A 112,191-nucleotide genomic window follows, 5' to 3' on the forward strand; every position below is an offset into this window, starting at 1 on the left:
ACAGACCAACTAAAATGTGATGAAAACCTATTTTTGTTTCCCTTCTCTGCCCCATTCACAATTTTGAAAAACCATAAAAAAAAGTGACACCTCAGTTCCCCTTTCACCTCATTTTGGTTTCTCCAACAACTCATCCCAATTGTTCTGAATAATCTAATAAGTGAACTAATACACTAGCTAGCTCAGGTGTCAAACTGTATTTCTAATGTCAACTTTTATATTTTAAATCTTATTGAAGGCTTCCAAATGGGCTTAGACCTGACAAAGAGGTAAAAACGATGAAGAAAAGTATCACATTCAGATGTTAAGGATTACTGGAAGTGGAGGATTTCTCCCTCCCTCTGCTGAAGGGAATCATCACAGTGACAAGGACGACAAAGCCATTTTGGAAAGGAGTGTGATCCGGTGTTTCTTTGACACCAGTAAAAAAAAAACGTACCCATGCAGTTTTGCCTATAATGACAAACATTATAGCAATCAAGATAACATTAACTGCTGCTGCATGGCCAAAAAAATGTCTATAGGGATGAGAGGAAATCACATCTTGAACGGTTAGAGGGAATCTTGAGCCACAATTTGCTACAAACATGACTAAATCCCTAAATATTCACTCAATGGTGGAGTACTTGGCCAGGATTCATGTCTTTCACTATTACACAGCCATACGCACTGGTTTTCAGATGAAAATCCGCTTTTATTTTATTGTGACATGGCTTTGAAACAGGAACTGATGAACAGCATTATGCTACGACCACCACAGTTGTATTTATATCTTTGTCACTGAACTCGCGGTACGCCAAAAGCTGCGCAGAAGACTCGCAAAAAACGCCGTGAATAATTGTATCACTCGTACACCTGTTTGGCTCCTTGGGGACGAGCGGAAGCAAAAAGGTATTTTCTACTGCTCCTTAATGAAGCTCAATCTCCCTCGGCAACAATCTAGGTTACAGCCTGCATTTGCTCATCAGCAGGATCCAGGCAGAGGGAGACGTTTTCAATCGGTTTGGACGCAAGTTTCAGGAAAAAAAAGAAATGTATCTCTCATCATCCGTTTTCCACCCAGCCACGGCCTTCAAGAGCAGCTAAATGATGACAGTTTTACTCTGTGGCGGTTCTAGTGTCAATACTGATTCACTGTTGGTGCGTCTCGAAGTGCCGCGCCTCTTTGACGAGAGCTCGTCTTCGCAGCCTTCCACGCTCCATGTTTTTTTAAAATCTTTATATAGGGAATGGTTTTGCTGAGTACTCATGCTCTTCCTCAGCTTTGCCCTACTTTACATCCAAAGTTGCACACAATCGTATACGAAAGCTGCCCAGGACAACCACGGTCCTCTGCTGCTGGCAACCGAGCAGACGAAATTAAGGAATTGGGGAGCGAGTGCCTTGCTCAGGGGCAGCTTTTGTGACGGAGAGGGGGGTGGGGGGGGGGGGGGTGTTCATTCTCTTTCCCCCGGTTCTGAAGCGATGGCCGAGTTGCTGTCCAACACACCGCTCCGTCCAAACGTGGGAGGTTGCCCAGCGGTCGAGTTGCCAGGCCGAGGGACTTTTTAGCCATGTTTGTGTTTTCACCGTCCAATAAAACGGCTTTTGTTTGAGCCGTTGCCAGAGCCTATGCTGAGATATTCCCATTAGTAGGGCTGGACCACAATACGGCTGATTATCCCGTCCTTAGTCAGCCCTTATTAAAGCTGCGGGGATGCCAGCAGTGGAGCAAACCGTGCGCACGGTGCCAGAGATACTCTTTTGTTCTCCCAACAGAGAGAAGATGCAGGAATGTTGGCTAATGATGGCACAGATGAACCATCTTGCCCCTCATTTGTAGTTAGCACGCAGCGTGAGGCATTATTCTCTCCCGCAGACCGTCACCCCTTTACTCCTATCTCTCACTACACGGTGTACCTGCAGAAACATCAAAGATAGCAGGAATTAGCCCACCTCTTTGAAGGTGAACAATGCTACAATGATGCTAATTCGCTAACCCCCATTTCTTTCTCTTCTGCTTTAAAGTGATAGAAACTTCAAATGAAAACATCAGTATCTGTCAAAGTGCGGGCCTCCGTTTTCTCAGGAACCAGCAGAGAAAACAAACAGTAGAGTACAAGGACTATGTTAGTATGTCATTTCAGCTTGCTTGGCACCTGCATATGAAAACTGGTTGCGACTGTCGATGACAGCTTTTATCATTATTGATTTGTGACTAAAAAAAAAACAGTCAAGGAGCTGTTTTCTCTTCCCAGAGTGCTTTATGATAGCTCAAGCTGTGAGTATCACATGTCTGAAACTGCTTAGCGCATCAGGTGTTTTGCCGTAGGTATATAATGGCACAGAATCAATTCTGTTTCAGATTAGATAGCCATCTCCGGTCTTGTTAGAGCTACAATTCCTGAAAATAGATAGTAGACTTGAGACGAAAACAGTGGATAATGTTCGTATAATTCAAACTGCCTTTAATAAGGGAAGATACCAAGGATATCTGTTGGACTAACAAATTACTGTCAGAACAAACTCACCCTGAGTGACAGTAATTTGACAGAGATTGCTATCAAAACAGAAAGCAATTGGGCAAAATTGTCCATCTGAACTGTGCTGAAAGTCAAAAATGAGAAGATGAAGATGAGTCATTAAAGCTGACCTGCTTGTCTTTCAAACACCTGCATATTAGACTTTTTCCACTACACAACAAACTCAAGATATCACAAACAAGATCCTGTTCCAGAGGATTTTGGCATGCGAGCCCTCTGACATTTTATTTGACCCCGCATTTGTTTAGTCTATCAGTGCATCAGAGTGTTGACGCTGCGGTTGCACACACTGCTGTTTGACCCGATTAACAGAACACACTACATCCGTGGACGATGGCCAATGTGTGCTCAGGTTGACAGTATACACACTGCAGGGAAGAGCATGACACACAGAACAAACATGATCCGCCCGTATTTTTAATCTCCAAATTTATATTAGATGTTTTGCCTTATTTTTGTCTTGAAATAGGAATGCGATCGAGTGGGGTGTGAAGTGAGATTGAGTTCCTACACCTCTTTTCACAAGCCCTCAGTTAAAGTGTTGCTCCTAACAGAGCAATTTTTACTGTAGAGGGAACTTTCTAAAAATACAAGCGATTCTCTCCTAATCACATGCATTTCTCTGAGAGTAACGAACAAAGCATTGCAGCAATAAAAATGTTCCTAATCCAAGATAAAATTAGAATAGGAAAGGAGTGGTAGTGGAGTGGCACTTTGGCTTTCTGAAAAGTGTGTAATGGTTAGGAACTTCAAACCTTTAGATACATCACCAATAACCAATGAACAATAGTCATTTCAAATTGCCTATGAATCTACTGTATGTATTGAATCTGGAAATATCTTGAAGGATGTCAAAACCTTCAAAGACAGATTTATTTTCTCATTTCTTAACACTTTGGCCATTATACTGTAATGTCAAATACTCAAACCCTCATTAATATTTATTCATTATTTAGCGCTAGCCATGGTTTGCAGTCATTTCCACTTTCTATATGCAATTATGCACTTTGCACGCAGCATGACACCTACAGGCCTAGTGGCACATAGCTTATATTCACATTTTCCTCCACACATTGTATTGTAATTATCCCAATCATTATAAATACTATACTCTTTAACCACAAGATACGCATATCTGTTAATTACAACTTCTTGTAACTCAAAAGATTTACTAAAAATGTTGCTATGGTTTCCAATTACAGGCAGATCTCCAGTCTCCTCTTTGTATCAATGACTCTGGAAAAGGTTGCTGTGAAGCTGCAAGAAATGAAAAGAAATGGCTCCACTCAGGGTCATGAATGACCTCCTGATGGTGGCTGATGCTGTTTCCTCTTCATTCCTGATTCTCTTTGACATGAGGGCAGTATGTGATATCCATAAACCATGCCATTCTTGTCCAGCACCTTCCCAACACCATCAGACTCTGGCGATGTTTCTCAAATTCAAAAATGCCAAGTCGATGTTTGTGTCCTTGTGGAGAACGTTCCTGTCTTGGACAGAACAAACTTCTCATGAAAGTGAGCACAGAAAAGCTTCCTTACAGTTTGAGATGGGCTGTGTGTTTGACGTCAATTCAGATGCACAGGCGTTCATATTCTCAGCTGATTCAATTGTCTCTGTACTATTGACTTTAGCATTGTTTGGATGTGATACATCTTTCTTGCAATGAATCTTCCCATTCGCTCGGTGGGCAAATAAACTTCTGGGATCTTTATCCGTCCTCCATCCTCATGTTCTTGTGCTTTGGAATCATACTTCGGCCGTTGGATTATGTCAAGCACTTCATGGAGGACGCAAGTACATATTGAGAAAGAGTTTGGCTCTGCCTCAGACTGGTTTCAGTCCTACGTCTCTTCTAGAACTGAATGTGTTTGACTGGGAAGCTGAAGATCAGGAGCGCACCTTAATCACCAGTGGGGTCCCGCAAGGGTCAATCTTTCCCCATCCCCTTCACTCTGTACATTCTCCCCCTCTGCTGCGTGTTCAGTCACAATGGGATTTAATTGTCTTTACATCTCAAACATTAGTCATTCCCTGCACATAACTGGAAAATTATACTTATCAAGTATTTAAAAGCACTGTAAAAAAGTATTAATAAAGCTCGATTCCCAATGGCTCAGCCCCCTAACCTTGCACAATATTTAAACTTCAACAAGATGTCACCTCTCAGTTTCACCTCTCCATCACTTCGTTGCCTCCATTTCCCATGTGTGGTCTCACTTCTCCTCCATGATAGGGCTTAACACTAATTAATAAACAGTACATTATGTGAATCAGTAGATAATGAATGTCTTTCATTTTTTCAAGTCTACAAGCCCCTGAAACATGTGTCTAAACCTTTTTACAGCTAAATATAGAATGACAAGAGCATATTTCTCAGAGCTACAGCTCTGTGTGACAATTCTACTCTTGTATCGTCTCAGGTGTTGTTCATCTTATCTTTGCCTGCATCTGGTCAGAGAAGGCAAACATTGGAAACATTGTTAAACAAGGGGAAAAAATCAAATGTTGCTGAAGTTTTGGTGAGAAAACCTGTCTTTGGCTTATTGTCTCAAAGACCATCTGCCCCAACACACTGACACATACAATACAATTGATGTTTGATGGCTTGCTTTTTTCATTTTACAGTCCTTCAGTATCCACACATAACTACAAAAAGAAAAAACAATGTAGAAACATCTGGAACACCATTTAAGCTTTTCCCAGTTAAAACACGGCTTTAAGGCAAATCTAGGTGAATCTCTTGGATATTGGATACATGTCAGCCTAAGAGGTAATTCTTTTATAAGTATGATGCTTTGAATACCTTTTCTGTAATCATGGTACTAAATGACTGTCCAGCTTTACAAATTGCCTGTGATCTTGAACATTGCAGGAATAGACTAGATGACATTTCCGCCAAGAAATAGTGCGCAGCACCAATATGGTTCAACAAGGTAAAAATGCTAGACGTGTAACACTTAATCACCGACAGGGAGACATATTGCCCTGGTAATATCACTGTGGAAACTCTCAGGTGTCCTGGTCTCCAAAGGAATCTGTACCTTTTGAAAAATGGAGCCTTGAAAGTATTCATTAGTTAGCCAAGCATTGAGATTACCCTGTTAATGCCAATGTGCCTGAAAAGGAAAGATGTGGGTCAGGAGAAAAAACTTGGTACTGTCTCAAAAGAACCATTTCCAAAGAAAAAAAAAGGATGACACAAGCACAGTGGTGGAATAATTTCAGCCAGGCTCTGCGGAGGCTTATACCTGAGACGCACCGTTAGTATCCATTAGTGGACCTTACTGTTTGTCTGGTTTCAGCGTGGAGAAAACCAGGCAATGGAGAAAAGCACCGACCACTGTTGAAAAAAGAAACACTGATCAATAAGTGCTGTGTGCGGTTCAATAAGTGCATTGATCATCACACAAACAAACACAACACAACCATGGCGGGAATAAGAGTGCTGGTGCAAGGTCAATACCTCTCAGCCCGGCCCACTGTAAGTCTCAGCTTAGGCTTGCTTTCACTTGCCCTCCTTAACTGGAGCAGTTGAATAACATCTACAGTAGAGAAATGGAAATACAGAATTTCACATATCCTTGTTAAACATATCCTTGAAAAAAATATTGTTGACTGTGTGTTGTTGCAGAATTATAAAAGTGTGGTGAATTACTTTATATCAACAATTTTAATCTCAAACCTTTAGGAGGTATATTTTAATATTTATAGTAAAATACAGATGCAGATATTTCATGATTATGACAGATTTTCTCAAATTGTAAAGTATTGTAGAAGTAAAGCATTTTAGCTATCAAGGATTATCTATGTTAAATAATTTGAAAAAGCATATAAATTACAATGAATTAATTGATCTTACTCTTATGGTTGGCATGAAAGTCAATAACACTATGGGGCTACTATTAAAATTATAACACATCTTAAGACAAAAGAGAAGCATAAGAATCATCTGAATTGTTGACATGTAGGATAAGTAGTGTTTTGGAGTGAAACCTTTCATATATGCAGTCTGCAAGTTTTCATTCCAACGAAACACTACAGCAACCGATTCATTCATTGCATTGCTAGGCAAACAACACTAAGCTTTACATAAAAACACACCCATGTGCCGTTGCTGCCTCATCATATTTAATTGGGTCTTTCTCAGTATACCTTGCGTTCTTGTGACCTCCATGACCCATTTGAGGTGATACCCAATGACCAAAGTACAATTCCAAAATTAAAGAACGTCGAGGACAGAAGACAGACGAAGATCTTGGAAGTTTACTTGCCAACCAAGGATGCATCGGATGGCGACTTGAGTGACACGAATGAATGGGAAGCCCCGAGATTCATTGGGAGATTGATTCTGTGATTCAGTCCATCTCAAAGTGCAAAGAAGTTCTCTGTTCTTCAGCTCATCTCAAACTGTTGTGATGCAATGTTCCTGCAGTGAATCTAGAGGCTTCCCATTCTTCGGTCAAGTCACCATCCGATGCATCATTGGTTGGCAAGTAAACTTCCAGGATCTTTATCCGTCCTCTGTCCTCGCATTCTTTTGTTTTGGAATTGTACTTTGGCCATTAGATATTAGATCAAACGCGTAAAGAAGGACACAAAAGCACATACTGAGAAAGACCCTAAGTGTATGCAGGTTTTCTTTCCACCAATCATTCCAACTCAAAATACATTCTTGTGCTTTCTTGTGTCCTCCATATGGTGTCTGACGTGATATCTAATAGCTGAAGTATGATTCCAAAACAAAGGAACGTGAGGATGGAGGACAGACAACGGATCAAGATCTGCCACAGATGCATCTGATGGTGACTTGACCGACAAGAACGACTGGGAATCCCCAAGATCCGTTGCTAGAATGACTCATGTCTACAGTAAAGGCGTGGTTGAAATTGATGGGAAAATGAACAGCTGTGCATCTTAACTGATCACACGTGACGTCAAGCACACAGTCCATCGCAAACTGTAAGGATGCTTCTCTGTGCTCGCTTTCTTGAGAAGTTCAGATGTTTTCCAAAAGGACGCATGGCATTGTTGGATTTGATACTCACCTTTTTATCTCCTACTTCTAGTGCCAGTACTTCTATCTCCTACTGTGGCCTGTAATTGACACAAACAATAAAGTCGCATTTTCACACTAGTCTGGCGTAAGATAGCTAATTAGAGCAGAGATCCAACAGAAGCGAAGAGGTAATATATCCATTCAAAATATTGGAGTAACAATACCGCTTTGTCATTTGCATTCCTTGCCTTCGTAGCTGAAATGTCTTGAGTCATTGGTCTTGATCAGCAACACTATCAATTCCCTGCAGATATATTCTGGCCATTTTGGTACTTACTACCCCCTTTAAACACTTTCCAGCAGTCATTTTCACACAGTACAGCGGGACAAGGAGAGCAGATAGGCAGTGGATTGTTTGCTCCAAGGTATTTCGGTGATGCCTTGTGGTTAGGTCAGCCAACAGCTGCTGGAGGTGAGATATCTAGGATGAAGTCTTCTCCCCGAACGACGTCAACTCTATTTTAATTCTCCGCACAGCATGGTGCATTGACACCTGGGCTGAACACATGGTTAAAATTAGGGCCACTGTAGGGGACCTTGACAAACAAGTGACTTTGACTGAATTTATCAGGGCGTCCCCAGAGTCACACACTTCTGAGACACAATGGTGTTCTTGGGATTGGAGTTTTATATGTTAATGTGATGTTTACACACACATATATTTACACATAGTACATACTTCATATGTAGAAATTTGATAGCTTAAGAAATTGATACTGTTAGTAATAGCTGTAAGTAACAACTGTAACTAAATCCATATATGTGAGGAATCCATATTTTCTTTCATACCTATCTACTTAACATGTTGGAATTGTCAGCTGCATTTGCTTGTATTATATTTTTATTGTTTTCATTGTTTCTTATTGCTTTTATTGTTTGCTTATATTATTTTTTATGTATATTCCATCTTTCTTTTCTTCTTTGCTGTGTCCTATTACTTTTGCTGCAGCAATGATTTAACACAAGTGATGATAGTACATATGATACAATACTGGTTGGAATGTGGTTCTAAATATCATTAAAATATCATTTTAATGTATCTTTCTAAAGAATTTTACAATTAATCTCTTTGGTAATTCACATAATAGAAAGCAAACAAACAAATCCAGAACCTAAAATCTGACAAATGATCTCTGACAAAGAATCCTCCCTGGTTTATACTGTCCAACTACCATGAAACAGATTTTTGAGTACAGGTTAGGAATATAGGCTACCTCATATACCCAAAATCATTTTCTAAATTCTAAGTGTTGTTCCTTTGGTGAGAGGAGTCAGGTAGTTTAACAGGCTGTTATAAAGTACAAATTGTTCCATAACTGTTCCAAAGAAACCCCAACACTTCATACCTACAATCTACAGTCAATAAAATTTATGGAGAAGTTAAAGCAGGTTTTTATTTTCATTTCAGCAAAGGCACTACATTGTGGAGGTAATGTTTGCCAACAACATATTACTTTTGAGGATTTCAGAGAAAATGAAGCCTTTGAATTAAAGTCGTCCTTGGGATTTGGTGATTTAGTGGCTCTGGATCCGACATGAGGACTGTTGCAAGAATCTGAAGAATCTGAATCAATTAATTTGGCATGCAACGCTGCCAAGAGACAAAAATGTCTGTCTCATTTTTCTCCGCTGTCTCAATAGATTGGTTGCCTCAAGAAATCACAATAAAAAAGCTGAAGAAAAAGCCTTCAGCGATGGTAGCATGTGACGCAAGAGATGCCGCTGTTGTAATTACAGAGATTGCATTCCAGTTGAAGTTCAGTGTCTGGATCATGTTGCTTACTCTTTGAGCAACTGGGGATAGGTAAATGTAATTGAAATAAAAGTACAGTACACTACTGTAGATGTATGTAATTGACTAAATGATCATTAGGCTAAATAAAAACACATTGCTTTAACCCTTCTCCTTTCATGAGGGCATTGTCATCGCTGTCCTGATATGAAGAAACTTGAAGAAAAGTGAAGAAAAAGAGAACATACATTAAGAAAAAAACACACTTTCGGTCTCATTTGCACTGCCATTGTTTCATACAGTCAACAGCATTCTTTCCAAAAAAACAAGATTTTGTGAGGCACTAGCATAACAATCAATGGTGGGAAGTTCTGTTACTTCCTCTGACTCAAACTTTTGGAAAACAAAAGGAGGGAGTCTATTTAGCTGGAGCTGAGGCTTGAATTTTTCAGATTATGGATGAACTGTCTAGTGTCTGACAAGACCCACTATATAAACTTTGAACACAGGCTCTCCGGGAGACATCGATAGTTGTAAATATTTAATTCAGTGCCTCCGACAATGCATGCCACTGAAACAAATCTTTACCAGATTGAATTCAAGATAAATAGCACGGAAATATCACCCAAGCTGATACATAGATTTCTGTGCCATCGTGTTGTCAGCGTGGCCTTGTTGGGGAGCTTGTACCGCAGCTCTCGTATTCATCCATAGTGTCAATGCTTTCTATGAAGTAGTACATTCTATGTCCAGTTATAAATTAGCTATATGTTTACAATATGTTATGGCATTGTAAATACCTATAGTGATTTAGTAGTGGTTTTAAAATGCATTTCTAATGTTTTATTGATACTTTTTGTATACTTTTCCATTCTAGAAAATAACCTAGAGTGGCATGGTGAGACTCATGGGACAATAATAATATCATTCAAATATGTCATATATTTCTAAACCATTACAAATGACTTATATAACCATGTATAAATCACCATAGGTTCTTCTTATGGTTATAATGTCATAACACAATATGAAACAATATGTGCCTTATTGCTACAATTAGAAACACTTCATAGAAGCTGTTAACAAAAGTAGCTATGAAATCAATGAATGGATTAAAAATTCACAGGTTATGAACAGCCAATACTGCATATTGCATAAAATAGCCTAAAATGCACATTTCAACTTAAGAACAAGCAAATGATGTGCCCACCTGTGATCAACAAATGATCAACACAATTTAATTTTTAAACTTTTATTCACTTAAATTCTCAAGTGTTAAAGCAACAAGAAAACATTTATAATGTCCTTTGGTGGGATTTTATTACACTTTATTAATACTGTATATGTAAACTGATATTCTTTGATGCCAGCACTTTGCCAATACAAAGGAAAATCAACTGCACAACTGAAAAGAATATTCAACAAATTAAAATGAAAAGTAAATAAGTGAAAGAAACAGAAAATAAAAAAAAGAAGAAAGAAAAAAATTTCTTCCGCATTTGGATGTCTTGATTAGATACATTAAAGGTTGCCTTTTTTCAATCACAGTTCGGCAAGGATACAAAAGGACTACATGACTTGTTTTGTTGTTTTTTTTTTTCGTTTGCTCAGTCGAGAAAAAGAACTTGCAAATACACCGATGATTTTTCTATGCACTTCTCAATCTGCTCGGGTGAAAACTATCCTCTTTTTGACCATGACCGTAGGGAGCGTAGTGGCTCTACGATATAAAAAAAAAAAAAAAAAATCAAATAATCAGACAGTTTATTGGCGTATCTTTTTGGAGGAGGAGGAGGGGGGGAAAGGGGGGGAGGGGAGGGGAGGGGTGGGAGAGAGGAGGGGGGGGCTTCTTACACATGTGCGTCACTAACATCGGACAAAAAAAATTATCTTTCAACCGACAAGGGTTTTACAAGAGTAACGTTCACGAAAGCACAGGTCAGTGGCGGCGTGGCGAGGGGATTAGGAGGAAGGGAGGAAGCAGATTGGGAAGGATGAATGGGGGAAGGGGAGGGAGGGAGGGGGGGGTGAGATAGAGCTGGAAAGGGGGGGAGACAGAAAGCGATAGAGAGAGAGAGAGAAGGAGAGAAATCGACATGGGCAAGATTTTTCATGTCACAAAGCGGCAGTCCGGACGGATTTCCTTCTATCCACAATGCACTGACAGCAAAGAATGCCTCCTGTATGTTGTCCTCTCCTCTTTGTGTGTCTTTTTTATTTTTTATTTTTTCCCCCCCCTCATTTTATTGATGTATAACGGTTTTCAGAGGCCGGTCTTGCACATTCGGCGGGGGGGGGGAATAGTTCCTATGAGATCTTCTTCGGCATCAGTCCGGCCAACGTTAAACTCACCGTAAGCGTCCCAGGAGGAGGATCGGATCGGCGGGCCGCTGCTGTCGGCGCGCGCAAAGAGCTGATTGGTCGCAGCTGTTAGTTGCCGTGGCAATAAGAGAGGAAGTGAACGAGTCTGTCGTCTCCAGTTACCCCTTCTCGAACCGGAAGGAGCTCAAGTACCTGGTATGGCTTTGAGGAGGAGGGGGTGTGTGTGTGTGTGTGTAGGGAGGGAGAGGGAGGGTCACTGTTCTCTGCTCATTGACTCTTAATGAAGCAAAAACGCTCTTTTTGTTTTAATATCTGGCATAATTTTTTTTTCTCAGAGTTATATCTTTTTTTTTTTTAAATGTTCATCTCTATATATTCTTCTTTGAAATTAAATGAAAAGTTTATTCTTTTTTTTTGCACTCATTCCGTCTGGCACGTTCCCTTTATCGTCAGCGCGAGCGACAAGCTCTTACAGTATGGGTCCAGAAAGCTCATTCATGGTTGTTCTTGTTTAATGGTTCTTGATTTATTTGGAAGGGGGGGCGGGTGGTGGGGCAGGGGCAGGGGTGTTGGTGGTGGTGGCGGTGGTTGGTGGAGGTGGAGGTGGAGGGAGGGGGGGCTCGTATTACTCCCCAACCAGGCCCGGCGTGTCTACAGTAGGCGCGGGTCTCTTAGAGCGCGGCGGGCCCGTAGGAGGCCTCCCCCAGCAGCGCCGCGCCCAGCAGCAGCAGCAGCAGCAGCAGCAGCAGCCCCGGGGAGGACGGAGGCGACAGGCGCGGCTGGCCCGAGTCGGCGCCCCCGCAGCCCCCCAGCTCCGACTCGCAGCGGGGCTTCTCGCACAGCAGGCCGGTGTAGGCTCTGGGACACTCGCAGCGGAGGTTGTTGAGGCACGCCCCGCCGTTTTGGCAGCGCAGGAGCTCGTTGTCGCACACCCGGGCTGCGGTTGGAGAGAGAGAGGCGGTAGGAGACAGGAGAGGAGAAGTGAGAATCGAACACACGAGAGGATTCGGGTGACACTTTAACTTGAAGTGCATTAAAAAGCAGATTATACACCCATTACATGCATAGGCACACTTTGTTTACCATATAATCATCAGACAAACACCAGAAAATTACATTAAATTTCATATCATGTAATTATCTACGCAGTATTCAAGCCCCTACATTTTTTGCACATTGCATTTTTTAATATGAAACTTAAATAATCACTATGGGGAAATTGGGAATTACATCATGCTTTGATTATAGTAATTATCAAGCACTCACAATGCTTATAGTATGCTTATGATTCCTTATGAGCACCGCTTCAAGTAAGGTTACCACATTTTCTTCATATGAACTTTAACATTTCATGATACTGCATAATACTTTCATATATCCACTGTAGACAATACAAATATAAAGTTAAAGAACTTTATCATTAATATAGTAGGAAGTGACACGTATGAAATGTGTATTCAGTTAGCGCACTGGATAGTTCAACAACAACCTCTGCTGTGCATGCATCCTAATGAATTCAGTCAAAATTTACATGATCGATTCAGGTTAGTTATGTTGGTTTAAGTATGTTAGTAAAAGCAAATTTGTTAGAGTTATTATATTTAATCACACAATAATGCACTAGCTTAGAAGAGTGGCATGAATTATAAAACTTCCCCTCAAGAATTCAATGTTATCTCAGATATATTCACTATTTTCATAGTGTACACATCCTCCTTTCATATAATCCATATTAAATTTAATATCCTCCTATAATAATACAGCATGCAACAGAACATGATGGCACCTGACATTTAAAAGTGACAGAAGTTATTAAAGTTTCAATACAAAGCCTAAAAATATCCACCAAACTAAAAGCTTATCTATGAGCCGACGCTCTTTGATAGTCTGCAGTTACAACATGACTCTAGCAGAAAGCAATACAGTCAAAAACCAAAGTGTCTCCGCACACTTGAAACCCCTTTTAAGATGACTGCCAAACAGATCAGTTTCAATGAATCTTTTGCATGTAAACTTAATCATTCCCTCTCCAATCTGAACAAACTCCTTTATGAATCATTTATATTTCTTTAACTACCCTAATAGAAGAAAACCCATTTGAAAGGACGCTGATAAAAGCTCCGTCATTTGAACAGTGTGACTGAAGAAATCCACAGTTTCCTCAAAGCCCGTAAGGCTCCCCCCCCCCAACCCCCCCCCCCCCCCCCCCCCCACAAACAACGCCGACTTTAGACAAACTGAGCGTCAGGTGGAAATCGGTGTATATTTAGAGCTGGGACGCCGAGGCCACTCTATTCCCAGTGGAGCCAAGCTGTCAAGCAAGCTGGAGGCAAACAAAGCAGCGCCGCACAAGCTAATAAACCAACGGAGACAAATAAACAGTGATAAACACAGGGGCCACTTCTGCCCATTTCGGTCCTTTACGGGAGTGGAAAACAATGCGGTGAGCAATCTCTGAACTCTGTGGGACATAAATATCACAATAACAAATATCAGACCTTCTCCTAATACTGGGGATTGGAGGTATGCCGTCTCCCAGGAATAGCCAAATAGGGCTTTGATGGGAAGCTTGTTAAGAAACATTGACTCCCCAAATCCTGTTTGTGCATGTCTGTTTTTGTTGGGAAAAAGGGAGCTGCTTTTTGGCTCAATCGTCTTCCCTCCAGGACGCAGCTCACCAATTACACAACTAGATACTACACATCTGGACTCTATCTGAGTTTTTTTTTTTTTTTTGAGTGACATATCTGTGCCATGATCAATCCAACCGATCGGCAGAAACTGAGATAAAGAGTCAACATCTGGGATCAAAGAAACAGATCCCTCCTTAGGAAAGCCTCTGTTTTACATTGTTCTCTTGGTTTTCTCCTCACGACCAAAGCAACAGGTGAACTTGGTAATAAGCATCGCTTCCTCCCGGACAACACGGCAGAGCAATCAAGTGTATTAATTAAAAAGTCATGTTTCCCCCCCAAGAGGCCTCGATATGATCATGACACGGACGAGACTCCTTTAATTAGACGTTGACCTTTCATCTTGTCCATCTATATTTATCTGTTCCTGCTCTCTGAAAAAAAAAAAAAAACCTCCTTGCGTGTCTAAGGATATGCAAAGAAACCAATGTGTATTCATGTTGTGCTCCAAAATAATAATAATTAAAAAAGACTTGCAGGATAGCTTTCCAGTCATGGGATGGTCTCTCTGACCACCAGGCTAACCCTGCCGGCCTGCTACACTCAAAATTTGCAGAGAAGTTATACAAACAGCCTTGCCGTGAATTCAGTATTAGCATAACATCTGACTTGGTATCAGTCACTTGATTCACAAAGCAGCCATATTTGATTTACATTGTACTCGGGGGGGGGGGGGGGGGGGGAAACGGTACACGGAAGACAGCGATGCAGATAGAAAAAGGGGCAAACTGAACTGGTCATTGGATGAAAAAAACAACAAAAAAACAATAAAATAAATAAAATAAACACCAAAATTACCCTTTCATATCATCAAGAGATGAAAAGAGCTATAGGCCAAATCACCTAGAAAGCTACAAATCAAAGGCTACAGCATGATGCTTATCCATACCTTTAGCTAATGTTAGCAGTCAGCTACATTACTTCATATTGTTTATGTTATTTATCTCTAAACCAACTAGGTTAAATTGTGTGTAAATTGTAGTCAATAACTAGTTTAAACAGTATAAGTTTTAACCAGCTAAATTCACCTAATGCTAGTGTTAGCTAGCAGACAATTTGGCTGTCAAAGGAGCCTGACTAAGGATGTGAAGTATAATGTTAACATATTACTAATACTAAAGATAAAAGCTGTTAACGCTGACAGTAAATAAGAATTCAAACCGGTTGGTTCGGAGATAAATAACGTTAACAACATGAAGTAGCTGACTGCTAAAAGTAGCTAAAACTATGGATGGGTAAACCACTGGTATGATCTTCAACATCATGGGTGTTCTCTTCAAGACCGGTTGAGTTTGCCTCTGTTTCCATCTGTCTTCTGGGTAGTATTCCCACTTCAAATATACACATCAAATATGGGGACGTGTGAATGAAAGGGAAAACCTTTTTTTTTTTTTAAATTGGAAAGATAGAAACACTATGAGGACCAGCCAAGAGTATTAAGCATTAATTTCTCTATGATACTCAACATTGCATAGCCACTTCAGTTTATTTCAAAGGAGAGTTCAAGTAATGGCGACCTCTGATGGCCAGATGCTTGATTGGCTGCAATGTAACTTGGTTGTGAAAATGCTATTTGCTGGAAATTCTTCTTGAGGCAAAGCTAAGGCCAAGAACGAAGAAGAGAGAGATATTGATTTTTTTTTAAAACAGAAACGTCAATAGCAAGTTTTGTCCAAGATGTAGAGTGGGGTCAGTAAGATTAAAGGTAGTGTAACACTTTGAAGGGATGAGCAAATCCTGAGGGCACGACAGCACAGAGCACTCAGTAAAGAAGGCATGAATTGATCCTTGACTGGCCCTCTTTATCAAACCTTAGCTTGAAGACACACAAACAACATGGATTTGTTTACATTCATAATTTCACTTGTACAGACATAGAGTATGTAGTTACACCCCAATATCTATGTTGAAGAAATGTATTACCTTCAAAGACGTTCGGAAAGTCTTAATTTTTTATGTTTACAAGGTTAAAATGTTTACATCCGGAGCTCAGAGTGCAGCGGCTTGGTCAGGAAGCTCCCGCCCCTTCATTTGATTGACGGCTTAAGTTCCAGGTGTTTCAGGTAACCACCTACTTCACCCATCGGCACATCATTTACTAGAATTTCCAACTCAATATAGGATTGTAAGGCAAGTAATATAGCTAGACTAGCTATCAAGCTAACGTACCAGTCGAGTAAGCAGAATGCTACATCCTCGGTACAAAATACTTTCTCTAACTTCACTTTTCTCCACCAATCAAAAGCTTCTCCAGTTTTGCCATAAATGTTTCTGTTGTTGTACGGGGACCCACTTTGCTCACTAGCGCTACTAGTGGCCGAGAACTCTGTTGATCATCTTTAAGTGGGGCCAAAATTTAGAGACTGATCTCTTCAGTCTAAGACACTTTTTTGTCTTTTGTGTTGTGGAACTGGAATCTTTTCATCCACCCTCCTCTCCTGCCTCTCTTCTCTTGCACTGTCCGCTGCTGCTGTTAGCTGCAGTGCTAAGCCTTATTCATGCTTGATGACAACGCTCTAGGCATCTTTGGGTCGTTCACAGATAAATATTTAGCAAATACACCTGTTCCTCTCTTCCTCTCTCTGTCCCTCTCACACACTATTATGTTCTCTGTTCCGGGGGGAAAGGCTGGAACTGAAAACAACTGTGATAGTTTAATGAAGCCCATCTGTATCTGAGCATCTTCACAGGAGGACTGGATCATCTAAGGTCATGGCATGATTGTGGTTGCTATGCAGTCATCCACAAAACGACGTGTGATGACAATAAACTGGAAATGCACAGGTCTTAAGATGAGCAAAGAATGGCGTTGGTGGCAGAGAAACTCAATTGGGGTAGGATGGATTATGCTGCGAACCCTTCACCCATATCTTCCTCCAGTCTCTCACATTTACCATTTCTCCGCATGTAAACAGAGCCGGCACAGTCAAGTAAATGACAAGATTTGTTGCGTTTGCTTTTGATATGAAGGATAATATTTAGAGAGGGGACCAATGAACTAGGTGCGCCTGTCTGGGACTGTGATCTATTTGACGATGGATTTGAGTTTTAATTGCATGCTTCAGTCTGCATGTAGATAGGGTCTTGTCCATGCACATATATACTGGAGTCTCAGTGAAGCATAAGGAAGGTCAAGAATAAAGTAGTATGAAGTTTATAGACTATTTGGCTCATGAAATAACACAATAACATAAAAATCAGTTACACTCTAAGCTCCTTGGGCAGTCATTACTTCAGGTGTACTTAAGTAGAAGTAGACAAGGTAGGTTGAGGGAAAGTGTGTACACCAAAAAAGTAAATTATTTCAGGACAAAATAACTCCTGGAATGCATTGAACATCACAGATTGATGATATATAAAGATGTAAGAGTGTCCCAGGGTGGATTTTTCCTTTAAAGTGTTATATATATTGAATATTTATATACATTGAATCGATGATTTGGTGAGAGTCCAGGTTTGAGGTGTAGTAGGCTCACTGAAAAGTTTTGAGAAAATAAACAATACTTTGCATAATAATAATTTTGTGTTTATTTGTTTTTCTAATCACCGTTTCACAGCTAATCTGACAAATATAACTACTGATCCGTTCTGTCTTTGTTCCATGCATTTAATCTCACTCTCACTGCACGTGACTTCCCATTGTTTTCACTTTGTCCCGCATAAAAAAATAAAAATACTTGTGTTTACTGGTTGTTGTGTAGTTCGACATTATCAGTTTTTCCAGTTAATAATGCCTCGGGCTTTACATATGCATTCATCATAAACTGACATGGGATGTGATGCGTACCAGACCTATGCCTTCATGCCTGCCTTTTGTGTGTGTGTGTACATGCAAGAAACAGCTGCACAGGTTGACAGTGTGGATCCACACTACACACACTGAATATATTAGTCAAAAACAATGCATTTTAATGAGCATCCATCTGTGTCAGGAACAACTAAAATAAACTGAATATATTAGTCATTTTACAGTGCATTTAAATGATTATCCAGCTGACTTTAAAGCATGCCGTCTCCTGTTGTAGACTGACAAATGCCAAACAGGATTATAATCAAGTAATGGTATTATTCTCAACTTTGGGCATCAAACTGCTGAAAGCAGTTGATCTTAAAGGAAAAATCCACCCCCAGATACACTTCCACTGTTAGATATCGTCAATCTGTGATGTTCAAAGCATTCCAGGAGTTATTTTGTGATGTGTTGTAATTTACTTTTTTGGTGTACACACTTTCCCTCAACCTGCCTCGTCTACTTCTGCTTCTTCAATTAGTGATTTCATACATTTCCCAGAATGGCAGATTACATGTTGTGGACAGAAAATATATGAATATTACATACGTCTGCCACAAATTGGATTAGAAAAAAATTTCAGCTATCAAACTCCATTGTAGCTGCGCTGCAAATATCTCAATGTGACATTATATCGTCTACGTTTGGCCAATTATCCATGACAATAAGGAAAATACACCACCAAACAAAGTGGTCCCAGAAATGCAAGGTACTTTGTTAGTCGTTGGTTTTTTAAGTGTTTTTTTTTATTTAACTTACTTACTTTCCTTTAACTTACAGCTATCTTCATGCTAAATTACAATAGCCCATTCATTTTTCAATAATTGTATAACTTCTGTCGACATAGAGAAAAAAAAACATGCCAACCTAAAGTTTAAATCCTTCTACCTAAAGGATGGTACCGGGTGTTTTCAAGTTTGTGCCGATAGTCTAGGCTCCCCTCTCATTTACATTATTCCTGGTGGTTTCTGTACACAGTCAGCATATTTGGAGATATCAGCGCTTGTTTTCCTGCCTTTAGAAGAAGCCATTTATTGCCATTCATTCTTATACAGTATGAAAAATATCTTCCACATTTATAGCTACATAATCCATCACAGTAAACATGAAGCCAAACTATCTTTATTTTAATGTGCCTGAGTCGGGTGTTTTCAAATCAGTGTGCGCATTCAGAGACCTCTCATTGGACCAGAGAACATTTCAGGCTCTTTGATTGGATGAGCGAGGCTGGAGGGCGTGTGCGTGTCACAATGTAAATATAGGATGCAGACAAAACTTTTCACCAGTCCTTGACATCCTTTGTGAATACGTTACGCTCTGCTTGCTGTCAATCACCTGACACCCACGGGAAGAAATGGAAATCTCTGGCAGGAAATAATCCCTCAATAACATGTCGCCTTACAAACTTTATTGTCACACCCATGTCTTTCCTATTTAGGGCACCTTTGTTAGCCAGGATAGCATTTAAGTGATCAAGCTAGGTTTGACACAGTAAAGTTTGACTTTAAAAAACGCCAAAAAATGAGTAAAATCGACATATAAAACATGCAAAACGATTGGGGGAAATGTAACCTAGACGTAAACAGTAGTAAATAGGGCTATCACTCAAAATAACCGGTGTTCTCCTTTAAAAAATGTTAGTGTTGGGTGACATTGTCCTGTTGTGGCCCAGATAAAGGTGATGGCAGCTCAAACAGATCGCAGGCAGCCGCTGCCATCAAGCAGTCAATATTGACACAGCTGTTGTGTTCTTGGTGTGCGACATGGCTGGATAGCTGAGTCACTAAGCACCGTGCATGCTGCCATGCCATTGCTTTTTCTATCCGAGCGATGTAGGGCAATAAAAGCCGGAACTGTTGACATTGGACGGCTGATATATTGAAGCGGCCATTGCAGGTATTAAATGCAAGCTCGGCTAGCGAAACAGACGGCTTATATCGGGGTTAGTCCGTGTTATGGGTTAGGTCTGGCGTTTCTCAAGTTAGCTGGGCAGTCAAGCACATGGGCAGCACATGCTTGTACGGCCAAGCTTAGGAGTCACATAGAGAGAGAAGGAAGGAGAGAAAGAAAGAGAGAGAGCAGAGAGCAGAGCGGAGGGGGAGAGCGGTCCGGAGCTGCGTGGGGATGGTTGTGGTTCTACTTACATTTGCAGCCATTGTCCCACAAATAGCCGGGTAGACACTCCAGACACTTAGGCCCTGTAGTGCCCTCCTTACATTTACAAAATCCTGTGCCATTACAGCGATCACTGACTGAGCCAAAGGGATTACAATTACAGTCTGAAAAAACAAGACACACACACACACACAGGCTAGAAACAGGGCAGTGCTTTGGCTTCTCAGCAGACGTCTAGGATTTTCATAGCATGGACCGGAGTCCTCAAGCTGAATTATGCTCCGCTACTGTAAAAGCCGCTTCATATCATTTAACTGGCAAAATATTTGGATTGATATAAAGACTCATACAGGAAAAAATGCTACCATTTCAAATGTAATGGGAGAAAGAATGAGAAAAGAGTGATGTTGATGCTAGATGCATGAATACTTCCTAAACATTCTATTTCTAATTCATATCATTCATTTAAGCTCTATATAGGTATATAACGTGCAATGAGCAAATATGCAAAGCGATATCAGTAGCTTTTATTTAAGATGGACATTGTAATCAGGTCACTGCACATGCTTTTCTAACATTTGACTCATTCATACAAATAGATACAAGAAAAGATGGAGAGAGGAGACAGGAAGGAATGAGCAGGTATCACAAGAATGATGGCATGAAACAAAGAAAGAATGAATGATTATGTGTCAGAAGAATGGTACAGTACAGTACATTGAAATGGGCATTGTTGTAATATGTTCTTTTTTTTGTCACCAGTCTTCAAACGGAAGTCAGTGGAATGTAAACATTTCCTAAATATGTTACCCTGCTTAAAGATAACAGTGTCTAGGAATTTGGCATTGTCAGCGAACGCATCGAAATTTGAAAAATAACACTTCACCTTTGACTATTGAGAGTGGTCATTAGCCATGACCAGAACTGAAAAATCCTTTAAGAAAAAAACTAAAAAAACAACCTGTCAAGTCTCCAGTGTCCTACGCTCAACTGACCTTCCTGCTTCCCACTCCGGCTGGAGCACTCCGCAGTCAAAATGAGTCCTATTTTGACAGGCCTGACCATCACATTGCACCTTCTGTGGCTGCGCTGGCTGCACGCGGCTGCACCCGAGTGACATCCGGGGGTCAGGCGAGAGGAGAGAGGTGACGGCAAGTGACAAACGGGGGGGAGGTGGTGGTGGTGGGGGGGGGGGGTCGGTAAGAGAGAGGAAGGGTGACGGCGGGTTTGGCACGAGGTAACGCCTCGGTGACTCTAACGCCTCGTGACGGGTTTCAGCTGCTACTCCCGAGGCCATTCCATGTATATGACATATGCACTTGGGTGGCACCTCTGACTGTTGGTGTGACTTCTCTGCGACATTTCTCTCAGGACTCTTGGTGCTTGTCAGACTCCCCCTCTGGGCTCGGCAATGCACCTGGCAGAGAGTGCTCCGTACTCGCTCTGCACATCCTAGCTAAAGGAGCCAATGGGGGACAAAACAACTACCTGAGGAACTATGGGAAAAGCAGAATTTCACGCATTTTTATAAGGAAAACATGACGCAGCGTATGGATGCCTATAGAAAGGGGGTAAACAAAATAACAGAAACACCATATGAAAAAGGACTAATTTCTAAATAACTAAATCACAATTACAAAGGCACCTTCACAGGCAGGTCATATTAAGTGGAATGCCAATTAGCAGTATGTGACAGCTTTAAAAGCAACATGAGGCAACTGACAGAGTCCTGAAGAGGCCAAATAGTCAAATTGCCAGTGCCTCAGTCACAAAAACTGCAAAATGATTTAATGTGGCAAGGGGAACAGTCTGGAAAATCATGACAGCATATGCCAAGCACAAGACAAACTGCAGCAGCAAAGAGGAACAGTGGCCGCAAGTTGAAGCTCACTGACAGGGCTAGACAGACACAATACAGGATGGGTGCTTAACAACACAGATCTACAACCTCTAAAATGACCACAGGACACTTCGGGACTTAGGTGACAGCATCGAAGAATGACCTTATTACCGCTGCTGATACTTGATATTGATATATTGTTAGGCGTTTCCATTATTTTGTCCACCCTCTGTAAATCAGATCATTCATTCTCTCACCTCTACATCTACATGCTGTAAAGAACTTCAACTTTGGTTTGCCTTATTCTTCTTAAACACAAGCTAGCATCTAGAAACCAAGTCTAACAACCCCAAATCAGTCTGCAGATATTCATACCATGGCAGAAAGGAATGAGTGAAAATCAGTTTTAGCAAGTTGAATGACTAAGGCCTTTTGTAAAACACTCACTCTGGGAGGGTAATGATCATCGTGTGAAAGCAAAAGAAGCAAAGAAGGAAGAGGAAGTGGAGACCAGTGGACATGGAGGCAGTCAGGAACGCAGAGGTGAAGTTGTGAAGGGATGAAAGGTGACAGTTTCTCTGGTGATGAGTCAAAGACAGGAGGTGAAGCAAAGTGTTCATGTATGTAAAAGCAGGGTGCTAGTGGCAATGAAAGGGGGGTGCAGGTGGTGGTGGTGGTGGGGGGGGGGCGACTAACCTATGCACACATTTTCATCGTCCAGTTCTGCCGAGGAATTGCGGTAGTAGCCCAGCTTGCATAGCTGGCAGTGCTGGCCCCTAGTGTTGTGCTTACAGCTCACGCAAATGACGGTGTTTAGCAGCTCGATGTAGCTGCATCGGTTGGAATGGCCGAAGCATTCGCAGTCTTGCAAAGAGAGAGAGAGGCAGGTGGCGGTGAAGGGAGAGAAGAAGAAAGAGGGAAAGAGACAGAGAGAGAGAAGATAGAGAGACGCGGTAGGTTGTGTAGGTGTGGCTGTTGCTGCGAGTGCTACGGCGGCGGAGTTAGCAAAAAAAAGTTCGAGCGAGGCACCATGGGCATGCGAGGTTGAGAATGGAGAGACTTTGTGTTAAGTTGTGGGAGAGGAGGAAGAGATGTTGGGGAAGAGATGAGAGGTGATTAGTCTGGCATGGGCACAGCCCAAGTTAGAAAAGACACCACACAAGAAAGCACGGCGTTAGTAGGACTCGGAGAGATCACATCACGTTCAAGCACACCACAACAAGATGATGAGGGGAAGGCTCCGAGATGATGGCACAAACAGAGACACTGTCACGTCAGGAACCACCACACAGCGGAAGGCAGGTCAAACCATGACTGAAATGTAGCTTTTATCCCAGGGAATGGTGTGGCAGGTAGGAGTTTTGAAATTGATGTCTTAGCTGATCTGTGATGTCTGTGATGTCTAGTTTGAAGTAAGGGGAGAAGAGGATGAGATGGAACTTTTCGTGACACTTCTGTACACACTGTCCAGAACCCTCTGTGAATTCTAACACACGAAACCCTCACGTCATACAACAAATATTTCCGATATAGCCGGACAGCTGTTTTTTTTAAGCGTTTATAGAATTACAGAATTACAACCCCTCCTTGGAGAGGAGATACCGTCCTCACTAAAAGCTTTGCAATGCAATCAATAAGGCAAATGAGCGTACGGTGAATTGCAGCTGGGCCTTTCTTAAGTGTGTTATGCTGTGCTAAATTAGACAGTTGGATATGGAGTTGTAGTCGGAGAGGGGACTGCAAAACCTCATGCCGCAGTCACACACTTTGCTATGACACTCAGTGGCAGTCCTGCCCTAAGGGGTGGAGGGGTTGTGGGTGGGTTGGCGGGGGGGGCAGGCCCAGCTCAGGCCTCTCAGAGCAGGGATCAATCTGCCTCGCTGAGCGACCGCTGACACCATGTGTCACAACGCCGACAGATGTGACCCTTAAGCCTCGCTGGCAGCCGCTTGGACAGAAAGCCCACTCAGAGATCCAGGATAGGGGGTTGAAGGGGACGGGAGGAGGAGGGAGGGGGGGGGGGTGCTTTCGTCCAAGAGATTGTGGTTATTAAGGATCTGTATTGAGGTCAGGTCTCTCCGTCCGGTTACTAACCGCCAGACAAGCCTGGAAAATGAAGGAGCAGCAGTCTAGTCCACTCCACCCCCTTCGCCTAAAGCAGAGAGTCCTGTCCAAGTATACGCTAAGTTCCCCTACATTAGATGCCTCGCTCTCGCAGACATACTCTCAGAAGACAAATAATCTCTCCTTTCCAGAAATAGGCTAAGGTCATAAATCATGCACGCATGGGGAATAAAAAGTCTCGAGTCCCCGAAACACATTCCCCAAAAATAGTTGTGGTTTGCAACACCCACTTTATTTGCACTGAAAAAGATATGATTCCAAGGGACTTTTATAGTGTTTAGAAACAATTCCATAGACGAACAAATTCTGAATGTGTCCTGGGCGGTGAAAGCCATCAGTCCAACACCAGAGTTGGAGATATGGATACAGCGTGCTCATTGGTCGGTCTGTGCATTGGGGCTGGTTCTGCAGGATTAGGGGGGGCCTACAGTTGCACAGAAACGGCTCATTTTCAATTCATACAGTGAGATGGCTTGGGTGACATCTGGGGGCAATGTATGAATTCCGGAGCTCCTACCTCGCTTGCTGTTTGCAACGTGGACAGAAGGGGCAGTGGACAATGCAACTTGAGGAGCTACTAGACAAACTAAAAAGAAAACAAACAAAACATGATATTGCCATTAAACATAAAAAAAGTAATATCAGAGGATTGAGAATACTGAGAATCAGGCATAATCATAAATCTAATAATAAAGAAATGTACATGTAGTAATGATTAAGAAAAATAAGGAGTGACATTACCACGCAAGCCGGCTGCACGCAGCAGCATCTATTACAAATGCCATACAGTAGATGCCGAACAATTCCCATATTTGGCCCCTCTTTTATGCTCCGTTCCATTAACAAGTGTTTTGTATAATTCAAAAGCCTCTGTGTATGTTTCCCTAGATAGAAACTATCCCCTGACAGGCTACTCTCCACCTCGATGGAGGCCAGCCAAGAATTTTCACCCTATAAATCTGTGCACAGGAGCGTGGGTTGGGAAACTGGCTAGCAGAGCACACAGCAATTCTTGGATTCCTTTCCGGTCATAAAACAAACAGTGGGAATAAGAAATAATAGGCCCAACCTCTACCATTGCACCGGGTGACATAAGCCCCTGACACATACACTGTGTGCGCTTGGCTGCAGTCGTGGAAACACATAGAGCAGAGTGCTTGTTTGCTAGTTGTTTGCGAGGTGGCTGCACATCACATCTGCACGATGGATTAAACTGAGATGAGCCTGACATCAATCTGCATAAAACCACCGTGAAACCTCTCCTGCTTTTCTTCCTGCCGAGCCGAGATGGGACCGAGAATCCCTGGAAGCTCTACACCTAATTAAAATTGAGTGGGATAATCAAACTATATCCAAACGCCTGGGTGTATATGTGTGTGTGTATGTGTACATGTACAGTGCACACATTGTGGTGTTTGAGAGGATAATGCACGGCACTGCAGTGTGTTGCAACACGAGTGCCCCCTGAATACACAAGTCTCCACTGAAGGTGCCAAAACCCTTTATCATGAACAAGAGATAGGAACAGAGAAAGGATGCTTTTTCTTTTTTGGTTTGTTTAGGAAAATGCCAAAATTGGGAAGGGGGGGAAGATATTAACAATCTGCCAACAAGTACTCTTAGTCACTTTGTGCTTACTAGCTGCTTACAAACATTACGAGGTATATGAATCTGTGAAAAGATATGGTTGTTGCATAATCTTAGTTGCCTACCTTCTTTTCGGTTAGCGACACCTAGGGACGAGACATTCGGCCGAACTGCATGCAATTGAGAGAAACCAGGAGTTATTCATGTGCACTGGGCTGGTGGACATCGGATGCACTTAACAGAGAGAGTCTAGAGGGGGGACTACGTGGTAGTGGACACAGACAACTGGAGACACCAACATGTCCAGCATGGCTCAAACCAGTAGTTCAGGAAACAACAGATATGATGGGGCAGGCCTGACATGGACGAGCAAAGAGAATGCATCCCAAGACCCATCGAGGACGTTGGAGAGACGTTGTATGTAATTTGTGTGACTTCCATGGGCTCGCTGTATGCTTGTATGTCTATGGCAATGGCAATGATGAGTAAACTCAACGCAAAAGATAATGCCCTCTTAGACTTTGCACTGTCTCTGATATGTATTGAAGTCATCATTTATGCAAGCGGGTCTAAACTATGTATAGAAAATGAAGACGTTGGGGGGCATTTTGTTTAATTCATCACATTGACTATTTAATCGATATCTAATTACAGTGTATTTCTGGTGGAGGAATAACAATGAATAAATAATGGCAAGTGTTGGGACTTGGAATGACGGACTGCTGTGGGTAGCGTAACCTCATAATTACATACAAGTCGGTATTTCCGTGTCAGGGAAATACTGTGCGGTTGGAAATGGAGAGGACTCAGGCAAAGGGAGGAAATGTGGCTGTTTCCTCATCGTGCTCCTTCAGCTCGTCACTCCGTCTTTGTGTGTCCTTTCGCTTCTGACTCTGGTGAATCATGCAATCCCGGGTGATTAGTGTCCAGTGGTGTCTTGGCAAGCAGCCTATTACCCTAACTATGTGTGAATAGTGAACATGACCGCTGTTCATAAGGCCAAATCATTTTCCGAGATGTGTTTGGCACGCAGGGTAATTGTTTTAAACATTTTCCTCTGCGTTGGAGTTGAGCAAGACGTTTGCTTCGAGCTTGGTACGTCTACACACTGTGACAAGCCCCCATAGCAATACTACTCAGTGATTTCCAAACTGCATGAACAAAAGACTATCATATGTCACGTCTTATCCATTCTATTTTACTTTTTAGTGTCTCCCCAAAAAATGTTTTATAAGTGATCCTACGTGGGGGGGGGTTTGGAGTCGGTGATGACTGCTACATCTCCAGTGGGATATCACAATTATCAATGCGTTATTGTTCAGTTGTGATCACCAAATCGCTTGATGAGAGGCTCTTTTTAAAATGACAGAAGATCAACAAATAAAGAGCTGAAGGGAAAAGGGCTCGCCGCGTCACCGCTCAAGCTCTGCTCTCATATCTTCAAATTTGTGATGTGCTTGTTCTCCCTCGTTTTTATCTGCATTTACTTTGTCGCTCTGTTAAGCGTTTCGTGGCGAACCTGTTTGTTTAAAAGCACTTCATGAATAAAACTGACTCGAGAGGACATCGAGAATTACTGTGGGATGACAACACAAAATCTGCCTTATTTGATCAAAAATAAAACAGACGTGAACAAACCGCGGTGTCCTGATCTATACTGTCTAATTGGTCAAATAAGTTCATTTTTAATTATTCCGTGTTAGCAATTGATTGGATGTAATACACATCGCATCTGGGTTCCATTAATTATTTTGTTATGGGGAATATTCAGGTAAGGCGAGCTAAATGAGTAGTGACGGATTTTAATCAATGCCATGCCCATAATGAAATGCAATCTTGCAGAGCCAGAATTGTTTTTTTAAATATTAATTTCACTTTAATGGTCCGCATTAGGCAATTCTGCCTGGCTTAATAAACTTGAAATAGAATTGAGAAAAGTCAATAAGGAATTCAATTACCTTCAAACAACAACATGAAAAGTGCAGTGCTTTCTTTTCCTCCTTATTCTTGCCTCCTAGTCAGAGTTTGACATCCTCAAGGACATCCTAACATTTTTTTCTTTTTTTTTTTTTGTCCACTCTATTTTTACTTTTATTAAAGACAAAGGTATAACCCTGGTGCATGTTTGCACAGAAAGCGGCCTCATCCTCTTCGGTGTGTTTTACCAAAAGGGCTGAGTGTTTAGTGTTTAGTGTTGTGCCGGCTCTGTGGGAGGCTGCTGTTTGTTGCTGCGAGGAGACAGCTACTCGTGAGAGCTGCAAATCCCTGTAGGCCAATCTGGATGAGACGGGAAGACTTTGGCTTGTCAGTGTGTCCTTTCTGTATCGCCCACCCCCCTGACACACACACACACACACGCACACACTCATTGCCGTGCATACTCTCCCCCGTAAAGGACCTGAGGATAGATGTTGGACATGGTCTGGCCTGGCATTTGGATGGGGTGAAGAGGACTGATGTGCAGCAGGTGTATAGGTATATATAGATATATATACAGCATGTATGGAGAGCATGCACACACACACTTGAGCTATATCCACGCCATGCATGGGGTGGAAAGGACACTGAAGAGTCAGGTCTGTAGGGAGGCAGGTCTGTAGGGGAGGTGACGAAGGAGGTGGGCGGTGGAGGGTTGGAGGGTTGGTTTGGTCCTCTTGGCCCCATGTCCATTTCTGACATTAAAGTAGCATTAGACTTTACAGTCAGTGTAAACTTCCTAGCAGAGTAACATCTCTAAACTGTACAGCAGCTACCATTCTAAAGCTTGACTGAAAACCAATTTGTTTCCTCCCTGCATCTCCCACACCACTATACTTAGTATTAAAGGCAACAGGATAGGCTGTGACTATATGGTTTAAGGAATACGCTGAGTTTTTGGAGATTGGCCCGTTGGTCAATTTACCTGTTAAGTGCTGAGAACATAGACACCAAAATCATCCATGTGTCCCCGGTAGATCATTGGCTCGCTAACATGTTAGCATACACTATGTTGAGTGATAGTAGGCGACTAGCATTATCTCAAAGTGAGAACTTTTAGCAGCTCTAAAGCTAAATGGTAAGTAATCTTAAATGATAAGTTGCTAAGTGTGGCAGTTTTGTGTCAGACATTGGTAAAAATTTACATGAAATCTGATACAAAAATAACATCCTGTTTTGAACTAGCAGGGACTACTTTCCCTGTTTCCATAGGAAGTGAAGGAGGTGGGTGATGGGAGACTGTGTACAGCGGATATATACTGTATGTGGTTGCTAACCTGAAATAGTTCCAAAAATAAACCTAGCTACATCAGCTTGACAGATTGAGTTAATGATATTTTATTTTTTAAATTTCTAAATCTAAAAAGCACTCAACTTTTTATTACTAAGTGGTCAGTCTTCTTACTTTGGATTATGCTAGTAGCCTACTATCACTTGTTGTGATAGTAGGCTAGATAGTAGATGTTTGCTACAGGGTTAGCATAGAGCCAATGATTTACTGGGGACACATGGATTATTTTGTCTATGTTCTCATCACTTAATGAGTAAATTGACCAGTGCACCAATCTCCCAAAAACTCGCTGTATTCTTTTAGCACCTAGTCTGTACAGTCTTAGTCTGTACAGATTTATAATCAGAGAGGAAGGGGGCAATTTGCTGCTCAGTGTGCTGCCCCCAGTGCAGAGGGTATTCACTAAGAGAAGAGCAAGGAGAGAACAGATTGAGGAGAACTGAGCCAGACCGTGAATGCACTTTGACTTGCTCAATACAGTCCTATGGCTCCTGTATCACACAGCCTTCCAGGCAGCGGTAACTTGAGACATGGCACCTCTCCTCTTCCGCCTCCTCCTGAGGGGCTACTGGTTGACGAAGATAATACCAGCCCAGGCGCTTGCGGCTTATATTAAAATGACCTCCTGTGACATTATGCCGCCAGAGAGGTCTTGGCACTTTAATAAAGTCTAGATGCCATTTATTTATAATGCATGGGGGAGAGGAAAAAACAAATGGCATTTGGCATGCAGAGCCAGGCAAGTGTTATCTGGTTGAGTCTGGATAAGGTAAATTAATATGCCCACATCATGACAATATTCCCCCCAGCTATTACTTATCTTGCTAAAAAAAAAAAACCTGGTTAGTCAACAATTGTTGAGTTATCCTTCATGGGAAGATTGGAATCAGAAATGAACATTTGGCACCAAGTGGACTTTGGGGGTTCTGTGGTGAAGGGTGGCACGATAGGCAAAGCAAAGCATTGAGCATTCTCATAGTTTTGCTCCTTTGAAACTGTTTACTTACTAACTGGACCAATGTTATTAGGAATACCTGAAAGAGAGAGAGAGAGAGAGAGAGAGAGAGAGAGAGAGAGAGAGAGAGAGAGAGAGAAAAGAACAAATTTACATCAAGGAATAAACATGACTGATATACATACAGCTCAGCTACATTGTATAGAGCAGTGGTTCTCAACGTGGGGTCCGGGGACCACCAGGGGTCCTTGAGGGGGTTCCTGGGGGTCCCCAGCAAACTGATGAATTGTTAAACTTCACCATTATTTAATTTTCAAGAAGTTAACACAATTAGAGAATGTAGAAGAATGACTATTTTGATCATAGTTTGACTGTGATCTCTCCACCTACAATACAGATAGTCATGCAATTCTGGACAAAATCATATCTAACAATAAAAATATTTTCAGATTTGGGTCCGAAAATCTCATCAAATGGGGGTCCGTGGCCCTAATATGGACTAAATAAGGGTCCTTGATGTGAAAAAGGTTGATAGGTCAATTGGTCAAGTTCCCGCCCCGACACTTGTCACTCATCTTGATGAACTGTCTACCTTGATACAGCATCTATGAGGCTGAGGTAACCAGCCACCACAGACTGTGAAGAAGCAGTCGGTGAACGCAGACAATCTGCAATTTAAAAAAGAAAACAATACCATGTTTTTGAATGGGCTTTTATTTCTTACTGCTTTTGTTGCTGTGGCTATGACTTCCCTGCGCTGTGGCCACTAGCCTCACCTTGACAGCCACAACCCAGCCACACAAATAGAAAATGGTACACACCCCAACATCATTGAAAAGCCAATTTCAGGCAAATGGGAGGGGGATTTAGGCATGAACACACAGACTGATAATGAATATATCCTATTTATTCATTGTTATTTTAACGTCAAAAAGTTGCATGTTGTAGCTTTGAGAATCTTTTCAACACATCAGTCTTTGAAAACATGTGTTGCCACTGACTCAAGATCACACACTCGTGCCCCCACACACACACACCAAATATCAAATCGCATCATGGATGGCAAACTCTGCCTCTGAGGCCGAGGGAGGACATGTCTTATCCTGCTCGCTGCCTGTCTGTCCCTCCATCAGCCAATCCCTGGTGCCAGACAGCCACTGAGCAGATAATACAGTCTGTCTCATCCCCATGGTGACCAGATCTCTCCCACACTGGGACACTGGCTGGCTGCGGATCTGTGGAGATTGAGCCATTCGCAGGCTCCTCGCACTAATCATTTTACCATCTGAACCCGACCGGCGGCACCTTGGCTGGGGTAATTAGGATGATAGTATGAGTGGCGTTCACAGTCGCCGGGGCGAGCGCGGAATGCATGGGACCCGTTTTGCGAGATGCTGTTAGCAAGCGCTTTGCCAGTTTTTCTCCGTTTGAATTGGCGTTTTCCTCAAAGGGCGCACGAACGCGGCGCCGCCGGCGGTGTATTTTTGGACGCCATTCATTTCATTTTTTTTTAGAGGAACGCTTCGCTTTAAGTACGTCGACGCCAGCTCCGGCTTTGCTAATCGTCCGTTTGAACCGGAGCCCTCCCTCCCTCCTTCCCTCCCTCCCTCCTTCCCTCCCTCCACCGAGGAAGTCTGCCCATGAAAAGCAAACAAACCCCCTCGCCACGGGAAAGGAGGGGAAGCATGCCGGGCACTGGGAGAAATGAAAACAAGCGAGAGAGAGAGAGAGAAGAAGAAGAAATGAATAAAAAAAAAAAAGTGGCGCTTTCTTCCTCTGTAGCTCACATCTCTCTCTCTCTCTCTCTCTCTCTCTCTCTCTTTCCATCCGCTCGCCACCACACCTAAGGCTGAGGAGATACAGAGGCATCTGTGCAGGATTTGGTGTTGGTCCTTTCATCAAACGGAGCCGTCACGACGTCCCTCCAAAGCACTCAGGGGGAAACAGGAGGATTTCCTGAGTGTGTGCATATTTCTGTGTATGTGTGGACTTTGATCAAACTCCCGTCATTTATTCACTCTGCCTCTGATCTCCGCCTGGCAGCCGCGGCTAGGAGCCGAACGCGTGACCCGTCTCCGAGCCGCGGGGCGGTGGGAGCGGCGCTGACATATGGAGGCGGAGCATAATGGATGTCAAACCTCTGGGGGTGGGGTGGGTGCACGCCAAACCGGGAGACGGGAAGGACGAGGCAAGGGCAATCACAATCACAATCACCTTAATCACGGAGTACAGTTTGTGTTGGCGGCGTTGACGCAGACACATATTGAGTTTCACAGTACATACACACACATGGTGCAAGAACAACAGGTCCTCACATACAATGCAACTATGGACAGTACATACATATCACCCAACATGTATACCTGTATATACACACCTATAGGGTTTTTATATGGGTTTTTGAAGGCTGATACCAATATTTGTTGGATTGAAGCTGCCTGTATCTGATATTTTGAGCTAATATCTTTAAATTTGACCATTTTCATATCAACAAATGTTTAGTATTCAGTGATTTTCGCCAGAATTTGATCCTTGCCACGGTGGAAAAACCTCTGAAATGGCATTCAGACCATGGGACAGTAAAAACTCCATTGGAACCCAGGATGATATAAACACTAATATTGATACTAATACACCAAATTCATACATACTTGTGTGGAATCTGATCAAAATGTCTCATTAGAATCAATTCAGGTTACGGGCTTCAAGCAGTGTAATATTGATCAATTCTACAATAAATATGTAATCAATCAAACTGCATCATTTCCATCATATCAGAGGAGGATAACACTTTCCTCTATAGAGGCATATATTGCTTTATTCCCACTTAGCCAAACATACAGTATATGAATAGCGAGAGAGAGGAAGTGTATCCACTCTGTAACTGAACAATTGCCAAAAAAAGAAGAAAAAAAAAAGAAGAAGAAGCAATGCAGTGCTAAAAAGGGCCTGCTTAAGTAGCTGACAATGCAATAATACACGGGCCCTATCTACATCTAGTTTGGGAGATTAGCAGGAGCAACCACTATGTTAAATAGTGAGAGAGAGAGAGAGAGAGAGAGGTGCACTGGCTCCTGTTACAGTGGAGCAGACTTCTATTAGTGTGCATCGCCATTCTGTAAGTTCACAGCTTGAACAGAGGGAACAGAAAACATTCTTCATAGCAATATTTATACATAGAAAATATTCACACAGCGCCGCGGCTACCTTGCTGCTGTTTGCCTCGAGCTAAAAAAAAGTATGGTGACACTTTGCTTGAATTTGTTTGTTATAGCACACTATGAGTCATACGCATATCATAAGCACATTAGAATGACATCATAACTGCATCAGAAAATGTCATATACATATAATACATATATATAATACATCATGAATCTGACATGAGGCTGTTCTAAGTAATGCATTTCCCACTGAAACGTATATACTGTATATATTTTGTTTATAAGGCATTAAAATATATTATGAGCTTTGGAATTCGTATTAGTTTGCCACAATGTCTTATAAATAATTCATGAACTCATTATATTATCTTATCAGATGAAGACAAAATTTAATATAATACATTTACTATGAGCTGTAAATGTTAGTATGGCATACTAATGACCTTATCATAAACTTATCATATTGCTTAAATAAAGTGAGATCAACTAGATCATTATATATATTGTATATATGCATCTACTTTTATTATGAGTTGTAAAATAAATGTATGATAATTCCTTATGAGATGCTTATAATGTGTTCTAAACAAATAAAGACAATGGTTCCAATGGTAAATAATACTTAACAGCCTCATAAGCTGCTCATGCCAGATTCATGATGCATTATTATGCATTATGACATTTTCTAATGTAGTTAAGATGTCATTATAATGTGCTTATAATGCGTATAATATGTTAGAACCAACAATTGACGGATTAAAGCTTGTCAATTCAAGCAATAAATACAATCTATCACTCCTGCAGTGCAGTGTGGGCCAACATTTTTTCTCCCGGGTCACGGTCCCGAACACCAGCGGCCTGTCAGTGCAATTATTTCCCTGTTTTATGCGCAACCTGCGGGGTCCGAGCAGATGTCCGGGATCCCATGTCGGGGTCATTCGATTAATTTTCAATCACCGTCGTTTCCAATCCCCTTCACCTGCCTCGGCCCCGCCATTACGGGGCACGGCTCCAATCTAATTTGGCCCTATCTCGCAGGAAGAGAGCATTAGGAGCTGCTTATGTTGACGGCGCGCTCCATCGATTTTTTATGAGCCCGCGCGTCTCGGGGCCGGCGAACATGATCTCGCTAAACATGATCTCTGCCGCGTGTGGGGTCAGCACATGTGACAGTAACACACGCACACACATACAGACGCATATATACACACAGATGAGGAAGTCAAGTGATTTCAAATGAATCTCGCTTCACGGCGCACTTCTAGTTTTAGTCCTAGAGACGTTCATCCTTCGTCGGTTCGATTCTGGTTATTATCCCATCGTCCAGCTGAACTCACACTGTGGCACTCCATCTCCACAGTCCACCCATCACTAATGGATTATCATTAAGCCGTGGTAAACACGTTCTCCCACGGATCTATGGGTTTTACATCGTAGGCGCACGTCCTCGTTCCCTCACTGAACAAGCCAGTCTGTCATTGATTTCACCCGCCGCGCGTCTGCACATGTGCAGAAACAAAGGACACCTTCCCTAAAAAGGGCCATATGGTATCTTTTACCATCCTCGACGCTACTGTCAAGAGTTGGTGTGGAAGTGAAGTGTGTGTGTGTATGTGAGCATCGGCACGTTGTTTCTGCCAGTATCCATTCAGCTCTGACCTTCCATGCGTCTCACCTGTTTGCCTCGGCGCTACCTGGAGTATCCAGGAAAGAGGGGAGGGGGGTGGAGGATGGGGGGGGGGGGGGGGGGCTTATCTGCTAAATTTCCCACCGCAGGCAAAGTTGGTAATTACTTTCCCCGGCTGCCATCATTTTATAGCAATCCATCATCATCATCTGGAGCTGTTTTGGCTGTACACAGGGCGCGGCGGTGGTGACAGGCGCCGCTAACCGGTTAGCAGAGGAAAAGTTGCCGAAACACCCTACGCCCCCAACCCACCCTATCCCCCCCACCCCTCCCCTCCCAACACAACACCAACAACACAACCACAGCGCATGCGACCTGATTGAATTCCTCAGGAGCAAAATTACGGCTCGATCCTCCGCCGGAGTGGCCGGCTTGCTCGCTCAATCTCAATGTGTAGATCTGGATTGGAGGTGGCAAGCCTTAAAGCGGCCGGGAGCCGAGTTGGAAGGAGCACAGTTTAAGATTTCGTGGGGTGGGGGGCGGGGGTGGGGGTGGAATGAGGTGTGGGGCGGCGGTGGTGGCGGTGGCGGTGGCAGCGGCAGGGAAGAGGAGGGGGGAAAAAAAGAAAAAAAATCTGGAGATGGAAGAAACAAATATTTGAAAGAAAGATTACCGTCGCAGCTGCACAGAGCCGAGATGTGGAAAAGGCAGAGTAAACAAGCTGGGTCTCTGGGGGGTGGGGGGGTGGGGGTGCGGGGGAACGGAGAGAGAGAGAACGAGAGCATGAAACAAAAAACCGAGAGAGGGAGCGAGAACAGACGGAGGCAAGAGAAGAAGAAGAAGAAGAAAAGAAGAAGAAGGAGAAGAAGAAGAAGAAGCGGGGGGTGGGTTGGGGGGGCGTAGAGGTGGGACGTGAGCGTGGGGGGGGGAGAAGGGCAGAGAGAGCAAAAGGAACGAGAACGAGAGGATGTGAAACAACAAGGCAATGAGTCTTAGAGAGAGAGAGAGAAAGAGAAAGAGAGAGAGAATAAAGGTAAAATGGAAATGCAAATAGCAGTGGATAAAGAACAAAAAAACATAAACAGATGAGTGGGTATTGTGTGTGTGTGTGTGTAAGAGAGAGGTAGAATGTGTGAGCACAGGCGAGTGTGTGTGTGCATGCATAAGCGCTTAGCACTAATTGAATACACAATAGAGCCGTGAGCCTAGAGAAACCTCTCATTATACTACAGCTTAAGTCCAGTGTCTCTCAATAGGCTTCCTGCTCCCTGTATTTAGACTTAAAGGGGAATTCCACTCAATTTAAAGTGGTAATCCTTGTTTTTTTTGTTTGTTTTTTTGTTGTCTGTGGTGTTTCTGCACTGCACTTCCCAGAGATCACCTGTCAATCAAACAGTGTGGGCGGAACTTGGATTTTTTGTTGATGCAGTTTGAGTTTCTCTTTTCTTTGTCTGTTCAGCCATGGTGGCTATCACTGCTCATGCTAACTACCCAGTTCTTCTTGTTTATTCCAAACAAACCGGAAACATAAAACGCATCACTTCCGATGCGGCAGAGATTTTTCCCAGGAAAGAGCTACCAAACACCGAGTGTTTGGAACAGCAAAAGAAAAAACTTTCATGAACCGGCAATTGGTTGAATCACTATTCTGTTACATCAATTGATGATAGAGAGTAGCATAATGGACATCTATTTATATGAAAATATCGCCAATTATTACTTCAAGGATACACATACCACAGCTGTTGACGAAAAACCTTATAACTTCACTTTCGGTGATTTTCATATTTTCACTTGAAGCTTAATATGAAACCCATTCAACACCTACAATGACATTTAAAAAAAAAAAAATCATCAATCTGGAAATAAGGCTGCTTTTTCTAAATTCCCAAAAAGTTAAGAATAGCTTCAGTGATCTGGAGGCAGTAACCGTCCACTAACTGTTTTCAGAAGCCCAAAACCAGAAAAATTCCAATAAAATCCACTATTGACATTAGAACAGATCTTGCGTATAACCACATGATGTTTGTTTGTGTTTATTCCCAAAAGAATGAGCTGTATTCTACAGTTGTATTATTAGCTCCAGTGGGATTTGATCCTGGCCTTGAAGAATGTATATGAACCCATTATCTATCTACTCAGAAAGGAAGCAAAACAGGAAAAAACAAACAAACACGTGTGTATGCTCATGTGATTGCAAATGTGTGTGACGCATGTGGGCACATCATGTGTGTGTATATGCGTATCAGCATCTCTGGGTTGGACTGGAGGACCGACGATAAGACGGTAGCATCTGGTGGCTCTGCATTAATGTACACTAATTAGTGAACAACAGCAGAAAAAACGTAATTTGCGAGTCACAAGGATAATTATTTGTTCTTATTGTGACTGTCACCTTCAGATGTGCTAGGAGGCTACTTCCTCATCTGGAATCCAGGCTTTGGGAGATGCAGGTTTTTCAGAAGGCTGATTGCATGTGGATCTTCTCCCCATATAGGGCAGGGGATGGATCGTTAGGGTGAAATCCACTTGCGTGTCCGTGCCTTTTACCTCTTTGATCAAAGGGGATCCATAAACTCTGAGCCCGGCTTCAGCTAAATCTGTACAAGTGTCTCCTAATCCTGCGCCGACAAGGAAAACCACTGATGTTCTCGAGCCCCAGATAGAGCAAATGAAGTTCATTTCCACACCGCTATGCATCTCTATGGGAAAAACGAAATCAATACCTGAAGTTTGTCATTCGATATCATTTGATTTTGGAACAAAACTCTTCAGATGCTCCAGAGAAGAATATCCTCACATAGGACTGTTCAGTGCTTAGTTTAGTATTTCATTTGCTATTGATATGTTGTTGGGGAAAACCTTAATTGAAACACTCACAGTTGTGATTTTTTTTTTGAGCTGTGGTGTGTGTCTCTTTGTCTACGTTTCCAAGGCCCACAATGGAGAAAGTTCTTTGACTTTTTGTGTTGTGAGATCCATTTAAGTTTTCAGTTAAGTTTAGAACAGTAAATGCTTTCATGAACTGGCTATTGGTTGAATCACTCTTGTGTTATATCTATCAGCGATAGAGAGAAAATGTTTTATTACTTTACAGAGGTGTGACCAAGTCAGCTTTGCTCAAGTTCCAAGTCAGTCTCAAGTCTTGAGGCACAAGTCTCAAGTCAAGTCCCAAGTCTAAATGTAGATTACCAAGTCAAGTCCAAGTCAAGTCCAAGTCATTAATGTCAAGTCTCAAGTCTAAATGTAGAACAGCAAGTCAAGTCAAAACAAATCAAGTCCAGTATCAATTTAATATCTTAAAGAAAACTAAATATCTAGGACTTTTCAATGCAATATGGTTTTAATAGGATAAAAACTTGGTAAGAGCATCATGAGTTTGATTTCTATAATCAGTTTCAGCTTCAATAAATTCAATCGTTCCATACAAATTCAGAAAACAGAATTTAAATTCAGTCGTCTTCTGCTGGAGCAAATCTCATCACTTTCAATCTAAGTCATTTACACAAACACAAGATCTCAAGTCAAGACTTTAGAAACCTTTTCAAGTCATCAAAGTACAAGTCAAAGTCAAGTCCTGAGTCACCAGAACCCAAGTCAAGTCAAGTCTCAAGCAATTAAAAATGACTTGAGTCTGACTCGAGTCCAAGTCATGTGACTCCAGTCCCCACCTCTGTTATTTTACTTTACTTAATTTAAAGGCTTGATGTAGAGTTTCCCCTACCAGTGAATAGGTGGGTAGGCCTTAAGGAGCTGCCAAACCACCTAAAAGAACTGAATTTTTATTGATAAGATAAATGAATGTTGGTCATTTTCTGGTAGGATACCTCCCATCGTTGCCATAACAACAGCAATCATCCAACTCAACACTTGAATGCTCACAAGGCTGTCACCATGCAGTAAGGCCACGCTCCCCTTTTATAACATAACTGCTTATATCACCGTTTAGAAAAGGCTCAGGGCCTTCAAGAGGTCTTTTCTTTCCCTGCAGCCACAGGATCTGCTCTGCTCTGGTCTCAAGGCAACGCTCTGCAGGTGAATAGGAAAAAATATCCTTTTATCTTATCATGGACACAAACACAGCAACTTTTTGTATTGGGATTTGTGTTTATTTTGTTGTTAATGTATTCAAATAAGCTAATATTTCTTAAAAATGCACAAATTTGCATATCAGAACACACTTTCTTAGTGGATGAAGTGCATTGTAACTAAATAGTTGGTAATTTTTTGTTAATTTGTGTATACGGCAAAAATCTCTGATTTTTCACTATTTTATCATATAAAATACCCCATAAAATAGAAATGATAAAATCCAAAAACCCTTTGTAAATTACCAGCTATATTTTTTATTAAGAAGCAGCAGGTCAAATTTGGTAGCCATATCTACAAGTTAAGCCGAAAAAGTTTTTAGGTAATTTTTTACGTAATTTTAGTAGATGTCATGGTTGTTTTTGATGATTGTTTTGTATATTTTATGAAACTACAGTAATTACAGAGGAAAAATTTTATGATAGTGACCAATTCAGCCATATTATTTATTAATAATTACAGAGGAAACATTGTAAGTGTAGCTTTGACTACAAATCAGGTGTCTTTCCTAATGTTGTGTGCGCATGCAAACTAATTCTATGACCTTATATCGCGTACGGAATCATATCGTGAGATAAGCATATGGTCCCATCCCTAATTTTTGACTGTTTGAAGTCAACTTTTCAGAGGATTTACAGTGTTGGCCCTCTCCGCCGGCCGGCCTCCATCTTCCCCACAGCGTCCTCGGCCCCACAGTGAAATGAACTGCCATGGATAATTCTGAAACTGATCCCTCTCCTTCTGTCTCGGCAGAGGGAGAAAGAGAGAATGAGTGAGGCTGAGGGACAGGGGGGGTGGGGGTGGGGGGTGGGGGGACGGATGGGGGGAGACACACAGACAGAGAGAGGGAAAGCGAGAGAGACAGAGCCACCCCAGAAGGCTGAGTTATCTGTGACAGAGAGTGATGCCCACTTCCCCTCCTTCTATCTCGGCCATCCCTTTTTTTTTTCTTCATCACTTTTTAAAATCCCGTTCTTCTTCTTCTTCCCTCTCCACCTCCTCAACCAGGACGACATATCAACCCCCCCCCCCCCCCCCCCCCCTCTGGGATGATGATTCATCGACCTCCTTACCACATCAGACGACTTGATGGGCATAGTAAAAAGAAATTAAATCTTAATTAAATTTTCATCTTTGACAAATTTGTCTCCGCAGAGCTGCCATATGCTCGTCGGGGGTTTGTGGGGGGGGGGACATCGAGAGAGAGAGAAAGAGAGAGAGAGAGAGACTTGTGGAATCGGTGGTGAATGGGCTTGAAAATTACAAAACAGCACAAGGAGCATTTTTCTGTCAGCCTTGTGCATTTTTTCCCCCTCTATTCAGGGGGGACAGCCTTGCATTCCTATAGATTTTTCACAGCGTTATTACATTATGGATTTTTTCCCCTCCAAGACAAAGTATAATAATGCACTTTATACTAAGACTGTTTTTCATCACTTGCAGCGCAAAGGGAGTGTGTGTGTGTTCATGTGTCCTTGTGCACCGTATGAATGTGTGTGTGAATGCTTTAAAGAGTGTGTGGGCGTGCAGGCCTGGATGAGCACCTGTGTGTGTGTGTGTGTGTGTGTGTGTGTATGCGTGTGTGTGTGTGTCACCTTTTTTAATAATGTGCTGTCAATCTGGGCTCTGGGAATGGCCATTTCACTAACCCTCCCTAAGTCTCATAACGCCGAGCCTCTGGGAGGGAGAATAAGTCATCGGCCGCCGGCCCACAGTCCTCCAGCAGAAATCACAATGGATGCAATAAGAAAAACAGACCCGGATAAAACCCTGGGCTTCCAAATGCCAGCACGCTCCAACACCGCTCTGCTGTTTTAGCCCACGTATGGCGAGCAAACTGGATCCTGTGTGTGTGTTGTGTGTGTGCGTACATAATGCTGCGTTCACGTCATATGGGAAGAAGCAGAAAAATTGGGATCCTGCAACTTTGGAAGCATCCAAGATGGCGATCGCAATTGTTGTTGTGAACAAGTTTGAAAATCAACTATAAACCAACTGCAGCAGATATAGCTCGCTTAGTGTGAATATGACAGATCATTTTGATTTTTATTGACTTGGACTGTTGACAGGTGGATTCGCTGCAGCAATTGACATTTGTGTTGACACACCTCCGCAATTTGTATCGCCAAGTGGGAGAAAAATTCCCAAATTCCTAGTTGTAATTACCAGTAGGAGGCTGATGTGAAAATTTTTTACCAGTCAGCAGCTCCTATGTTATGGTAAATCTGACACGATGTGATGCTCCATTAATTAAAAAAACAAACAAAAAAACACTTTTTTGAGTAATAAAAATGATGTACAAAACCATAGAATCATAGAGTCAGGGGATCAAAAAGGGTAAAACACTAAAAATGATCTCTATTTGAAATTTGAACTCATTTGTTCCTATTGCCTGTCACCTCACAGCAACCAGGTCTTGGGTTCAAATGTCAGCCCTGGTCCTTTCTGTGTGGAGTTTGCATGTTCTCCCCGTTCCGGGTGCTCCACTTTCCTCCCACAGTCCAAAGACATGAAGGTCACATGAACTGGAGACTCTAAATTGCCCATAGGTGTGAATGGGAGTGTGTTTTTTCTGTCTATTTGTGTTCATTTGCTTGTGTTATCCCTGTGATGGACTGTGTGTTAGTTTATCTTTATCACAGATTAGCATGCTAGTAATTAAAAAAAAACAAAAGATACAATGATCTCACCCAGTATGATGATATAATGTGTTTGAGTGACTGCTGTTGAGCCAGGATTTTCACCAGCACACTTCACTGCTCAACTTACATAACTCCAGGTTTTGTCAAGGTTTTTCTCATGAGGTCTTTAAGTGACTTGCCTGGTTAAATAAAGGCTAAATAAAAATAACTTGGGATTGAATGGCAACGTGAACTGAAACCCTAACCCTTTGTTCGCATACAGAGGAGAGAGTGCGGTCTTTTCAGCCAAAGTGCTGACTGGATGTCGTGGGTGTTTTGGTGAAAGGATGGAAAGATCGTAACGAAGACCGAAGTCAGACACAAAGCATCTGCTGCTGCAGCTGGAGCGGCCGTTTCTTCCACTTCTGCTGACATGGGGGGTCAGGTAGGCGGACTTAGTGCCTCACAGATGAGCCTATATGTGGATATGAAGTAGCTAATAAGGAGTAGGACCACACTTTTCCTTCAGAACAGCTTCAATCCTCTTTCAATGCTGCATTACAAGTCCTGAAATGTGTATAGAACTGATATTTTTAATTGAGACGCAGTGGATTAATCCTGTGTGCCAAAATGAAATCCTGGTGTCAAGAAGTGACGCATCAAAACCTAAGAGTGAAATCCGCTCTTGTCCCTTTGGCATCTTTGGTATAAAGCCTCACAGACCGGCCGAGTTGGTACACATGAGTGTGCTGTGTGCAGTTTACTGACGACACCTTACAGGACTTCTGGGTATTGAAGTTCACATTTTTTGTGACCGATGATCCGACACCTCAGGCACCGACTTTTTGGCTTCTTTGGAACTCTGTCAGTTGCCTCATATTGCTTTGAAAACTCACATAGAAAAGTGGGGATTGTCAGAACTCTTTCAAAGCTGGCACATTGCTAATTGACATTCAACTTAGTATAACTTGCCTGAGTGTCTGTCTTTGTACTTTTGATTTAGTTACTTCAAAGTTAAAGTCCTTTTCCATGTAGTGTTTCCGTTATTTTCTCCAGCACCTGTATTTCCCATGTCTGAGTGGATGGTCCTTACCTATACCAGTACTTGCTTTTTCATGTGGGTGTATGAGGAACAATCCATTCAATCAGTTGTGTGTGTGTGTGTGTGTGTGTACTCACAGATATTGGCCGTGCCCTTGGGGATGGGCAGATAGGAGCCGGCGCTCCACGCTCGCCCCTGGTAATTCCTCTTACAGCGGCCGCAGTCGGGCCCGGTGGTGTTGTGTTCGCACTCGCAACTCAGCTTCTGTTTGTCAAATACACAGCTGTTGGCGTGAAGGTTGCACTTGCACCTGTCAAAAGGGCGAAAGAAAGAAGAAAACCACGTCAACACGAGTGAACTTTCAGTTGGCAAATGGGAAAAAACAGACAGCTTTTATTTTGTTGGACAATGCGGCTGAAGGGCAGCACGTCCTTGAGTAGCAGTGGCATTGGAACGCAGTCAAAACAGGTAAAACAGTTGCTTCTTCGACTTCAAGAGGAACTAGTTCAAAGGAAGGGGACGGTTCCACGAGCGATGCTGGCATCATTATTTTCTCTCTCCCCTTTTCTCTCCGCTCCACCTGGGAAGATAACTCAGTTTTAATTGTCCCACTGGAGGATGCATAATTGCGGTAAGGTCACATTCGATGGGCGAGGGAAGATCAGGACGGCGAGGATAAGAGGGAGAGAGAGAGGTGGAAGGGGAGGCTGAGTAAAACAAGCCGAGTTGCGTTGCGGAACAAGCGCCGGGAGAACGGAGGCAACGGGGCTTTTTTACTCGGCGAGGAGACGGATAACTCTGAGTTACCCAGAAGGTGGCGGGGGGGGGGGGGGGGGTTGGGGGGGGGGGGCGAGAGCACGGACACGTTTGTTATGACAAATTAATATGAGATGAGATCTCACAAGCACTTATTCAGTGTGGAAGGAGGGATTCCCTTTAGGCCCACTGAATTCTCCCTCACACTCTGCTCGCCAGGTTCCCAATTTAACAATAAAGTCAGCAAATTCATTTTCTGCTGTGGCTAGATGAGTATTGAGGGGATACGCTTCCGTTGAATTAATATATGAAGGTATATTCATGCAGTACAATGTATTTTGAAGAATCCAAAGCATTGCTTAGAGCTGTACTAGGCAAGGTTTTTATGTAAAAAAAACAAAAAAACGTCTTAGCCTAAATCACAAAGTGGGGCTGCAACAGAGAAGAGCGTCCCAGCCCCACTGATTGAGACGCTGTAGATTCACCCTGTTGGCCCAAGTGAAATTCTGGTGGGAAATCGAATCTTAAGAGTGAAATACAAATTGTCTAAACAGCGCCGTCCAGAGAAAGCTGGACTCACCAATGATGGCTGAACCTCTTCACCTCCTCCATCCCACCATACACTAAGAAGACATTTAGTTTACTGACGTCACCTTACATGATTTCTGGGTAGTGAAGTCCTCAAAATTCAAACAGTTACCTCTCGCGGCCATTTGGGGTCGCCAACGTGCAAAATTGCCTACTGCAGCTTTAAGCCCTGATTATCTCCAGTTTATTCATGTTCATTGTATGAGCTTACCACTCTCCTGAAAGACAAACTAAAAGTTGATTCTTATCTACTCAACCTACATGAGTCTAATCAAATATGTGTATCTGTAAATTATCCAATCATCTCAGTAAAATGAGTAAAAATTCTCCATCCTAACATGCGATGAAAGTCTATAGGTCACCAGTGTGCTTTCTCTACATTTCCTGGGCAAAGCCATCATCACAGGAGACATGCGTAGAAGCCTCCTGTGCTAACTGTTAAGATATGATTTTTAATATTTCAGATTTCCTTGTTCGTGCTTTGAAAACTCACATATAAAAATGATTATCAGAACTCTTTTGCTGACACATACTGCTAATTGGCATCCAACTTAATATGACTTGCCTGGGTAAGCTGCCTTTGTCATTGTGTTTTAGTTACTTCAAAGCTGGTGTTGTGGTGTTTCTATTATTTTGTCCACCATTTTTTTTTTATTCTCCTATTGGAACTGGTGTCTTTGTACTGGTGTCCATGAAATTCCCCTGTTAGCGAGGGAGTGGAGACAAGAGGCCGAGTTGAAATCACTCAACGCTTGACATCAAACGCTGAAATATGATAGGACACGCTCCCCATAACATCAGCATGATTTTCAAAGATTTCCTTATTGTTTCCAAAAGCATACCATGAGTCATGACCAAAGAGTCAATGCCAACACTGGCTGCAACCTCAAATAAAGAGCGTAAATCTGACTTCCAACGAGCATGACTCATCGTAGATTAACGATGCTGTGGCTGTGTTTGTTTATTTGGGTGCGGATGCTGAGAGGCAGACAAAATGGCAGTATTCAAGCCTATCTCGCTCTCTTGAAAGTGCCCTTTCATCCAGCTATGTTTATTGGGAGCCAGGTGAAAGGCATCTCTCCGTTTCTTCCTGAGGCAGAAGGAGGGAGAGAGAGAGAAAGAGAGAGAGAGAGAGAGAGAGAGAGGGAGGGAGGGAGAGGTGTTGAGGACGGAGCTGACACAGACAGGCCCCACAGTTGTGTTCGCTAACGTCTTAGTGACAAACTCTGGTGACAGCTGGCCTCTCTCACCCCGTCCACCCCACCCCCCTTCAACACAGCTTAGCTTGATCCTCAGATAAATATAACAATTTGGAGGAACAACACGCTCCTAAACCAATCACCGCTGTGTGATCCTGACGCTCAACTTATCTGCCGTTTGCCCCAAATTCAAGGGCAGTGTGGGCTAGGATTCGACCGATATGGGTTTTGGGAAGATGGAATGTTACTGATGTCTTCTGGTTTGAAGCTGCTGTTAGCTGATATTTTGTGCAAAAATTCAATATCTTTAAATCTGACAATTTTCATGCCAAAAATAAAGACAAATTACAAGTATTCAGTGTTTCCCCCAAAATGTTAATCTGAAACAGCGTTTGAGCATGGGACATTAACATTTTCCATTGAAACCCTGGTTAATAATAGTAATAATAAACATATTCATGCATATTTGTGTTGAATCTGATCAAAATGTCACATTCAAATCAATTCAGGTTAAGGTCTTCCCATAGGCAATTGGTGTAGTATTGATCAATTCTACAATAAATATATAATCAAACTACATCACTGTCTGGACCAGATCCCATTTTTAATAAAATTCAAATATCGGCCCCATATATTGGTCTAACTCTAATGTGGAGCAATTGATGTTTAGCTTTCCCTCACAAAAGCCCTCAGTGATAATACCTTTGTCACCACTATGGGTGCCCATTATTAAACCTTTTAGGGCGTCACTGGGAATTTGTACGCATGACGAGTGCCACAGTGTTCCATCAATGACAAACGACGTTAGCCTAACCGCAGGTAGACTCAGCGCATGAATGATGGGGCCACTTTTTTCCCCACGGGACCTTTAATTTGCATCTAATTACCCAGTCGGGCTATTGTGTGGCAGACTGCAAATACATAGGGGTACATACACTCATAACCATTCACAAAGATATTCACACTTCATAGACAGTCTCTCAACAATGGGCAACGGTGACCACAGGTTGGGTGTGAGATGAGAGAGACACAATTCCATATATAAGGCGAGTTTGAAGTTTCTCATACCAAGGAACCGCAAAATAGGTCGGTATATAGGTAGGAGACCCTGCATCTGATGAAAATGTCATGCAATGGTGTGTTAATATAAGATGGGGTCGTAACAATGACTGTATCTGTGATCAGAGTAAACCCACTATCTCAAAACATTCTCTCATTGTCCCTACACAGTGGCTCTGAACCGTTTAACAGTCATGCTCCCTCCACTTTGCCCATTTTGAGAATTTCACCCCCTTTAATTAATAACCTTTCATGTTGTAGTTACTACTCGGGCTGCAACTAACGATTATTTTCATTATTGATTCATCTATCGATTATTATTTTGATTAATCGTTTAATCATTTAGTCCATAAAATGTCATGTATACTGTATGTCATATATATATATATCAAAATGTCAATAATGTCAAATACCCATCACAAGTTACCAGAGCCCAAAGTGATTCTTCAAATTGCTTACTTAGTCTGACCAGCAGCCAAAAAACCCTAAAGTATTCATTTTATAATGATATGAAACAAAGGAAAGCAACAAATCTTAGCATTTGTGAAGCTGTAAGCAGCAAATGTTTGGTATTTTTACTTGATAAGTAACTTTAATCGATTATCAAAATTATAATCGATTAATTTTCTGTTGATCAACTAATCGATTAATCAACTAATTGTTTCAAGTTACTACTATATAAATGTACCTCCTAGATAAGAAAAACAAACGAAAGGATGCAACACAAGTTCAAACTACACAATTTATTTAAATTGTCCACCTTTAGCCTGCAGCTATTTGTGCCACTGGTGTTTGTCTGGCTACAGCGGAATACAACAGAGTTTAATTTTTGTTGCGTTCCCCTTGCAGTTCTCCGGCGCCTCCCCTAGGGGTGTGAGCCCCACGGGTAGAGAACCACTATACCCACAGTAGAGGAAGAAATAAGGAAATGAAATGTTTTCATTTCTGCTGGGCATGCCTTTAGAGCCCCTCAAGGACTCCACCTTTAGACGCTTGGCTATAAGATCCCCGAGCAACACTGGATTAGAGCTTCAGCGACAGCCACTGTCAAACCCACACAGCAGACACTGAGGCCAGAGAGCAAATTGAATTGCAGAGGGATTATGTGAGAAAAAACACACCGCCTTGTTTTACTGTCTTGTAACCAGAGGCGCTACTCATATTGTTTTTTGTAAAACCTCAATCAGCGTCCTGCCACATTCTTTGAGGAGAACACAACTTGTCATTTCATTGAAAACAACCCCCAGTGACTGATAAGCTGAATTATGTTTAGCAATGCATGATTAGTTTATCATGTGAAGAAGACAGCTTGGAGGCTGCTTCAAAACTGAGTACTGCATTTATTCAATAGAAGGGCTGTCATCAAGACTGCCTGAGTCGATTCCAAGACCAGGTCCAGTCCAGTTTGAGTCTAGACCAGGTCCAAAGAGGGTTGAGACCGAGTCAAGACTGAGACCAGAGCAAATCAAGTCCTATTCAAGACCAAGACCAAAATAGTACATGTCTTTCCCAATGCAAAAATAATGAGTAAGGTGTTTCTTGAGGATCAATGCATAGAGGTTTGAGTTCCATTACATATGCAGGTTTCTATAGGTGAAATCCCTTAAATTATTTATAGCGCTGGGGAGAAAATAAACCTAGCATCACTAAAATTACCCATTTCTCCATTGACACAAGACAGAGACAAGTGCAAGAACTGAAACCCAGAGACAAGTCCAATAACTCAAAGTCCAAGAACTGAAACCCAGAGACAAGTCCAAGAACTCAAAGTCCAAGAACTGAAACCCTGAGACAAGTCCAAGAACTCAAAGTCCAAGAACTCAAACCCAGAGACAAGTCCAAGAACTCAAACCCAGAGACAAGTCCAAGAACTCAAACCCAGAGACAAGTCCAAGAACTCAAACCCAGAGACAAGTCCATGAACTCAAACCCAGAGACAATCCAAGAACTCAAAGTCCAAGAACTCAAACCCAGAGACAATCCAAGAACTCAAACTCCAAGAACTCAAACCCAGAGACACTCAAACCTAGAGACAAGTCCAAGAACTCGAACCCAGAGACAAGTCCAAGAACTCAAACCCAGAGACAAGTCCAAGAACTCAAACCCAGAGACAAGTCCAAGAACTCAAACCCAGAGACAAGTCCAAGAACTCAAACCCAGAGACAAGTCCATGAACTCAAACCCAGAGACAATCCAAGAACTCAAAGTCCAAGAACTCAAACCCAGAGACAATCCAAGAACTCAAACTCCAAGAACTCAAACCCAGAGACACTCAAACCTAGAGACAAGTCCAAGAACTCAAACCCAGAGACAAGTCCAAGAACTCAAACCCAGAGACAAGTCCAAGAACTCAAACCCAGAGACAAGTCCAAGAACTCAAACCCAGAAACAAGTCCAAGAACTCAAACCCAAACTCAAGACCGAGATCAGACTCGAGTGCTACAGCCCCGTTCGATGAGCTGCATCTCTTCTCCCCTCTCTTCTCCCTTCACTCTTTCCCTCTCTGTTAAAAAAAAAAGTCTGGTTTGAGGATGTGTGTGTGTGTGTGTGTTGGGAGGGGGTAGTGACTTCACATGGAGCCCTTTGTGGTTTAACCTTCAGCTTCCTTTACCGTCGCCAATGTTTTAATCAGCGTCCAGAAATGATAGTGCCGGCGGCATAATGATGGAGACCGCCGGTGAGGCCCGCGGGGTCTCATACCCATCGGCGCTGTTGTGCCGCTAATCAGAAGTGGCTCCCGGACGCGGCTACCAGGGGAGGCTCCCTCACTGCTGCCGCGGCAACAACAGCTTCAGACGGGGAGCCAAGTCAACGTGTATTTAATCGCATTTTAATAGCAAATCTCCTCCCGGGGTCCCCTTGCTCACGGAGTCGTGTCTTCATTGCACATTGGGCCCACTTTGCTCTGAAACGTCTGACAGGATTGTGGGCGATTCTTTGTCTCCGTCTGACTTTCAATCAGTCTTTTTTTTGTATCGTTCTCTTTATCTCTCTCCTTCTCCATCCACCTATTAGTCTGTCAGTTTTGACTCCACTCCAGTATCCTCCATTAATAAATATTCATGGAGCTAAGGCATCTTTGTTTTGGTGTGGTGCTCTCAAAGTGATATTGCTCAAGGCATTATTGAGTGTTCCAACCACCGCCTGTGAGCTAAAGGTCCTGATATGTATTCATAAAATTACCCATGAGGCTGTGTGCTCAAATTGCCAGACTGGCAAAGAAAGAAGGAAAAAAAAAATCTCCACTCAAGTTTTTATCCCATTTTGTCTGCTGAGAGACAGCCACACACATATTCTTATATCTGACAAGAGTTTAAAGTTCTCCTTGAAATGTGGAAGACAGAAAATATTGTTAGGTGCAAATTTATTTCTTTATCCTGGTGAAAATAGAAGTGCAGCGGCCCGTCGAGACTTATACTCGGCTTGCCTGGAGCAGCGCGTCTATGACCTCCGCAGTAATGGGATTCTGATTGACACTGAGGGGGCAGACGGCGTATTGCGCCTTCCCACTGATGATCCTATTAGCAACAAACAAAAACAAGGCAACACAAAGCCCCGGTTCTGGGGGAAATTGCCCTCTTCCGCTGCACCACTTCAGCCATTATCTCATTCCGTTCGACCAAGTTCACTCCCCGACATCCCTCCTCGTTGCTCATCGTGGCTTCGAAGCCAAAAGTATCAGCCTCTAATTAATAGTAATTATCCACAATCCAAGCCTACAACATCCCCGACGCACAAAGCTGCTGATCCCGACAAATTGAGCAGACTAAACTCAACACGGTCCTTAAGTGGGTTAACTAAGTGAAGCAATTAAATTTCAATCTAACGCCCAGGTGTTTTCATACACAAGCCAATTGGGTCAAATACTCGGCTAATAAATGTTGGGGTGTTTTTGTTTTTTAGCCCGTGTCTGTGTGCAATGTCTGCTGTAAATGAGTGACAATACACCGGGGGTGGGGGGGGTGGAGGCAGGTGGGGTGGGGGGGAGGGGATGGGGTGGGGGGTGGGGGGGGCTCAGAGCAAACTCTGGCTTAATTATGTGTGATGAAAATGAAATAGAAACACAGGCACGGCTGTTAAAAAAGGGCCTTGAGGTGTGCGCAGGTAATTCGTTGTGGGTGTATGGAATATGGAATGGATAATTACACCGCACAGAAGGAAATCACAGCTCTACAATATATTTGTCCCACCTGCTCCACCACACACACACACACACACACACACACACACACACACACACACACACACAACTCCTACACACCACTGGGCTCCTCCCCAATCCACGTGTAGCTTGCAGCTTGCATTGGCTCGAAACAGATCAGCATGCTTGCTAATGCGTTAACCGCTAATTGCTTCCTGAGGAAGCCCCCCCCCCCCCCCCCGCTGGCTCTCCTGGGACGGACCTAAGCACCCAACCTCCCCCCGACTTCTATCTCTCCTCCCCATCCATCCATCTTCTCTCACTAGAAAATATGCGGTCAGAGTAAAGTGGCGGCTGTGGGAAAATCCATGGCAAATTATCTGTAGAACTGCTCTCTTACATCTTCATTTTCAATTCAAAAGGTGTTTTATTGGCATTGTAAAATACATTTACATTGCCAAAGCATGAGGAAGACAATATAAACATACATGTACAGTAAAACATCTATCTAACTAAGAAGACAGATATGAATGCAACATGATCCTGCACAACTCATAGTAAACGCAGTTCAACACTTCCATATCTTCTGCAACAAGCCTTACACAGGCTGATGGACAGTCTGGCAGACAGGCAGACCCTCTGAGTATTTAGCAATCGTACTACAGCATCTTTCAGAATCCCTGCCATTTTGTAACCTGCAAATTTTATGAATGTTTCATGTTTATGTGGACTGTAAGGCAGCTTGCAACACCTTGATTTACTGATAGGTCATGATTGAGGTCATAGAAAAAGCAAGAAACATCACCATGTTTTACGGATTTGAAATATGTATATACAGTATATACAATATATACAGTATATATACAGTATGTGTTTGTGTGTTTTCTATTTATTCACACAATTGGAAAGCAGAGAGGGAGATACAGGAGAGACAGATCTGCCGGGATTTGATCCTAGGCCAGAAAGATCAATCTCTGCAAAATACAATTTTCATTACAGTTTGTAAAGATGCAACATAGACTGAAAACATGTGAACAAATGGCCAGACACACATGACACAATCTCTACAGAGGCTATAGTCATAAATAGTTATGTAGTAAGTATTCTACAGTATGTAGAACATTACATTTGCTCCATTGGAAATGTGATATGCTTCAGAAGCCAATTAAGACTTGGAGTGGCACGCACAAAAGTGACCCAACTGCTGAACTATGGCGGCTAGCTTAAAGATTGTGGCACTTCAAATTATTTTAATGATTGTTTTAGTGAGTAGATAAGTGGACCTCGCCTGCTGCTGTACAGCAAGAATGAATTTATTATGAATCTAAAAATAATCGGATCCTGCAGAACTCACATGGTCATAGACAAAATTCTGTATAATAATTGAGGCCAATATTTATCTGAGACCATGCGAGTCCTACATCTCTTTTCACAAGAAGACATTAGATATTTTGCGGTCCTTGTCATCGCCCCGTGAGTTCAAATCTCCACCAGTTCCCTGGATTGTGGTAAATGTCCCGACTGTCTGCATCAATCCGTCCAGCCCATCCATCTATCGAATCCTCAGCATTACTAATGTATGGAGTTGGACATGCTATCCAAGCAGGAGTCAATCAAGAGGTCTTTACTCCCTGTGACATGCCAAGCCAGTTCAATAGAATCGACATGCTGGGCCTCACTGATACTGCTCTCAGCTAAAGACTATTGGCTGCGGACCCGGTGACAGAAAATGCACCGAGGACGACTGGGAGAGCTCCATCACCGGGAGGACGGCGCGATACGGTTTCAACGGAGACAAGCGGAGGAGTGACATTAACCGATCTTGTCATTTCATAAGCAACATCGCTGATCGGTGTTCTTAAAGGAGCAAATTCCCCAAAGATCCCGGGGCATTGATCAGTTTGGGTCGGTGGTTAGTCCACAGACTGCCAGAGGTTAGCCTGCACTCTGCAGTTGACCTCTCTGTGTGTGTGGGAGTGTCTGAGCATACAGCACTAAACCTCTGCCGCATCCACAACCATATTTATTCCATAGTAATAGTATCCAGTGATAGCCACCATGGCTGAACAGACAAAGAACAGAGCGCCACCTACAGAAACTCAAACTGCATCAACAGAAAATCCAAGGAGAAAGACATCACAGTGCTGGACACACTGCTTGATTGACAGGTGATCTCTGGGAGGTGCAGTGTGGAAACACCACAGCAAAGATAGCGATAAAATGAAAAAAATGAGGAACTGAAGTATTACCACTTTAACACCTGCTAATGTCAATGGCCATTAAAATTTGGCTACAGCCTCTCTTGTTACTTAATACGTACGTCTGAAGTAGACAATTCCCCTGGCTACGCCCACTATGGGCCATAATCTGAAACCACAGCAGGACCCAAAGAGCAGGTGTAATTACAGAGAAAACGGGCAGTTTCCCAAGCTAGCAGAGGGGCTAACTCTTAGCGCTCTTAGCATCTCGTTTCCCTCTTAAACCCCGGGCGAGGGTCATTAATGGCTCCGGTGGTCGCGGTGTTCACTGTGGCGTTGAAAACGAGAACCCCCTGATTGACCAGGGGGCAGCGTTTCCACCGAATTAAGTGTGGGGCTGCCCTCCCCGTGACATGATTAATGAGAGCGGCATGAGATGTAAAGAATTGCTCGGAGGGGAACGTGGAGGTGTGTGTGTGAGAGAGAGAGAGAGAGGGAGAGAGAGAGAGAGAGAGAGAGAGAGAGAGAGAGAGAGAGAGAGAGAGATGGTGAGAGAAGATGCGGGTTCATCGTGTGCCAACTGGTATGTTTATATCAGGGCAATAGGGTTTTATTTGTGCTACTCATGAGTGCATTTCGGGTCAACAGACTATGATGTTTGGCCAGACTCCTTCATCATCATCATCATCACCATCATCATCATCATCATCTCAGTTATCACCATTGTCCCCCCTTTGTCATCCTGCTCCAGTAAGCTACACTACCATGCCAAAAGAGAAAAGGTCTGGAGCATTCAATACAGCACTTTTTCTTTGTGCGATTGTTATTCTTCCCCCCCTTTTGTCAGTTCCAGCCCTATTGTACGCTCCTGTTCTGCTTGAAGGCTAAAGCACCGTCGGATGGCCATACATAATGAGCGCCTGCATTCATTGGCCTCCACAAAAGATAACTCGCTCAAACTCGCTTTTCATGACTCAACGATCCCATTATCAAGCAGTTTTTATTCATCACTCCCGGTTGTCTTCAGATCAGAATCAAATATCTCGCTTGGGGAGGTTTAGACTCTTGTCATATCAATGCTGTCAGTGTGTATGTGTATGTGTGTGTGTGTGTGTGTGCACTAGGTGAATTAGACAAACAGAAACACTGTGATGACGCTGTCAACACTTCTCCCCCTGTTAGAGATACTGTATCTGGTTCAGTTTATGAGGGGGAAATAGTGCCATATGGTGTTTTCTTCTCCAAGAAAACATCCAAGCAGGCGCTCCTCTCATATTGTCCATGCTGATGTGTCCAGCAAAGTTGGGGGTGGGGGGTGAGGGGGTGGTCTGGCTGATGGGAGGATGGCCAACTCTTTCTGGTTTCGCTGATGATGTAATACTTGAAAAGCCATCAATGTCAAAGATGGGTCAAGGTGAGCATCAGAGTGACCCTCGATGTTCTGAGATATCAGAACAGTTTAAAGTTTAAAGGTGCTACGTGTAGCATTTTATCATCAATATAAATCATTGCCACATTAGTTTTGAGACATTAGTATAATTACCGTAAACAAATGAGACCATCGCTTAGAAGATTGCCGGCCTCTACTGGCCTCTACACTGAATTTTACATTGTGTGCCACTAGTGATTTACGGCACAAACAGAGGTTGATTTACAGCACAAAACAAGAAGAGAGCACTGTTCTTCCTATTGTTCTTTCTACAAACAGAGCCAAAGCTTTCATTGTTTTTGCCAATGGCAGATGGCGGAAGCATTGAAGGGCCGACTGAAAAATCATTTCCAAGATGTTTATGTTAAGGCAGGACAAGTATCAACATCCTCTTTGTGACAGGGTTTTTGAGAAATATGGGGTTAATTTTGAGAAACATTAGCACTGACAATACTACTGACGTGAGATAGAGGCTACCAATCGTCTCATTTGTTTACAGTAATTATACCAAGTTATCACAATTAATTTTACAATGATTATTGATGCTTAAACATGTTAAAAATGTGCCCTAAAAATCAATCACAAGTGCATAATCATTTGATGAAACCACGCATACATAACAAGCTACAGTAGGATATTAAAGAGCGTTTTAACGGACTCTGTGTGGCGGGTGGTATGTTTTTCCATATGCAATTCTGCAATTCACTATGTAAGTGTCTCCAACACCCCCCCCCCACCACCCCCCCACCCCCCGACTGGCTGCCTAATCGGCGGTGCAGCGGTGGGGGCTGCGAGCAAAGTGAAGGAGAGGTCAATGAGGGGATTAGTCATGAGACCCTGACAGGAGGGCCCATTATATGGGCGGCCGCGGCCGACTAAGACGGGGGGGAAGACACGCTGAAAAAGGCCTCTCCATTAATGAAATGGGTCACCGCATGAATGTTGAATGTGTTCCGTCGACAGTGAGGAATAGAGAAATGCCTCCGATACGGCTGGCTTCTGCTCCCCGCACCACTCGCCAGGCACAATAGAGGAAATTGACTAGCCTAACGCACAGAGAAAAAGACTTTATGAGAAATCAGATCGGAAAACGCCTCAACGCACCCACTGAGATTCCTCTTGCTGAACCGGAGCTTATCATTTTTGTGTAACCCCATAGTAAACAGTTAATAGTTAATCGTTTTATTTGTAATGCGGGTAGTAATGTATGGTCATGTAGGGAATTAGAGATGCTGCCTGGGTGATCGGTATGAGTGTGTGTGTGTGTTTGTGTGTGTGTGTGTGCCAAGAGGATTTTTAGATTGAACAGTTCCAGCTGAACTAGATTTGGAGGTCTGAAACAAAATATGGGATATAGATATTGCCTGGAGGAGAATTTTCAGAAACGCATACGCCCATGCACACACACACAAACACACACACACCTTGCATCAGTTGTGAGTATATACGGCGCCACCGCCTCCCATGTTACCGGTGAGGTGTGGGTCGCCTTGTCATGCGGGGCACATCAACGCTGGAGTCTCCCAGTCCAAGACATAAATTCAATTTTGTTGTCTGTGCTAGCTGCTAATAATGGAGAAACCCCACGGAAGAGAAATCAATGCAAAAAACATAAGATCTGCGTTATCAGCAGCGCAGCACTCAAACAAGATCGTTAGCAATATTCAATCAACTTGGCTTTGGGTTTTGTAGCGATAAATACATTTTGCTTTATCCCGGAGAACAGGGGAAGGATTTGTTGAGGCGACGCACCTCCCTGTCCTCTGCCATGGTGATATCATCTTCATGTGAATTGCAACTTTGGTCCTCATATCTCTGGACTCGCTCGATTCCTCCGGCCCGCAGTAGATAGTAAAGCTTCCACGTCTTCTGTGGGTTGGGAGTCACTGACATGGGGGCTTATCACCTGATTTTATTTGTACATAAAGCTGCACTTTCAAAGTTCCGGATATTATCTCGCAACTTTGCTATTCTGTACTTTTCACAACTGCTCCCAGAATTTGTTTTTTTCGTGAATTGGGAAATGTTGACCTCAGTTGCCTCACAAATAGACATACATAATACAAAAACACTTTTTGTATTATGCCTTTTATTTATTTTGTTATTAACACATTCAAATGAGCTAATATTTAATTTAAAATGCACATATTTGCATAGCAATTACAACACTTTCTTGTCAGTGGATAAAAATGCATTTTCCCATTTCATGCTAATGAATAACTAAATAGTTGGTATTTACAGAGGGATTTGTCAAAAAAAAATATTGACAAAAAATCTCAGATTTTTCACTATTTTGGAAACAGAAATGAAAAAAGCCAGCGATAACCAGCTATTTTTGGTGGCTATGTCTGGAAGCAGAATAATAGATACATTTCTGAGAAAATGATCGTTAAAGGATTCTTTAGCTAATTTTGTGCTTGGTGTAGGCTACTTGATGCCGCTGGTATTAAAACATATATTAACCATTTGCAGTTGTTTTTTTATGATTGTTTTGTACGTTTGATGAAACTGCAGTAGTTATAGAAGCAAAGTATTATATCTCAAGGCTGACCATTCCAGCCAAGATTGCCATTTTCACCTTGATGCCTCACCTTAAAAGCTGCAGAGGTTTCATTGTTAAATGCTGCTGTTTATTGCTTTGTTTATGTGTTGCAGGGTTTATTCAGTATCTATTCTCCCATATTGATTATATGTACATTCCAGGGCCGTGAAGCCCAACTGCAGTGCGCTAAAATATTCTTGACGCTGCAACAGCTTCATTTAAGACCTACTGTAAGCAACACTTTGCTGTTCGTCTGTTTCCCCGGTATAAATAAAACGAAGCAAATCAAACGTGATGGGTCTTGTGAAAGTACAATGGGTTTCGGCTGGATTGTCTTTGGGAAAGAGGGGGGTGGAGGGTGGGGTGGGTGATGCAGCAAACGGAGACTAAAGCAGTCAAAATCCATCCTGCTTTCATCCCCTGTCATTTGTATGTGAGAGTGGTAGGCAGCATGGGAAAAGAGAGAAAGGAGGGTTTTTAAAAAAGGCAGTGAGGAGAAATCTGTGCTTGGGAAAAAGGACATCCGGCCAAAGGTATCTTGTACCTGGAAGGAGTCTGCTACTTTAAAACTCAACTAACCGTATTCACCCTCTACCCAAAGACGGACACAAAGGACAACATTGGACACACTGAAGAAACTGTTCTGGAACACCGAGTGGAAAGTTTCTGTTTGTTGTATCAAAAACATATTGAAACACGACTATTTTCTCGTAACAATACTGACGCTTTGTCGCGATCAGCAAAAGTGTGTAAAGTGTCTGAGAGCTGGACAAAGAGCCTTAGACACTTGTTCCTCACTGCAAAATCTCCCAGACACGTTTATATCCGCTTTTTACTGAGAGATAAGAACTCTGCCACCCAAATATCTGGTTTCATTTAACAGGATGACACTAATATGACACCCAGTCTCTCCAGCGCTGGTTTTAATGGGAAGAGAACAGCGATGTGACAAATCGCGGCTGATCAAGACCCAGAGAGTAAACAGTGCGGGATATGTGTGTGCGACAATTGCCGCAACCTTTTCTTAAATTGCTGTTTTCTGTAATGCGTTTTGCCAAACTGCCCGTGTGTCTTTTGGTAATGAGCCGGAGCCCCCGTGGGCTTTCAGCACAATACTCCAAATTAATAGGATTGCAGCACTTACTTAGAGGGGCATCCGATAAAAAAACATGCGCTTATGTCCAATTTAGCTGAAAATCATTTAAAAAAAAGAAAAAGAAAATACTTTAATTCTGTGAGGCATGGCACTTTCTGAGGATAGACTGAAAATGAAGTGTTTGGTTCTATTAAGATTAACTTCATAAACCCTAAATGGCTCTTCTTTTTCATTGTGTATCTTACAACACTTACAGCAATTACCTCATCAGATCACTCATCTTTGACAGTAAACTATACAAGAATGTACATGACTTGGCTTGAGCGTCATATACCATGTCGGATCAGATTTTACACAGAATATGACTGATTTGACAAGCATATGCAAAATATTCTGCTTTTTCGTGGAACCAAGTTGATGAGCTGCTATTTGCTGATGCTAAATTGGTTCAGGATCAATGATTCGTTGATGGAATCCTGTCAAAGTTCAACAGCTAAACAGCTGCAGCGCCCAGTTAAACATCTGGCCAGCAGCTAAAGTTCAAAGCTGCGAGAGTCGATTAAAGATAAAGGCCCTTTTTGGAAGGAAATGAACACTTTGTGAAGAAAGCGACACATTTCACTCACATTTTTAACTATAGAGCCAATTCAGATTTTGCTAACCCTAACCCTTTTAAAAAATACCCAATCCTGCTAAAGAGTTGCACTGTACTGACTTTACTCGACCTTACTATCTTTGTTTTGTTATGTTTTCTTCATAAAGTCTGCAACAATATGCCTTCGCCGCTTTACTATTACAAGACCGGGGAGAAAAACAAAGGAAAAATAAGCTGCTCCCCTTAATGAGAACTAATTAACCATCTGAACCGAGGCTTGATTGGCAGCAAACACATCGCCATGTGGCATATTTTTGTCCCGTCATGCAGGAATAGGCCCTGCTTCGTCCATTCCCATAGAGGACACAGACGTGCGGCGACGGCGGTCCAACGTTGCCGGCAGCCATATGCAGATGACTCCGAACAGGCAGCTGTGGCCTCTAGATATGGTGCGCCACGCTCTGCTGCTGCCAAAGCAATAGACCTCATATTCTGCCTCCACCTCCTCACTATCGCTTCTTTTTTTCCAATCCCACCCCCCCTCCTCTCCTCTCCCTCCATTCTTTTTTTTTTTTTTTACCTTCACGGTTCACATGTGTATTGCTTGGGGAGGTTTCTGCAGCTGGGAATATCCAATTAGTTGGATAGGAGAATGTGGGATGCCAGCTTCGCTATTAAAGCTGCCGTGCGCAGACACACCGCCGCTACAGCTCGCTTTATCTGGGGTACACGTGCGGGTAAACGGTGGTGAATGGTAAATGCCCAAGGTAACCGCTGTGGTTTTGTTAATAAAACCAGTGGAAAACAAATTTGCCGTTATTGTACACAGGGGAAGGAAGAAGAAGAAGAAGAAGAGGGAACGCACAGAGGGGAAGTGAATCTAACAAGTGTTCAGACAGTGGGAAGGTAAAGTAGGAGGTGTGAGGAGACTAAAGACTTGGTTTCACGTTGAGTCTGGCTAATAAACCCTTTTGGATGGATGGTTACAGTACCAAGAATGTTCTCTGTTTGCCAGCTTGTCTCTGCTTCTCAGCAGTCTTTAATTTTTTTAACCTAAAATGCTCTGTTGTCTAAATACCATTACTTATGCACACTTTCCAAAAACATCTGATAGCCTTATCAAGCACCCGCTACCCCGAGCCCAGAAATAAGGCGAGCAAAAAGTTTCTGCCTTGATTGATAAAAAAACATTCTTTTGAGCTCCTCAACCTGGCGGACCCAAGCGGCGCGAGCGTCAGTTACAGCAGGATTGTGGGAAGAGATCAAAGGCAAGAGGGGTGGAAGAACGGTTGGGGCGGACGTCAGGAGCGACAGGTAAAAGTTGCTGTAGGTGCGATTCTGGATGCCGATGGCGGAGGAAGAAAGAGAGGAAGGAAGGGGATGGGGAGGCGGCCGGGGCTGGGATTTGTGGGCAGATTGACCAGCTGAGCGCTATCAATAACAAAGGAAAGCGAGGAGATATTAATACAGAAACGCTCCGCTCCTTCCCCCGGCGGGCCCACAGGTGTGGGAAGGTAAACCCGTCAAACTTCGCATAAGAAAACAGCGAAAATAAATAAAAGAAAGACTTCAATGCAATGCTTTGAAGTGAGACGGAGGGTGAATAGACTAGTAATTTTTTTGGGGGGGAGAAGGCAGGCGTGGGACCAGGGGTGGATTCAGGTCAGGGAGCGAAGCCATGTCACATTCTGGACTTGTTATCCGATCACCCAAGCCCCAAAAAACACCAAACACCCACACCCTCCAGAGAATGAGAGTATGGCTGCAGTACTATTCTTTAAAGGTGCTATGTGTAGAATTCTAACAGCATTACCACATTCATTTTGAGACATTAGTATAATCACCATAAACAAACGAGACCATCACTGAGAAGATTGACAGCCTCTACACTGCATTTTACATAGATTTTAGATAGATCAGATTTGGAGGGAAATCTGCTGGATTGCTTTACGGCACAAAACAGGAAGAGGGCGCTGTTCTTCCAGACCAAACAAGTTTTGCAACAGGAAGAAATAGGGTTTATGAAATGTGTTCTTAATTTTGATAAACATTACCACCTATAATTATTATTAGGGTTGTAACTAACTAATTTAATTTTACGATTAATAATTTCATCATCAGTGTCAAAAATGCAGTGGCAGGCAAATGCTTACCAGATCCCAAAGTGATTCTTAAAATTGCTTACTTATCTGACCCAAAGCATTCATTTTATAATGATATGAAACAGAGAAAAGCAAGCAAATTGGAACATTGAAACAATTGTGAAGCTGTAACCAGCAAAAGTTTGTACTTGATAAATGACTAAGGCGATTAATCGATGATCAAAATTATAATTGTTTAATTTTCTGTCGATCAAGCAATCGTTTCAGCACTAATTATTATCATCATTATTATTATTATTATTGTTCAGATTACACTGATACATGAGCCGGGCCAGCATATGGAGATGGTGTTAGCGTGAATAGCACAGTGACAGAATGATAAATGGGGAGGCAGAATGAATTGGGTATATGATTACAAGCCCTTCACACCCCCCCACCCCTTTGCCATCATTCGCTCCACCACCCAGAGCAGCGATCACACCACGAGCTTCCTGTATCCTCTTTGATGAGTCACCACAGACTACCACCCCCCCCCCCCCCCCCCTCCCCCCCACCTCCCCTCGCTTTTCACTTCGAGGTCATTCTAAATATGATAGTGACACACATACAGGCACACGTTTTTGACTTTTTTTTTTTTCGCCTCGTCGCCTCTCGAAAGCAGCGCCGCGCCTAATTCGTTATCGTGAAGATGAAAACATGTTGCTGAGGATTGGCCATGTGGTACGGTGGTGTGATGTGAGCAGATAGCCAGTCTGAGCGATCTGGACCGATCGCCTATCCCACAGACATGGCATTCTCCCACACAATGACTAATGCAAACTGCTGATTCCAAAAAAAGGGCTGAAATGCAAAGCGCAGCACAAGGTAAATAGATGCTTATGGTGGCACAGAGAGAGAGAGAGAGAGAGAGAGAGAGAGAGAGAGAGAGAGAGAGAGAAAGAGAGAGAGAGAGACTAAGGAGGGTAGACAAGTGGAATGACTTATTCAAGGGGGAAGTGGGCAGGAAGAAACATGAAATTAGCACAAATGGATTATCTGTCGACTACAGGCAGGCCTAAGAGCAAGCCAAGCACTGTGGAAGGAGAGAGACGGAGGGAGGAAAAAAAAAAAAAAAGCAGATTGACTTCTTGTTTGTTCCTCCCTTAGGGGAGATCCGATAGAGCCATCACTCACCAAATTGCTGATCTGTAGTTGAAACAGCTGTATCCAAAGCACTCCATCCACTGGACTACATGGCAATTAGAATTCACCCATAGCGTGACCCATACACTGTGGGATCGATGAAGTGTCCGCTCTCTTACAGATGTTACATTCAAATGGAGGCTTTCCTTGACGTTTATGGATATTAGCGCATTATGTCTAGACTTGTTAAGAAACTAGAATAAAATAATAGTGATAACAAGTTCTAAAACACTGATTCAATCCACAATAACCTGGGCAGAAACGTGAACATCAACAGCAAAGAGAGACACTGAGGTGCAACATATGGTGGAAACAACAAAGGAGCAGCAAGTCCAGTGTGCCGTATAGGTTAAATATGTATTTTATTCAAAGTTGTATCAACGCTGAAAAATATTAATTTCGCCTACAAAGGCATATGGCAAGCACTCGTGGTTTTAAAAATTGAACCTAACCCCTCCGACATCGGACCTGAGAGGTTACGGGAGTACACAGACTTTTCTGGAAAATAAGCTCTTTGATGTAGGGAGCAGCAAAAAAGTGACTGCAGAAAATAAAAATAAAAACATATGTCGAGGTTATGATTTACCACATTGAGGGCATGAGACAGAACTTGTTTTGTTAAAAAATTATGTCATTTTATGATAACAAATTAACTATCACATGCCAAAATTGTAATTAGTTGAATTTAGTTGATAAGGTATAAGGTATAACAAATTGAGATTTGGTAATAATTTGTTAAAATTTTACTTCACCTAAAAAAAAAAAAATGAAGGGATGAGTTATCAAGGCATTGCTCGCAATGCAAGGCATTATTACTAAGAAACAATTAACAAGGTTACTGAGAGCCCAGTAGCTCTCAGTAACCTTGTCGATTGTTTCATACCCGGGGACACAATAAACACATAGAAAGCAACACATATAATAAACTAATTTCCTTGGCGATGGTCTCATTTTTCGAAAGCCATTGTGGTATGCTTGAAAAATGAATTCGAGAATGACATATTGAGGTAAATATTCTAGCACCAAGACTCCGAGAAGAGCTTGGTATGGTTACACCAGCTCTATATTTTACCTTAATATGTTTCATATCTATTCACATGCTTTTTATGCAATTTGAGTGCACATTTTATACTGCATATTGTCCTCAAATGATAGCACATCGTGAGCGAAATACATTTTTCAACTCCTGGGCTCCATATTGATCAATTTACTGTCCAACGAGATCGGTGAGATCTATTTAGTTCACATTGCTAATGCTCATGAACTGCTACTGCTAAAGTTGGTTCACTGTGTACGTTTAATAGCTAGAACAAACTCCTGTAGTGTCGCACCAAAAGTGTTAGCATAATGCGATGTATTGCACTAAATACTTGAGGTGGAACAACAATTCTCTCATTGCAGGACATTAAGTTAATCAAACACCTTACTTGCCAAAAAGTCATTTTATTCATTTAACTGATTAGGCAGTTAATAGGAGTTTGAGCACATATTAGACTATTTTTGGAATGAATTCACATATATGTTGAATAAACTTTGGGTTGTCATTTCAGCAATCCAAACAGTGTTTTAATAGTCCAAACAGTTCCCTCTATGGGACACCGGAACAACCTTTATTCCCAAGGGGCTTGGATGGGTGAAGTCATGATGTGCCGCCACAGAAGACCCAGAGAGAATGAAAACCTTAAGAGTCCTCCAACGGCAACATCCCGAAATCTCGGGGCGTGCCGCCATTGTGGGGTTCACAGCCACCGAGCGCAACTTTCTGTCCACGAAGCCGAGGGGATTGCAGACCAGAAAAGGTTGTGCATCTAATAACCAATTCGCCCCTTCAAGTGAATTACCTGTCTACCCCGCAGTCAAAGTGACTGCGAACCCTTGAGGTTGTTTCTGACCTTCCCTGATAATGCCCCGCGGCACACGTCTGCTTGGGAAATTGAATCACAACTCCCACAGGCGCGGAGGCAAATTGGTGAAACAAACTTTCCTTCCCCTATCTCCCTTTTTTTTTTTTTTTGTCCGCTGGAAAGTTAGTTCACAGTACGGGGCTTACATTATTATTTTTGCGAGAGAACGACACGGGCCGAGGTCTGAATACGTGTTCGATAGCACGAGGAAGAATCTGTCGTCCGATTGGGAGCTAATTTAAAATTCTGCCTGGCAAAAGGATTGTCCTGGCTGAATTTGGCAATTAAAAACCATGACCGTGCCATTGTAAAAAAAAAACAGAAGTGCCAAGAAAAAACCCTCCTACAGTTCTTGCTAATGGTTGGTAGGTGTATTCTGTGGTTTGTGGTGGCTTGTGGTTTTGGTGGGGCATGGGGTTGGTGTTTATCCCTGGAGTGCGGGCAAAGGAATGGGATGAGGCTTGGTCTCCATATATAATTCAGGGCAGGGACCCAGAAGCCCCTTCAGAGACAGACTACTCTGCAGTGGAGAGATAGAGCGAGACAGAGCGAGGGGAAAGAGACAGAACGAGAGAGAGAAAGGGAGAGGCAGAGAGAGAGAGAGAGAGATCCTTTAGGAGCCTGAATCTTCTCCAGCTTTAATTACACTGTATTGATCACAGGAGGGAGGGAGGGAGAAAGGGGAGGGGGGGATGGAGGGAGGGAAGAGAGGGAGACAGTTGGCCAAATTGCAGGCTGTAGTTACTGTAAAGCATGTAAAGAAAAAAAGAGTGAGGCAGCGCTATTATGCCAAAGTCATACAGTAGATAATTAGAAAATCGTCCCAACTCTCCACTCTCTCTCTCTCTCGCTCTCTCTCTCCCTCTCCCTCTCCACACCACCCATTTAGTACTGCTGATACAAGAAAATAGTGAGGGTGACAAATTCATTTAAGTCAGTGGGAAGTATGCATTATTCACCATCCATCTCAAGGCTCCATGCTTGGTTTGATTTTTAATTCTTTGCATCGATCCTTTCCCCCTGGTGCCTTTGGTCCAAGTCCTTCCTTGTAATCAACAGTAATGGAAGGGTCCTGCGTGACGCCGCTGGCTTCCCAGTAACAACTACAGCTACATGTCAGAGATGAAAAGAGGTCTACTTCTGCAAAGTTGTGCTCCTTTTCCCTGGTCCTTCTTTCCTTCCTTCTCTCTCCCTCTCTCTCTCTCTCTCTCTCTCTCCATCTTTTCTAGGCTGACCTACTTTGGCACAGAGCTTAGGCTCCTTTTCTTTGTTTCTCGCACTGTTGTGGCAAGGGGAGAAAATCTGAGAGCTCTCCTACTGTATTCTCCTCCACACACACCCCCCCTCTCCTGATCCGGGCGGATGGCGGCGGAGTCCGGTGCAGTGAAATATGCCAGATCCAACCCTCGCCGCCCCTGCAAAATCACTCCCGCCGAGTCTCACAGAACTGTATTTCGGGGGGTTAAGGAGCTTACGTCTCATGTACGACGCATGGAGAAAGGGGCTGAGCAGTGATTCGCCATGGGAGGAGGAGAGAGGGGGGGTTGCGCGAAACCCTCGCTATGTAGAGTGTATCTCATTATGGCTGAACTGCGTGTTACCTTTGGTAAACAGTGGGGGAACATTTCTCAGGCGAGCGTCACTCTAAAATCGGCGGGCTGGTAAACGACCGTGGCCCTATGGCGGCGCGCGGCCATCGCTCAAATCTACGGCCCCACAGGGATGCGTGAGTTCAGTCATGATTAGACGCATAGAATAAATAATCTGTGCTTACGACGGCCCCCTTCGTTTTGGCGGGCGCTGGATGGATGCCCCGTCCGACTCTTTTGTGTTCGTAAATTCCCTCCAGTTATTTTTGCTGAATGACCCTCTCAATCACGAGAAAAGTCAAAAATTCAATTTCTGAGCGAGGCGTCCATTATCAAAGCCCCCTGTGCTCAAGGGTACCTGCTCATTTACATGTACATTAGAGAGATGTGCGGTATACTGTACTCTGTTTTAATGGCATATTAAGGAAATCCAGAACAAATTAGGGTTTCGGTAAATTGCTCGAAGGCGTTTAACGGTATTGATGTAAATAACGTTACAGCAGCAAACATATTATTACAGTACAAATATATCAACCAGTGTGATTACACTGTAACATGAGAAAACTTGAAGGCCTGTTTTTATTTGAAATCATTGCAGAAACTGACGATGCTGACCCTCACATCAGACCGCATCGATTGCCTGTTAAATATTTTACACAAAACCACATCGGTCCGAGCCAGCGATGTTAGCTGTGGCTGAGCAGGACACTGCTGATGCTTCTATTTGTAGTCATCTTACCAAGTCTATCTTCAGGCTAAGGCATACTTGCAACAACAACTGTTGCTAGCCACAGTCTGGCTGCCTGAGCTCAACACTTACAACCTATATCCCAGAATTGTTGTGACGTTACGCCACTCTGCACTTCTGTACTGTGATCCTCCCATGTGTGAAGAGCAAAACAAGAGTAATTAAATCTTCATTTCCTCACCCCTACAACCATATTCATGTCTGTTAAATTGAAAAATCACACACTGTAAAACAGATCCACTTAAGTCTATGCCCCAGTGACTCTTGTAGTAGCGTCAAGAAGGGGCGAGAAGCTTTTGTCGGCCTTTCCGCTAACAGTATAATGGCGTCTTGTTTTCATGTTATATGACCCTCTGGGGACGCCGTAAATCAAACACTAATTAGAACGTGCAGTGACCTGACGGCTGAAATGCTACCTTTAATGTCTTCCACGGGCTAACAGACAGCTGAGTGAATTTGGCGTCCAAAATAGAGTGCTTCAGCAAGCCCTAAGCAACTTGGTTAATTAAGACATGCTGACAACTGGTGAACTCTGCACATCATTACGGATCCGCTTGCCTAATTGGAAAGAATGGTAATGGTAAACACATTTCTCTTCACTACTGGGTAGCTGGAGTTGCAATAAAACCACCGGCGAACCACAGTCCGAGTATTGGTGACGTCTGTGGAATCATCATGACATTATCAATCCTGACAGACAAGCGTTCCTCCCAAAAGAGCTTAGATTTGTTGCCAGGCCATAGAGAAACAGAGAATTCGTCCCACACAAGGCAAGTGTATAGATCACCTAAGGTCTTACCTGCCCTGGACTTTGATGTCGGAGATAGCGTAGAAGTATCTGGAAAGGTTGTTCTCGTCCACCATAGTGGCTCCCGTGGCGGGCCGGAGCAGGCGCACCCTCAGGTCCGTGATGGTAAAGAAGTCCCTCAGGTTCTTGGTGGTGTCCAGCTGGCCGTAAAGTGACGCCATGTTGTGGAGCCGGGGCCCGGCGAACAGCGCGAAGCGGTCCTTGATCTCAAAGCGCACCGTTTTGTCGTACTTCCACACGTAGCCTCGTGAGTACTCCTCAGTGCAGATGATGTCCAGCAGGGTGTGCTGGGTCAGGTCCTGCACTGTCTTGGGCTCCATGGTGAAGGCGTCCAGGCAGTCGGTGGCATAGAACTGATAGGGCTGCCAGGATCGTCCGTAGTCCAGCGACTTTTCCAGGACCATCTGTTCAGGCCGACCCGACTCGAAGGTGAGAACGATGTCATCGGTCAGCTCGATGGTCTTGTTCCAGGACAGCGTGATGTTGACCAGCAGGGCCTTGGGGTACTTTTTCCAGGATGTGGACTGCCAGAAGGTTGTGGGGTTGCGGCCCTCGACGTCGAACATGAGCTCTGGCGGGTGGGCCAGCTCCTCGGTGGTGGCGTCGCATTCATTGTTACACATGTACGGGTTCTCCTGCGAAGGGAGAGAGGGGAGAGAAAGAGAAATGGAGGGAGAGAGGCAGAGAGTAATGAAAAGTTGTTAGTCGCGGTGAGCAATAACAAGAACAAAGCTCGAGTCATTTTCAGAGTTGATTGAAGAAATAGACTTTATTCAAAGGACTCCTCGTGATTTAAGCACGAGGATCCTATCTCTCACATGATACCATGCAATCAGGAGAGTAATTTATGAGCTTGTTGAGCCCTCAGCTCCTGATGAAACAGTAGCTGAATCCTGATGAGGGTCTCTGTATCTGTGCATAAACACTGTCCACACAAGACCGTCTGGTGTGTGGTCTGTATGTGAATATGTGGGTGCATGTGGCTTTATGTGTCACATTCATCTTTTATGGAGCTGCCAAGCACCCCCCTGCATCCATGTCATTACACCGCCTTTCCCCCTCTCCTTTGCATGGTCACACCCTGTAACTACAAATAGGCACCATCGCACACAAATCAGATCCGTGATTTACGGCGTCCCCGTTCTTGCATTTAAGATTTGTGATTTCTCCTCCTTGCCTTTATTGACAACGCAAGTATACAGGATGCCTCAAGGGTGAAATAGCCAACAAGAGCGGAATACCAGATCTATTAAGTTCATTTGTGGCAGGTATAAACTGAAGGTCACTCTAACGAGGAGTGAATAATTATGTCTCTTTACAGTCATATTTCTGCATAAAGCAGGCTCGTTGGGTCTGCGTTTCACACCTGAGAATATCTAGTGCTCTTGTCATCTGAAGCCTTCAGACAAAGAGGCATATAGGTCCATTTCAAGTTTTCGGGTGGGCTATTTTTCAAATTGTTATTAATTGTCATTAATACTGAGTTCAAGTGTTCACTTTTAAAGACAGGTAGCGGCGGCGCACATGACTTCACTTGAATCATTTGGAGTGTGAATCATTTCAATCATAACTCAAATAGAGAGGGTTAGATGTCTCTATTTTTTCTCTCTCTCTCGTCTGCATTGGAGTTGCGCTGTGGTTCCAGAGTTTCTTGGCAAGCTGTAAATTCATCAGGCCCCTTTGCTTGAAAGAGGTCCTATCCAAAACATTTGTCCGCTTTGCCACAAATCATTACCGGGCGATGTTCTCTCCTTGCTCCCTGGGGGCTTGATCTAGCTGTCAGGGGGAGGAGGCACTCCTTCAGGAGAACCTTTCAAGTGCTACAAGCTCCAATTTATCAGGACAAGATAATCCGCTACTTGATTAGGTAGGAGATGTCACCCTGTGTGTGTGTGTGTGTGTTTGTGTGTGTGTGTGGCAAGGAAACAGGGAGAAGAGAAAGCCTCTGATGTAAGATGCACAAAAAAAGGCAGAGAGACAGAGATCGAGTAAGTTAGAGGGAGGAAAGGGGAGGGAAAAAAATGTCTCAGTTCGGCTAATAAGCTTTGCACGTTTTTCCTCGTCCTCCAAGGCAAGGTGACAGTGAAACAGGGCTCTGTCAGGCCTTCTAACTGTTGGAGAGCCCCATTAATATCCTGTCTGGACAATCCCCTACAGGCCTCTCCCAGCACCGGACAGTGGTGGCTGGGAAGGAGACGGAGGAGGAGGAAGGCTGACTGGCTGGCAGTGGAAAATTCCACTTGGGTTTCAGCCAACCAGCGTGGTGGGAGGTTAGGTGTGCCATTAACTACAGCATCTGGCGCGCCACGTATCCACAGACAGATGTGTAATAACTCATATGCGACAGTTATGCCTGCTTAGGGGATATGGACAGTCGCTAAAAACACACTTGCCGCGCAGGATGGCTGACTGTGTTGTTTGGGTTGCAGGAAACTGTGTATTCTAGTTGCGACGATCAAGGGAGACGTAAAGCTGTTATTCAATGATAGTGGAGCATTCTGCTTGGAGCATAGGTGTGGATTTGTTGGGGAGACGGGGACATGGCTCCTTCAATATTAGGGGAAGAATGAATTGTCCCCCCCAATTATTTCTGCTTCAAATTGACACTATATTCATTCATTCTGCATTTTTAGAAGCACGGTTGAGTTTTACTGAAGCACATTTTGTGATCGGCTTTGGTCACAAGAGCAATTCATCTTCCCCTTTAAAAACTGGAGCCCTTCTCCTAGTCAATGAAAATTGTAATACCTTTAAAGGCATTTCGACAACATGCTAGAATGTCATGTTTCATATTTTGATTGATGTTTGCTCTTCAGATCAGGGGCTCACTTTGAGTTTTTTTTTTCTTTATTTCACCAATAATTCTCCTCACTCCTGCACATGTTTCTCATGTAAATGTACATCTTTTGTTGCAATTTTGCTTGCTGAAGTTGGGGAAAATGGGAGTTGGATTTAGGCTACAACCATACCAGTAGTATGTTCTAACTGATTTGGGTTTGATCCCGAGTCTGTGCCCCCCCAAGGTTGTACTGTAGCCTACACCTTTTGCTTGGAGTACAAGAGTAAGCAAAGAGATCTCTGAGTATCCTTTTCTGAGGTATGAGCGGCTATATCAAGTCTGAGGTCGGAATTTGTGTTCCTTTACGGGTGAATCTGACAGATCAAATGATCCGCTATTACTGTAACACACACGCGCGCGCACACAAACTGCCATCCACACCGGCGCATCTCCGTAATCAGACAAAGATGTATCCCCATCGATTGCTTTGGCCAAGGGGCTGAAAATCTGCTGCGTGTAGCACCTGGCAACCTTGGCCAGCCGTCCAGAGCTCCCCCCGAACACGCAGGTTAAAAACCTTTCATTACTGTCTCCTCCGGTTCTCGCCTGACGACAAAATACCGCCTTTATGAAGATCAATAACCTCACCGGTCAGCCGGAGCAGAGAAGAGGGATAAAATGCTGAGTCCGGCCCCATGAAAATCAATGGCAGACTTCTGTGTTTTACTTTAGGGCGCTGCTGAGGGCTCTATTAGCCGATTAATGGTTTGGCACACATTAAAATAATTGACAGCGCCCGGTGCTACAACACAGCATTTCTGTAATTACAGAAGATGTTTCTATTAATCCCAATCTGATGATAAGTGGCCGGGATGGGGGACAGCCGTCACACAATATAAAGCCGTGGCTGAGGTCGCTGGAGCGGATAGGTCACGCTAAATTGGCGCTAATAGAGACGCCGTCGACCCACCCAAAACACACCGGCTTAATCCGATTATTAGCATTGTGATGGAGTGAGATAGTGTGAGTGTGTGTGTGCCTATGTGTGCAGGTGCATCTGTGTGTGTGTGTGTGTGGAGTGTGTGTGTGTGTGTGTGTGTGTGGGGGGGTGTTCACAAATCATCATCAAGCTGCTCTAATCCCTTTGTCATTGTCCCCATTATAGTCAAATTGCTCAGGCTAATTTCAGCAACTGACTAGAGAAAGGAAAAAAACTAACAACGCAGCAATGTGGAGGATAATGAATTAGACTAATTCCATTCTGCTGCACTCCACAGACCAATGTTATTTGTGCTGTTTAGGGCATGGGGAAGTGTTTTTCTCATGGATGGCCGACCAAGGCTTTTCCAAACAGACACATAACAAATAGAACAATTTGCCAATTTGCCTGATCCACTCATGGAGGAAAATAGGAACATTTCATATTGGTCATCTAAAGCAATCTAGCTTTTCAGCATTTCTCTCTAGCAATACCTTTCTGATGACAAGTAACTGACATTACTATTTGTTGTAGCAATTTTGGCTACATTGGTCAGTTTTAGGTATTATATTTTGCCTCTATAACTGCTGTAGTTTCATAAAATATACAAAACAATCATCAAAACAACTGTAAATAGTTAATTTGATCGTTTTTGTATGCACTGCATCAAGAACACAAAGAACAAAAATAGCCAAAAAACCTTTAATGACCCTGATCCTGTATGCAAAACACATTTTTTCAGCATAACTTGGAGATATGGCCACCAAATTTTAAACATGCTGCTGCTCCTTAACAAAATAGCTGGCACTTCACAGTGGCTGTTATTTTTTAAATATCTTTTGTCATTTATATTTTATGGGGTATTTTACATGAAAAAACAGCAAAACAAATAATTTGCCTTATATGTGGTATTTTGTAAATAATTAATATTTCTATTTTTTTTTTTTACAAATCCCTCTGGAAATTACCAGCTATTTAGTTATGCATCAGAATGAAAAAGGAAATGTGCTACGACTTTATCCACTGAGACTTTTTTTTCTGATTGATATGCAAATCTACACCTTTTTTATGTAGCGTTAGCTCATTTGAATATGTTAATAATAACATTCCTTCCCATATTCAATGCAGAAAATTTCATTCTGATGGGATCAAAGCTTTTTTTTTTTCCTTATTCACCTGTGGTGCCTCATCCTGACCATATGTACAAGTTATGTTGACAAAAGGTGTTTACCTTAAATTTTCTGATCTTTACCCTAACCAGGTAGGTCAATGAAGAACAAACCTTTATTTACAAGGCTGATCTGAAAAAAGACAAAATGCTTCTAAATAGGCCAGGGAGTGTGGAATAAATTAGTTTCTACTAGTTTCCTGAACAACTATTGTATTTCACGAGCTAAAAGGTGAGTCTATGCATATTCTAACATACAAAATAGAGAAGAGCAAATAAGTTACAGACTCTTGTCTTTTGGCCGAGGCTGGTTTTAAAATAAGATATGCCTGTGGCGGCTGACAGCCCCGGCCCGGCCACACCGTAACCGCTGATGGAGGATGGGACTTCTGGGAATATAAATTTACTAGCTGCCGACAGGCCGTCCAGATAGATGGGCCCCCACCAATCAAAGCGATCCGTTTGTGTGACAGATGTCTCGGACTTGTAACCCAGATAGCAGATTGAATCCGCCCTCCATCCTTTCCTCCCTACCCTCTCTCCCTACCTCTTCTCTCTATCCCTCATTTCTTGCACTGTCACGTTTTCGTTTCAAAACAATGTCAGTGATCCATGAGCACACTGCAAAAAAAATATCCCTCTAAACAAGTGATTTGATCTTGTGTTTAGTCTTACGATTTTAAGAAGTGAAAAAATCTGCCAATGGAGTGATGTCATTTCATCGGGAGGGTGATATTTATTTCAATAACAAGTTTATTAAAGCTATTCATCATCGCTTCACAACAGACCTTGGAGAAAGTTTTGGGGTACCTTGAGCATGTAGCGCCCGCTGTAGAAATACCAATACATACACAAAAAGTAGATTTTGGATAAAATCACTAACACCAAGATTTGGACTCTGCATGTACCTGAAATACTCTTACTGAAATACTCTCCATTTACAGTAGCTCAAAATAAACTGGCAGTCAAAGTTTAAAGAACAAAATAAAATTAATTGAATAAATAATCTGGCATGCTAATAGCCATGCAATAAATGGAACATAGGCCTGTAACTACCTGAGTTTTACTTGCTTTGAACAACAGAAAATGACATTACGTTGGACCTTTCAACACACAGCTGAACATACAGTATGACTGCAGTTTGTCAGAGTTCAGGTGATACTTGTATTCTGCAACTTGGCTTGGTTCTTCTAAACAAGGTGGCGCTAACAAGGACGTTAGCTAACTTATAATACCAGCCCAACAGACAAATTTAGCTAGCAAGTAACAAGCTAACATTCATCAGCTTCCCTAAGCTAACATTACGCTAATCACTATGAAATGCTGTTGATTATGCGCTTAGTGCATCAAACTTTATGCTTTATTTCATGTTATCTTAGCATTTAATTCATAATCTTGGCAGGCATAAAATAGATAATTTGTGAAGAGGCATACCACTTGACCATTAATTAGCGTGAATTAGCTTTATTCTATTCCCTCACGAAAGGGTTACCACTGCTTAGCCTTTGAGTCATGCACTAGGCCTACTAGCAAGTGACAGAGGACTGAATGTGTGGATTGAGACATACCAAAGTCAGGAGTGCTGACTGGCTGGGAAATTAATACTGTATGATTGTCAATCATTCCAGCTTCATGCCTCATTTTTTGAAAATCAAAAAACAAACAAAATGTGGCACTACTACGCAAACTGCATACAGGTTGGCAGGTCTGCCACTGATATTAATATTGTGCCATTTAATTCAAGAAATTTCTTGAAATGGGTTGCTTTGCGTAGGCAGTACAATACTAGAATGACTTGTTAAGATTGACAGTTTTTGCAGTACACACAATATTAGCAAATAAACAACAAATATGTCAGTGCCATTCTCCACATTTCCCACTAGCCAAATCCTGGGGTGGTCTGAATATTGTAACATCGCAAATGTGAACGACAAGATCCCAGTGTGTTAAAAGAAGTAGCTCGGGCAATATCAGGTTTTGTTTATTCCAATGCAATTTGACCCACGCAATGCAAGGTACACCAATGTCCACTCAGACACAATACACAAATACATTCCTGCCATTCAATCTCCATCTAACACAGAAGAGGGACAAAGAAAGATAGCGAGAGAGATTGGAGGAGTTTATCAGTAAACACATATCGATGCCAGAGCCCAGGAACTCCTAATGAGAATGAGAAACCGCCTCCTCACCACATGCTCCTGCTTTTTCAGGTGTGGTAAGAAATCCCCTCCACATGACAGTTTATTAGAAACGCTTCCAAAGCGTTTCAAAGTCACCCTCCTCCTCTCCCTCCGCTGCTCTGTATCTCCAACAACTCTCTTTTTGGATTCAATTCTATTTCAGTGGAACATTTTTTTATTGCCACGGAGGTTGGAAACAATATTGCCAAAAGCATTGAGATGAAAGCTGTTACATGTAGCATTTTAACATCAATTAATCATTACCTCATTAAATTTGAGACATCAGTATAATTACTGTAAACAAACAAGACCATCGCTAATAAGTTTGGCAGCCTCCACTGGCCTCCACACTGCATTTTACACTGTGAGCCACCAGGTCAGATTTGGCGGGAAATCTGCTGGATTGCTTTATGGCACAAAACAGGAAGAGAGTGCTGTTCTTACAGAGCAAACGGAGCTAAAGCTTTCAGAGTTTGGCAATGGCAGATGGTGGAAGGAGTGAAAAGCCGATGGAAAAATCACTTCCAACATGTTGATCCTGTTCAGTAAAGACAAAGACACCAGGGAGGCGGAGGGGGAGCAGGTAGGAACAGGGTTTATGGGAAATGTGGTCTTAATTTTGAGAAACTTAAGATATAAGATATATTGTTGTTTAAAAACTGATATTTATAGCACCTTCAAAGATCAACGTCACTTTTACATTATACATTTAATTCCATTTACCACACATGTACCACTGTGTGTATGTATGTGTATGTGTGCCTACATTTCATTGCATCAACAGTGCAGGTTTCTACATATCCATCTTCCATTCCCAGATCTTCCATTACAGTCTTCTCTTTCTCCATATTTTTCCCCATCATATCCCTCCTCACTCTAAGTCACCCCCATCTCCCTTCTCTGAAATGCATAATCTCTCTTCCTTACTAAGTCTATCCATTTCTTCTCCATCTCTTTATATGTACCTTTCTCTTCCCTCAGCTAGGTGTCTCTGTGTGTGTGTGTGTGTGTGTGTGTGTGTGTGTGTGTGTGTGTGTGTGTGCGTGTGTGTGTGAGGGTGGGGGGTTAAAGCTATCCCCGCTGCATTAATGAGACCTTGTGTTCCACGATAGATTTCTTCACCCCGACCCAGGGGCTTGATTGAAGCAGTGCTCTCTCATTTTCAAAACCTCTCTCTCTCTCTCTCCTTTTCCCAGTCATGCTAACACCTTTGTGGGATCCTCTCTCTCTCTCTCTCTCTCTCTCTCTCTCTCTCCCTCTCCCATGGTGATGGGTGGTGCAGACAGAAAGAGGGGCTTAACCTGGACGTGGAATGAATATTGGATGCCAGTGTGACAGATTACAGTGGTAATAGACACCCAGGCCAAATCCTCTCAAGGATTACAATCATATTTTCAAATGGCTCAGGGTCGGCCGGAGGTCAACCAGGCTGGACCATGGTCAACAAGGCGGCAGGGGGCCTGAAATCACGCACACACACCCACACACACACACACACACACACACACACACCAAGCCCGGTTTGCCATCTGAGTCTAGGAATGATATTACGTACGGTTTTAGCATGCAATTTAACTCTTTTTACACGTTATGTCAAAGTAGTCGCACAGCATAGTACATATATTGAGAATAATGAAGGGCAAATGGAAGTTGAGGCTGCAAAGCTGGTCTAGGCATGACAATTGTTAAGCCCAGTACTCACTCTCTCACACACACACACACACACGCAAATGAAGACATGTTTGCCATCTGTGTCTAGGAATATTACAATGTAAATGACGTGGTTTTAGCATGCAACTGAACTAATCTTTTACAATAATGCACAATGTCAAAATAGCCACATAGATGTATTGAGAAGAATGACTAAACTAATGGAAGTTGAAGCTGCAAACCTCTTCGGCATGACAAAGCACACACACACAAACATACACACACACACACACAGAGTGGCGGTGCCCCACCAACCCTGAACAGCTTCTAGTGGACCGTTTGACAAAAACGAGAGAGAGACAGCTGAAGGGGTGAACAGATGAAATATGCTGTTTTGTGGCACCGGTGGGGGAAATCCAATAGTGATCTAAGGCGGCGCGCTGCAGCATTCAGCCGCCTTAACCACTGCAGTGCAGGCCAGCAGGTGGACCGAGGGGAGGTTATGAGGCGAGACGACGTGTAAATGTCCCACCGTCGGCGTTCGTCGTGATCGGCAGCGGCGATTTAGGAGATTCATGAGCCTTAAAACAATTGCGGGGAAACGCCGTCGGCGCGCGCCCTCCGCGCATGCACACGATATAAAAACAATTTTATATTCTATTATCTTTTATATGGCGCCGCTCGCCCCGCCGGGTGCCATTGCGATACGGATCGGAGGACAGGGCGGTATCCCCTGCTTAAGAGATGGTATATTTCTGAGAGCGAGGCGAGAACACCCATCAAGAGCTACAGCCGAGTGTTGTTGCACCGCTACCCACCGCACGGTGTACCTGCAACACGGCGCGGTAAATGGGACAGGATAATGGTGCGTGACACAACCACAGTTGCATTAAGTCTCAGTTAAGGCTGAAGTTAATTCTAATGGAAAAGAAGCGTACAATTCAGTTCACTGCATTTTTTTATCCGTACGGACATGCTGTTTCCTCTCGGGGAAAAGCTTTAGCATAAGGTTTGTGCGGAAACCTAAGACGGAGATTTCACTCATATGGTGGGAAGGAGAAAGTGAAGTTTGTTTGGCAGGCAGACCAAACACAATAAATCTCCACCACTTATCTCACAATTTTCCTTCCTCTCCCTCCCTTATACTTCACTGAAAGACATAGCATGTCTGTTAAGAGTGGCAGTAGGCAGGGATGTAGTGGAGGGTAAATTCACCTAAACATTTCCCACTTTTTTTTTTAATCTTTATCAGTTAAATTCAGAATATACTTAGTAAGTAGTGTCAAACTGATGTAGCAGAACTGTGGCCAATTCTGGACTTTCTAATGTGATTTCGGGTCTTTTGGTTAAACTTTTTCAATGAGTTCCCTATAAGGCAGGTGATGTGAATTCATACATATTGGAGAAGCTAAATATAAAATTTCATTAATATCTACAGATATTTAGACATAAGGACATAAGAACAGTAATGAACTTAGACACAAACAGCACAAAACTTTAGATTGCATTTTGGGCCATGTAGAGCAGTGGTTCTCAACGTGGGGTCCGGGGACCACCAGGGGTCCTTGAGGGCATCCCAGGGGGTCCCCAGCAAATTGATGAATCGTTAAACTTTATTATTTCATTTACAAGAACAATTATAGAATGTAGGAGACTGACTATTTTGATCATAGTTTCACTGTTATCCCTCTCCCTACAATACAGATAGTCATGGAGTTCTGGACAAAATCATATCTAACAATAAAAATATTCTCAGATTTGGGTCCGAGGGACAAAATTGCATCAAATGGGGGTCCGTGGCCCTAATGTGGACTAAATTAGGGGTCCTTGATATGAAAAAGGTTGAGAACCACTGATGTAGAGGATCCATAGTTAACAGTAATGAAGATACCACTGAAGAACACTTAATAAAAGATCCAGTGGGTGGTGATATTGACTGATTAAATGGAAAAATAAAAGAAGTGAATTCAACTTCCAACAGCTATCTGTAACATGGTGAAAGTACATGAATGGTTAATATCAAAGCCATCATGAACAAAGACAGAATTGTGGAATTGGATAAGCCTTTTGCATCATAAAACTTGAAGAAAAGGAATTACAAGTTCAGGTAAAAGAGGTATTCAACATAAAAGACAGATGACGCATATTAATGTGTGAGAAACGTCAATGAAAACAGTACAGGATGGATTCTATTCATTACTGATAATGGATTTTTGGTTGAATGCTGACCAGAATTGGCCACTGACATTAAGTTATATTTTGACCAACATTAAGTTAATTTATATATACATGTGTGAATATATACAATGAAGACTGTGGTTGTTCTGGGCAGCTCCCAGGTATAGACTGTGTGAAAGTGATAGGGCATTACTGGAAAAGAGCATGGTGCTTAGTTAACATTCCATGGATAAAAAAAAGAGTTAAAATAAAAAATGAACAAAAAAAAAGCAATGGCCCCAAAAACATGAATGGATCACCGCGGGTTTCCGCCACTTTCGAGACAAGCGTCATTCATCCTTTATTAAGATGACACTCCTACAGCGAGCCGATACACCAGGGCATAATCGATCTGGTGGCTACCGCCACAGTGAATCTCTCAATCAAACTGTCCCTGTCAGATAGCATTGAGACTTGGGAATTTTTCACAATACGTGTAGACTTTAAGACAGTAACATTAGCCCGTAGCCATGATCACCCCTTATCTCTTAGCAGAGAAATCCCTCAGGATTTGACATTGTGAAGCTGAAGCTCTCCATCCCCCCATCGCCGTTCCCTTCCCTCTCACCATCTCTCCATACAGCGGTATATATAATGGTATAATAATGCTACATGTCCTGTATAGAAGCCCTCCAGAAAGACATGGATCACTGTCACCTTGACCGAGCTAAGAAGCTAACCCCAGCGCAGGGAGCTGCCCCGGCTTCTTCCCTGTGGATAGTCTCCCCCGACCTGCCTACTGCAGTCAGGCCGCCTTACAAATTAGCACTGGATCATTCTGCTGTCCTGCTGCCGGTGGGGAAAGACGGGAAGCAGTGAGGAACACTGGAGCAACGAAGGGCCACAGGCGTCAATTGCTGTAGGTATGGCAAGATGTGGCACTGACCATGCCTTAGCATGAGTGAGTCTGAATTTGTTCTTGAATCATGGTGTTGGAAAAATCATCTTGTACATATCAAGCAGCAAAAAGTAACAAGACTCAGCAGGGAAAGCACACAACTCAAATATAAAATGAAGCAATAAATTAGGCTATAGAAGAAATAATAAAACTATAAAAGCAATAAAATAGAATATAAACAATTGTGGGGTTATGTAAACATATGTAGCAGTACTTTTACACGTTAAGTAGAGTGTAAAAGTGGGAAGTGGGCATATGGGAGAGAACTAACGTGTACGGATTTACTTACAGTTACAGATGTCACTCAGTCTCAATTGCTTAAATATGGATTACTCAATATAGCTAGTAATCTACCATTTTATAATTAATCACTTTGTTGTATTAACAGTACATCTATGTCTTTATGTAATATGCTATAAGCTATGTTTGCTAACAGCTCAGTTGCTAACATTAGCTAGTTAGCCAAGTGGCCAAACATTGCTGTACTCTCCATAGAAGAGGTTAGGTTTCGGTTCATATGTCATCACCATTAATGTGCCATGGGACTGTACAGGATTTATACTTGTTATCATTATAAAGGAGAGCAAAGAACAAGTAAAAATTGCCAGAAATGTATTTGGATGTCATACCTTAAAAAAACACATCAGGGAAGCGTTCAGGACTGATGTTCCCTCTAAACTGACATTTTGGTGATAGCTAATAAATTATCACTGTGACCAAATAATAATATCTTGTCAGTCATCAGTCATTGCTCCACTTTGTAGCCAGAAATTCAGTGTATATAAGCAGGTTTGGAAGTTTTGGTGGTAAATGACATTAGATGCAGGGACTTTGCCAGTGCTTAACGTTTAGTGAATTGACGCCCCTGATGAGGGGAAGGGAATGAAAGTCCCGTCTTCCCGTCTTGCCGTGGGCTCAGTGACTGTAAGGCAAGGCCCATTGAGTCTTTTACTTGAACCGATATTTGACTCCCCTGCAAATTGGCTGCTTCCTCCGACCTTCAGTGTCACCAAGAGGTATTGGGTTTGGACGGACGCCACATATTTTAGGTTCTGATTTTGAAAGCGTCAAGTAACAGATACAGCTTTTCCCCCCGTCGATAGCGACTTCTGAATTACATAAGCACTAAAGAGGCGGTGAAAATGAAAATGAATGTCGGGCCCAAATTATCAGCATCGACCTCCAGGAGAAACCGCTGCTCGTCCGACTCTGTGGCTCCACACTCGCTGTCGTAGTAGAATTAAGCAAAGCGGCGCAGCGCGGAGTTCACCAGACGGTTTTTGCTCCGAAAGCCCTTACAGTCATAGAAGTGCCATCCCATTTCACACCTAGCGAGGCCTTTTCAATCAAGCTGCTGTCATCAAGCTTCGACCCTCATTAGTGGCTCGACAGACCGCCGTAAGTACATGGGGAATCTATTCCCATTAATGAGCGCTTCTGTGACTCGGTCAGCAGTGGCCAGAGCAGGGGGGGTAAATTTAGCACCTTATAATTATCTCAAAGGGGGCCGCAGGATGAAGGATTGGGGGGGGTCGAGGGTACGGGCGGGGTGGGTGCGGTGGGTGGGTGTCGGAGATGTCAGAAAAATCCAATCAATCAGTCATCTCTCCTGATTTACAAGATTTCTATTTTTTGACGCAAGCTTGTCTCCAGTCTTTGGGGTTTTATTTTTTTCCTATTCCTTTTTTTTGAAAAGACGGGGCTTTTAAGAGATGATTAAAATCAATAGTGTGGTAAAGCCAGGCATTCCCACTGTGGATATTTAACTGCGCCGGGTGTAGTTGGGATTCAGCTCCAGGCCTCTCTGTCAGATCACTGAAGGTCTATTTAGTCATTCTACAGGGAGACTTTCTTCTTTTTCTTTCCCCTTTATTCTTCTTTCTCTTTCTCCTTTCCTCCTCTCTCTCTTTTTTTTTTTTTTTCTTTTACCACTGAATCGGAGAAAATGATTGGCAGATGACTCCTGGGAAAAAGAGCTCAGTCCTTTTCCTCTCTCCGAGCTCACAGGATCACGGCACTCAAACACACTGACAGGCAAAGTGGGCCCCCCACACACACACACAGACAGACTTACACACACACAAATACATTTTAAAGGCAAGACACATAACACACTGAGGCAAAAACAAGGACAAACACATACTAACACACACACACACAGGAATTGACTTAATACTATTCCTATGATCCTCGACAGCTCATTTGCAAAAATGAATGAGTCTCTCCTAAACTTGACGACAAATGGGACATTACAGACGTGATTTGTTCATGATTTCACATCCAAACAAGCTTAATTTATTGGTACTATTACATTATAACAGTTGTAGCCACAGAAAATCCTCTCCCAGGCGCTTTTCAAACTTTGCCAAGTGATTCTGAAAAAAGAGGTATGGGTGTGACATACAGAACAGTGACTACAGAGTAAAGAGCCATGACAAATTCTCTCTTTGGTTTCCAGCTATAGAAAATGCTTGTGAATAGTCACTGATACAAAGGCAACTGTCATGAATCCTATGAATAACATATTGAGTTGTGAAATATGCAATCCCCCTTCATCATACATCAGTAAAACCGAGCTAAAGGAACTCCACAAAGGCAGCCAGCCAGCAACAATGCAACAACACAAGAGGATACACTTGATTCCGTGACAAAAAACGTCGATCCTGTGAACGCACGCCACGCTCTTCCCCTTTATCACCCATCAGACTAAAAAGACAGCAGTCTCTAAAAATAAAACGAAAGGAAAACTATAATAGCACGCGGCCAGCAACAATAAAACACAAGAGGATCCACTTGATTCCACAACAATAACGTTAAGCATCCGCCGCCGCCATCATAATCACAACCCTCGAAGAAGAGTCAAGGGTGCTTCGCCGGCTGATTGTCTCTGAGCTCTTGATGAGCCGCCATTAAAAAGATGAGAGAGAAGCAGGGGAGGGGGGAAAAAGAAAGAAAAAAAAACAGAAAAGGAAATCAAAAACTTTAAAAGGGCCAGAGGGAAGTGCTACACTAATCAACTCCACTCTGCCGAAATTATAGATGAATTAAGCACTCTGTTAGTGATTAATTAAACCGAGAGATTCAAACTAATGAGACCACACAAAGCAATATGGGTGGGGGTGAGAGGCAGAGGAGGGGGGGTTTGTCAGAGTTCTAGTGTACGTTTCTGGCACCAAGCATCGCGGAAACACACCGGTTTTGGCCTGCAACCCATTTTAAAGAAGGATTAGATGCAGTGGTAGATCTTGTGGCTGCTGCACACGGGCCGCGCTCATTAAATAGTCAAGGGATCGGCTTAATATAGTTGAAATAAAGAGCTATCTGCAAATGGACTGAGACCGGGGAGATGAGAAACTGCTGTGGCTGCGCAAACCTATCTTTATTTACACTCAGAGGACAGCAAAATATCTAGTATGACTGAGAGTGACATATCAAAGTAAGCCATCCGATCTGGCTCGGCCGTTTTACCAATCGGGCTACTTGAAAGCAAGATTTGACTTTAGTGGAGCATTTTCACGTTCCAACAGGCACTCCTCCGTAAAAGTTCAGGAGCAGTCGGCCTTTAACATTAGCTGCCCTGGGGATCTGCTGTCACCACCAGCAGTCAGGCCTTTTCCCCAGCTATCAATATAAATAACTGCAAACAGGAAAATCTGCTTCCTATAACGTGCAGTATGATCTGGGACAAAGAATGAAATAATATCACCTGGATCTACCTTTCCTTGTTTGTAGACGAGCTAGAAGTAGGTTTTTAGACTATGTGTAAAATTAAAGTAAGAGAATAGTGCTGACTGTGGGTTTCCATGGCCAAGTCTGGTGCTTGGGGACAAAAAAGCAAGGCACAAAAACATGTTTTTAAAGCTGCAATATGCGACAATATGCTGCGATTTCCCGACCACTAGAGGGTGACAGAAACCGCAACAAATAAAAATTTGTAAATAAAGCACAGCAAAGCCGCTGGACTGCGGAAGCCTCTAAGGACAAACCTAGCGAAAAACCATGCATAAATGCTAATAGATAAGCTAAACGTAGAAGTGTCGCTGTTTACTAGTCTCTCTTTGCCAGATTTTTCTCCCGCTGAAGGTTACATGTCCCACAATGACAAGCGTTGGTTGTTATATTGAGATTGTACTGTGTGTATGTAGGTTTTCAATCCAACCAAACATTGCAGCAGCTGATTTCACTGATTTGCACACCTTCAACCAGAGAGGTAGTGATTAATCAGAGAAATTACCTGCTGTAGTGTTTGGTTGGAATGAAAACCTGTATACCTATAGCTCTTGATGGCACATGGTTGCAAACACCAGGTCTTGTCCAGTGGTTCTCAACCATGTGCCATCAAGGCCCAAAAGTCTAGGTTTTCATTGCAACCATACAGCAGTTTATTTCATAGTTCCTTCACTCTGGTTGAAGATCAGTGAAATCAGCTGCTGCAGTGCTTGGTTGGTGTACAAACCTGCAGACTCTCGGGCCTCGGTGGCACACGGCTGAGAAACACGGGTCTAGTCCGTCACAAAAAGTTGTTTTCTGATTTCTAAGCATTTCGAGCACTGTCGCTTCCTTCCTCGAGGCACTTTTCCCATTCTTCGTGTATACCGTTCCCCTGCTTCCTGTTCAGTTATTCTGTACCACCCCCACACCCAATCACCCCAAGCCAAGGTTGACACTTTTTTTTTTTCCCCCGCCTGTGACTGACAACAATAACAATACAGAACGAAACTAGGGGTGCGGTGCCTGTGTTTTCAGCCACAACAGCGTCTCAAACCCCTACACACTAGCAGACAAAGATCTCTCTCTTACTCCTGTACCTGCCTCCCCCCCCCCCCTCCACCGCCACCGCTCCCACCTCCTCCTCCTCTATTCCTACTCTCAGAAAAGTTGATTTCATGTGACGTGACGGAGCCGCGCGGAAGCCATGGGCGGAGGTGTTACAAATGCTCTTGTCACCGCGCGAACGTGGCAAGCGAGCGAGCGCCCCGACAGCTCTCGGATGCGACTTGGGGGGAAAATCGGCATCGGCGCCGCTCCGCCTCGCCGCCCGCCGCCTGTTTGACTTCAGTCTTTATCTCTCATTTCAACTACACCAGCAAAGTGCTCTGCGCCTACCCTGTTCGGCTGGCCTAGTTTTGATACTGGTGAGGGAGAAACTCGCTGGCGGGAGGAGGAAAAGGGGTAAGCGAGGCGAGGGTTAGCGCCGGATGCCGACGGGGGGAAAATTCCTGGTTTAAATGTTGCGTGTGGAACGGTAAACACGGCTCACTATTTGGGTAAACAGAACTTTGTATGTTCCGAGCAAAGCACTAAAACGCCATCCACAAACATATCACATTATCGGAGGTGCTGCGGTGCGGAAAAGCAAATAACAGCGGCTTTGTGTGATGCAACAGGGGATCGACAGTGTCAATAGCACTCAAACGGGCGTTTCATTTCAACGTAAATAAGGTGTCACCGGAGCGGCGGTTGGAAGAAGAAAAAAAAAAAGTTAATGCATATCACTCCGGAGTATCAGACTTCCACCTTTCCTCTGACTCAACAGTATCGTCAGAAACTAGGGCTGGCTGTAATTCAGCCTTTTCCTCATAGATCTAATCTCTGCGACGTTATCAGTCAGCTGCTTGGATTTGAAGAACGTCTGTGTGTGTGTGTGTTTGCCCCAGTGTGTGTATGCATATCACTGTTGCCGTGTGAAAACCTCGTAACCCCGAATTTGGGTGATTTTCACGTTTTAACTTCAGTTGAAGGACTACATGCTCCTCTATGGGTTGAGAAAATTCTACCACCCTTGGTCTGATGAAACCCTTTCAAAACCCCATTGGATAAACTCAAAAATTCAATGCCCATCAAATTGAAAACAAGGCTGTTTTTCTTAGTTCCTGGAAAGTTGACATTTTGGAGATACAAGGTTTTCCACAGTGAGAAAACTTGGCCAGTGTTTTTTCCCCTAGGTATGTCAACACAGCACATACTTCAAGGCGTGCTGAAGTGATAATCCGCAAGATTTTCTTTTTTTTTTTTTTTTTCATGAACTGGCTCTATATTGACTCACTATTTTATATCAATCAGCAATAGAAAGTAGCAAAGTGGACATTTATTCATATGAAAATGTCACGGATTATTACCTTAATCCACACAAACATGCCTGAGCACATAAGGCTGCATGCACACACAGGGAAGGCAGTCTCGTCTCATTGGCTTTCCACTCTGTACGTGTGGACGTGTGTGTGTGTGTGTGTGTGTGAGTGAGACACACAGAGGATATGAGCGTGTGTGTGTGTGTGTGTGTGTGTGTGTGTGTGTGTGTGTGTGCGCCTGCAGTTCCAGACAGAAACCCATGGAGAGCGTCTGTTGGCAGCGAGACAAAGCAGCCGTGCCAAATCCCCTCCCAGTTTTAACTTCTTAATGGGAATATGGCAGCCCATCTACCTGAATAAATAAGCCTACTAAACATCAATAAACCGCTGAAAAGAATGTGTGGTGCTGAGAGCAAATTAAACATCATTGGAAGCTGTAAGTGTCAATTTAACTCGAAGGAGGTGGGTGGTGCCGCTGAAGGCACTAAGGGTGTATGGATATGATACTACTTGTATTTGTAGCTGAATTTGTTCAACCAACCAAATTATTTGTATTTGCATCTAGATAAATTCAAAAGTGGGCGGGGCATAAACAGAGTGGGTGTGGTTTAGACAGATGCCTGAAAAATCCATTGCTATTGTTTACAATGACTTTGGGTTGTCTGAGCAGGCTGTTGGCTGGTTTGAAAATTACCTCTCTGAAAGGACACAATGTGTCAAATTTGATGGCACTTCCTCCAGTGTACTAGATGTTGCGTCAGGGGTCCCCCAAGGTTCTGTCTTGGGTCCACTTTTGTTTACAATCTATATTAACAACCTGGGTCAAAATATTCCTAATGCACAGTTTCATTTTTATGCCGACGATACTGTCATTTACTGCTGTGGTGCCACCCTTGCTCAATCACTTGAGTATTTGCAGTCTGCTTTTGGTATTGTAGAGTCACGGTTGTTTGATCTGAAACTTGTGTTGAATGCTGCAAAAACTAAACTGATGTTGTTTTCTAATGCCAGGAAGACATTAGCTTCTCTTCCTAACATTGTAACCTTACAGGGCCGTCAGATTGAATTAGTGTCACAATACAAGTATCTAGGTATTTTAATTGATGATCGTTTAACTTTTAAACTTCACATTGAAAACTTAGTAAAGAAACTAAAGCTTAAGCTAGGTTTTTATTTTAGAAACAAATCCTGCTTTTCTTATGCTGCCAGGAAAAAATTGGTTGAGGCTACGTTCCTTCCCTTGCTTGACTATGGTGATCTGTTGTACATGCACGCCTCTGCCCAATGCTTGCATTGGCTGGATACTGTGTACCACAGCGCTCTGAGGTTTGTCACAGGCTGCAAAGCTCTCACTCACCATTGCACTCTATATGCCAGAGTTCAGTGGCCTTCATTGGCCTTGCGCAGACTTACTCATTGGTACATATTTATTTATAAGTCCATCCTTGGTCTGCTCCCCTCTTACCTCTGTGGGTATATCTCACTCAAAACTAGTCATTATTGTTTGCGCTCAAATGACACCCTCTTACTGTCCGTCCCTAAGGTTCGCACTGAACTTGGCAAACGGGCCTTTATGTTCTCCGCCCCTGCAGCCTAGAACCACTTGCAGACAGATTTGCAGCTAGATGAGCTGATCCTGATTAGGGCATTCAAAAATGTAGTGAAGGGTTTGGAGGCAAATTCAATTGGAATTTGTAATTGCTTCCTTAGCTAGACCCGTTTCCTCCTGTCTGTCTTTTAGGCATATGACTCTGTGAGTTACTACTGTATGTTTTGTTTTATGTACTTTTAATCCTTGCTTGTATGTTGTTTGAAAATCTGTATTGCTGCTATCTTGGCCAGGGCTCCCTCGAAAAAGAGATCTTGTAATCTCAATGGGACTCACCTGGTTAAATAAAGGTTAAAATAAATAAAGAAAAAACCAATAATAATGAAGTATAAAAAACGGTTTAAAACTGTATTAAAAAAATAAACATAAACATATGCTTTTATAAATATAACCATAAACAATTATAAATTATAAAAATCTCCACACTGAACTTATTAGTATGAACTGCATGGACACTGGGGGAGACTAAACAGTCAATTATAAACTGAAGAAATGTCTTTATGAATCAAAATATATAACTAGGAGACATTGAACAGTCATCTTCGTTATGAAATACCTTATTCTATGAACTGCACATGCTACAAGAAACACAAACAAACCGCCCTTCTCTTCTGAGTTCAATGAGAAAAGCCAGTTATTTTCAGTTGAATATGTTTTTTCCACAACTACAGGCGGAATATTAAAACTTCCAAATTATATTAAATAAATTCATTAGGAACAAATACTCTATAAAATTCATTACTTGGGCTTTGCCGAATAAGGTATTCACATTCAGGAGCATCCCTAGTAGGCACCAGTATTACTGTTGCTATAATACATAATGGGCCTCATTCACTAAAAGTTTGCACAGATACATCTGATCCCCAGTCCCTTGTTAAGAACACTGTCTTCAAATAAAGTCTCTAATCATAAATATTTCATTGTCTTAGCTTAGAATCACTCGTTACAATGCTCAAAAGCAGTTTTAAGGAGGTTATGTTTTCACCCATCTGTCTGTTTGTCTGCTTGTTAGCAATATATCTCAAAAACTAACACATGGGCTTAGATGAAATGTGGTGGACAGATAGTCTTTGGCCCGAGGATCAGTTGACTACATTTTGGTGGTGATCCAGATTTGTGATTTCCGCCATTGGACGATTATCGCTTTTTTAGCCATAACTATTATGCTGCATTCATGTGCTGGTGGGAAAGTCTGACATCCGAGAATTCCAGATCGCCTGCTAAACCATACTGCATTAACGTGCTATTTGGTCAGAAAATCCAACCTGGAAGACAAACACTTAACAAACACAAACCGTTATGGAAGCTGCAGCTTTGCAAGTTGGAGTGCCCTGACTTTATTGTCAGGCTCTTTAGAGGAGATGTTATGAAGTTATGGGTTTTCTGCTGATGCTTTCTTGAATGCGCGTGGGAACGGGAGAATGCACGTTGTGTGCTGTCCTTGAGCCTGAGATCTGTGCAAGAACAATGAACGGGCTCAGAAGCTGCCATGAAACAATACTTTCATGTGGGAAGACTATATTGTATATAGGGTGCGTATTGTCCATGTTCCATTTTGACTTTTCCATCGACAGTGACGAGGCCATAAGGTCCATTGTAAGCAGTTAGCTCCTGCACTTTGTATGAGACAGATGAACAGAAACACAAAAGGGTAAGCACCTCAGGCACTATAGGCCTGCTATGAAAGAATGAGAAAAATCAATGCCGATTAGCGGTGTCATATGTCTGTAGAGTGTTACATCATCAGCATAAAGCCTCACTTGCCATTCAAATTCAATAATTCAAAAGAGAATTGGAGGGAAGGACCAAGTCTTGGATGAGCAACTTCTCAGCACAGTTCCAGTCCAAAATAGAACCTCAGCCTCAGACAATCATGAAGACATTCTGAAACAGTTGGTTAAGAAACTATTATTTTGATAATAATAATTAATAATAAATAATTAATTGATAATTTTCAACTGAGCTCCATGCTCTTTTCCAGCATCATTCTGCTTCACCTTCATACAGTTACACACATTCACACTGGAAGCTGCCCAGTACAACCACAGTCTTCTACTGTTGGCATCACTCATTCACTTTCTCCACCCACATTTTCCCAGCTGGTCTGGGGATCCAAACCAGCAACCTTTGGATCACAATCCTGCTTCTCAAACCTCTAGGTTACTGCTGCCATATACTGTATATATCCATGTTCCTAAATCAGGGTTTTCCAGCCTAGTTAAGTCCTATTACATGTGGCTTACTTCTACACCTCACCAAATGGAAATATACCATTACAAACACGTATACAATACTGTAGATTTCTTTCCAAATGACAAAAGAAAATCAATAAACCCATGAGGGCTTAGCTGTTGTCTCATTTTTCTCTGTGAGTTTTGAACACTTTGGCTTGTAGTGTTGACACGGGTCGGAGAAGCGGTCTGATTGGATTCAAAAGGCTTAGCTCTCCTGTGAGGAGCGGTGTGCTGTTCAGCTAGGTAACAAAAGGTTGTGTGCTTGTGCTCCTGGGGAATTCAGACGGGGAGGAAGAAAAGACAGATAAAAGATGGGAAAGAGCAAGCGTGAGGCAGAGAGGGGAGGCTCAGAGTGTGTGATTCTGTGCATACTGTACTGTAGGTGTGTGGCTGTGTGTGTGTGTGTGCGTGTGTGTGTGTGTGTGTGCACGGGGGCTCTCACTTGGATATGCATGTGTGAGTCTGCATATGCGAGTGTCATCACTGTGCAGAGGTGGAAAGAGTACCAAAATATCCTGCTCCAGTAGAAGTACTGTTACTTTGCTAAAATTTTCCTTAAGTAGAAACAAAATTACTGGTATAAAAATCTACTTGAGTAAAAATAAAAAGAGTGCAATTAAAATTAGTACTTAGTGAAAGTTGCTGAGTTACATTTTTACAATAGAGAACATTGTTACATATGATCTTTCTGATTAAATACTTATGGAGAAGTGACAAAATTTGCACTCTGCAATGGATGTGATTTAAAATGTAGCGAAGTAGAGTAACACATACTGAATGGAATACACTGAGTTTTGGGGGGATTGGTTAACTGATGAGAACATAGACACAAACTAAATCATCCATGTGCTCCATACTAACTCTTTAGCATACACTGTTTTTTGGGTGTTGTCTGGATCAGTTTATGTGCGCATTAGAGAGAGAGAGAGAGAGAGACAGAGAGAGAGAGAGAGCTCTTGAGAAAGCCTGGTGAGTTCACCTCGGTGTGAATCTCTCCATGGCAGAATCCCTCCACCAGGGGAGGAGGAAGGGTGTGATCAGCAGCTGTGCTGGATCTCATTAGTTCAGTCCTCTCTCCTCTTCACCTCAGCCTGCTTCTAGACTCCCCCCCCCCCTCCCCACCCCAACACAACCCAACCCCTTTCCCAATTGATAGCTGTGGCTCATGCACCTCCACCAGACAAGGTGACATTTATGCATTTGGCCACCCCTCCCACCTCCCTGCACATCAACAACCAAAGTCATAGATCATGGCTGTTGTTACGACTCCTCAAACGCTGCCAACTGGCAATCCTGGTTGGGGGGATTCGGGTGGGGGGGGCAAGTGATTATGGGGTGTCACGCCTCAGCCCTCCAGCTCTGTCAGCCGATTAAATATTATTGTTTGTTGCATTTGCAACATTAGCTGATTACTCCACAAGCTCCACTTATGCTCATAGGGGCTGTGCTTTATGGCTGACCATAAGCCTAAATCATTTGCCATAATGCTGCTGTAATTTAACGTAATGATTGTATTGCTGTTGATTTACATGCAGCCGAGACACGGCACTTCCCAGCAAACATTTTGACGTTAAATAGATGTTGAGATGATGGCCTGCAGCTACGTTGAAAACGTGTGTAAATATAGCATATAATGTCCATGGATGCTACCTGCATCATTTTGTGAAATCAGAACCTAAATATCTTTCTGATGTGAGTTCAAAATAGTTTCCAAAGCTGTTTTAAAGATGCACTAAGCAAGATTTTTAATGTAGAAATACACCAATCTTATCAGTCTAAGTCACAGAAGAGCGTCCTATCCCCAGTAATTGAGACCCTGTACATTCACTCTACTGGCCCAAATGAAATTCTGATGCCAGGTATGGACACTGGTGGGAAATCTTCTCCGCCCAGAGGAAGTAACGAATCAAAACTAGAGTTAAATCCAAGCAGCAGCAGCAGTGAGCGCTCCGTCCAGAGAAAGCTGGACTCACCAACATTAGATCTTTTCCTCTCTCGTCTCTTTGGTTTCCTTTGGTATAAAGCATCACAGACCAGCTGGGTTGTGTTTTCTGAATTAGACTGAATGAATCGGGTAAATTCAGATACGACTTCAGTGTACAACACGCACAACTGAGCGGCCGTGTGCGTCTACCACACAAATCCAACCGAAGACACTGAGAACCTCAATAATCGCAGCAACAAACTGCAGCAAATGTCAAATCAAACCCGTCTGTCAATTCTGAGCAACGAACAAAAGTTGCGACCACGCCTGATTGCATCCCCAGAGGGTGTATTTTTATTACACAAAAAAACATTCTGAATATCCACTTGCTAATTTGAAAAGCAAAATCAACAGCGAACATGGCTGACTTGATGACAGCTGTCAGTGTGACAAGAGGTATTATCAGGTGGGATTTAAATTGTTATGCTGGAAGCAGCCAGGCGGTGTCCAGAAGGGATTTGAGAAGACAGGGTTGGGGGGGGAGGGGCTGTTTAGCGGCTGTCACTCAAGCATATATCTTCTGTATTTCCTAACCCTTTACGTAAAAGTTTCTGTGTTGAATATTCATAAGCTATAACTTGCCCCCACCCCGCACAGAAACAAGTTAAAAACAAGAACTACGCCACAAGCTATTATATAACAAAGGTAAACATTGGCGCAGTGTACTGTACCTGAGTTCTCAACTTTGTATCTAACCGCTTCAGGGAGCAGCCGGGGTGGTGAGAGAGACAGTTTGGATGAATGCTTTAAGCGAGACACATTAATATTATAAGGGTAACAATGTGGATCCTCCACCCCAGGCTGTAATGTCTGTAGTTATAAAGAAAGACATTACAGTGGTGTTCATCCAAAAGTTACTAATTTAAGATATCCCAGCAAGCATTTGACAGATGGTGATGTGCAGGATGAGGCCAAGTGGCACATCAACCCAAACGAGAGCAACATTTTCACAATATGATACTATGGCATGGTAGAAATTCATATTGAAACTGTTTTGGAATTGATATCAGAAAGGTATTTGGTTTCCTGATTTCACCAAACGATGCAGGTAGCAGGTGACTATCATTTCAACATTTTGCTGCTATATCTACACAGGTTTTCAATGTTGGTGCAGGCTGCTGTATCAACATCTATTCAATGTCACAATGTTTGCTGGGATGGATCACAATAGTACCGCAAAAATGATCAGTGCCTCAAAAGCAGTCAAGGTAGCTGTTGGTGCAGAACTGTAAATACACGAGAGAAAGTCAACAAGATGGTCAAGGTAATAATTTCCTCAGTTAAAAGACAACAGTCAGGTCTATTTAAGTGTGATGCAAAGGCAGATATGACCCCAAAAAAAACAGACGAGCCGGTAATGAAAACGACATAAAAGCCACATTTCTCGCCCCGGCTCTCATCTCTCCTCGTCTTGAGTGGCCTGATGGCTGATGTGCTGATAACACCTAATTCCCAACGCCTTTCTCACCTCTCCTGAAACCTCTTTTTTCCCTCCAACTATTCACCAGACACGTCAAATCACGTGTCCTCTGATCCTTAATCAGGCAGAAACCACTCCTTTTTTTAAAAATTTTGCCGGTGAGTCACAGTTGTAAAATCAAAGATTAATTCTGCCGTGCAAACGTAAATAAATCAACGGTCGGAAGTGGAGGAGAAGCTAGGGAAAAACCATGTGTTGTGTGTGGAAGCTGCATGGCGCCTAACCCCCATGTCCGACAATATAGCGACTGAAGGGATTAAGACACTAAATGAGCACTATGGGATTAAATTATCTCCGTTCTGCACACTTAAAACAAGCAAAAAAAAAAAAAGACAGCCTAACAAGGGTAAGCACTGGTGAAACAAATGCCTGTGAACACAGTCAGCCATATGCCAGCCTCCGCCTACACTTCCCAGCAGGCACTGCCCTCTTGTTACGGACCTGTTTGTTGCCCGCTGCCAACATTTCGCTGGCAGGGATCTTCTTGCAAGGCATGCATCCAGTCAGCACCACACTTTACCTCAGGAGCCAATCCCCTCTTTATTTCAAATTAAACTAATATGCGCTGATCTGCGACAACAGCGGATTAAACAGCATCTTTGACTTAATCTATAATAATGTAATGTATTTTCCCAGTCATCAAAATAATTAGACTAGCCTATTTAATGCGGATATTCCTTTGTATTTCAGTAAATTTGTCTTCCCTGAATATGTTGAGTGCTTTAACAACAGGGTGCACACAACCTTCCCGTTTCCAACTCTCGCCGGGTTTAACTGCTTTTTTCCCCCCTCTCTCCCTCGAGCACTTAGTCATTGATAATCTATTTCAAATAGGTTCTCGCATTGAACATGTACAGCGTATAAAATCAATTTGGCGCTCGGTGAGAATTGACAGTTTAGAAATAGAACAGCCCCAACAACTTCCAACAAAGGCGATTCGGAGGTGAAATCCGGCGGGCTGGCGCAGCGAGCGGCTTACCCAGTGTTCTTATCTCTTGGCAAGGCAAAGCCGTGTCGCTCGGCGCCACATGGCACCCGGGTACACACACACACACCAACACACACACACACACACACACACACACACACATGCGCTGGCTTTTATGATCCTTTCTCCAAATGCTGCTTCGACGGTTCAAGAGAGTCACCATCAATAGCGATGAATCAAAAGCTCCTGCCAGGTTGCTCCTTAAGATCATTAGCGCTCGGATGTCAGGGCGAAAGCTGGGAAATGTGGATCTTATCAGGGCGGGGGGCTTATTTTTTTCACTGTGTGTTTTCATGGTTTTGCCGAGAAGCAGACAAGACTAATCTTGATCTGGTCGTCTTTCCTCTATGTAGTAAGCTTGTGGACAAATTGCAGTATGAAGAGAAACATTTACATTTAAGCATAGAGGTTAGAGGAGCTGGCTTGTGATTGGACGGTTGCCAGTTTGAATCCCACAATGCGGATGGGGAAAATGAATGGATTAAACTCTACCCTCCCTCTTGAGCAAACTGCTCACTGGCAGACAGAAGAAGAAGTGAATGTACTGGGCAGCTTCCACATCCGAATGTGTGGAACTATATGAATGTGAAGCATGCTCAGCTCGGCTTTCCCTGGATAAATAAAGGCTGAAATGAAAAAAAAAAGAAATCAAAAAATTGTGTTGAAGTGTTAACAAAAACCTCCGGTGGTTTCCATCGTGGCTAATAGTTGTACCATCAGAGAGCTGCGAGGTAGCGGTAGGGCCGAATGGGTTCCAACCTCAATTGCACACCAGAGGGAGTATTTAGAGGAGGGGGGGGGGGGGGGGGGGTGAGTACATTAGGAGAGCTAATTAGGATTATTAGCGGGGCGTAATTTATTCAGCTGGGACTAAAACAAATTGCTCAGTCATTGCGGAGGAAAATCGAAAAATGAGTGCGGAATTACTGACAGCCAAAGCGCAGGGAGAGCTTTACCCATCATGCCTTGTTAAAGCCGCCGTGTGCTGTGGGAAGTGGGGAAATGTTGGTCACACGCCCGACCCCAGTGGGACTGGGATGCCATTGGGTAATTCCAAATGACTGTGGGTACGAAGCGCAGATTAACACCAGTTACAATGATCAGTCATGATTAACACAGAACTGATGGGACGATCATACGATAGGTGTTGATGAATCAAGAAATAAGTCTTGTCTTTGCTGTCACTCTCCACAAAGCCGAAACTATCCAACAAAGCAGAAATGCCAACAAATAATCTTAATTAAAAAGAGAAATAAGGAGACATTCACAGGTCTCAGCTGAGTTGATGCTTGACATGTTGGAGAAGACGTCCAAGACTCTCCAGGCATACTGTAAACGGAATGTGGATCCTCGCCAAGACTGGAAACGGCGCATCTTGAAAGGAGGCTTATAGACGCGTCCTCGGCATGACTCACCATCACAGACACATCGCCGTATGCAGCATGTAGGTAGCGTCTGCATATATGAGGTATGACACCACCCAAGTGTCTTCCCAACACATATTTTCAGTAGCAAGTCGCATGAAGAAAATGACAGACTCGGCACGTGCTGACAGGTGGGGTATGAGAACGCGCCACAAAGGACAGGAGGGAAACTCTGTATATCTTCGTATATCTTCCATATCAAATGAGCTCATACAACCATTGCTGTGGGAGTTCTTCATATAGTTCATATAGTCGACAACTGATTTGCAATTGTCTCCCCCCTCTCTCAACGCTTCTCCCATCCTCTCTGAAGCAGCTAAGGGTGATGGCAAGACAGCAAGCCAGCTAATAACACAAGTGGAAGAAAGCCCTTGATGAGATCCGAGGGAATTCAAGCGAGGAGGGGGTAGCGGTCTCATATCAAACGCCAACGCTCCCTGCCACGGTGTCTGCGACTTGGCGCGGCACCCTCATGTTTATGGCGGGGGGAATAGTCTGAAACGATCGCTGAATGCTGTTGAAAGAGAGCCTTTCGACATGAGAACAATGCGCGTCCCGGAGAAATGTCTAATGCCTGGCGCCTCCAACCAAATCGTTCCATTTAGACCCTCTGATGTGCAGACAGAGGGGATGTAAAATGCATTTCCACGCCAAGCCTCTGAATCGCTCGCTGTCCTTGCGAAACATAATAAACCGATTTCTGTTTGCACCCTTGTCACATCATGGTTGTTTGACAAGTGCCTGGTACCTTGCGGGAGAGACGTTTTTTTTAATGCTCCCCTGTCATTCCAGACAGTAAATCCTGCCAGAACGACTGAAAACTAGTTAGGCAGCCATAAGAAATAAAACAAAACGCTAATTAGGGGAGCGATGGACTGAGGCAGACAGTGTAGCCGTGGCGGATGGCGTGAGAGATGGAGAGGTTGAAATGCCAAGCGTCTATCTCTTAGCACCCTTAGGCCAAAGTCCTGCAGACACTGCAAGTCTACACCCAATTTACCGATTACTCTGTCTGTCCTGACTCGGGTTAATAAAATGCTAACCATCTCAATATCCATGGCGGCACTTTGCTAACTACCTCCCCTCCAGTTAAATTCAGCTTTTCTTGTCCTTTTCCCCCCACTCTCTCTCGCACAGAAAGAGACTGTAACTCTCCTCTCGGCTTAATCAGGAGGATTGCTTATTAAGGCAAGGCTCTTGGGTCCCTCCTAAATTGGGCAGAGGACAGTCTCTCCAGTGCGATAACTGCAGATTTATGTCAGAATTACGTGTAAATAGCTGCCCTGGTTCTTTCCCTTCTTTAATTAAGCAAGCACATTTTCCGGGCCTTCGTCTTCGGCACTGACCATTCCGGTTCCCTCTGCGGGACAGATGCTAGCTTACAAAGCAACTCAGCCGTGAGTAGGACGGTGCACAAAGGGAGCGGCAGCCATTTTAATCGCTCTCCCAAAACTTTGCATGGCTGGAAATCTCAGGGACTGTGCTTCAATTGATGCTTCAGTCGTTTTTTGGCATGCATATCCCTGTGTAAGACAGTTAGACAACAGTGTTTGATGTGTCTTGCACTTTTGTCCATCTAAAAATGCCATGTTACACACATATATACACTAAAGCAGGTAGGTATAGATGCTATGAACATGTTTTTTCTGTGTTGTCATCTTTTTGAACTGGTAATCTGGCCTGTTTGCAGCTATCAAACAAGAGTTAGAAAAATGACAGGTGGTGTATATACACATTCAAGGGGCAGCTAATGTCAAAAAGACGACTTCTCACATCGTCACATCAAGGTGAGCGTAATGGGAAATGAAAACGTTCAGGGGTGCAATACCGCTTTAAAAGACGGCTCACGCTCTGTACTTTGAAGACGACTCTATCTCTGCCCTGTCATCTCCCATCGTTCTATTTTTGCCACTCCGAAAAAAGGCGCGCCTCCTCGTAAACTTTACACTTCTCTTTAGCTGCGGCTACTCGCATCTGCCAGGGGGAGGGGGGGAGAAAAAAAATACCTGAGACGAGCAGCGGAAAATGCTCTTATGCAGTTCATGAGGGGGTACTCAGCGTTCAGTATTCAGCATTCAATTTCCATCACTGATAGCGTTGCTATTGATTCGGAGTTTGCCCCGTGCTCAGTGTGGGCCAGACACAACAGATCTTAGGGTTTTGGAGCTGTCAATCAAGGTAATCCAGGAGTCTTTTTTTTTTTCTCCCGAAGCCTGTCAGGGTGAAGCACGCGGCCTCACATTTCTCTCTCACCGACAAGGCCGAGGAAGACAGAGCAGGCCTCAAAGCTGTCTGAGAGGTGAGCAGCGCTCCTCAGAAGAAAGCCGGAGAGACCCGGAGCAGGGGAAGAAAAAAAAACAAAAAAAAAACACATAAAACTTCCTCGGCTGCTGTGAAAGTGACTTCCACTTAAAATAGCTGCTCTTACTTTTCCTCCATTAAACGAGCGCTCATTAACGCTTTGAGCAAACAGCGTCTCAAAAGGGGGAAATATAGCCTGGGTCTTCATTGTTTGTTTGCTGTACTTTTTTTGTACTCGCTTGCAGAAATTGGTCGGCGGCGCTCGGCGGCAGGTCGCACACCGCCGGCCGGTTAAAAGCAATCAATTTGTTTATCGATGGGATCTTTCCTTCACTTGGGCAAAGTGACCTGGCTGTTTTTCTCTGCCTCTCTCCTTTGCAAATGGAGTTGTTTTGACATCCAGGAACCACACACACTCATTAATCTTTCACCCTGCATTAGCTCTCACACACAGGCTGCCTTCACACTGCAGCACAGTGTGCAAACTCAGATTTTTTTTTCCCCCCTCACATGTGACACAGATCTGATGTTTTCTAACAGCTGCACGCATTTTGTCAATTCCGATCTGGACGATATGCATTTGTGCTACAAAATCAGATGGAAGCGACTATTATTATATTATACTAGTATTTGAACACTCAAATCAAAATTTGTCAGCGTTGCCATGACAATAAGGAATTCTTACGTCATTCACTTGGGACATTTGTCATGATTTTGGCAGCTTGGCTGTGCAGCGTTAGCATGGAGGACAACAAGACACAACAATGGAAAACAAGCGAAACAGAAACCTCAATTCAGTCAAAACTCAAAGGAGCATACTGTAACTGAAATGTGTTGAAACAAGCAGGAGAAACAGGTACAAAAACAGATGTGACGTCTCTTGTAATCGGTACTCTGCACACACATCAGTGTCAGTTTATATTGGTATCGGATATGGGTTACATCCTAGAATAGATATGAACAGTCATGCAAAAAAAAAATCAGATACGAGGACCGATTCGGAATGGAGCATTGAGTGTTGAGAGTGGAGTGTGAACGAAGCCGTAGACACAAACAGAAACAGACGCACGCACGTACACACTCCAGTCACTCCAAAAGGTATTTCTCGTGCTGATAACGGACGGGAGGCCCCGCTGCTTTGAAATGCTGAGTAGAGGAGGGAAAGAGTGTGTCTGACCGCCCGCCACGGGTAGAAATGAGGGATGGGATCACTGGGTGTTGCTCCCATTCAAAACCGTTCCCACTTATCTGCTGCAATTAACATGAGAATCCCCGACACAAATAGATGGAAACGGTGAGTGCCTTCTAAATATGAATGCCGCCGCATGCCACGCTTACAGCTCCAAGAGTATATGTCTGTATGTGAGAATGTGTGTGTGTGTGTGTGTGTGTTTTTCTCAGTGGGGGTGTGTGTGTGTGTGTGTGTGTGTGTGGGGGGGTATTGTGAAAGTCACTGCTCAACCAAGTGCGCTCTGAGGGGAAATCCGCCCCAGAGGTTCGCAGAGCAATTAAAAGTCAATGGATCCCATAGCACTACTGTATTTCCATCTATTCTTGGAGCCCCATGCACAGAGAAGTGTGTGTGTGTGTGTGTGTGTGTGTGCGTGTGTGTGTGTGTGTGTGGGGGGGGGGGGGGGGGGGGTCCAGACCATAATTTTCCACGAGTGATGAACTGTGAAATGCAACAAAAGCCCCCATTACCACAAGAGGGATTTGGAGCCCACAGTGTAATGAAAGAAGAGAAAAAAAAGGCCTTCGTCAAATAAAATACACGGGGGGGAAAAAAATATTCCTGTGTCATAGGAATCAAACTGTGAATGGTTCGTTCATATTATGCATGGGGCTAAGAATCCAATTGGATGAGTGCAGTGGGCATTTAACAGTGAGACAATGTGATTTTTTGGGGGTGACTTGTAGTCAATAGCAAGAGCCTTGCAGACACTTAATATTTCAAAGCTAAATCTGAGCATTCATTCCTCAACTTTAATTCTTAGTTTCTGGGAATTCATTATTTCAGTATCCAGAAAGCAAAGCTGAATAAAAGGAAAAGAGCATGTTTTTGTTTCCCAAAATGAGACTTTAGCCCTTAATAAATGGATTAAATTGACATTCAAACATATTGTGTCGCAAAAAAACAATGAAAATTTCCACTCTTCAGCTTCTCTACGCTCACCTCTTCCCTTAGATTATGGCAAAGGCAAAAATATGCTGCTCAAAACTTTGAAAAAAAAAAAAATCCCAGAGAGCCCGGTGGGAGGCTGGAGTCAAGGAGGCCCACTGTTATCTTGTTGTGGCAGAGTAAACGGCGAGGCAACGCTGAACGCCTTGATGGAGCCCAGATAGACGAGTCACACACAACATAACATCACAGCGCTACACCTGATGTTGTCTGCATACCAACTTCTCACCAACTCCTCGCCAACTTTCCTCCCTGGGAGTGAAGATTTCTTACAGGTTTTTTCCTTTTTTATAAGCTTCTTCCCATTAATACTACAATCACACAACATCACATGATGATGACGATGATGGTGGTGGTGGTGGTGGTGGTGGTGGTGGCGATGATGATGGTGATGATGATGTGGGTGATGATGAGGTGATGGTGATGATGGTGGTGATGATGACGATGATGATAGTGAAGATGATGAAGACAGTGGTGATCACAATGGTGATGACGATGATGATGATGAGGACAACCAATTAAAATATAAAAACAAGGTAAAAGCAATGAAACATGACTAAAGCACCTACTGCACATACAATTACCCCCCCCCGCACACACACACACACACACACACACACACACACATTAAGTGTAATTAAGTGTGTAATTAAGCCATTTACATGATTCAATAACGTGACTCCACTAATAATCCAGTTAATGTGACATTTCAAGCAGAAATAACAAAAATCTAACAGAACAACATGAGCTGCATCACCAACTACACATGAGCAACTTGATCACACTTAAAGAAATGCGGTGATCAAAATCCTCTGGGGTTTGTCTAAAGGCATTCTGGGAAATGTAGGAAATCAGTAGAAGTAGACGAGGCAGGAGGGAAAGTGGATACACCAAAAAAGTAAATTACAACACTTCATCACAAAATAACTCCTGGAAGGCCTTGAACATCACAGAATGATGATATATAAAAGTATGTAAGACTATGCAAGGAGGAATGTTTCTCTAGTATGCCGTCTTGCCACTGTACACACACACTCACACAGACGCTTGTACACACACGCTCACATACACACACCTCTCTGATTCAGTAAGGCTAGAGATGGTGGTCCCATACATGGCTGGGCCACAACATGCCCCAAAACAGGAACTGTGGGAATTTCTGCCATCACCTGTCTAATGGGCTGGCCTGGGCGGGCTGATAAGTATGTTTATGTGGGGCGCTGGAAGACCTGGAAGAACGAGCGCTGGGAGGAAATAATGAAACGATATAAAAATCCAGACGGTACCCGGCGCTCATGCAAACTTTATGGCGGAGGCATGGGCCGGAGAGAATATGAGGAGGATCCCACTGTGACCTCGGCGTGTATAACCTTCAGATAGATGCAGTCTGACTGTCAGTCTGCAGCACGATGCTGTGCTAGACAATATCTGACCCTGTATCACTGCACTGGTAGTATTTCAGGAGAATGTATCAGACTACAACATGAAAGTTTATCATGCTACTGGGTTAGGATTAGGGCTACTTGGGGGAAAAAAGGCAGCTATGGCCAAAGATGGTGGTTAGGACTAATGACTGGGACCAGATTCTCATCTTTTAGTCCGTTTTACAGCCAAATGTTTAGTTATTCATGTCTGCTCAATTGTCAAATTTCCAGCCGTGACCTGAAGTGCACCTGAAGACAGGAAAAATATTTAATAATACAGTGAGTATTAATAATGTATATAAAAAAGTATAGGTACTTTTGAAACAGGCTGTGTATATTGGACTATTAGGTATGAGTACAGTGTTCAGTGTCACTGCTTAGACCGAACTCGGTACAATAAGGGTTTTAGGGAGTCTAATCAGTTAATATTGAAGACTAGCCTGATGGGCTAAAAGAAATTCAAATAAACTCAAACATTTACATTTGTGGACAATGGGTATGACTTTTAATTCCTCCATGAAAAACATATGTGTAATTGAACAAATTTTTTTAAAATTTGAAAGCCTGTAAAAGAGTCAATTATGCAGCTTTCTGTTTAATAATCAATGATTCAGGCCAATTCCTAGTTAGGGGGACAGCACATATGTTTTCATAGATCGGGATCATCTTTTTGTTTCTAGGAGGGATTAACACATATGTCAATGTTGTTGGGAAAAACAAAACAAAACATGGAACTACAATTTTTGTGCATTTCTTTTTCTTAAGTAAATTTAAAGTTCACATCGTCACAGCTACTGTATGTGACGGTATAGCTACAATGCATTCTGAATGGGTTTTATGGGTTCTAGGATCATGAAAATTGCCCATAAAGGACAGTGAAATCCTTCAAATCGAGTAAAAACATTAAAATAACTGAAACTGGAGGCACAGAGTTTCATTTGACAGCAGTGAGATAAAGCATATATTATCTGTTGACGGGCATTCCAATAAAGCATTAGCGTACCTTGTTTGCTAGCTCAACTTCAGATTGACATAGTTTGTTTGTTGGGGGTTGGCTGGGCTAATTAAATCACATAAAAGAGACAAAATGCCCTTGAGCACAGATTAAGATCATGTGTGATAAATTCAATGAAATCTCAAACGGTTGGCCTGTTGGTGAATTATGCAGAAATGAGATGCTATCGCTCCACATCGTAGCTGTGTTTGGTACGCACAATGACCAGTGTTGCTAGAATTTGGGAATTACACACGTCTTCGCTTCTTAGTTTGTTGTGATCCAGACCCTCCGCCTCCATCGAGCGCTTCAATAGATCCTTGATTTGGTTTGGGATATGGCAAAGATGAAAGAAAACACACATAAATGGATCAAGTCGACTTACTCCTCTGATGTTAAACAGTTCCATTGAATGAGTAATTAGCTTTTCAATGCTGTTAAAATGCTAATATTTTCCTGGAGTCTGACCTCTTTTAAAGCGCGTCAGCAGTTTCGAAAAGCCGCCTTTGTGCCTTGTTTTTGCAATCTCGCCCCCTCGTGAAGAAGAAAAAAAAAAAAGCCAAAATAAACGAGTTTATGAGATGGAACGTCACAATGTTGTAGCCCTGCGAAAAAAGCCGCTCTTTCTTTTCTCTCCCTCTCATCCTCCTAACCCTCGCATTGACTGAGCATTTCAATATGAAATGAGACATATTGCTGCTGACAGCGCACTCGTTTCTCAAGGAAATGTCAGTGTGGAGCCTGTTGAGAGGCAGCACAGTGAAGAGAGTGTGTGTGTGTGTGTGTGTGTGTGTGTTGGGGGGGAGTTAAAACGCTTTCTGTGTGTCTGAAACCTCTAATCAGGATCAGCGTATGGAAAGGTCAGATTTGTATATCACAATACAAATCCACGGGAGACCACTCCACTCCCAACTCGCATTTATTGGCTAACGCACCTAGAAAAGCCCTGGCTGAGGCTTGAATGGGCTCCTGGGGCGCAATCACGGTTGTCTGGGAGACAGCAAAAAAATAGTTACCAGTATGAGTGTTGGTGGTGAAAGCGCAAACTGTATTGTAGGCCTAAACATTCAAACTATTGTGAGCTCCAATCTGCCACTTGTGTTACATTTCACCCGTCCTCCTTTTGACACTTCTCTCTTCTTCTTCTTGATACTCACTGTTGACTGTCAGTTACAAATGAAAAAAATTTATATATATATAAAAAAAACATTCAAAGAAACTTTCCCCCCCTCAGCTGATGAAGTTCCATCTAGCGCCGCTAGCTTGCTACGTAGCAAACTAGCTAGCATCTGTCTAGCAGTATACAAGCTAGCTCTGTGTCGCTTCTCGGCCGTGTCGTCTCCTTCAGATGGAAAAACAACGATGTTCACTTTGTTTTTGAATGTTTAACCTCATGTTCTTTATTTTCTTGCTGCTTTTTTCCGTTGTTGTTGTTGTTGTTGCTATGACTTCCCTGCTCTATGGCTACTAGCTTCACCTTGATAGTCACACGCTAGCTCACCATTGGCCATGCCTATACAGTAAATGATATACGCCCAAAAAGACAATTTCAGGCAAACAGGGTTGAGATATGAACACACATGGTCCAGACACACACAGACTGATAATGAAGAATATATCCTATACTGTCATTTTAATGTGAAAAACGGTGAAAAAAAATTCACAGACTCCAACATGGCTGCCGTTACTGGCTATATTGTCAAAGGGACAAACCGACAAAGCCAAAGTTCACTTTCCTCTCTACAATAAATCCTGTTACATGGTGCAAGAAGAGCATCATGCTACTTTCCTCATAAGCCCAATAATTAAGACTCAACACCATTAGTGAACCACCCTCCCTCACCGCGGCGTAGCTTTAATGATGTCTCATTGGGGCTAAACCGGAGACAGGAACGTGCTGCACCACCTTTTAATAATCCCATTTGTTTCCTCATTTAGATTTGATTGGCTATGAAATGCATCGGGCCTGCCGGGAGTCGGCTTTCAGCATTCATCAGCATTTCCTGGTTGTAAATTGATGGCACAAATAGAAACATACTTGCACATGAGCATGCATAAGCACACCCGTACACACACACACACAGAAGCATGGGGTTTGCATGTAGTATGAATTATGCAGTACACCGAGAGGGGCGGGACGTCTTCTGTGTTTTCATGTCATGCAAGATAGTCATGTGCATGAATGAGATAATGCAATAGTAAAACATTGAGAATCCATCTATACAGTATATGAACTATGGATAGGAACAATGAGACAATGAGTCAGTTTCATCTACTTACTGGTCAACAATAGAAACATTAAATAACCTACTAAATAACCTGCATAAATATACAGTATATTTGCACTTGCCATGATGTGATATGTATTAAGTCATAATCTTGATTGCAAAGGGTTTGGATGTTCTTGGCATGCACAATAACAGAGATGTCAATGGAGTCTCTTTGTGGCACTGCGTTATTTTTAGACGAGTCGGTTACATAGCTTGAGCTTATTCGGCACACAAATGAATCGAAATTTCACAACTCAGACGTGAAGTAAAAACGCCTCACCTGAACGCCTTCCAAACTCAATCACCAACTGGTTCAGACTCTGCAAAACCTGTCCAGGCTGTTAAAGGCCAGTCAGAGTCTAACTAGAGGGGACGGAGAAATCTCATATCATGGCAGATTCGTGTGCCAGAGTTCAGCGAATGCCAGCTTATTGCTATCGAAAAGGTCACTGGGCTAGAAGCAGAATAAAAGGTCTTTACTGGGGAGAGGGGAGTGTGTGTGTGTGTCTATATATATGTGTGTGTGTGTGTGTGTGTATGGGTGTGTGTGTGTGTGTGTGTGTGTGTGAGATGCTGTCTCCCTTTATCTATGACCCTGGGATGAAGGCCGCAACCTGAGATCATCATGCTCATATAAGCACCACGCCCTCAAGCTGCTGCATCTCTCTCTCTCTCTCTCTCTCTCTCTCTCTCTCTCCTCTCATCAGGCTTCGGTGTCCGTTACCTTCAGCCCTCCAGGAAGCAGACGCGAAGGCTTTGAAACACGCCGGCCCTGTACGAGCGCAAAATCAATTACCAGAGAGATGAAATTCTCCGATAACACGGCCTAATGATAATTGCCCCTGAATCTGCAATGATCATACTGATGATGCAAACCGCTATTGGCACTGCAGCGGCGTATTGGCAGCCGGAGTAGCTGGAATATCAATGATAATTGCTCTGATGTTGATTTGGAGCCGCGTTACTGCCGGGGGTAAACATAAACCAATTGCGCAGGATTGGACTGTATGGGAAGCGGTGGGGGTCATATTTCACTGATGTGTGTGTGATTTGTGTGACCAGTACAGTACAGTGCAGAGGGGAAATGGCTATGGGGGAGCTAACCGCTGGCTGTTTAATTGAAATACTCCTATCACATTGAGCAGCCGGAGACAGGCGGGCGACAGCGCGGCGGCCGCTCCCGCTAATTCAATTATCAGACTGTTAAAGGCTAGCAACAATAACAATAATAATAGTCATAATAATAAACTCGGTTTCAACTGTGCTTCCCGCTGCCGGTCCGGAAATAGAACGGCTCCACTGAAAAGCGGCATCAGACACGGATGACCGCCGTTCATCCGGGATTTAGACATCGTCCAATTTACCCACAAAGCCAATAAGGAACACACTTTGGGCTCGAGCGCGGATCAATCAGAGGTTGCGGTGGCCGCCCCGGAGGGAGAGCGGAGGGTGACCCCATTTTGGCGATGACCTCCCAGAAATGGCGTCCTATCATCGCCACCAACACACACACACACGCACCCCTTCAGCCAACCTTGGAGTCAGACGATCACGCGAGTCAGCGTTTTTCAAAAGTGCCTGGGAGATGTCGGGCTGAATAATGTGTCCTATGAATAAAACACATTAGCTACAAAACATATTGAATTATTCACATTTCAGAAGCCCACCCCCCCCCCCCCCCCCCCCCACCCCCCCCCCCACCTCTCCAATGCAGGAGATATTAGGTCTTCAGTCACCGTATGGTTTGCACATAGTCCTCTGAGTCTCTCTCTCTCCCACTGTTGCTGCCTCTCTTACTCCCCTCTCTCTCTCTCTCTCCTCTCCCTCACTCCTTGGCTCACTCTCTGTCATCTGTATTTTCTTAATTCCTCTCCCTCTCTCCCCCTCGCTCCCTCGCTCCTCTCAGCTGACTTTCTGCTGATGGCGACTGTCTATTTATACTCCTCAAGTAACTACTTTTCCTGGAACATCTCACTATTTATCTAAAGAGCTCTTGAAGCTGTTGAGGAGTGCATTTGTTCTGAGAGAATCTTTGATGGCTTGGAAACACACGGCGGCCCAAAATGGATTCATCATTTAGCGTTAATCCGAGGCGACCAGCTGTGAGTTTCAAAGTGAAAAAGACCCAAATAAGTAGGAGGGCGGGTTGCTAATTAAATACTTGACCTGATATGCATCTTTTTCTCATTTTATTTTTCAGTTCCTCCAGGAATTCGTGATTTTTATGATTGCGAGATATTTTCCTAAATCAACAGTGCCATGGAAATCTTGCAGTGGCAAACCCAAAAATTAACCAATCATCGCCTTTTTTATGGTGTTTACCTATTAAACCCCTTTCATCCTTTACAAAATGTCAAGGATCGCACTCATAAGTCATCATAATTTTACCACAATAAATAGTGTATAATAGTGTCGAAGCATTTTCCTGCAAATAAACACGGAAAATTGCCTTGCTATTTAAAAAAGCCACCGCAATGTCAAGTGTATTTGGTCATAACAGCACAGATAAGAATCAACAAAACCATGAAGGAATTGCGTGTTAGCCCTCAGTTGTAGGGTTAAAGTAATAATTTGCAACTTTTCATACAAATAAATGTCCATTTGGCAACTCTCTATCAGCAATTGACACCATAAAATAGTGATTCAACCTATAAAAGCGGTTTTACAGCGGTATGTATGGAATAAATAGAAGAAGAACTAGTTAGCATGAGCAGTGATAGCCACCATGGCTGAACAGACAAAGAAAAGAGAAACTCAAACTGCTTCAATAGAAAATCCAAGGAAAAAGAAACCGATCAATACAACCGATCAGAGGAAAGGCAAGCCAAAACTACATCCAAAGAATGAACATCCAAAGATACAAAGCTCTCCAAAATGAAAAAGGGACAATGAGGAGGGCTGTAGATGTGTCTCTTTTTCTTTTGGACTGGTAGGTCTCACTATCGTTTATTAGATGCATTCTGAGTGTCTTTATAATGTTGGGTTCAGTGCAAAACACCAAAGTAATGACCGCTTACCACCAAAGGTGTCGTCATAATCAAGAAAAACAAGAATCTCGCAGATTCAGTCAGTGCTCCAGCAATTTTCTCATACACTCTACTGCATGTTTACTCCATCAATGCAATAATTCACTCAAAGTCACATCATACGGTTTTCTACGCACCAAACAGCACACCAGACAGTGTTTGCAGTGTACAATCAGAAGTAACTCTCTAAACAGCAGAACATAATGCCAGTGGACGCAAACTTCTATTTCTTCAACCACACCAACTTATCTGAGACACGCAGGCTTTAGAAGTGTTTGCCGCGGCTCTCTGGTCAGAACAAGCCAAGTACAAAGACATACTCATGCCTATAAATGACGAGCTTCCTTCTAAAATGAGGCATCCACCGTTTGAAAAAAATGGTAAACAGAAACACAATTAAATGAAATGATGACAGCAGGTAACTCGATTCCTGGGTTGAAAAACAAGCTGGATCCTCTATATTTTAGAGATATTAAATGATGAACATCAGGTAATGATTTATCCCCAAAATGGATGCATATCTTCTAGGAATAGAACTCTTCAAATACAGGACATACTGCACAAGTACGCAAAGACAATAAGGTGTTACAGCTATTTCAAATGTTCAACTTGTAAAGCCTTTCCCTGGGCCTCAGACAGCACAGTGCTGATTGACGCATGAAGAAACATAGAAACAGCTAAGAAACCCAACTAGTTCTCCAACATGCGGAACTCTGCTACATTATTCCTAAACGACTGCACAGGTAGGTTTTTAATGTGTTTTAATTGGCTCACCCAAAGTAAATATGTAAAGGGCTCAAAATAGCTGATAACATCAGTGATTTTTTAATGGCAGCAATCACTTTGCTGTAGTACCCAGCAAGCATTTGATGGACAGCAACATGCACAAAGTCCAACATCTTAGCTTTACATGACTTGCAGGTTCAACGTTGACCCAAACAAGCATACAATTTTCCCATATGATATTTCGCCATATGATGTCATGTTAAGATGTCAGATTAAAACAGTTTTGGAAACGGTTGAACTGATATCAGAAAGATATTTAGGTCCTGTCTTCACCAAACAGTGCAGGTAGCAGCTGTGGACGATAGCTATTCAACATCATAATGCTTGCTTGGTTGGCTGACAATTTTTCAAAGGGTGGATTTTTCCTTCATTTTCGAATGAAACTATTTAAGTATGTCAGTGTATGTATGTATATATACTGTATATGGCAGGGGGGGTCCAGGGTGGGGCGAAACTCACCAGGGCGCAGTAGGTCTCTGGAGGGTCTCCACAGGTGATGTTGGGGGGATCCAGAGACACCTTCAGGAACTGGGTCATATCTGCCGCCTCCGGCTGGCAGGCCATGTAGTCCCAGGTCAGGCCTTCGTCTGTGTAAACCTGGGACTTACAGACGTCGTAGTGGCCCCAGGCTGCGGGGTAGTGCTGCATGGCCGCCTGGCAAACGCCGGTCCACAGCGCCTGCAGCGTCAACGCCAAATGGAAACGCATGACTGGTCCCCTCTCAGCTCCTTCTCAGGGACCCGGAACTCCTTAGGAAGGTGTACGAACCTCTTCTACTCGGGCTTGCTACAACTCACTCGACTGGTTTCCACCTTTGCTGAAGGGGAAGAGGCAGCATGCCAGACTCCCTTTAGCAGTTCGGGTGGAGCGAGGGTCGGACGAGGAGCGACTTCTTGTTTTCCTTTGCTCTGTCTATCTCTTCCAGGTGGCCCCTTTTCTTGCGGTGGTGGATAACTTCAAGGGATGGCGAGGTCACCAGCCCGTTGAGAAGATAAGAGGAGAGGATGGAGGGAGGGAGGAGGATGGAGGAGGAGGAGGTGGAGGAGGAGGAAGAGGGGGAAGGCGAGAAGGAGATAGCCCTCTGACACGCTGATAGGAAGATGAGTGACAGGTCTCCTCAGCTCGGCTGGCTGTCAATCATGGTCCTCGTCCTGCGTGGCGATCTGGTGCTGGGGAGAAACGAGAAATAGAAGAAGGGGGGTGGTGAATATACCTTGCTCAGGGGAATAGGATTTGACAGAGAGAGAACATTAGCTGGCGCCGTGGCATGGGTGAAAGGTGTGAGTGTGTGCATGTGTGTGTGTGTGCGCAAGTGCGCAAACGTTGGACGGTTGCTAACAAGGGTGCTAGGTTGGCGTTCGTTGTCCATCAAAACAGAGAGAATGAGTAACCGAGGCCATCAAGGTAAATTGGATCCTACTGCTTTCACACCAAACCCACACCTCGCACAGCGGTATCAAGTCTACAGTGTAACACCCCCACCCACCCCCACCCAAACACTCACACTCACACACACACACATATGCACCCACCCAAGTTTTTAATCAATGAGCTAGAAAGTTGATCATAGGCTGCTCCGGTGCTCCATGCTAACACTTTAGCATACACTATGTATTTTTGTGGGGTTGGGTATACTTTGGATAAACAAAGATCTGTTAATCTGTTGAAATCTGTTAAAAAGCTTTTACTCTATTTAGGCTTGTCAAAATTGTAAGTTAAAAGCTGTGCCCAATGCATTTTGGCCCCACAGCCTTCTAAGACTTATGACTAGCCAAATCAAATAAAAGCTCTTTTTTCCACATGATAACATTAACGCTGCACTAGGCAATTTTGCACACTGGAAGCTCCAAATGGCAGCAAGACTTAACTGTTCGAGTCGTTTGTATTATTTTGGCTTCTGGCATTTTCTGTCTGATTAATACGTGCACTTTCTATGTATTATATTACATACGCAAATACCTTTCCTGCAATGACTTTCAGTAAATTGCATTAGATGTGCAAATTAACCTGTTTGCATAGTCTCCTCCCAATATTTTACCCTGCTATTTTATTTTGCTCTGCTAGAAACATATTCATTAAGACAAACCTGCAAAAAAAGGACAGGGCTTGTATTTTGCTCATTTGAGTGGCGCAATCCTCTTTGTAGATTAGATTAGATCAGATTATATTAGATCACATTATATTACGTTAGATTATTAGATTAGATTAGATTAGATTTCATTAGACCAGATTAGATTACTTTAGATTTGATTCACTTTGCTTTGATTAGATCAGATTAGATTAGATTAGATTAGATCACATTATATTACATTAGATCAGATTAGATTACATTAGATCACATTACATTAGATTACATTAGATCAGATTAGATTACATTACATTACATTTGATTCACTTTTCTTCAATCGGTCAGATTAGATTAGATCAGATTATATCACATTAGATTATTAGATTAGATCAGATTAGATCAGATTAGATAAATTAGATTTGATTCAATTTGCTTCAATTAGATTAGATTACATTACATTGCATTACATTTGATTAACTTTTCTTCAATTGATCAGATTAGATTAGATTACATTAGATTAGATTAGATGAAACTTTATTGCTCCCCATGGGGAAATTTGGTTGTCGCAGGAGCAAATAGTAATAGGACAGCCTACATCAAGGAAGAATATGATATAAATGAGATTAGAGTAAAACGGGGCTATATTAATATACATAACTGACAATTCCAACACACCAATATATTACTGTAAGTAGCAATGTTTGAATGAAAATGTACAAAAACAGTCTGGATTCCAGCATTAACAGGAACAGAACAGAACATACTGAGTCAGAAAGACAAGGTGAAATACGTGCATTATGAAAAATGTCAATATATATGTAACAAATAACCATGAGAGCAATATGAGAGAATGAGAAAGACAATATGTGAAAACAATTATAGCATATCTACAGGGTGTGCAGAAATGTGGCAGTATTCACATTAACAGGTCTGGAAGCCACACATACAGTATGTACAGTATGTAGAGAAGTGAAAAGGCATGTAGACGTGTTGAGAGAATACACACCTTCCACAGATTCATTTCACTCTACAGACTGAGATAAGATGGACAGATGTGCAGATTTGCAAATCAAAATATGTAGGAACGTGGTAATAATCACTTTTTCATTTGCCAGCATATTCATTATGAATTTGATGTGTTGTACCCAGACATACTGTAGATAGAGCTGGTTCCGTGTCTATTTTTTCATGTTGTGCCATTCAGAGTCACTTCAGTCTGATGTAATGTAAATCATCATTTTAAGGAGCAGCCAAGGTTGCATGATTGCTATGGTTGCCAAGTCTCAGTGGCTTATACAGACAATATACACAGCAGCAAATGCAAAGTTCACCTAATGCCCCTGGAAACGAGATGGCATGGGCAAAAAATAACCCTGGAATATTTGAATAATCAGTTTAAATGTTATCAAATATGTCATACTGAAGTCATAACCATGTCCCAATCATGAGTATGTTGCTGTATTTTTCTTTTTCATAGTAAAGGTGAAGTTTTGATGACAACGGCCATGAAAGGCTGAAAAACACTCCCTAAAATCAGCTCATGGATGCAAAAAAAAAAAAAAATCCTAATTTTCCCCAAGCTAATTTTCCCTGATGTATAAACTACAAATCGAAAAGTATAATACTATTCTATATGTTACGCAAAAAAAAAAAAAAAATCCACCACCATCAATCGAAATGACCATTATCCACGGATACGGTGAGAAGCATGGGGATTAAATTGGCCAGGAGGCGAGGGAGAATGTAAAATCAGATTTCAAAAAAAAAAAAAAAAAAAGAGCAAAGTATTGAGAGACAGAGGACAGGGGGTGGTGAGGTGAGGGGGGGTGGAGGGGTTGCGAGGTGGTAAAGGAGGGGAAGAAGAGTGAAGCACCTTAAATGTAAAATGTAAGAATGTCAATGGGGGAGATGTCAGCAGGTGAGGAAGCAGCCAATTATCCGGAGGAACTCTTGGCACCGGGCCCCCTGTTCCCATTAAGAGACATAATATTACCATGTTAAGGAGGAGACTAAAGAGATGGCCGAGCGTTTATGTGTAAGTGTAAGAGTGTGTGTGTGTGTGTGTGTGTGTGTGTGTGTGCTTCACATGCAACCTCTGGATAAAGAGAGGCTCCGAGTCACGGGTAATGAGACAACAAGCGCCCGGCCGGGCTTCCATAACAAGCATTAGAGATCACAAGGAGCGGGGTCATTATCACTCTCCACCATCCTGGACACACTGGCCCCTTCCTCTCATTACTCCCCGCTTATAAAGCCGCCGATCGCCCCCGAGGAGAAGAGGTGAGGGGGAGAGAGAGAGAGAGAGAGAGAGAGAGAGAGAGGAGAGCAGATGGGAGGAGGAGGAGTGTGGAGGTGCATTTTAAGTGAGAATACGGTTTATTTTGGGGGCAGGTCGCTTCCTCCGAAACCATCGATCAAGGTTCGAGGACATCAGAGACACAGCGCGCAGGATGTCTGAGATTCTTCCACTTACAGGAATGTATTTTGCATCGTAAACACTTACAGTTACAGTGGGAGGTCGCTGGTTATGACAGAAACATGACACACAAACTCAGGTCAGGCTAAATGAGAAGTAATACTTTATGGTCCTTTTTCTTGCTGGATTATTGTGAATAGGAGGCCAGATATAAATAATAAAGAGGCCAGAAAGTATTATTTTCCATATTTATGTAGCGCCTTTCAAATGTGGCAAGTGCTGTACAAAACCGAAATTGAAAAAATATGAAAATGTAAGATATTAAAAATATACCTATGACAAATAAAAAACAATAGCACAAAATGTCAGTTTAGGTAACATCAGTCCTGAATGCTCCCCTGATGTGCTTTTACACTCAAATCTAAAACACTAAAACAGCTAAATTAAGGTGCAGGATAAAAACAATTAAAATTCTTTGAAAACGGCAACTTAAAGACTTTTTAAAGCTATTTACAAAGGGAGCCTTACTGACGGAGTGGGAGAGTTTTCCAAAGCATGACAACAACCAGCCTCTTCA

At 42.9% G+C, this 112,191-nt stretch overlaps 1 protein-coding gene across 5 annotated transcripts; it reads right to left on the minus strand.

Annotated features, from left to right (window-relative positions):
* Nucleotides 1–12,281: 12,281 nt before the first annotated feature.
* On the minus strand, nt 12,282–107,838 carry ntng1a (netrin g1a). 5 transcript variants are annotated; one of them, XM_071904174.2, is made up of 8 exons: nt 107,590–107,838; nt 66,478–67,121; nt 42,688–42,860; nt 30,060–30,086; nt 25,910–25,954; nt 22,770–22,937; nt 20,263–20,397; nt 12,282–12,572 (listed from the first exon to the last, which is right to left on the minus strand). In XM_071904174.2, the coding sequence occupies exons 1-8, from the start codon at nt 107,836–107,838 to the stop codon at nt 12,307–12,309; spliced, it is 1,707 nt and encodes a 568-aa protein (XP_071760275.2). In that variant the 3' UTR covers nt 12,282–12,306. The 5 variants fall into 5 exon arrangements, with proteins under 5 accessions (XP_071760275.2, XP_078147406.1, XP_078147404.1 ...); XM_078291280.1 differs by lacking the exons at nt 25,910–25,954; nt 30,060–30,086 and adding exons at nt 26,220–26,228; nt 33,391–33,401 and having other exon boundaries at nt 42,684–42,860; nt 107,590–107,792; XM_078291278.1 differs by lacking the exon at nt 25,910–25,954.
* Nucleotides 107,839–112,191: the final 4,353 nt, after the last annotated feature.

Source organism: Centroberyx gerrardi, chromosome 22 (assembly GCF_048128805.1).
Source record: "Centroberyx gerrardi isolate f3 chromosome 22, fCenGer3.hap1.cur.20231027, whole genome shotgun sequence".
In the NCBI taxonomy this organism is placed as follows: Eukaryota; Metazoa; Chordata; class Actinopteri; order Beryciformes; family Berycidae; genus Centroberyx; species Centroberyx gerrardi.

What these genes read in the sequence shown, in the direction of transcription:
- ntng1a (XM_071904174.2), bottom strand. Translation starts at nt 107,838, where the DNA reads ATGCGTTTCCATTTGGCGTTGACGCTGCAGGCGCTGTGGACCGGCGTT. An exon ending in CAGAGACCTACTGCGCCCTG is followed by an intron (nt 67,122 to 107,589) that starts GTGAGTTTCGCC and finishes CTCCCTTCGCAG; the next exon opens with GAGAACCCGTACATGTGTAA. An exon ending in GTGGGACAATGGCTGCAAAT is followed by an intron (nt 12,573 to 20,262) that starts GTAAGTAGAACC and finishes CTCCAACCGCAG; the next exon opens with CCCGGGTGTGCGACAACGAG.